We start from the raw sequence: 144,179 nt of genomic DNA on the forward strand, positions 1-144,179 counted from the left end.
ATGTGACATTTCTGAAGTCTCTGTTGGCATTACGCGAAAAATCCCCCACGTCTTCTGAATAGTTGGAATTGAATCCTACAAGCTCGTTCGAATCAGAATTCGATTTAAAAAAAAAATGAGGGCATAGCAAAAGGTCTCCACGAAGTGAGTCAAAGGACTGCAGAGGGCTGTGACAGTGCATTCCGCCTTCGGGATGGTATACAACTTAAACCATGTCGGCAGAAGAACGCAGAGCAACGCTTGGTAAAAATCATTCTTTCTATTATAGCATCCATAACCACGCTGGTTAGCCACTGACAGCGGCGGTTAGCCACCGCGCCTCCTCTCACCTCCTAACTAATCTCGTTTCCTCTATGGGTGTAGAAGTGAAATAACCCACTTGTTCCCAATATTCCTTTCTATATCTCTACCCCAGCTCGCCTGCTGCTCACAGAAACAAATATACTACATGTACGCTGTCCTAGGATGACACAACACCCTCTCTACTGCAGAAGACGGATCATTAAACAAACGTCAGAAGAGCAGCCCCAACTGTACATAAACTTCGGGCGGAAAAGCAAGACGCAGGCGCAGTAGCACATATTGTTACCCTATTTGCCCACTCCCTGCTCCTCCTCGCCTCAATTTCACTTCCGCTTCTTTGCGCATCTGCTTCCGGGGGATTGTAGGCTCTGCCCCTCCTCAGCTCTTACCCTCCTCTGCCGGAGGAGGGGGGGAGCCGAGGGGGTGGGGAAGAGTTCGTTGTTTGTTTACACGATGTGAGCGGAAAAAGAGACCAATAAAGTTTATTCTGGAAACAAAAGGAAAAAAAAACAGGGGCGACGGAGAAAGGAGTCGGGGGCGGGGGCGTGTGGCGGGGGCTAGCGAGGAGAGGGAGCGAGAAGGAGAAAGCGGCAGTTCCGGTGCCGCCGCTGCGGCCGCTGAGGTCTCGGGTTGCTGCTGCCGCAGCCGCTGGGACTGGGGCTGGGTCCGCCGGCGAGGCAGGGCTCGGGCCCGGCCGGGCAGCTCCGGAGCGGCGGGGGAGAGGGGCCGGGAGGCGGGTGCCGTGCCGCCCGCTCTCCTCTCCCTCGGCGCCGCCGCCGCCGCCCGCGGGGCTGGGACCCGATGCGGTTAGAGCCGCGGAGCCTGGAAGAGCCCCGAGCGTGAGTAGAGCGCGGACTGGCTGGGAGCGGGTGCGGTGGGAATGGGGACCGGGTGGGTGCCGGAGACTCCGGGCGCGCCCGCCGTGTTGGGCGGGGGCTACGGGCTGGTCGTCTCCCAGCGTCGGCCCGCGGCGGAGTTCGCCTGCGATCGCCGCTCCCTCTCCCTCGCCTGCCTCTGGCCTCTCCCAGCTGCAGAGGCAAGGGCTCGCCGCTCGCTCTCCTTTCTCTCTGGCTGCCGCCTCGCTCTTCCTTTCCTTCTACTCCCAGATTTGGGGACGGGGCGGCTGGAGGTTGAGGAAGTGCGCCCAGGGCCGCCGCCCCGGCCGCGGTGGCTCCATCTCCCGCGCCCTGCACGCCCACCCAGCCCGCGGGTGGAGGGGCTGCCGCGAGCACCGCGGCGCAAGGGACCCGGGCGCGGAACCGCGAGCTTTTCCTGAGGGGCTGTCACGCCCGAGGACTCCGGCCCCGCCAGCCTGGCGGCCCTGCGTTTGCCTCTCACTGGGTTTAAATCGCCCGGCAGGGGTATGGAAGGAACACCGCTCCCCTCACCCCCGCCAGCTCCCCTCCCACCCTTCCTTTCGAGGTTGTTTTTTCCTTTTAGCTGAGACAAACGCTTAGATCTTTCATTCATAGACCTGAGACACTGACTCATGTGACTTGTGTCTTTACTAAGTGTATTATGTGATGCCTGTACCATGGCTCCTAAGTGGCTCGGAAAGGTAGGGTAGGGCCCAGGATTGGGCTATGTAAACACCAGACGTTCAGCCGGCGTGTTTTTGACCTCGGCTTGAGGGGTTTATTTTAGGATGCTAAAGGAATAGTGATGGTGGCCAACCATGTTACCAGACTTGGGAATCGAAAGCTATTTTTTAATGTCAGTAATTGAGGCCGTTTACATAGTTAAATAAAGGGTAAAGGGAGCGCAACAAGAGGGGCTTTCTAGAAAACAGTCTGCATATTCTTTAATGAATTAGAGTTGTGATTTCATCTTGGTGAAGCTTCCTCATTCCAGCACTGCGCCTTTGTGCACATGCAGGACCTGGGTTTTCGGAACGATGTTTTGAATCATAGTTTATGTGGCCGGGGAGAACCCCTTAGAATACTTGGGTAGGTAAATTCCAGGTTATCTCAGGGGATCATTTCTACTGCGACTTTTGAACTGCTGAGGGCAATATTGGTCATATGTTATCCTGCTTAGAAATTGAATTTTTCTGAGTATTTGCTTACATTGCACCGTACAACATTTATGTGCTGGATTGCGTGTTTTAAGAAAACTTCTGGAAAATGCTCAAAAATACCGTGTTGCTAAGTTAGTTTGGATAAATCGAAACACTTTGCTCTCAAAGCAACTACAGTCTTAACAATTTAACGTGTCTATGTATTCAGGTTTTTTTTTTTTTTTTTTTTTTTGCTTTTAACTGAATCACTGAAGTCCGATTGACAGCATAGATCTCCATCTAAACATCACATGTTCTGGAAAATTTTAATTATCAGATTAACTGTTCTGCAGTGTCATCAGCCAAAATTATCTGAAGAGGACTGTGTGTGTTTGCGTGTGTGTGTGTGTGTGTGTGTGTGTGTGTGTGTGTGTTGGTATTTTGCTTAAGTTTTTTCATCTCACATTTTGGGACAAAATAAAAACTTAATAGCTTTTTTCAAAAGTTTCTTGTGCTTTTTCAAAATAGAGTACTTTCATATTAAAATCACAAAATGGGTGATTGAAAAAAATGATAGCATATCGTAATAATAGCATCATGGGGGAAATAACAGTAAAGGAATATTAATATTGTATGATTGTGCGTATAAAGTTTTAAAGACATTCCTGTCAGTTTTAAATAATTAAAAATGAAACACCTATAAATATAGAAGAGTGTTTTTATTTATCTAAGGTTAAAAAAATTTTTAACAATTTTTTTTTTTTTTTTTTGAGACGGAGTCTGGCTGTGTTGCCCAGGCTGGAGTGCAGTGGTACGATCTCGGCTCACTGCAAGCTCCGCCTCCCAGGTTCCCGCCATTCCCCTGCCTCAGCCTCCTGAGTAGCTGGGACTACAGGCGCCCGCCACCACGCCCGGCTAATTTTTTGTATTTTTAGTAGAGACGGGGTTTCACCGTGTTAGCCAGGATGGGCTCGATCTCCTGACCTGTGATCCGCCCGCCTCGGCCTCCCAAGGTGCTGGGATTACAGGCGTGAGCCACTGCGCCCGGCAAGAGATGTCACCAAATACAAATACTGTACTTAAACTGAAAAATGGCTTCGTGGAAGTGTGAATTGTCATGGGCCTTGATATATTTAAAAGGGAGACTGTAAAAGTGCAGTGGTTTTGCTTGCTTTGTGCGTGGAACAGCCTTTCTGGTGGCAGAGCTTCCTTCCTGTCAGGATAAGGTCCTCTCCATCCCAAATCAGTATCCCCTTAAAAAACAAAACAAAAAACCTAAACTTATAAATAATACGTAACATAAAGTAGATGGTAATAACTTTTTCTCTAGACCAGTTTACTTTGTGTGCCGCTTCCTGTAAGTGCCCTTTACTGAATAAAGATTTTTAAACAGTTACGATTACCATTTAAAGGGCACTTGCTCTGTTGATCTGTTTGTTTGAAGAGAGGTAACTTAATCCCATTTGATCTCTTGAGCAGCTACAGTAGCATTAAAAGGATCAGTTCTCTGTTTTATTATTTTGTATCTTGAATTCCAAGATAGGGGTGATTCTTTAAATGAAGTGTGTTTCTTAAGCATTATAAAATATTTCATCTCCAGTGAAAGTATTTACAATCTTAAAAATTATTCAGCTTTTAGAAGTATGTCTTAGAATATCATGGTTTACATTTTATTAGCATAGTACAGTTATCAAATAGTTTTTCTTAAGTATTACTTACGTTGAGCTATATTAACAGTGCCATAGACAGAGTGGTATTACTGTCCCTAAGAAATGGTATTCTAATCTGCAGTCAGTTGGCAGGTGACAGACTCGTTGAGAAAACCAACATTTTCCGACTCCTTTCACTGTATCATGCTGCGTCTAATCTCCAGCCTGTTTTTTAATAGAACTGAAGAAATTAGGGCCCAAGAAGGCTTAATTACCGAAGGTCTCCATTTCCCATATTTGTAGTAATATCTTTATTTAATTTCCTTTACATAAACAGTGGTTTTCACCCTGGCTACACATTAGAATAATCTAGGGAGCTTTTAAAAAAGTACTCTGGTCTCATCCCCAGAGATTCTGATTTAATTGGTCTGAGATGGATCCCAGTTATCTGTGTTTTGTTTGTTTGTTTTGAAGTTCACCAGGAAATGCTAATAGAAAAGAATGTAGAGCCCTGGCTGTCAAGGACCTGTGTGATTTGGTCCTTGCTTCTTTCTCTAGGTTTATTTCTCCTCCCTACTCCTGCAGCTCCCTTGGTCTTTCCATACTCTCCTGTGCAAATACAGTTTGTACTTCCTGAGACATTTGAACACTCCATTCTCCTCCTTTAACTAGTTGACTCCTACTCATCTTTCACGTCACCTCCTTTGAAAAGTCCAGCCTGAGTTAGGTATCCCTGCTTCCTGTTCCCATAGCATCTTGTACTCCCACTGTCATAGCATTAACCTCACTGCATTGTAATTGCCTGTTTCTTTGTCCATATCCTCTACCAGGCTGTAAATTCCATGAGTATAGGGACTCCTGTCTTATATACTGTACAGTTGTATTCTTACTGCCAAGCACAGTAGCCTGTACATTACAGCACTTGACTGAACAAATAAATATAGTAGAGACAGACTTCTTTAAAACATGTAGTGATTCATAAGCACCAGTTTTTATTCTTGCCAATTTCATTTAATATTTTTGGTCACTAAAAATGTACAACCCTGAAATTGCCACACATATGAATTTCATTTGGGGACAGTTGAGATGTTATAAATTGTATAGAATGGCATTCCACCTCAGACATATACACACGCAAAAAATGAAGATTATTATCATATATAGTACTGCACTGGAAATCAAGAGACTTGAATTCTTACCCCTGTTTCACCACAAACATTTGGGCATGTTTCAATCTCTTTGGGTGTCATGTATAACATAGAGGGATTGTACTAGGTGCTCTACGTGGTTCTCAGTGATCTAGCCTTAAAATTCTGTGAGTATCAACAGTATTGGCTTTGGAATCTGAGGCACCATGGTTCAAAACCTAGTTCTTAAACTTACTGGCAGGATTACTTGGGTCAGATTTTCTTATCTGTAATGGGGATGATTACTATTCAATAGAGTTGTTGAGTTAGATGAGATAATATAGATCCAAGACAGTTCTTGCCCTGGATCAGGTGCTTAATAAATGTTCATTTCCTTTCTCCTTAGGAAGTGTTAGATCTCATGAGTGGACTTATCTGAGATAACAGAAGGACACAGTTTATGTAATAAATCCTATTTTCCACTTTGCTGACTGTTAGCACTGCAGGTGTGATTAGGGACCAAAAAACACTGTGACATTTGGTTTCAGTCTCTCAGAACACCATTCCACTGTCAAACACCCAGGTGTTAGTCAACCTGCTTGGGAAATAATTATGCCTGGAAGTTTCAACCAAGAGAGGATAGCAAGTGCCAAGCTATTCATACATATATAATAATATGCGGGAGGGTAAAGTCTAAACTGATGAACTTACTGTCTCCAAAGATAAGTAAAATCAGACTTCATCATTCTAAAAAAAGGAAACAAATTAAAATTAAGGATGATTTATAAAAGAAAATCCAAAGATTTTGGTGAAATCTCTGTTCACCAAACCTTAAAATTCAGGAACCATTATTTAGTAATTTTTAGGTGATATAAGAAATATAGGCAAAATTGGTCTTCTGGTCAGGACTAATTCCAGAAGATAGGCACAAATAATGTTTTCAATGTCAGATTAGCAGTTACAGATATCAGCAGACTGAAGTTGTTGATATGTTTCTCTACTTGGGAATTATATTTTAAAATTTAATATTGTGTTATATATATCACCTTTATTTATTTGGTAATATTGAAAGTAAACTTACACAGAATGTAATACAGGTTGGACATCCCTAATCTGAAAATCTGAAATTTTATATGCTCCAAAATCTGAAACTTCTTGAGTGCCAACGTATGGCCGTAAGTGGAGAATTCTATACCTGACACCTTTGCTTTCTGGTGGTCCAAGGTACACAAACTTTGTTTCATGCATACAATTATTTAAAATATTGTATTAAATTACCTTCAGCCTGTGTGTATAAGGTGTATGTGAAACATAAATGAATTTCGTGTTTAGACTTGGGTCCCCAATATATCACATTATGTGTATGCAAATATTCCAAAATCTGAAATCTGAAATATTTCTGGTCTCCAGCGTTTCAGATAAGGGGTACTTGAAACATAGCTCTGCAGAAGTTTCTTGTTACCAGTCTTATTTTTGTGTAAGTCAAATTTGCTTGCCTGAGTTTTCCTTTAAGTTTATGTGAGAGTGAATTTTGTAAGTAACTTATTTGGAAGAAATACTTATTAAAAATTAAAAACTGTGGATAGGGGAAACTGAAGTGTTAGTATATAAAAGAGAAATATGAGGCAATATATAGTTAAAGTCTGAGGATTCAGCTCCAAGGCTAGAGATTTCCATCATTCAAAAAGATTATTCAGCTATTGGATATACTGCTAATATTTTATCACTGTATACCTTATTCACATTTAATTTTTAGTATATGAATCAATTGATCCTGGTTAAGGACTTTTTAGATGTTCTTTCTTTCCCTCTCTACCTATACAGTTTAGGGAGTTTTAAGTTAAACTATTCCAATAAAAAGTTTGTAATAAAAGTGGTGGCTTAGAGCTATCTTTTTCTTCAAATAGTTCTTAAAGTGAAGCTGTTTCTCGTATGTATTAGAGAGCTCTGGTTTAGATTCCTAAAACAGGGGTCCCCTGGCCAGCAGACCCAGTACCTGTCCCTGGCCTGTTAGGAACTGGGCTGCACAGCTGGAGGTGATAGGAACCGGGCTGCACAGCTGGAGGTGAGCATTGGGGCCAGCATTACCGCATGAGCTCTGCCTCTTTGTCCTCTGAGCAGCAGCGGCACTAGATTCTCATAGAAGTACCAACCCTATTGTGAACTGCACATGCAAGGGATCTAGGTTGCCTGCTCCTAATGAGAATCTAATGCCTGATGATCTGAGGTGGAACAGTTTCATCCCCAAACCATCACCCCCACACTTCCCTAATCCGTGGAAAAATTGTTTTCCACGAAACTGCTCCCTGGTGCCAAAAAAGTTGGGGACCACTGGCCTAAGAGACTAAATTCCCCTTTGGACTGCTACTTTGTATATGTATATGGTGGGGGGCAGATTGTAACACATTTTTGTGTCTTTTTCTATATTGATACAATAGGAATTGTAATGTGTTGCTTGCTAAGTAACATAATTAATGAGATAATTTAAATAATCACAAGTTGCATAAAACTAGGAAAAAATGTATATGTACTAATTATTATTTTAAATTTATATTTAACAGAAGCATAATGTTTCATATTTGGCCTGACAATGTACTCATTTCTTAAGTATCACTTTGGTAGTTAGCTTGATAATTTAAATTGTACTCATTTATAAGAGGTTGTGTTTTAGCAACTTTTGTATATTATTGCAATTGTTACAAAGGGGTCTGTATAATGGCCAGCATTGCCATTTGAAATAAATGAGAGATTTTTAAAAATCTGTAAGAATTCTTTTTTTTTTCTTTCTCTTTTGAGACGGAGTCGTGCTCTGTCACCCAGGCTGGAGTCCAGTGGCGTGATCTCGGCTCACTGCAGGCTCCACCTCCCGGGTTCACGCCATTCTCCTGCCTCAGCCTCCTGAGTAGCTGGGACTACAGGCGCCTGCCACCAGGCCCGGCTAATTTTTTTGTATTTTTAGTAGAGGCGGGGTTTCACCGTGTTAGCCAGGATGGTCTCGATCTCCTGACCTCGTGATCCACCTGCCTCGGCCTCCCAAAATGCTGGGATTACAGGCGTGAGCCACCGTGCCCGGCCAAAAATCTGTAAGATTCTTACAGACTATGCTTGTCAGGTACACTTTGGATTTTAAGTATTTGTGTAGTAGAAGCCAAGGAAATCAGTGTTGTGATGTGAAAAAAAAAAGCTGTATAGGGATAGAATCATTTTGCTCTAATCATAACTCTCCTAACTCACCAGGAGTTAGCAAGGTTCAGTGGACAAATATGTCTTGTAAGTACAACAAAAATATAAGGCACTATTATGAAGAGGATTTTAGGCATATGTTTTTGAACAGGAGGAGACCATGTTGTGTTCATTGTTGTATCCTCAGCACATAGTGTAGTGTCCAAATGTAGGTGATCAGTAAGCACTGATCTCTGTGACATAGAATCATATTTAGAAATAAAAATACTTTCATATATTTCTGCCAGGAGCCATACACTTTTTCTGAAAAGCAGGTAAATTGCTGTGTGCTGGTCTTAGTTGATCATTTATTGAGCACAGATTTGGCCCTTTGTAATCGTGGGTTTTGCCTCCATGGGTTCCACTTACCACTGATTGAAAATATTAGGAAAAGGATAGTTATTTCTGTACTAAACATATACAGATTTTTTTTGATCATTATTCCCTAAACAAAACAGTAGAACAACTATTTACATAACACTTACATTGTATTAGGTATTATAAGGAATCTAGAGATGATTTAAAATATACAGGAGTAGGTTATATGCATCTACTACCCCATTTTATATAAGGGACGTGAACATCTATGGATTTTGGTATCCACAGGGGTCCTAGACCCAATCTCCAATTTTCCATAGATACCAAGGGATAACGGTATATAAGAAACACTTTTGTATAAGTTATTAACTAGTTGCCTATTTCTATTGATATTTGGAGACATTTTGGCAAAGATTGTTAGGTTACAGAGAGGCTGTGTGCTGTGGTGAAAAAAACTTCGATCACAAATCAGAAAACACGGTTTCTCCATTCATCTATTAACTAGCTGTTTGGCCTAAGATCTTGGCCTTTCAGAGCTTGTTTCTTCACCTGCAAAATTTCTAAGGTTCTTTACAACTCCCAAATGCTGAGATTCCTAGTATGTTAAAGCCTGTTTTTCATTTCAGGGAAGAGTAAATCACTCCCTAGAGGGAAGATAGTCTTGCACAGTTTGTTGTATTTTCAGAAGCTAAGATCATTTTGTCTGCCTGTTTATAAATTTGCGCGTATTTTAAAGGCCCTTGTGTGAAATTCTGTGGCAGAGAAAAGCTGCCATTGGAAAAGAATGGAGTGGAAGGATTTTTCCCCCCTTTTTTGAAACTGTTAGTGACTTTGGAGAATAAATTGCTACAGGTGTGGTCAAAATTTTGGTTGCTGGCACTGGGAGCAATTAAATGACTGCCAGACATTGAGAGTAGGTCATCTACTGCATACCAGTTGCCAGGGTTATAAAGGCCAGCAGACTTGTCACAGCACCCTTAATAGGCACTGGCCATCATCCTTACTTGTTAAAGACTTCTAGGAAACTATGTTCCATATTTCCCTTGGTAACTCATCCCTCTAGGTGGTTTTCAGAAAATGTGTCCTAATCTTAGAAACATAAATCTGTAGGCATGGTAAGCCTCTTTTTTCTAGGTCTATCCTCAGTTGTGCAGATAAGTATGTGGAAAGATGACAGAAATCATTGTCTTTGATCAGAAAGCAGTGATGTTTATGCTATTGATTTATTTTTTCTGTTAATATTCAAATTACCTTCAACTTTTGAATATTTTTTAACCAGCACACTGCTCAGGTAATGAGATATTATTTAGAGTTATTTTGAAGATGTACTCATTTTTCAACAAGCCAAGCATATTTCTGCAGCTTGTTTTTCTTTGAGAGTTCTTGCTTTTCCAAGTTCTTTTTCATGATGGACTTATGGCGGGTCTAGACCTGAAAGTACTATTATATTTCAAAACAACTGACTGCCTTTAGCCCCACAGTGACTGAACTGTATTTTTTTCTTAGGAGGTTAACGTCTTTGGCAAGCTAAACATCCTTGGAATTTTTTGCTAAGTCAGCCACTATTTCGTGAATATAGATTTATGGAGTATGTCATCCAATTCAAAGCAGCATTAATGGGAAAATTTGTGGAAAAAATATTGAAATTAGACACTAATTATAAACTCCAATCTGAAATGAAACCATACATGACAGCAGGGAAAGGAAAGAATTACATTTTGGAACCTTAACTTTTATACGTATACATGTCAATGCATAGTAATGTCATTTTAAAGTTACATGCCTTATGAAGCTTTTCTTAAAATCTAATGGCTACTATTATTTGCAGTTGAGACCATGATAGGCAGCGTCTTATTGTATTTATGAAAGTGATATTTGTATTCTTTTTTCTAACTATATACCAGTTGTAAAAGTTGAACATGACTTTTTCAAAGCAGTTTCTATACTTGATAATAACAGTAGTAGTAAAACTCAGAACAGTTTAAAATATTAGTAATTGTACAGTGTAGAGACTTTTCTTCACTAGAAATGACCAGCTTTCAGATTTCTTAGTGATAGTATGAGCCTCCAGATTTCTTCAAAATCATTTTGAGTAAATCTACCAGTGTATAACTGCTAAAGCACAGCTAAATGTATCATGCTATGGTCTTTTTTGTTTGTTTGTTTGGTATAAATATCAGACATATATGTTTGTTTACTCTAAAACTAATTTTTTTACCAATCAAAATTGAGGCACGTAATCTGACAATGGGACGGGATATTTGCAGTCAGGATAGTCTTAGAAAGTCCACAAAATATGGTCAGTGTACTTAGACTTCTTTAATTTTCCTTGCCTTTTCCTAAATATATCTCATAATGGTTAAGAGCATGTTCTCTGGAAGCAGACTATCGAGATTACTAGTTTTGTAACTTTGGGCAAGTTATTTAACCTGTTGAATATTCTCCAGGTAATACGTATTTCTTCATTTGTAAATGAGGGGTAATAACTACCTACATCACAGTGTTGTAATGAGGATTAAATAAATAATACTTGAAAGCATTTAGTAAAGTGTGTTGTACATAGTAAGTACTCAGTAAGTATCTGTGAACTCCTTGAGAGTAAGAACCATGTTACATTCATCCATTTATTTGGGGGCTTTAACATTATGAAGTGAATTGAATTCTGTCCCTTCCAAGAATTTACTAGTGGATCTGATTTCTGGATAGTGGACAATAAGGTTGCCTTCAAACAAGTTTAGAGTAGTTCTTTACAATACTCCTTGCTTTTTAGTTGTTAAAACTTTTAAAATTGCATTCTAGCTCTAGGAATCTGAATGCTATTTCATACCTAATCCTAAGGGAAGTTAGCATATGGATATTTAGTTTAATAGGAATGAGGAATTAATGGACAGAAGATATTAAGTAAATGAATGTACATTTTTCACATCTAGTCTATGCTTCCTGTGGATTGATTTTCCCTGTCCATTCCTGGAATCTTCGAATTCCCAGCACTTATCTTAATAGCACTCTACCATTGAAGCAGTTTTGTTTTGTGCTGCTAGATACTTCCTTTCCCTGTCTTGTCTTTCTTTCCCCTGTCTTTTTTCATGCACTAAAGACAAGAGTTGTGTCGTATTGTCTCATAGTTCTTATATTACAGGGCTTTTAAAGAAATCTCACGTCCTGTTTTCAAGCTGTTTGTATCTTGTTTGTCCATTCTACTTGCTATGAAGTCTTTATTGAATATAATATTTGACTTTTGTATATCACTCTGTTACCTAGGACATTCAATGGACATGTCTTTACAAGTCATTTATGTAAAAATAAGGAAAGCAACCATGTGTTTTAATTATTTCCATCAGTTCAATCTCTAAGTCATTGCCTTTAATTACCAAATAGCTATGTGGTGCCACTGATACAAGTTTCTGTGGTATCGTCTACCTCGTTTTAGTACTGTTGTTACTACTTTATGTAAATGAGACTATTCACTCATATTTAAGTTTGTGGAAAATGTATATATGTTTATGTTTTCTTCTTGCATTTTAGCAGTTGGCTAGACTGCTCTTGATGGTCATGCAGGGTAACTTATTTTTCTAAAGTTGATGATTTCATGGTCTGTATTTCTCGTATACCAGGATAATAGTAAAATCTACACGCTTTAAAAAAGTACATATGTTGAGCCGGGCGCGGTGGCTCAAGCCTGTAATCCCAGCACTTTGGGAGGCCGAGGCGGGCGGATCACGAGGTCAGGAGATCGAGACCATCCTGGCTAACACGGTGCAACCCCGTCTCTACTAAAAACACAAAAAATTAGCCGGGTGTGTTGGCGGGCGCCTGTATTCCCAGCTACTCGGGAGGCTGAGGCAGGAGAATGGCGTGAACCCAGGAGGTGGAGGTTGCGGTGAGCCGAGATCGCACCACTGCACTCCAGCCTGGCGGACAGAGAAAGACTCCGTCTCAAAAAAAAAAAAAAAAGTACATATGTTGTTGTTAACATATATGGAGGTTTCTTCAGAAATTATCTGCGATTTTTGTTGTAATTGTTTTCATTGTTGTGTGCTTTTAAAGAATGATTTTTATTAAGCATGCTTCCAAGCTTTTTTGTACATGAAAAACTGCATATAATTTTGTCTCTTTTAGGGGGTGATATGTACAATGAAAAAATAACATGACATTGGATTGCCTTGGTGCTGACCAAGAGTTTGTTTCCATAGCATGGGATTATGATTAATTTAGGCATTGGAGTTAAGAATTTATTACTTATTTTTAAATGACATCACGAAGAGTTATAGTTGAAACCGGTAGAAGAAGTTTTCTTGGTTTTTCTGTATGTACACATAAATGTGTATATTTTGAATTCCCATAAACCCAAACTTTAATAAATCTGAGTAGGGGGAACATTATGGACTTTGTATATGTTGCCTCCGTTAATCCTCACAATAACACTTTGATACACTTGTAATCACTTCATTTCCATGATTAGGAAAATGAAGTCCCACATCTAATTAGTACAGTGGAATCTCACCTTATTTATTTTACATGAAATCAACTGTACCTACTCAGTCAAACATAAAAACGTGACAAAAATAATACAGTCGTGTGTAGCTTTACAGTGGCAATATGTTGTAAGAAATGCATCATTAGATGATTTCATCATTGTGCAAACACCACAGAGTGTACTGACACAAACATAGATGGTATAGCTTACTAAACACCTATGCTATCTGGAACAGCCTGTTACTCCTGGGCTACAAACCTGTATGGTATATTACTATACTGAATACCATAGGCAGATGTAACACAGCGGTATTTTTATATATAAATATATCTAAATGACATAGACGAGGTACAGTAAAATACAGTGTAAAAAATTTAAAAAACGGTATGCATGTATAAAGCACTTACCGTAAGTGAAGCTTGCAGGACTAGAAGTTACTCTGGGTGAGTTGGTGAGTGAGTGGTGAGTGAATGTGAAGGCCCAGGACATTACTACACACTACTGTAGACTTGATGAACACTGCACCTTTAGGCTACACTAGATTTTTTAAAAAGTAAAGTAATTGCGCTACAATGTTATGACAGCTATGATGTCACTAAATGATGAGAGTTTTTCAGCTCCATTAATCTTACGGGACCACTGTTGTATATGTAGTCCACAGTTGACCAGAACATTGTTATGTAGCACATAGCTAATGTAAATATTGCAAATCACATCTCACTACTGAGCTTTTGCTTCAAAGTAGACACTTAAAGATAAGAATTTGCCATCCCTTCAGTTGGTCTCAGTGCCTAGGTCTAGGTATGTACATTTTGCTGTGTTGAGTGTGATTCTGTTATTCAGACATGTAACGTTCATACAACACGGCCTCTAATACCCAGCCTGTAGTGCCCAACCAAAGAAACAGCAGTTTGATCCTGTGCTGGAAGAGAAACTGCTGTTTGGGCTTGCTGAGCAATTGTATTGGTCTCCAATGTGGCCTGCAGATATGGCAACAAGAAACTGTCATGTATTCTCTTTGATATACACACGTATGCACCCCACATGTAAACCTACACCCTTTTTAATTCTAAGTGTATTTTATATATTGCATATATTTATTGTTTTAGATTGCTGTAGGTGCATTGTATCTTTGTACAAAACACAATTTTGTACAGTGTGGTATGCAAAAACCACATACATTGTACTCTATGGATGACTTGAGATTTTCAAGAAAAATGTCAATTCTGTACAATCACAGACTATGTTTGTTTGCACGTGCTCCTTTCTAGAACATGGCACCCCAGAAATATCTCTTTCAGTTACTAGCTATTTAGTACCAACTTTTCAGGCTCACAAAACAGTAGTTTGTTCAATGTTACATAGTTAGTAGGCAAATTACTATTACGGTTCTGATCTAGAATTATAAGCAAATGTCCCATTTCATTGCATCAGACCTTCCCTTCTTCCTCGGTATAAGACAGATCAAGTCTTCTTGGCTCAGTAGCAATGTCTTCTGTCCAGGTAGCAAGAATGGCATAGGAGGCTCAGGGTACACTTCTCATTACAAGGCCTTAAGGGAAGTGCTGCTTCTCCACACAGAGCAGATAGGACAAAAATTGGGTGTTTGCACAAAGGGAGTGATTATTCCATAAGGAGGTGAAAGTAACGCATAGATTTGTCACCTTATTTACAGTTTCTGTCTTCTTGTCTCTAGGCAAAGAGGGTAACAGAAACCTGCTTAGTGTTTTTATAAAGTAAATTCTGCCTAGTATCATTGAATTTCCTTTAGCAAATCCATAGACATGCAACAGAACAGATAGGAGAAAGAAATATAAATAACAGGAAGTGCTGGGCGTGGTGGCTTACGCCTGTAATCCCAGCACTTTGGGAGGCCGAGGCGGGCAGATCACTTGAGGTCAGGAGTTCAAGACCACCCTGGCCAACATGGCAAAACCCTGGCTCTACCAGAAATAAAAAACATTAGCTGGGCGTGGTGGTGCGTGCCTGTAATCCCAACTATCAGGATGCTTAGGCAGGAGAATCGCTTAAACCCAGGAGTTGGAAGTTGCAGTGAGCTGAGATCACGCCACTCCACTCCAGCCTGGGTGACAGAATGAGACTCTGTCTCAAAAAGTAATAATAATAAAGAAATAACAGAAAGTCCAGTGGTCACAGGACCAGATGTTGTGAGATGGTTGTAATTCCAAATGTTCCATTTCCATATTGTTCTAATATGACTCAAGTAATTCATCTGGGGAATTAAACAGATTTTTCAAAAGTGCCTTCAGAATTTGGGCTGAGAAAACATCACTATATGTATATTTATATTTAAAAAAAAGTAGCTGAGTGATTAAACATTATTTCCTGTTTATTCAGTGTACCCTATAATTGACAGTGTGGTAGACCCTGGGTATATAATGGTAAACAACACAAACATACTCTGTGATTGTACGGTCAACGTTTTCCTTGAAAAATCTCTTTAATTACTCATAAAGTACAATGTATATAGTTTTTATATATCACCTTGTACAGAAATATACATTTTATCTCTGTATAAAACATATACAGAAATCTAAAACATGATGAAGTTATATATGCAATACATGTATTTAAAACTGAATTTATGTGTATACGTAGACACGTATCAAAGAGAATACACATGCACAGATGATAGTTTGTTGTGGCCATATTAAGCCATCTTTGCATTTTAAGGATAATTTCTACTTGTAGAAATTATCTACAAGTAGATAAACACATTATCTAAACACATGTTGTAGAGTCACACTCTGCCACACCCATCTAATTTGTCATATTTTTGGTAGAGACAGGGTTTTGCCATGTTGCCCAGGCTGGTCTTGAACTCCTGGGCTTAGGCAATCTGCATACCTCAGTCTCCCAAAGTGTTGGGATTACATGCCTAAGTTAGACATAATATCATACCCGGCCTGGTATGATAGGATTTCATTCCTAGGAAAACCAAGAGTCAACTGAGAAATTGTTAGAATGAATAAGAATTACAGAGTAAATAGATGTAAGGCAAATATTTAAAAATCAATAGTTCTTCTTTATGATAGCAGTAATTGTTTAGAAAACAGAAAAAAAATATTTAGAACAGTAACAGAAAATATAGAATTATATATGAGCCCATGTGAAGAAACCTAAAAATCTACTGGGATGTTGGAGGGTACAGGGAAAGGAATATCATGTTCCTGAATGGGAAGTCCAGCAATTACAGATACCCATTTTCCTCATTAAATTACAGGTTTAGCCTAATTCTCTACTTTAAAAAAAAAAAAAAAAGTGAGAAATTAGCAAGGTAATTTTTAATTTTGTCTGAGAAACTATAAACATAAAAGTAAGGTATCTTTTGAGTGGGAAATGAAGGACAGAGAGCTAACCCTGTAGCTTATTAGCTATCAAAATATACAATACAATTAGAGTAAATGAAAGAGTTGAATACTGGCATACGCATTGATAGTAAAGTTGGTAAAAGGGAATAGAGATCCCAGAAACATTCTAAATATGATAAAGAAGTAATCAGAAATTAGGAGAAAAAGGAAGACTTAGTAAATGTTTTTGAGAGTATTAAATACTTAGGAAAATAGACATTTGAATCTTTATTTCATCTTACATACCAAAATAAAGTCTAGGTAAGTTGAAGAGTTAATTGGAAAAGAGTAAATATTCTTATGCCTAGTGTCATTTTAAAAAGACATTTATGTGAATGGGGAAATACTTTCCAAAGCTTCAAGAATTGTAAGTACTCAGAAGGGGGAACAATCATTCGTTCGACTCTCAAATAAAAGATTGGGGCATGGCGATGTGCCCCTGTAGTCCAAGCTACTCAGGAGACTGAGGCAGGAAGACTGCTTGACCCGAGGAGTTCAAATGCAGCCTGCTAGCGAGACTCCCTATCTTTAAAAAAAAAAAAGAAAGAAAGAAAGAAAAAATCTCTTTCTCTCACCTCCTTTCCCCTCAACCTCCATACAAGTGAACAAATTAAAAGATGTGCAGACCAGGATTAGAGTTCTGCAAAAATTGAATAGATGTTTGTCTTTAAATTTTTACTACAAGTACTTTCAAAAGCACCATGACCCATATGGATGAATGAGCAAAGAGTTTGAGAAGTTAGGCTCATTTACTAAAGAGGAAATGCAGGTACAAGCATAGGGGACATGTTTTTCCCTCACAGGTAATTGAAGAAGTGAAATTTTAAGATGTAGTGATTTTTTTTTTTTTTTTTTTTTTTTTTTTTTACTTTTTGAGTTAGCAAAAGTATTTTTCTAATGATGTTTTTGTTGGTGAGGGTGCCATCAAATGTGCTTGTCCATTTATTTCCATTGACAGTCTGAATTGGTTTAACCCTTTCGGAAAGCACATGAGCAATTTGCATGCCTTTAAAATCAACATACCGTTTGACCCAATAATTCTTTTTGCAGCGTTAGATATAATAATTTACAACAGCTTATGTATTTAACGACTAAACTGTTTTACATCTCCCATGGAAATAGGTTGTCATAGAAAATGTTTATGAAGAGTTTACAATAATTTGCAGAAATGTTTTTGTGGTGAAAAAAGATACAAAATTATGTATGCTGTATGAGTACAAGTATACAAAACTATAATAGAAAACAAAGAAATAAACCAAAAATATCCAGACAAAAAAGGTGTAAGAGAATACATAAAAGATGCTAATATGGTGTCTTAGGTACGTTTTCTTTTGGTTTCATCATTCATCTGTGCACCGCTATGTTTCTGATACTTACAGAGCACAATCCCAGGCCCATAATAGACATTTCAGTCAGTGCTTAAGTGAATAAATTTCTATAATAAACATGGGATTCATTTACATTGAAAGAAATATGAATACAATTTCCATCCAAGTTAAGAAAAGGAAAAATGTGGGAAGCACTCTAGAAAGGAAACTGATTAATACCTTACAATTAGATTTTGTTTTCAGAATGTTTTCACATCTCTATTTTATGCGACCCTTTTCTTTTCTAATTTAATAACATCATTACTTACCTAAGTTAGAAATTTGTGCTAACCGGCTGGGCGCGGTGACTCATGCCTGTAATCCCAGCACTTTGGGAGGCCAAGGCGGGTGGATAACCTGAGGTCAGGAGTTCAAGACCAGCCTGACCAACATGGCAAAACCCCGTCTCTACTAAAAAATATAAAATTAGCCAGGCATGGTGGCGCAGACCTGTAATTCCAGCTACTCAGAAGGCTGAGGTAGAAGAATCACTTGAACCTGGGAGGCGGAGGTAGCAGTGAGCCAAGATCGCGCCATTGTACTCCAGCCTGGGCAACAAGAGCGAAACTCCGTCTCAAAAAAAAAAAAAGGGAAATTTCTGCTAACCTTGATTCTTTCCCTTCTGACCTGCCAAATCCAACTGATTACCAAATCTTGGGTATTCTTTCTTAGAAATGTCTCTGGATTTTAGCCCCATCTTTTCTCATAATCACTGCCTTAGTTTATTCCTTTCCCATTTCACTTTACTGTCCCTACCTGTCCTTCTACTTTTCTACTCTCGTCTTTTACTTTCCACACTGCTGCAAAAATTATCAGGTAAATAGCAGAATTTTGTTTGTGTGCTATTATAAATAGGCTGTATGGAAGAGATTGGGGGGAGATTAACACTGCTTTCACACTGCTATTAAGATAATCACCCTAAAATACAAAATTGATCTGCTTAATAAAGCTTAGTAATTCCTTATGACCTACATTGATGCTTCTCAAACTTGGGTTGTATAAGATCACCCAGGAGACTTGATAATGTGCAAATTATCCAGACCCTAGAAATTCTGTTCAGTGGATCCATAGTACTAGGAACCTGAATTTTATTTTAATTTTATTTTTTTGAAACAGTCTCACTGTGACACCCAGGCTGGAGTGCAGTGGCTGATCATAACTCACTGCAGCCTTGAACTCCTGGGCTCAAGTAGTCCTCCCACCTCCACCTCCCAAAGCCTTAAGATTGCAGGCATGAGCCACTGTGTCAAGCCTGGAACCTGAATTTTAATAAGGCTTCCCTCTCATGATCCTTACGCATATGATCCCAGGACAACATGTTGAAGAACAGACCTTGGGATAGCATGCAGTCTCATTAATTTACTGTAATTCTCACAATTTGTCATCAGCCTTCTTTTCTGTGCTCATTTTCTACATTTTTTTCTCACAGACACCTTACAGTCTAGTCACTCTGAACTGCTACACGCTCACCTAGGTCGTTGTGGACTCCTGTTCTTGTGCTTATGCTGTTCTGTGGTTCACAGCCTTTTTTGCTATGACTTCTCCTACCCAGTAACAAGTTGATCTTGGTACACTATCTTCAGTTTATATGTAATCTGAGTAAAGGATTCCCAGACTCACTCTCTTAGACAAAGTCTATCTGTCCCTGTTCTGTATTTCCATAGCCTCTATTACAACACACATATACTAAATTACTCTTCTTTTCATACCTTCCTCACTAGACCATGAACCTCTTGAGGTCAGGGATGCCATATTTTAGATCTTTTATTTATCTTACAGTAAAAGCCTGGCACAAAATAATTGCACGCTAAATATTTGTCAAATCATTAACAATCCAATAAAGAAGGCAAGGAGTAATTAGTCCCATTTTCAGTGAGGAAAATGATGTCTTGAGAAATTGAGTATTTGCTTACAATTACCCAGCTTATAAGTGTAGGCTCAAGACTTACACATAAGAAATCTGGCTGCTTTTCTGGTTTTGGTCTTTACAGAAAAGATAGAGAATAACTGTAAAATTACCACTTCCATTTTTACCCATATGGCTCACATGTTCATTTAAATTACCCCCTCCATTTTCTACCCATAAAGCTCACATATTAGTTTACGTTTTATCATGTTTTGGGTAAAGGTGTTTTAATAAACTTTTACATCATATTCACACTTTATAAAAATAAAATAATGCCTATTCCTCTAGGGTACAAACAGATTGCTGGATATTAAGCCATTTGTCTCTCACTTTCACATCTAACCTTCTTTACTCTGCTTTGTAATGCTTATTTATTTCTCTTGCAGAAAGCATGTTATAGTGCCTTATGGGATGTCTACAAATACTTGTTTAATCAAATTGAGCTGATATTTATGTAGGAAACATTTTATTCTGCAACAATTAAGGCAAACATATATGTGTAAGTATTCACATGGGTTTCCACTGTAGTTTTGAAAGCTCCGTTTCCAAAATTTAGATGTGTTTAGCCTTACTGTAGACTTCACTCTTAAGGTGTTGATGGAAATCAACGACCAGCTGCAAAATTCAGATCCAGTATGCCATAGGATACATGTAGCCACGGTTTACACCAAATGTTAGCAATGAAATATTTAGTAGCAACTGTTCTTTTAAAAGAAACATTTTAGATAATTAGAGTCGTCTTGTAATATCTTATACCCAGCTGTCAGTTTTTTACTTTTTCTGCCAATATTTCTGGAACTGAAACCAAGAAAATGGAAATTAGGGCACCACACTTTGAAATACATTAAACACTTGAAAAACTGTTATATCTTATAGGATTTCCAAAAAGAGTTCTTCAGTGCCTCAGATGATTTTTATAAAAAGCAATTATCTACAATAACTCTCCCCAGTATTAAGCTGAAATATATACATACTTTAGTAAATAATAGGAGCATTTGAGAAATGGAAGAATTGCCTCTTAATAGCTACTGGACTTGAAGATTATTAAATTTGAGCATTCTAATTCCATTTTTGAAAGTTTCTGATACTGTTGCTTAATTTTGTTACCATGTTTAATCAGCATCTCCCTAGCCTTTCATTCATTTCTTTAGCTTTTGTTACTAGCTTTCTACTTTTAAGATACTCATATCTTCATTTTCTACCACATCAACTTTCAATAATAATCCTGATTCCTCACTATGTTAGACAGTGATAATAGTGTCCCATTCTTCCTTTCAAGTCTTTCCCAGCCTTCCACAAAATGTTATGTATAATTACTTTTTATATTGTCAAGTACTGATAACATTTGCATTCTGTTCTATAACCATATTTAAATCCTCTTACGTTTTAGCTATAGATACATTTTAATAGTTGAACCTAGTAGTATTTACATTAATATTATGTAAAAATGTTTCACTTTACAACCAAGTAGAGTGCTATGGTTGGATTTCTTTCTCTGAATCTGTGTCCAACATCATGAACTACACAATGAATATTCTTTGCGTTCAGATCATATGGTTTATCTTTTCATATATTCCACATACTGCTCAAAATTGTGCTCTTTTGCTTCATTTTTAGCATGGTGTTATACATTTTTTGTTGTCTCCTAAAGTTTCCAATTCCTTTTCTTTTTTCTGTTGTGAAAACAATAGAAACAGCATTCCACGTGCCATTAGTGCTGCTGGACTCCTCAGTTCTTCAACTGTTGCTTCAAACCTGTTGTATTGTTTTTCCTGAACACTTTTTACTCTGGAATTCAGATTTCATCTTCAAGTTTGGGCATATTACTTTCTATAATTAAAATTTGTCTCAGGACTGCTTTTTCTTAATGATTTGCTTATGTTATTTGACCACTGGTTCAGTTCCACCATTTCTAGCATGTGGTCTTTTCCTCTTTCTTGACCTCCGTCTTTGGTTGGCTGAAGTAATTAATCGATTAAGTGCCTTAGAATTGGTTCAGGGGAAGTAAAACTTTGGAAAACTAATTGTCTGAAAATGCTTTTATTTTTTCTTTACACATAGTTTGCTGAGTATAGAATTCCTCATCAAATTATTTTCCAGCATTTTAATTACTGCATTGTTTTTTACTTGTTGTTGGTGAGAATAGCATTGCCAGTCAGATAATTTTTCTTTTGCAGATTACTTGTTTTTCCATCTCTGAAAGCTTTTAAGCTTTTATCTGTATCTTTTATTGTCTAGTATAGTTTTTTACATTTATTCTACTCACTGGTCCCTTTTAATCTAAACATGTAAGTCTCTCCAGCTCCCATATGTTTTTCTTTTGTATCTTTAATTCCCTTTCTTCCATTTTTCTCTTACTTCAGACTTGTGCAAGAAGGAAGTATTAAGTTGTTGAACCTCTTTGATTTATTGTATATCTTTTTCACCCTTGTTTCATTATGTCTATCTTTTTGCTCTATGTTCTAGCATTTTTTTAAATTTTGCAAATATAGGTGAAATGTTACATCCTTATGATTTTATTTTTATATTGTGTTTGTTATTCTATTAAGATTCATTTCAATACAAGGTATAAATTGGAAACCCACTCTTTTTTCCCAAATTTCTAGCCATTTCCAGGTGGTCTCTTCCCTATTGATTTGAAATGATACCTTTATCATGTAACACATTCTGTGTCTATTTTTTTAATTTCTGTGATTTTTTTTTTTTTTGTCTGGCTCTTCATGAGCCATATCTTACCATTGTGATTATTGTAGTTTCTTAACTTTTTTTTCCAGAGAAGAGAAAGTTTGGTTAAACTTTTGAGACATTTATTTACTTTCCCACATCAACAATCATGGACTATCATGTTATGTTTATGAGTGGCTGAGTCATATCTCCTGAGGAAAACATAGCACCATTGAGTGCTATGACATCCTATAGAGAACTTCAGTTTTTGGTCATACTCTTTTTTTTTTAAATTTTATTATTATTATACTTTAAGTTTTAGGGTACATGTGCACAACGTGCAGGTTTGTTACATATGTATACATGTGCCATGTTGGTGTGCTGCACCCATTAACTCGTCATTTAGCATTAGGTATATCTCCTAATGCTATCCTTCCCCCCTCACCCCACCCCACAACAGGCCCCAGTGTGTGATGTTCCCCTCCTGTGTCCATGTGTTTTTATTGTTCAATTCCCGCCTATTAGTGAGAACATGCGGTGTTTGATTTTTTGTCCTTGCTATAGTTTGCTGAGAATGATGGTTTCCAGTTTCATCCATGTCCCTACAAAGGACATGAACTCATCCTTTTTTATGGCTGCATAGTATTCCATGGTGTATAGGTGTCACATTTTCTTAATCCAGTCTATCGTTTTTGGACATTTGGGTTGGTTCCAAGTCTTTGCTATTGAGAATAGTGCCACAATAAACATACGTGTGCATGTGTCTTTATAGCAGCATGATTTATAATCCTTTGGGTATATACCCAGTAATGGGATGGCTGGGTCAAATGGTATTTCTAGTTCTAGATCCCTGAGGAATCACCACACTGACTTCCACAATGGTTGAACTAGTTTACAGTCCCACCAACAGTGTAAAAGTGTTCCTATTTCTCCACATCCTCTCCAGCACCTGTTGTTTCCTGACTTTTTAATGATGGCCATTCTAACTGATGTGAGATGATATCTCATTGTGGTTTTGATTCGCATTTCTCTGATGGCCAGTGATGATGAGCATTTCTTCATGTGTTTTTTGGCTGCATAAATGTCTTCTTTTGAGAAGTGTCTGTTCATATCCTTTGCCCACTTTTTGATGGGGTTGTTTGTTTTTTTCTTGTAAATTTGTTTGAGTTCATTGTAGATTCTGGATATTAGCCCTTTGTCAGATGAGTAGGTTGCAAAAATTTTCTCCCATTCTGTAGGTTGCCTGTTCACTCTGATCGTAGTTTCTTTTGCTGTGCAGAACCTCTTTAGTTTGATTAGATCCCATTCATCAATTTTGGCTTTTGTTGCCATTGCTTTTGGTGTTTTAGACATGAAGTCCTTGCCCATGCCTATGTCCTGAATGGTATTGCCTAGGTTTTCTTCTACGGTTTTTATGGTTTTAGGTCTAACATGTAAGTCTTTAATCCATCTTGAATGAATTTTTGTATAAGGTGTAAGGAAGGGATCCAGTTTCAGCTTTCTACATATGGCTAGCCAGTTTTCCCAGCACCATTTATTAAATAGCGAATCCTTTCCCCATTGCTTGTTTTTGTCAGGTTTGTCAAACATCAGATAGTTGTAGATATGCAGCATTATTTCTGAGAGCTCTGTTCTGTTCCATTGGTCTATATATCTGTTTTGGTACCAGTACCATGCTGTTTTGGTTATTGTAGCCTTGTAGTATAGTTTGAAATCAGGTAGCGTGATGCCTCCAGCTTTGTTCTTTTGGCTTAGGATTGACTTGGCGATGCGGGCTCTTTTTTGGTTCCATATGAACTTTAAAGTAGTATTTTCCAATTCTGTGAAGAAAGTCATTGGTAGCTTGATGGGGATGGCATTGAATCTATAAATTACCTTGGGCAGTATGGCCATTTTCACAATATTGATTCTTCCTACCCATGAGCATGGAATGTTCTTCCATTTGTTTGTATCCTCTTTTATTTCATTGAGCAGTGGTTTGTAGTTCTCCTTGAAGAGGTCCTTCACATCCCTTGTAAGTTGGATTCCTAGGTATTTTATTCTCTTTGAAGCAATTGTGAATGGGAGTTCACTCATGATTTGGCTCTCTGTTTGTCTGTTATTGGTGTATAAGAATGCTTGTGATTTTTGTACATATATCCTGAGACTTTGCTGAAGTTGCTTATCAGCTTGAGGAGATTTTGGGCTGAGACAGTGGGGTTTTCTAGATATACAATCATGTCATCTGCAAACAGGGACAATTTGACTTCCTCTTTTCCTAATTGAATACCCTTTATTTCCTTCTCCTGCCTGATTGCCCTGGCCAGAACTTCCAACACTATGTTGAATAGGAGTGGTGAGAGAGGGCATCCCTGTCTTGTGCCAGTTTTCAAAGGGAATGCTTCCAGTTTTTGCCCATTCAGTATGATATTGGCTGTGGGTTTGTCATAGATAGCTCTTATTATTTTGAGATATGTCCTATCAATACCTAATTTATTGAGCTTTTAGCATGACGGTTGTTGAATTTTGTCAAAGCCCTTCTCTGCATCTATTGAGATAATCATGTGGTTTTTGTCTTTGGTTCTGTTTATATGTTGGATTACATTTATTGATTTGCATATGTTGAAGCAGCCTTGCATCCCAGGGATGAAGCCCACTTGATCATGGTGGATAAGCTTTTTGATGTGCTGCTGGATTCAGTTTGCCAGTATTTTATTGAGGATTTTTGCATCGATGTTCATCAAGGATATTGGTCTAAAATTCTCTTTTTTGGCTGTGTCTCTGCCAGGCTTTGGTGTCAGGATGATGCTGGCCTCATAAAATGAGTTAGGGAGGATTCCCTCTTTTTCTATTGATTGGAATAGTTTCAGAAGGAATGGTACCAGCTCCTCTTTGTATCTCTGGTAGAATTCGGCTGTGAATCCATCTGGTCCTAGACTTTTTTTGGTTGGTAAGCTATTGATTATTGCCTCAATTTCAGAGCCTGTTATTGGTGTATTCAGAGATTCAACTTCTTCTTAGTTTAGTCTTGGGAGGATGTATGTGTCGAGGAATTTATCCATTTCTTCTAGATTTTCTAGTTTATTTGCGTAGAGGTGTTTATAGTATTCTGTGATGGTAGTTTGTATTTCTGTGGGATCGGTGGTGATGTCCCCTTTATCATTTTTTATTGCATCTATTTGATTCTTCTCTCTTTTCTTCTTTATTAGTCTTGCTAGCGGTCTATCAATTTTGTTGATCTTTTCAAAAAACCAGCTCCTGGATTCATTAATTCTTTGAAGGGTTTTTTGTGTCTCTATTTCCTTCAGTTCTGCTCTGATCTTAGTTATTTCTTGCCTTCTGCTAGCTATTGAGTGTGTTTGCTCTTGCTTTTCTAGTTCTTTTAATTGTGATGTTAGGGTGTCAATTTTAGATCTTCCTGCTTTCTCTTGTGGGCATACTCTTAAGACCTCTTGGTTTCACAGCCCCACAAGCCCTCTTTGAAGTGACCTATCCAGTAGGGCTAGACCTTTCTCTCCCTCTACCTTCTCCCCTCCCCTAATTTTTCTGGTCTCCTGCAATTTTTTTTTAAACATTAGAATCAGCATGCTTAATTCTACACACAAACACAAAAATCGTATTGGTATTTTATTGGGATTACATCAGATGTGTAGATTATCTAAGGAAGAATTGATATCTTTGTGAATTGGTTGTCTTCCTATCCGCGAACGTGGAATGTTTTTCCATGTCTTCAATCTTTTGTGTTACTTGGGAGCATTTTAAAGTTTTCTTTGTTTATTTAAAAGCAGTTAAAATTCATTTTTTTTCCGTTCACATGACTAATCAATTCTACCAGGACCATCTATTAAATAATCTGTCCTAATTAGAGGTTCTGGGGTTTTTCCCTATACAAAATTGCAGCAACTATTGTACTTAAGTTTGTTTCTGAACTCAGTTCTGTTCTCTGGATCTGCATGGGCCAATACTATTCTATTTTTATAACTAAGGATTTAATACCTACTTAGGCTAGCCCCTTCTCATTACTCTTCTTTCAAACATTCAGTATATTAAAAGCTATTATAACACTTCTTACTCTGTTTTAGAGGTGGACATAGACATTACACATATACAAAAAGAAAACTACAAGCCAATCTCACTTAAAATATTAGTTATCTTAAATAAAATATTAGCAGATTCAGTAGTTTGTTAAAACACACACACACATACCATAGCCAAATGGCATTTATTCTAGAAATACAAGGGTCATTTTAATCTTAGGAAATCTGTAACAGACATTAATTCTCTTTCTTTCTCTCCCTCCCTTCCTTCCTCCCTCTTCCTTTCTCCAGCACAGACATGCACATGCGCGCACACGCACACACACACACACACACACACACACACACGACCTTAGTAAAATAGGGATAGAAAGCTATTCTTTGACGTACTAAGTAATAGATATACCAAAGTAGAAGCTTCAGTCAGGCTTAATAATGAAAAGCTCGCCTTGTCATTCATATTACGAATAATTCAAGAAACAATCAATAGCTATTTTTTTGCCTTGCTTTTGTATGGGAAAGAAAAAATATGAAGGAGAAGACATATTCGCAAATTTTAATTTCCTATATCAGTTTCTCGTGACCACTCACTCACGTTCTCCCCAAAGTGAAGCCAATGTTGGTAACGGAGTGAATTCTAGTGGGGGACATTGGAGGGGATATAGAAATATGTCTGTTCATATATGCTTTTTAACACAGATTTTTAATTGTATTAGCATAAAATTGTGATAAACATGCTTTCATTTTAAATATCTTCTGAACCTATAATTATATTCCCCTTTTAAATTTTTGTTTAATTTTTATCATCAAAATAAATGTATCTTCCAGTAATGACAGTGTGAGGAGGTTGGATGATTTCCTTCTTCAGAAAACAGGCATCAAAATACTGGAGTAACTGTGTTAATGTCAGCCAAAATAGATTGTAAGAAAAGGAGTATTATTAGAGATAAAGAGGAACATTTCAAAATTATGAAATGACAAATATGGCAGGAAAATATAAAAATTCTTAATGTATTGCACTTAAGAGAGGCACAAAATACATGAAACAAAGATTGATAGAACTGAGAGATGAAATAGGCAATTCAATATTTAGAAGAGTTAGAGATTTTAATACTCTTCTCTCAACAGTTGATAGAATAAGTAAACAGAAAACAGGATACAGAAGAGAGGAATAAAGCAATCAGCCAACTCAATCTAATTGACATCTGCAGAATACCCAACAACAGTAGAAAACACATTATTCTAAAGTGCATTGGAAACATTAGCCAGGGGGAATAGTATACTGGCCCACAAAAATGAAATGTTTTAATAAATACGAAAGAATTGAAATTATATGGTATGTTTTGCAACTACAAAGGAATTAAAAATCAGAGAAATAAGGAAAATGGAAGGAAATAAGTAAAATCTCCAAATATGTGGAAATGAATACTATTTCTGAGTAACCCATGAGTGAAAAAAATCCACTGGACAAAGTAGAAAATATTTTTAACTGAGTGAAAATGAACACAAAATGTAAGAAAATATTTGGTATGTAACTCTCAAGCAGTGCTAAGAAAGAAATGTTTGGCTTTAAATGCTTATGCCAGAAAGGAAGAAAGGTAAAAAAATCAATTATCTAAGCTGCTACCTTAAGAAGCTAGAAAAGAAAGAGTAAAGTATACCAAAGTAAGTAGAAGAAAGGGAGTAATAAAGATCAGAACAGAAATCAAGGAAATCAAAAGCTGGTTCTTTAAAGAGTTCAGCAGATCTTTAGCTAAAATGATCAAGAAGGGATGTAAATTAGAAATACTGAGAATGAAAGAATGGGTATTATTACAGATACTATAAATACTAAAAAGATAAAGGAATATTATGAACAAGCTTACAACAACCAATTTGACAACTTAGATGAAATGAACAAATTCTTTGAAAGATACTGATTACCAAAACTGACTCCAAAAGAAGTGGAAAATCTAAACAGACCTATATAGAGTAAAGAAATTGAATTAGTAGTTAAAAACTTCCAATAAAGAAAATCTGGGTTCTGATGGCATAGCTAGTAATTCTGTCAAACCTTGAAGGAAGAAAAAAATACAAGTCCCACCCACATTTTCAGAAAAGGAGGAGGAAGGAGAGCATCATAATTCATTTTATGAGGACAGTATTACTAGATACCAAAGCCAACACAAAGGCATCCCAAGAGAAGAAAACTAGCAGCCAGTATTCCTCATAAACGTAGACACAAAAATCCTTAGCAAAATATTAGCATGTTTAATTAGCAATATTATATTTAAAAGGATAATACTATAATCATGGTCAAGTAGGATTTATCCCAGCAATGCAAGGCTCACTTAACTTAGAAATATCAATTCTGTGTAATACACCATATTAATAAGATAAATTTGAAAAAAAAAATGTGATCATCTCAATAGATGGAGAAAAATATTTGACAGAATTCAATACAAATTTATAATAAAAACTCTTAGCAAGCTAGGAATTGAAGGCAACTTCCTCAACCTGATAAAGAATGTCTGTGAAAAAAAAATCATACTTCATGGTGAATGATTTTATAGTTTTCCACTTAAGATGAAGAACAAGGCAAGGATGTTTGCTCTTACTGCTTTTATTCAGCATTATCCTGGAGGTCCTAGCTAATGTAGTACGGCAAGAAAAAGAAATTAAAGGATATTCGGAATGGAAAGGAAGAAGTAAAACCAAATAGATGGCATTTATAGAGAAAGTTCTAAAGAATCTACCAAAAAGAAAAAAAAAAAACTACTAGAACTAACAAGTGACTTAGGCAAGGCTGTAGAGTAAAAGATAACAAACAAGAATTAATTACATTTCTAAACACTAGCAATGAATCATCCAAAAATGAAATTAAAAAACAAAACCATTTACAATAGTATTGCATAGCTAAATACTTAGTAATAAACTTAAGAATAGATACACAAACCTGTACACTGAACACTACAAAATATTGTTGATAGAAGTTAAAGAAGAACTAAGTTAATTGAGAGGTATACTATATTCATGAATTGGTACACTATGTTCAGTGCAGTCCCAATCAAAATCTTGTCAGGTTTTCTCATAGAAATTGACAGGCTGGTTCTAAAATTTATATGGAAGTGCAAAAAACATAACCACACACAAAAACTATAAAATCTGAACACTTACAAGTACCTGATTTGTACTTGCTATAAAGCTACAATAATCAAAATAGTACAGTATTAGCATAAGGATAGACATATAGATGAATGAAAGAGATTTGAGAATCTAGAAAGAGTAATTCTTAATATAGTAAGATTTTTCAATTTCTTATTTTGGACAACTGGTATATCCTATAGATCTTTCTCCCATGATTTAATGAAATTAACATTTATAATAATTTTCTTTTTATTGAACATTTTTGCTTTGTATATTATATGTTACCTTATTTGTTAATAAAAACACATAAATAAACTAGGTTAGGTATTATTTATGTGGTAACTGATTTTCAACAAAGGTGCCAAGGTAATTGAATAGGAAAATAATAGTTTTTAAAAAAAATAAAAATAAAAATAAAGGCCAGGTGCGGTAGCTCACGCCTGTAATCCCAGGCGTATTTTAGAGGAGGCTGAGGCAGGCAGATCACAAGGTCAGGAGATCAAGACCATCCTGGCTAACACACAGTGAAACCCTGTCTCTACTAAAAATACAAAAAAAAAAAACTTAGCCAGGTATGGTGGCGGGTGCCTGTAGTCCCAGCTACCCGGGAGGCTGAGGCAGGGGAATGGCGGGAACCTGGGAATGGCGGGAACCCGGGAGGCAGAGCTTGCAGTGAGCCGAGATCGTGCCACCACTCCAGGCTGGGTGACAGAGCGAGACTCCATCTCAAAAAAAAAAAAAGTGCTAGAATAACAAAAAATTTATTAAAAATGGATTGATGGCTCGTAGACCTAAACTTAAGTACTTACCACAGTAATTACCTACATGGTGTATTGACTACAAAGGAAGAAAACTTGTAGAGGTGGATTTTGGAAGTGTTTTTTTGTTTTTGTTTTTGTTTAGAGGTGGAGTTTCACTCTTGTTGCCCAGGCTGGAGTGCAATGGCACAATCTCGGTGCACTGCAACCTCTGCCTTCCGGGTTCAAGTGATTCTCTTGCCTCAGCCTCCCAAGTAGCTGGGATTGCAGGCGCTTGCCACCACACCTGGCTAATTTTTTGTATTTTTAGTAGAGACAGGGTTTCGCTATATTGGCCAGGCTGGTCTTGAACTCCTGACCTCAGGTGATCCACCCGCCTCGGCCTCCGGAAGTGCTGGGATTACAGGCGTGACCCACTGCGCCTGGCCCGGAAGTGTTTTAAAACTTGATGGTAGTGTTCGTTTTTACAACTATACATTCACCAAGACTCATCAAACTGAATTTTAATTTATACCTCAGGTAAAGCTAAAATAAAATAATACATGCATATTATTTTCAAATTACAACTGAAAGGTTAATAAAAACATCAGGCCAGGCGTGGTGGCTCATGCCTGTAATCTCAGCACTTTGGGAGGCTGAGGTGGGTGGGTCACGAGGTCAGGAGTTCGAGACCAGCCTGGCCAACACAGTGAAACCCTGTCTCTACTAAAAATACAAAACAATTAGCTGGGCATGGTGGCAAGCACCTGTAATCCCAGCTCTCGGGAGGCTAAGGCAGGAGAATTGCTTGAACCTGAGAGGTGGAGGTTGCAGTGAGCCGAGATTGCACCACTGCACTCTGCAGCCTTGGCAACAGAGCTAGACTCCATCTCAGAAACAAACTTACCGTATCTCACTTCCCCCCACATTCCCCCTCACAACTTTGTCTTGTCTCATGTCATGCTTCAGGAAACCACTTTCAACTATTTAAGCTACTACTTCTGGTATTTGCCACCTTATAATAATGGGGTATATTGCTCTGTCTTGGTCCACCAATATTTGACATTATTCATTAGTTTTCTCTTATAATTTTAACATTCATATCTTCCTTTGCCTTATCTCATTATCCTATATTTAATCAATACTGGTTAAATCCACATTTAGTTATTTCATTATTCAGTGACCATATAGTAATAAAGCAAATGCTACATGGGGTTATATTTTTTCCATTACAACTTTGTTGTTGTTGTTTAATTAATTACTTCATCTTAGAAATTTGCTTAGTTACCATTGTGTCTGAATTTGCCTTTCCATGGGCTTCAATCCATCTTTGCAATAACTCTCACATGTGATAATTAGTTTGGTTATTTTCCTATAATATCTTTCATAGAGCCTTCAGTATTTCTGATTTAATCTTGATTGCTTGCTAGGTCTGTTTCACAGCTGTTATCTCAAGACTCCTTTTTGTCCTTAACCTGGAAATTCCCTACACCTGCTTCCTGTGTTGAAGCATTGATTCCTATGCCCCATACCTTCATGGCTGACTACCTCATTCTATAGGAGCTTATCCTCTCGTGGCATCTTGAGATAACTGGGAGGTAAATTTTTTGAGATTTTACATACTTGAATATGTGTTATTCTACTCCTACAATTACGTGATATTTTCAGTGAGTGTAGAATGCTAGATTGAAAATCATTTTTACACAGATATTGCTCTGGTGTCTTCCAGCTTTCAATTTTGCTAGAGTTCTGAGTGCCACTCTGTTTCCTGATTTTTTTGTTTATTTATTTTTCTCTCTGTCTGGAAGTGATTAATCTCTTCGTTTCTGGTGTTCTGAAATTTTATGGCATGGTACCTTGGTGTGCACTGTTTATCTGTTGTGCTGTATACTCCATAAGTCCCTGCTGCTTGCAGACTTACATTCTTCTATTCTTGGAAGTAATACTTTGCCCTTTTTGTTAGCTCCCTCCCCCTTTGTTTTCATTATTCTCTCTGGAACTCCTACTAGCCAGATATTACACTTCCTAGATTGCTTTTCTAAAATTTTACCATTCCCTCCTCTTACTCATCCCTTTCTTTTTATTCTACCTTCTGGAAAATTGCCTTAACTTTAACTTCAAACATTCATTGAATTTTTTTTTTTCTTCTGTTCTTATTCTCTGGCCTTGTTGGTTCCTCTGCATAAGGATGCAGTCTTTTATCTTTACAGTTTCTTTGACATTTTCCTCTGTCCCATCATTCTCTGTTTCTCACCACTTCTGTTTCATTTTGGTTTCAATCTTTAATATTGGAGACATTCCTCAAATGCATGAAGATCTTCGGTGGTCATTTATATTTAAAAGATGTGAAAAGCTGACCGAAAGCTCTGGGTGTGAAGTCAGAGCTCTTGTCTATTGGTAAACTATGCTGTAGGAAATCTTCATGTCACAGTTTTTCCCTAGGTTAGTTTTGTTTTCTCTACTTTTGAATCCTTTCCAGAGGAAATCTACAGTCTTCTCTGTGGGGGCTGCTTATGTTTTAGAGAAATACTGAAGAAAGGGACTTTGGGTCTCTTAGAGTTGCACATAATCTTCTGGTTTTAGTCATATCTACTTCTGTATCTATTGAAGTCCAAAGCGTCTTGAGTTTAGTTTTTCCAGAAATTATGCCTTCTGATTTCTGCATGATTGGGAAGTTCACTGAGTACACCAACTGGAGTTGGAGACCTGGAATTCCAGTAGTTCCAGGAACCTCCTAGTCCTGAACTTAATGGAGTTTCATGAGAATTGACTGGCTTCTTTAGGCACTTAAATTTAACATTCCTCACCTCTGGTGAAGTTTTTGTTTGTTTGTTTGTTTGTTTGGTTTTTCTCCCTGTCTTTGTATATTATGGTTTAGGATTACAGTTTTCCAGCTTCATCAAAGAAAGAGTTTTTCTCATTCTCCTTATTTAGAAATGATTGGTGACACAAAGGTCTTTACTCTGATATTTTAAGATCCAAAGTATATTCTACCCCTTTTTTAATAAACTATTCTGCAGCTGTTCCTTCACGACTTTGCTACATCTTGGAGATCTTTTCATGTCAGTACCTACAAGTCTATATCATCGATACTATCAGCTATATAGTAATCCATAAAATGCTTCATTATAATTTATGTAATCATCTTCCTATTGATGAAGATTTTGGTGGTTTCTAGTTTTTGCTTTCATGAATATTGTTACAATGAATATTGTTTGGCTTACTTTTGGGTGAATTTTTACAAAGACATCCATATAATAAGTTCCCAGTAGTGGGGTTGCCTAATCTAAAAATAAGTGCATTTAAAATTTGAATCATATTGTCAGACTGTCTCCCAGAAAGTTTACATTCCTACCAACAATCTGAGAGGGCTATCTTTGCAGTTACTAGGTTTCATCAAACTTGTTTTTTTCAGTATGATAGGTTTAAAAATGGGGATATATTTTTGTTTTTATTTGCATTTTTAAATCTTTTCTTAGGTTACTTGGCTACTTAAATTTCTTTTGCTGAAAACTTTGTATTTATAGCCTTTTAATTCTTATTGACTTGCCTGAACTATTTGTAAATTACAGAAATTAGCCGTTTGTCGTATGTGTTGCAGGTGCTTTCCCAGTTTGTCAGTGGTCTTTCATTTTGGTTTATGGTACTTTTGATAGACCAGGATCTTTGACTTTTATTTAGTGAGATTTATCTATCTTTTTCGTGTGGTGTCTTGGTACTACAGCATTAATATATAAACTATAGTTTCTCTTTTCTTTTTTTTTTTTTTTTTGAGATGAAGTCTCACTATGTCGCCCAGGCTGGAGTGCAGTGGGCCCAGTCTCCACTCACTGCAACCTCCTCCTCCTCGTTTCAAGTGATTCTCCTGCCTCAGCCTCCTGAGTAGCTGGGATTACAGGCACCTGCCACCACACCCAGCTAATTTTTGTATTTTTAGTAGAGATAGGGTTTCATCATGTTGGCCAGGCTGGTCTCAAACTCCTGACCTCAGGTGATCTGCCCGCCTCGGCCTCCCAAAGTGCTGGGATTACAGGCATGAGCCACCATGCCTGGGCTATAGTTTTTCTTTATCTGAACAATAACGAATTATAAAGTATGATGGAAGAGAAAAACCCATTCAGAAAATTAACAAAAAGATCACTTATCTAGAAATAAAATTAAACCATAGCAGAGCTTACATGAAGAAATCTTTTAAAACTGAGCAAGGATTTGTTGGACAGGACACAGCACTAATCTCAAAAGAAAATTTGATAGATAGGTTCTTATTCATAGTTTTTGCTCATCAAAAGACAGTATTAAGAAAATGAATAGACATGCCACAGAATGAGTAAAAAAAACAGAATTCCCAGCATTTACAAGGGATTAAGGATGTGTATCAGAATATATAAAGAACCTCTGAAGGCCAGGTGTGGTGGTTTACACCTTTAATCCCAGTGCTCTGGAAGGCCGAGGTGGGAGGATCACTTAAAGCTAGGAGTTCAAGACCAGCCTGGTAACATAGTGAAGACAAGATTCTGTCTTTACAAAAAAAAAAAAAAAAAAGGTTTTGTGTGTGTGTTTTTTTTGGTTTTTTTTTTTTTAAGTTAGGCAGGCGTGGAGGCATGTGCCTATAGTCCCAGCTATTTAGGAGGTTAAGGCTGTAGTAAGCTATGATCATGCCACTGCACTCCAGCCTGGGTGACCAAGTGAGACCTTGTCTCTAAAAATTAAAAAAAGAAAAAAAAAACTCAGAAATTAACATTTAAAAAATTATGAACTACTTAATATAAAAATGGGCAAAAGACTCGAGCAGACATTTCACAGAAGATAGACAAATGGCCAATAAGCACATGAAAAGATTTCCACCATCATTATTAGTCATCAGTAAATGCAAATTAAAACCATGGCAAGATACCACTACAAATTCAAACCATCATGAGATACCCACTAGAACAGCTGAAATAAAAGTGACTGATACTACTGAATAGTTATGGTATAGACCAACTGGAATTCTAACTTATTGCTGGTGGGAATATAAGAACTATTTCTTATAAAGTTAAACATAACATTTACCCTATGTGTCAGGAGGTTCCCAGAATCATCCCTAGGTTCCATGGTTTGCTAGGACAACTCACAGGACCCAGCATGATGTCATACTCATGGCTCTATCACTTATTACAGTGAAAAGACACAAAGCACAGTCAGCAAAGGGAAAAGGTGAATGGGGCAAAATCCAGGGGAGACCAGATACAAGCTTCCAACAATCCTCTTCCATAGAGTCTCACAAGACACACTTAATTCCCCCAGCAAAGAGCTGTGACAATACTTGTGAAATCTAACCAGCCAGGGAAGTTTGCTAGAGATTCAGTGCCCAGGGCTTTTACTGGGGTCTGATCATACCTTCTGCTCAGCGCACACCCAAATTCCAGACTCCCAAAGGAAAGCAGGTATTAAGCATAAACCATATTGTTATCATAAATGCTTTAGACACATGGAGCCAGTCTTCTCAGATGGGAATCAGGGTAGGAATCCTCCTAAAATCCAAGATCCGAGTTCCCAGACACCAGGCCAGCCTTGCAAACAGGCTTTTTTAAGGATAAGCATATTAACCCTTTTCTGCAAGTTTACAACCTAGCATTTTGCTAAGTATAACAAAAATTGATGTAGGAATTTTGATAGCCGATGCTGGAAACAGCCCACATATTCAACAACTGGAAATTGTATAAACAAGCTGTAGTATATTTTGGAATACTACTTAAAAAGAACTAACCACTAATACATTAAAACATTGATGAATCCCAACCTGTTGCACTCTTCTCAATCTGTACCTGACAGTATGTTAACCAAAAGAAGCCAAATACAAGAATATACACTGTGATTCATATGTAAAGTTAAGAATCAGCAAAATTATAATTACAGAAACCAAAATGTGATTGCCTGGGGCAGAGAGAGAAATTAATTGGAAAAGAGCATGACAGAATGTTGTAGGATAATAGAAACGTATATTATATATCTTGTTTTGTGCAGTGGTTACATGGGTGTAAGAACTTGTCAAAAGTCATCAGTGCTTAAGATGTGCAGAGTTCATTGTATGTTAACTATAGTTCAGTTTGAAAAATTGACTACTGAGAAACATTGAAAAATAGGTAAGTGAAAATACATACTTGGATAGGAAAAACATCTTGTAAAGATGTCAGTTCTCCCTGTTCTCCAAATACCAAGAAGTTTTGCCTTGATTTTTGTTTTTGAATTTAGCAAAATATTCAAAAGTTCATCTGGAATTATCAGCTAAGTTTAATAAGACTGTGAAGGGACTTTACAGAAGATACTTGGGCTGAATTTAAAGGATGAGTATGATTAAAATGGCAATAAATGTGAATATGAGGTAAACGATCGTGGAGCATATTTACAAAGGCAAAAAATTGTAAAGGGAAAAGATTGATCTAGTAAGATTAGAGCTTGGAGTGTGGGAAAAATAAGGGAAGAGCACAGTTGTAATGGTTGAGGCTTTGAGTCAAGGCTGTATTGTATAGTTACTAGAGATTCACAGTATTGTCTTAATTGAGTAATGGTGTAATTAGATATATGTTTTAGATAGCCAATTCTAGTGACACTGTGGATAATTAAGTGGGTAGGGGAGAAATTGGATACTTTGTGCTTTCAGGGCCACTTAGTTCATACTGTCCACTTAACCTGTTGCACTCTTCTCATTCTGTACCTGTCAGAAATCAGGCTCACTTTCTCCTAAAATTACCACATTCTGCCTTGTAGATTGTTAGATAATAAGATCTTTTCAACTTCATTTATATACTTCATTTATATACTTGTATGAGTGTTTTTCTCCTTTCCATCACCCATCCCTTTGCTTCAGCTGCTAGTGTCTTACAGAAAGTAATTGCTTAATGAATGCTTGTTGAATTAGAGACAGATCAGTCCTACATATGAGAACTCTTTTAGGGTCTAATAGTGACAGAGAAGATTGAAAAACAAGATGATGAATTTGAGGGTGATTTAAGGGGTGGAAGTGATGTCATGCAAGAGAGGAGTTTAAAGCACCAAAGGTTTTAACCCTTGGAGATTGGGAAAGTGGTGATGTCATGAAGAATGTATTCCACATTTGAATAATGAGCAGAGTAAGAGGTACCAACAAATGAAACAATTAAAGGAGGCCATAAAAACAACAGAGATCATTTCAACATTCTATTGAGGAAATTTGGGAGGACACACTTTAATTAAATAGTAACATCAGTAGTTCTTTACCTTTGTAACTTTTACCTTTTAATTAATGAAGATGTTTTAAGATGAAATATGACATGTGGACCTGAGAACTTTTTAACATTTAACATTATGGATATACATATCCATGTTTAGAATGTTCTCTGTGTATTATTGCATGATTTTGTCATAAATACCCCACTAGGAAGAGAAAGGTCGGAGAGTGTGTGTGTGTGTCTCTATATGTGTGTGTATTTGTGTGTTTTGTCCTAGCAAAAAGACAAACTGAGAGAACGGAAGAACAAAAGAGCAGTACTGAAAATAGCTAGATTAAAGGTTGTTTTTCTGTCACCACACACCAGATATGGAGAGTAGTAAAAGCAGACAGATGGACAGTTCTGTTAGTTTTGGAGTGTGTGAATAGAGAAAAGAAACATTCTGTTCCTTTTATTCAGAAAAGGAATTTCTAGACTAAATTACTGGTATCAGCAATAAGTTTCATATTCTGACCAAAGAAACATTTTTTTTTTTTTACCCTAGGGATAATGACTCATGCTGTTCTCAGAATTTTGCTTTTGTGGAAACTAAAGTGCAGTCATAAATACGGCACTGTTACTTGGATCTTAGTGCTAATGATACTATTGTGAGTAGACTAGTGATGGGTGAGAACACTAGTATTATAAACCCAGCTGTAACAAAGAAACCAAGCACATCTTAATTAGCTGATTCTAGATGGGAAAGTAGATTTTTTAAACAAATTAGCTAATTGTTATAAATAGGACCCATAATTTTATTTTTTTAATACTTCATTATTTTGAGGGGTTTATGTCAGAAGTTAAATTTCTAACTTCCAATATTGACAGTGGAGATAATTAAACATATTTTCTCGCCTTTTTTTCTTATGTCCCTCAAAATTAGTATAAGTCCACTAAATTATAGTCACATAGACCATAAAGCAACTATCTATTATTCGATAGTTGCTTTATAGAGTATCAGCTAGGTGAAGTTTGAAGGTTATATTCTAGTTTTATTTTAACCTTTAAAGTCTTGTAATTTAAGAAATAGAGGTTTGAATGTCTTCTTTATATACCATAGCACTAGATGTTCTCACTCTGAATTTTACCATGTCAGGATACTCCATCACATATTTATCTCTGTAATTATAATTATTGGACACATACACAAAAGAGTTGTCCTTTACAGTATCTGTGTCCAACCTAAAAACTTTCCCATTTCTCTTCACTTTAATCTCTTCAGTCATTCCCTTTCCTGAATTACCTCTTTACTCCCTAGTGACAGCTTAAAGATTTAGATCTTAAAGTTCCCATTTTCAAACTTTCTTACGTCTTCCTCTGTGCCTTTATTTTAATGTCAGCAAAAGTTAGCTCATGAGTCATAACATGTGAAGCAGTTGTTTGGAATAATTGACAGCTTTTAATGACTTAAAGAGCCAGTTTAAAAGTTTTTGTCAGTTGATAAATTTTATAAAGAAGCATTTTAATGTATTAAATCATTGTAATTTATTGTTCAACTGCATGCCTTGGGTGGTTAACTAATGTCATACAGAGCATCAGTGAATAAGAGTGGCAGTGTTGGCTGGGTGCTATGGCTCACACCTCTAATCCCAGCACTTTGAAAGTCAGAGGCAGAGGGATCACCAGAGCCCAGGAGTTCAAGATCAGCCTGGGCAACATGGCAAGACCCCATCTCTGCATTAAAAAAAAAAAATTAGCTGGGCATGGTAGCACACACAGGTAGTCCTAGCTTCTAGCTACTCGTGAAGCTGAGGCAGGAGAATTGCTTGAGCCTGGGGTTGGGGCTGTAGTGAGCCATGTTCGTAACACTGTACTCCAGCCTGGGTAACTGAGAGAGACCCTGTCTCAAAAAAAAAAAAGTAATATTCTACTCACTGATCATGTATGTTGCTGCTTTTACACAGTTATACCCATTTCAGTTTGTCATTCTCATTGCTTGCTTTTTAAGATATAGTAATTATAATTTCCAAGATACTTGGTACATTGAACTATACATAAGTATAAATAAATAGTAAATGCTTGAAAGGGAAAATAAAGACCACTTACTAATATTTCTCTCCCACCATTGAAGTATCTTGGCTGTATTATATTATCAAAAAGATGGATTTTTTAAAAATCTATGCTTACATGACTTCACATTGTTGTTGCTTTCATTCATAGAACTTCTCTTCACATCTTAGCTAGGTGACACTTGTGCTGAAATTAAGCTACCCTCTCTCTGATTGCACTTCTGGGAGATCTGAGTTTCTTTGCTTGCCAAAGTTATTACTTCAAGCTTTCCTGTTGTGAAATAGCCCTTTTGCCAGAGATCATATACTGAAGGATGATAAATCACTATTAAAGTTAGTCAATAATTGCTTGCAATGGACATTTTCATTATTACTAACATAATACTAGAATATTTTGTTATTGCCAGAAAATGGGGCAGATGGCAACCAATTACATCAGAATATAAAGTTATTGTTTGGTCTTTATCATTGAAAAAGCATTGTTATTTAAATCAAATTTCTACTGTATATTATGTCTTTCATCCAATGTCGTAAAATCCCAGATAGACTTGGGGTGTATTCACTTAAAAAAATACAATATCTTATTTTCATTAGAGTATAGTTGGAAGAAAATGTATTATTTTTGCAAGAAGCTGTTTATGGGTTTATCTGATTAATTTATGTAGAGCCAGGAAAAAGTTGTTTTGACCAATAAATTTGGCATTTGAAATGAGCAGGTTAAGAATAGACATGAAGTGATCACCTTAAGTGCAATAAAATTTCAGTGCACTATACATTCTGTGCTTTATTTGTAAGAATACCAATAATATATCAATATGGTATAAGAGGAAAGAATAAGAGATTACAATGATAGCTCGTAAGAAAGGAAATCAGTCCAAGGACATAGGCTGAGGTTGTGATGTGGACAAAAAGATAATAGCAAGGATAGATAAATAACTAGACAAAAATGTCAGGGACCTAAGTATTTATATGGCAAACAAGGATACTTGGTACATCTAGAGCCAGACTTTTTCCAGTGTCTAATCCTTGTTGTATATTAAATACTTTGGGAACTAAAATATGTTTTATGACACTGTGTTAACTGTTGCATAATTATGTAATGGAAGCCATTAGGGCCTGTGTCTTGGCAGGAGTTAAACTAAAAGCAAGGTCCTTCTAGCATTTTTGGTAGAAGATTATTGGCTAGTGCCTATTTTCACAGCACATACCACTAAAATTAGGAGGACGACAGAAGACGAGCATTGCCCCTCCCTGTGCAAAATTGATAGACACATTCAAGAAGTACTCCATATTTTTAAGCTAATCTTTTTATTTGATTCACTTACCAGCAGGCTGTTTTCCTGCTGCAAAGCAAATTGGTAGAGTCCATTTACACCTCCTCCTTAGCCTGTAAGTATTGGCAGAATCACCACCACGATCACAGCAGCACAGTCCAGACAGTGTCATTTGATTTTGAAAATATTGTCCTTGCAACAGCCAGTTAGGACAATGACACATTAATATCTGCTTTGCTTATTATTTGTGCCTGGGAGTATGTAATCATAGTCACAGACACCATAACTACAGTTTTATGACACTTGGTCTCAGGAAATAGAGAACTCTACAGAAGACAGTAGACCATGATGAAGCTTTATCATTAGTCCCTGGTTCTCTCCCCTCCAGATCACTTTGGCCTTCTGACAGAGTACAGATAAATCTGTTAAGTTTGGAATGTTGAATTGGTCAAAAATGAAAATAATAGTCCAAAGCAAAAAGACCTTCTGTGAAACATATGTGGATGCAATTAGGTGAATATATTGTATCTGCTGGTGTCCCCACAGTTGATAGCTTTATTTATTGGACCAGCCTAAACTGGAAATCTTCTGTTTAGGCATTTCGGTGGGGATTTTTTCCCATCTGTGGATACCAACTGTTAATGTTTAAGGAAGATAGAACAATTGGTTCTACCAAGAAACCTGTAGCTAACCCATGTTTCACTTTATGATGGCAGCACTTTAAAAGTTGGGTATGAAAGACTCATCTCTTCTTCATTCTCAAGACAATAGGGCTAATCAGTAAGATGCAGGCAAGTTTTAATTTATCTAAATACCAAAGAGTATCATTAGAAGGGATAGTACTTGAATGCAAGTCCCTATGGTGACTAAATTATGTCCTCACCCCATGATATAAGGAAATAAGCTAGCCATTGATTTTTGATGAAGACTAGGGGAATAGTGTGTAGCAACCGTTTTCCAAGAAGTTATCCACTCTCACCCATAGTAGTGGAAAGACTTGAAAGAAAGCTGTTGAGGTATTCAGAGCCACAGAAAGGCTTATTAAGTCATTGAGCTATAATAAAAAGAAACATAAAAACAAAAGAGCAGAAGCCATTTGATAAATTTCAGGGGGGAGAAGTTCTGATCCCTGATGACTTACAGAAACATCTTGCCTTTGGCTTCTTACAGATCTTTAAAAGAATCAGGTCAAGTGATTTGAAAGACATATTGCTAATGTTACCTTTTTCTAGATTCTATAGAAATAAACCATTTTTCCTCTGCTCTCACACTACAATAATCAACACAGAAGACTTCTGTGACCGCTGGTCACCAAGAAGTATACGGGGATTTCTCCCCACCAACAACCAGTTGATTCTGCAGCAGATTCTTCAATAGAGAGCATTTGAGTATCCTGTAATTCAATTCAGTTCTGACACTATCTGCCTGGAGATAGCATCAGATCCCATAGGTTGAGGGCTCAGTCACAAGACTGCCATCCATTTCCAATGACAGTCATCAGCCTCAGGTTGTTTTACTTGTGCTTCTGACTGACTGGCTATAAATCAGGGTTCCCATGACCCCCTCCTTGCGTTTGATTAATTTGCTAGAGCAGCTCATAGAACTTGGAAATACATTTATCGGTTTATTATAAAGAATATTACAAAGGATACAGATGAAGAAGATGCATAGGGCAAGGCTTGTGGGAAGGGGTGTGGAGCTTCCGTGCCCTCTGTGGACATGCCACCTTCCAGGAACCTCCACTTGTTCAGCTATCCAGAAGGTCCTCGAACTCAGTCCTTTTTGGATTTTTATGGAAACTTCATTAAGTAGCATGATTGATTAAATAATTGGCCATTGGTGATCAGCTTAACCTCCAGCCCCTCTCTCCTCTGAGGAGGTGGTTGGGAGGTGGAGGTAGGGGTGGGACTTAAAGCCCCAGTTCTTTAATCTTGCCTTGGTTTTTCTGGTGACCAACCCTCATCCTTAAGCAACCTAGGGGCTGCCAGCCACCAGTCAACTCATTAGCGTGCAGAAAGACACTTACTACTTTGGAGATTCCAAGGAATTTAGGAGTTGTGTGCCAGGAGAGAGGACAGAGACCAAATATGTATCTCACAATATCACATAGATGTTCTTAATTTAATTAAGATGTTAATCTAGATATTCTTAAACTCTTAATGAACTCAACAAGCTGAGTCCTGGATAATATGCCCTTTTGTTTCTTTAGCTCACAAGCAGCCAGAAAACAACTATTTTATAAGTCAGCCAAGTCCAGAATGGTGTTAGCTTCATTATGGCAAGAAAGAGTGAAGTTACTTTTCGTGAAGCCCTGGGCTTTTCGAAGAAAAAGGGAGGGGTGGTTTTAACGTTGATTTTAAGTTGAAAAGTGGAGCCCTTTTTTTTTTTTTTTTTTTTTTGAGACAGAGTCTCGCTCTGTGGCCCAGGCTGGAGTGCAGTGGCGCAATCTCGGCTCACTGCGAGCTCCGCCTCCCGGGTTCAAGCAGTTCTCCTGCCTGAGCCTCTCCGAGTAGCTGGGACTACAGGCGCCCGCCACCATGCCCGGCTAATTTTTTTGTATTTTTAGTAGAGACGGGGTTTCACCTTGGTCTCGATCTCCTGACCTCGTGATCCGCCCGCCTCGGCCTCCCAAAGTGCTGGGATTACAAGCGTGAGCCACTGCACCCGGCCTGAAAAGTGGAGCCCTTTTATACTTTTCTCTTAAATGAATCCATCAATCAAGAATGGAACAATGTGTGGTTAGCATCATCTTTGAAGTTCCAAGTCATAGAGGGATTTTCTTCCTGAAGTATGTGGGATGTGAGTCATTTGTAAATGTGAATTACTAAGGACAATGAGCCCTATTTTTTTGGTTATCATCAACATAGGTTTGGTTATAAACTTGTTATAAAAGGTTAAACCATCAGGACCGTTTCTCTTTGAGTTCCACAGGAGCTGAAATGTTTGCTTAGTAGGAGATTGCAGTAACATTTCAAGAACCCTTCCGTATTTTGCATTTCCTTTATATTAGACCATGATTCTTTGCTAGGTTGGTCTTTTCATTGATCTCATTGGTTAAATTTTCATTGAGGCAATCAGGTGCATAGACTTCTATTTTCACTGTCTTCAGTATATACAGCTGGTCCTGAAATGGATATACAGCTGGCAAACTTAAATGCCTTAGGATTGTTTCTCTCTTTATGTAAAAGATGCTACTTTATAGTCATTTTATAAGGGAAGTGTTTTGTTTTCTTAAGAAATTACCTTCTATATGATAACCAAATTTCCTTTAAGTGTTGCTTCAGTGAACCAAATAGTTTTACTAAGTGTAGGAGTTCTAGCTAGATAATATCTACCATCTCTTTACAACAAGCCTAAAACAGTAAAGTTCTGTTTCCCTTTCTGGACACATGCATTTAGATAACATTGATCCAGTAGATAAGAGAGAGGGATCCTTTATTGAATTTCTATGTTCCAAGCACTATACTGAGGACTTTACATATACTATCTCCTTTAATTCTTTTGTTTGTTTTTCTTTGGGATGGAGTCTTGCTCTGTCGCCCAGGGTGGAGTGCAGTGGTGCGATCTCGGCTCACTGCAACCTCCACCTCCCTGGTTCAAGCTATTCTCCTGCCTCAGCCTCCCAAGTAGCTGGGACTACAGGCGCCCGCCACCACGCCCGGCTAATTTTTTGTATTTTTAGTAGAGATGGGGTTTCACCATGTTGGCCAGGCTGGTCTCGATCTCCTGACCTTGTGATCCGCCTGCCTCGGCCTCCCAAAGTGCTGGGATTATAGGCATGAGCCACCAAGCCCGACCCTCATTTAATTCTTATAACAGTACTATGAGATAGTAAGTATTTTTATTCACCTTTTGCAAATAAGGAAACTGCCTTCAAATGAGCCTACGAGGAAGACTTAAGAATTGGAGAGTTCTCCTAGGGTCAGTGGAATTGAGGATGATGGTGCACTGATCTTAGCTAAAACGAAACTACTGGTTGGACCATTTCTGCTTAGGACTAGATTGTGTTAATATACATTGTTCTCTTTGCTACTATATATTAAATAGTACCACAGCTGAAAAAAATCTGGAGATTTCCGTGGTTACTCATTTGCTACAGGTGTTGCTAAAGATGTGTAAAAGCTCAAGTCACTAGTTAGGCTCTCTTTGTGGTTTGATTAGCTTTTGTCCTTTTCTTTGGCCAGGAGACACTCCTAATTCTGTCCACCTGTCTTACCAGTGCATGCCATTGGTCACGAGGTGGGCTGGTTAATAAAAAGGAATAAACGAATTGGAGACCAAGTATTGTACTACTAGAAAAACAAAGGCAAATGTTAATATATTTTTTTCCATTTGGAATAGTAGTCATTCTTTTAGTTCTGTATTTTGAAATCATCATTTACCAATACAGTCTTCTTGATGTGAAAATGCAAAGTTTTCAGTGTTACCTGATTTAGGGTCATTGGAACTGAGGATGACAGTTTACTTCTGACTGCCTGCTGCTGCTTTTGTGTGAAGCTATGATAATCTGCCTTGACTCCCTTCCTCACAGGAAAGAAAGAAAGAATTAAATAAGAAAAATATTTAGTAGAAAACTATCACTGTGGAATCATTTGTTTCCTATTAAATGGTATAATATGAAATATATATCGTTTTGCACATTAAGTACATTTGCCTTTTCTCATAATCCTATCTCACCTTCACCTTTATTAATGTTTAGTCACATTTTGAGCTTATATTTGAAGAAACTTTAATTTGTCCTTTTGCACACTAAAATTTGAATTTTTAAAATTCAAGTATGCTGGGCACAGTGGCTCACACCTGTAATCCCAGCACTTTGGGAGAATGAGATGGGCAGATCACTTGAGGTCAGGAGTTCGAGACCAGCCTGGCCAACATGGCAAAACCCTGTCTCTACTAAAAATACAAAAAAATTAGCTGGGCATGGTAGCACATGCTTGTAGTCCCAGCTACTTGGGAGGCTGAGGTAGGAGAATTGCTCGAACCCGGTAAACAGAGGTTGCAGTGAGCCGAGATCATGCCACTGCACTCCAGCCTGTGTGACACAGCAAGACTCCATCTCAAAAAAAATAAAAATAAAAATAAAAAAATAAAATTCAAATTGAGAAAATTCATTTTCACTATTAAATTCATATTTATAGTGCTGCCAAACTTAAATACCTTAGGATTGTTTCTCTCTTCATGTAAAAGATACATAAAGTGACTACACATTTCAGTATCTGGTGTGGTTTCTCTTTATAAAATACAAAATTTAAAGTTCATGCTTTATCTAATAATCTAAGATCCAAGTGTTAATCTATACTTCATTAGTGGTTCTTTACCACATTTGACTCTGCTGTTCAAACTTGGATTCTTTTAACTCACCTTGGTCACATTTACTGATAATCAGAAGTCTACATTGCTATAAATACTACTCATCTAAGCCTTAATTATTTGTCATTAAAAAAAAATTTGTTAGCACAGATCCTCTCTAAACCCATTCATGGGCCTCATATTAGGAAACCCTTGTCTTATATAATGCATTAAATCTCTGAAATGTATTTTTATAACATGTTTCTTAGCACTGTAAATATGAATTTAATAGTGAAAATGAATTGCAGTTCCTCACTAAAGGAATTTAAATTTTTTGCATACTAGTGATGAGAACTTGATTTTCCACGCTGAAGTCGTAAAGGTCTTTCAGTATCTCTAAAAGTGTGAGTTAAATCTATTTTCTCATGGCCAGCTTTTAAAGGTCAGTGAAGGACAGCACTTTGAAAGAAATGGTTAATATGCATCCTTCCAGAGCTAGTATATATTACAGCTGTCCCTTTGGACTCACTCCAGAAACAGCCCAGTGACTCTTAGAGGAAGAGAATTTTAGAGGCCCTAACTGGGGCCCAGAAAATTGTACTGAAGGATACTTGCTTCCCGTGCATCTCCTCTGTAGTGAAATTTGTTTAAAATTATGTTTCTTAGCCCTCAAATCCAAATGGTCTCTTGAGTGCTTTTGATTTTTCTTTAACCATCCATTTCTTGGTATTTCTATTGCTACCTCTCTTTGTTCAGGTCCTTGTTACATTTTCACTGGAGTAATTTCAACAATTTAGTTTTTCTACCTGCCTTTCTGTGCTCTAGGATTATAGTGACACCCCACCACCACCCCCAGCATAAAAGACCCTATCGGCCGGGCGCGGTGGCTCACGCTTGTAATCCCAGCACTTTGGGAGGCCGAGGCGGGCGGATCACAAGGTGAGGAGATCAAGACCACGGTGAAACCCCGTCTCTACTAAAAATACAAAAAAATTAGCCGGGCGTGGTGGCGGGCGCCTGTAGTCCCAGCTACTCAGAGAGGCTGAGGCAGGAGAATGGGGTGAACCCGGGAGGTGGAGCTTGCAGTGAGCCGAGATTGCGTCACTGCACTCCAGCCTGGGCCACAGAGCGAGACTCTGTCTCAAAAAAAAAAAAAAAAAAAAAAACCCTATCCTGAAAAAGTTCGTAGCCTAATAGGAGGTCAAACATGACTACAGATAATTTTAACGAGTATGTTGAGGTACAGTTATAGAAATACATATAAAAGGCTGTGGTAACATTTAAAAAGGGAGTAACTGACTCTAGAAATATTTAAAGTAACCCAGATTTGAATCATGTTGTTTCTGTAGCAAATGTAGAGGGAAGTTTTGTTCTCCTGTTCCAAATCAGACTAAAGATTCATTTGGTAATTTAAAAATCAGAAAAGCTTTTTTTTTTTTCTCCTAGTTAATGGGTTGTAGGGGGGTGAAAGAACCATCTCTCTTTCCTCTGGAGGCTCAGTATTTCAGTCTGAGAAATAAACTTGACAGTAGACAGATTAACAGGAGAAAAGGCATGTAAATGTATCGTATGCATATGCATAGGGGTCCTACAAAGTATGAGACTCAGATAAGGGCCAGACGGCTGAAGCTTAAATAGTACTTTTAGCTACAGAAACAAATATGGGCTTAAGGCTCCTGGAGGGTGAGGGGAAGAACTGTGCTGCAAACGAAAATTGTCTTGCTATCTGAATAAAGTCTCTCAGATAGTAGCCCTCAGAAGAATAGGTTAAAAGTCTGTATGGGCCTGGTGTCTTGGGTGTGCAGACCTCTAGTCTCTCCTGTGATACGAGTTAATGTACATTCCAGAGATGGGGTTCACAATTACATTTCTTCTGGAGGAACTTCCCTCTTGATAAGGGAAACTTCAGAGAAAGCCCTTTCTTCACTTTAGGAGAGAAGAGGATGAAGAGACAGAGGTACAGGAGAATGTCAGACCTTGGTTCTGTTGCTGCTCATCATGTCAGAGTGTCATACTTTGGGGTATAGTTTCCTGACCCCTAACATGAGCAAATAAAGAGATGTAACTGAGTTAGCCACAAAACTATTTTTTTTCCTGTTGGCTCTCTAAAAATGAGAGTGGAAAATGTTTTGTGAACATACATCTAAAAGTATGGGTAAAACTTGTTTTACAAACTGTTGGTCATTCAGCAAACATTTAAACAGCTTCTATACTTGTGGAACATAAATAACTAGAAAACACAAGCTGCTTATTTTAGCAAATTGTGGCTGTTTGCATTGATCAGGCTGCCAATTGTGCCAATTGTGCTGAGGTGTGCTTCAAAATAACTTTCTAACTTTTTTATTTTTAATGACTTTTTAATGCAGGTACAATATTGATGTTTTAAAAACATAAGTATTTGGTGTTTTGTTTTGTTTTGTTTTGTTTTTTGAGGCGGAGTTTCGCTCTTGTTGCCCAGGCTAGAGTGCAATGGCGCAGTCTCAGCTCACTGCAACCTCTGCCTCCCAGGTTCAAACAATTCTCCTGCCTCAGCCTCCCAAGTAGCTGGGATTACAGGCTCCCGCCACCAGGGCCCAGCTAATTTTTGAATTTTTAGTAGAGACAGGGTTTCACCATGTTGGCCGGGCTGGTCTCAAACTCTTGACCTCAGGTGATCTGCACCCCTCAGCCTCCCAAAGTGCTGGGATTACAAGCATGAGCCACAGCGCCTGGCCTAAAAACATAAGTATCTTAAACATAATACACTTTTGAAATTGAAACCTGAACTGAAATATATAAAATATACTTTTTGCATATTTTAAAGTAGTTAAGCCAGAAAACATCTTAGGCTCTATTTACAGAGACTGGTAATCCATAGTCAAGTAATAGTTTTCTGTACTCTGCCTTGGAAATACTGATTCCAGAATATTGTACTAGATTTTCATTGTCACATTTTGAGATGAATATTAGCAAAAGGGCATATCCAGTGATGGCAAAAATGAGATGGTAAACTGTCTTGCCTGAATTATGGTTGAAGGAATTGGCGGAAAAAGACCCAGGGGAAATTCTAATAGCTTTCAAGTATGTGATGAGATAGAGAAAGCGGAACTGAGGGAATGAACAAGATAATTTAGGAGTAACAATGTTTAGGGATAACTTCAGAATTACTCCACAAAAAGTTCCCTACCAGGTAGTAAGCTCCCAGCAATGAAAGTACCCACTTAAATCACTTCTGAGATACTTTCCTATTTCAAGATTTTAACTTAATGGCTTAAAGAACTTAGGTTGACACTGTAGTACTGTGGTTTGCAGAGGCAGGGTTTAGGATAACTTCTTAGCCACTGGGCACTTATCCAGTTGATACCAGATAATTCTAAGACATTACAGGGATCAGCAAACTTTTTTTCTGCAAAATGCTAGATAGTAATATTTTAGGCTTTCCAGGCCATATGGTCTCTATAGCATCTGCTCAACTCCGTTGTTGCAGTGCGAAAGTATTGTTGACATTATGTAAACACAGTTTGTTACCTGTGTTCCAATAAAACTTTATTTACAAAAGCAAGTGGTGAGTTGGATTTGGCCTGTGGGTCATACTTTGACAACCCTTGCCTTAACTAATGAAATCTAGAAATAGAGTGCTAATGTAAATAGAGAAAGGCTTTCAATTTAGGGATTAAAAATCAAACTGTCAAGATGTCATTGTCTTCGTGGTCTGAAAGAGTACACATCAAGTGTTCAAAATAGTGAACTGCCCAATGAATTAAGAAACTTTCCAGTGTAAAAGTCAAATGACAATGGAGAATCCAATACTGTTTTTTACTCTTTATTTCTGCTACTTACATTGTTCTTAAAGGTGTTGTTACTTCTGGGTAGTACTGTCTGCTCAATTGGGCTGCTGATGCAGACCCAGTCCATACCAACAAGTTAACGCAGGTTGAGGCCTTCTGAGAACCGAAAGATTTTTAAGTACTTCCTTCCTAAACACAGTAACTTTTAGCAGTAATTTTAACACCAGAAGCAAGAAGTAAACAAAAATCTGTGATGATCGAGGCATCTGTTGTCACATATTTTGTGCTCCTAAGGTCATACAGCAGAGCCTCTTGTATTATCTTTTGGCCTGTTGGCCTTTAGTTTATAGTTTGTAAAATGGTGGTCACATGTCAATGCTGACCAGAAGGAGATGCTACCGTAATCAGGTAGGTTGGCCTTCGCTGAGAAGTGACCATTGACTGCCAGAAAACAAAGAAATGGGAGGCGTTTGGCAACCTGGGGTTGTTGGTTTTGGACCAGAAATGTACCCCCAAGTCTCCCCCAAATTTCTCAATAATCCTGAAGAGCTTTGCTGTTTGTATTTTAATATAACCCAGTAATTGGTGCTTATAATGAGGACTGTAATTCATCAAAAAGGTAAATTGTGAATTGTGTACATGCACACTCTTCTAAGAAAATAGGACTGCTCTATTTTGAACAGTCTTCAAATTGAAATAAGTTATTTCGATATATAGAAAATTAGGATAAGCAAAACCAATTTATTTACTCTTAAGAGTTCCAGATAGTAGTGATTTGTCAGTATGCATATGAATCTTTAGTCCTGGCATTCTGAACTCAGAACCTCAATAGAGTGGTTTCTTGACCCCTAAAGTGTTTTATTTTTAGTAAATACATTTTTAATTCTGTGACCTCAAACCTCCAAACTACATTATGATTTCATAATTTTATAGTGATTTATCCCCCTCTATTGCTTTAAATTTAATAATTCCATCTTCTTTATCACTGTTTAATTTTTTCTGTAGTCTAAAGACCCCTTTATTTAAAATGTTATATATTCTGATTTCTTAATTTTAGGGATTTTTCTCTAGACAATTGAGAATGTGTAATTTTTACACTTTAATGTTCATTTGATTATAACCTACACTTGAAAAGCAATTTTTAAAGAAATCTGAGAGAATTTAAAAATCATTTTAAAAGCATCATGTCATTTTTAGCTCAAAATACTTCAGAGACTTTTTTTTTTTTTTTTTGGAGACAGCGTCTCGCTCTGTTGCCCAGGATGGAATGCAGTGGCGCCATCATGGCTTGCTGCAGCCTTGACCTCCCAGGCTAAAATGATCCTCCCACCTCAGCCTCCTGAGAACCTGGGACCATAGGCATGTGCCACCACACCTAGCTAATTTGTTTGTTTTTTTGTAGAGATGGGGTCTTGAGCTCAGGCTGGTCTCGAACTCCTTAGCTCAAGTGATCCTGCTGCCTCAGCCTCCCAAAGTGCTGGGATTACAGGTGTAAGGCACAGCCCCCAGCCCAGAGTCTCCTTTTTACTAACAGTGTACAACATAAAATTCAAACTCTAACATGGTTTTACATCTGGCCACTACCTACCTTTCGCCTCTCCTCCTTTGTCACATATTCCACCTGTTCCCATGCACTTTAGACTCATGTAATAAAAAACAGCTTGTATTGCTAGGAACAGGCCACATTCTTTCATGGTCTGACTTTATACACACTTTCTTGTGGCAACCTAGAACACTCTTCTACAGGCTCTCTTACGTTCAGGCCATACCCTTTCTGTGAAAATTTTTAATCTATAATATTCTACTGAAACTTTACCTCTCTGAAGCCTTCCCTAATCTCCTCAGGCTTTTCCAGTGTTCATATTCTATCTTGTAACAATTATCACATTGTTAAACTATGAGGCCCTTAACTGCAGAAGGGAAGGCATCTTTTTAACCTTTGTTTTTGTACCATACTTAGCCTAGACCCTGACATTAAGCAGGTACTTCTCAAAAAAAAAAAAAAAAAAAAAAAAAAGAGAAAACAGGGTAGAGACGGATAACAAGGGATTCCTGACACCAAAGCTGTAGATAGCTATAACATTTCAATAGGAATCTTGGGAATCTGGGGAACTGGAAGCAGCTGGGAAAGCACCGGCATCTGAGCCACTGAGTACTCTTCCAGGCTTGTGTGCAAGCCTTGCCACCTTCAGGTATTAGCACTTGAAATATAACTTCTTAATGAAGCTGCTTATTGCCGTCTCAGTGAAAAAAAAAAAAAAAATCCAAAAACCTTTTCCTACCCCATCTGGTGCCAGCACTCTATAATTCCTAATAAGCTTGAAAAGATAATGTTGGTAATACTTCACAAGTTTATTGCTAATGTTTAACATTTATTAAGTGCTTACTGTGTGCTGATCTCTGTGCCTACGTATTTTTCATATATCACTTCATCTATCTTCACAACAATCCAATGGAGTAGATGCCATTATTATCCCAATTTAACAAATGGGAAAAATGAGATTCAGTGAGATGAACTAAAGTACCCAAGGCCATACAACTATTAACTAAGGGGGCCAAAATTTGAATCTAGTGTAGATTCAAATTAGAGCTCATTCTCTTATTCACTACCGGGGAATATTGCCTGGCCATAACTGAAGCCCAAATAACAGCATGGTTATAGTATGGGCTTTAAAATAATCTAGACCTGGATTCAAAATCCATTTATTGGAGGCAAGTGACTTCACTTCTGATCTTCAGTTTTCTCATATGTAAAATGATAATATCTACCTCAAAAGAGTTACTGCCCACCCAAGTACATAGTACATACTAAAAAAGCAAATGTTAGTTCCATTTGCCGCTTCTACACTTTATGTGAACCCTGGGGTAATGGTTTGTACAGAATAAGGCCTGGCATGAGAAGACAAATAACCTTCTGACAAATAAAAAAGCTGTCATTCTGTCTACCAGAATGTCAACCAGTGCCTGCCTTCCAGGATCAACAAGTGTCTTACTACCATAATCACATTTATTCTCTTAATGAAAAGGGTTTGTCTTGAGTATTTAATAGTTAATTACCCATAAATATACTACAGTAGAATAAGGAATAAATCCAGTGATCTGTCTACTATACTAACTAGGCTTCTTTCTTGGTAATACTTAGGGAACATATGAGGATTCCTTGTGGGTTGTTATTTATTATATAAAATAGTTGCTCCAGTAGTTCCATAATAGAGACCTGTCAGTGCCATTCAGCAGAGAAAAATCATAAACACAGCTGCTGTTTTTGTGTGGCTTGTGGTTTTGGTTTTGTTTTCATTTGAACTTTTTTATGCAGGCATGTCATCATTTAAAAGTAGTCATTTGGCGTTTTCCCTTGCATTCTTCAGATTTTTTGTAGGTTTAAAAAAATTTAAGTCACTTCTATAATTGTTCATACAGATTGATCCATCTGGTCTTTTTACTAGCCAATGAATTTTTTACATGTAGGAAAAAGGACAATTATTTTAAATTCTATAATTTCAGTGGATCTCTTTTATAAGTTTGAAGAAAAATAGTTTCAACTATAAAAAATATTTTTCTTATATTCTTCATTGTTTCCAGTTAATTTCTGTATTTCCGTGGGTGGGAAAAAGGCTCATAATTTCTGCTATTCCTACTCTTCACATCCTTCATATGTTACAACTCTGAAGCATACCATAATTATTTGTTTGCAACCAAGAATTGGTACAGCATAAATGTCTAACCGAATTAGGCCCTCTTGCTCTCTTTAAGTCACACTGGCTATGAGGTGGAGGTGGATTAAAGGGGGCAGGCATAGATTCAGGGAGACCATTTAGGCCTTTGCAGTGGTCCAGACAAGAAATATTGATGGCTGGCCCAAGGTACTAAGAGTGGTATTTGAAGGAATGTAGACAGAATACAGAGAGAATTAACGAAGCTTGTTGATGGGTTAGATGTTGATTGGTGTGAGATGGAGAGAGGAGTCAGGGATGGCAGGTTTCCTCTCCTCTTTCTTGTGTTTGTTCAACTCTTACTTATCTTTTTTTTTTTTTTTTTTTTGAGATGGAGTCTCGTTGTGTCGCCCAGACTGGAGTGTAGTGGAGCGATCTTGGCTCACTGTAACCTCTGCCTCCCAGGTTCAAGCGATTCTCCTGCCTAAGCCTCCTGAGTAGCTGGGATTACACGTGCACGCCACCACGCCTGGCTAATTTTTGTATTTTTAGTAGAGACAGGGTTTCGCCATGTTGATCGGGCTGGTCTCGAACTCCTGACCTCGTGATCTGCCCACCTCGGCCTCCCAAAGTGCTGGGATTACAGGTGTGAGCCACCGTGCCTGGCCGCTTATCTTTAAAGGATTAAGTTTATGTTACCTACTATCGGAAACCTTCCCACCCCAAACTTGATAACCACATTATGTGCTTTTGTAGAACCTGGCACTTCTCCAGGATAGCATTTATTCTGTTTTGTAAGTGTGAATTTAATTACCCTACACACAGCATGCACATAATCTTCATATTCTTTGCCTTGTCTTGTGAAGGCAAGGGCCATATCTATCTTATTCATCATTAGATTCCCACACCCAGCATAGTCCTGGGGACAGCACCAATGCACTTTTGGTGCATAAGCAAACAGTGTCATTTATAGCTGTTATCTACAATACCTGATAGACTAATCAAATATAGTAGGTTATCTGGGCCTTTTTGATTCATGTCTCTAGCTTAACTTTCATTTTTTTCTTATTTGGTATCTCTCACTTTGCCTTTTGATATACTCTTACAGTTTCACTTACTGAGTAAAAGAAAATATAAACAGCAAGAAGTAATCTTGTGTTTTATGGATTTTGATAATATCTTCCAAAAGACCCCCCCCAAGATTGTTGATGTCTAAAAAAATTAAGGGCCTTCAACTCATAATAATACTTAATAGTTTTAAAAATATTACAAACTGATTGGAACATTGCACTAACAAAGAGAGTCATGGATCTTATTTATGTGTAGATTCATTTCAGTCAGAAGTATTAGGACTGGGTTATTTGAGAAAGTAGATGGATCATTACAAATTCATTGTCATACTTCAAGGAAAAGTCATTGATGACACTTTCTAATATTGTGAATATATACCTAAATCATACTTTAAGAACAGAATGTCTAAGATATCACCTAGATAAGAATCAATACAAAAAGAAAAAGGAAAATTACAAAGATTGATTTAAGAAAGAAAAAAGACTAAGTCATAAAATTTCTCATTATTACAGGTTGAGGGCAGGGAGTGAAAAAGGAAAAGGGTTTGACTTCTCTAGGCATGGTTTTACTTATTTTAAAATAAGAGCAGTGGACCCATGATCTAAAAGATTGTTTCTGGCCTAAATTCTGTTCTTCCGTAAGATAGAAGAGAATGATAAAGGTGATATGCAATGGGAATTTGGGGTTGAATTGCAACTTTTCATTCTTCCCATAGCCTTATCTCTGTCTTGATGAAACCTTAGAAAATCCACTCAACTATAATGTTTTCTTAAATGACTTTATTAAATTTAATTAAATACAAATGGTTTTTCTAATCTCTGCTGAAATAAATTCTTTATAGCCTAATTTAGAGCAACAGTCTCAATTAGAATATTTAAGGTGAATTATTACTGATTAGCCTAATCAAGTCAAACTATGGAAAATGAGTTTTTACATTTTAGCAGTGTTATAAATGTATTCTTCTGTAGTTGTGTCTCTTTTAACATATGTTTTCCTTCTTTGATTTAGGTTTCTGCTTTGGGACAACCATACATCTAATTCCTTAAAGTAGTTTTATATGTAAAACTTGCAAAGAATCAGAACAATGCCTCCACGACCATCATCAGGTGAACTGTGGGGCATCCACTTGATGCCCCCAAGAATCCTAGTAGAATGTTTACTACCAAATGGAATGATAGTGACTTTAGAATGCCTCCGTGAGGCTACATTAATAACCATAAAGCATGAACTATTTAAAGAAGCAAGAAAATACCCCCTCCATCAACTTCTTCAAGATGAATCTTCTTACATTTTCGTAAGTGTTACTCAAGAAGCAGAAAGGGAAGAATTTTTTGATGAAACAAGACGACTTTGTGACCTTCGGCTTTTTCAACCCTTTTTAAAAGTAATTGAACCAGTAGGCAACCGTGAAGAAAAGATCCTCAATCGAGAAATTGGTATGATACAATATCCTATTCTAAAATGCAAATAACTATGAAGCTTAACTGTTGTCCCTTACTAAAATATTTCTGTCTAAACCAATACCTTCGTAATCATAAATAGCTTTCTAAATAAAAATCATTATAAATCTAAAGTATGTTTTACTGTCGAACTATGGAACTATTTTTAACACCTTGATATTATTCCATAAGGTTTTATTTAAGAAATGTCATTTGTGGGATGACTTAGATTTGTTATATCTTAGTTTTGTTATTCTTTTAAAAATGATTGATAGGAATATTTGCTGCCTTTGCTCTAAATTGCTGAATATATTATTTTTTATATATTAAAAATATTTGGGACTTTGTCAACTCCTAATATATATGCATTCATCAAAAATTTTTTTAACCTAGAGGTACTTTTTTTACTCTATTGTGATCTTCCAAATCTACAGAGTTCCCTGTTTGTAAAAAACATGTTCATACTGTGTATGTAATAGAATGTTATATTCTTTATGTAATTTTATTAAAGGTTTTGCTATCGGCATGCCAGTGTGTGAATTTGATATGGTTAAAGATCCAGAAGTACAGGACTTCCGAAGAAATATTCTGAATGTTTGTAAAGAAGCTGTGGATCTTAGGGACCTCAATTCACCTCATAGTAGAGCAATGTATGTCTATCCTCCAAATGTAGAATCTTCACCAGAATTGCCAAAGCACATATATAATAAATTAGATAAAGGTAAGAATATGACTGATCTACCCTAATCATTACTATAGTGCAGTCTTCTACATGTGCCTATATCTTTGTATAGTCGTCTTTTTTTTTTCCAGCTAGATAGTAAGCTTCTTGAAGGCAGGGACTGCTTATACTGACAAGATATAGTTGAGTGCTAAATAGAAATTATGTACAATCAATATTTATTGGTTGAATTTTTGTATGAATATGATACTGATTTCTTGGTAAATTGTCTATAAAACGGAAGAAGTATAAGTTTGAAATTTACTGTATTTTGGGATTCAGAATTAGAGCTGATTATCTTTTCATAAAAACAAGTATCAATAGAAACATTTTATGAAATTTTTGGAAAACTTTATACATTCTTGTTATTATATATCATAAATACACCAGAAAAAAATAAGTAATTTTCTTAAGTATTAAATGCAGTAATTCTGATCATGGGTGATAATATATAGGGAGATTTTTGACATTTAATATATCAATTTCGAGAATTAAGTGAACAAGAAATTAAACTATATTGTTTTCGAAATGCATGTCATTGTATCCGATAAATGTCTATATTTTTCAGGGTAACAAAGTAAAATTATCAATTTGAGTTAACTCACACACACTATTAAATATCAAATTCTGTTAGTAGAATAAGTTAAGACATCTTACTACTATTTTATCCATATTTTTCAAAGTAGTTTAATGCAACATAAGATCTTTCAAAATTCTATTCTAGCATATATTTTAATGCTCTTTTCATTTTCCCCAACATTTTTTGTGAAAAATTTTCAACATATAGACAACTTGAAAGAAATGTACTGTGAACACCCAAGCCTCTCTAAATAGTTTGTCTTCCCATTTTCTTCATCTTTCTCTTTTCTTCTTTTTTGGCCTCCTGGCTTAATCTTAAAAGGAGAAAATTAGACAATCCATTTCCTCTCCCCTCTTAATTTTCTTACCTTTCCTCCCTCACATTTTCTGTCATTCTAATTGAACATCTTTAAACCTCCATTGGTTCTTTCTTTACTTCCCATAGTTACCAAAAACTCTTCCACCTTAGGCACTGTCAAACCTTTGATACCATCATGAATCACTATTCATAGGGGCGGTACCCATCAAGTATGTCATACAGTTTAGAATGGAAATTAGCTTGGTCTCAGGTACTTGTGACCCACGTATCACAGTTTTTTGTGCTTGTCATAAAACATGAGATTTGGGAATGGTCTGGCAGCCCCCTCAGATATAAACATTTTCTATTTCTACCTGATATTTACCTAGTTTTAATTGGGCTAATTAAAAAGCATTTCTGATATGGATAAAGTAATGATAGTGAACACTTGTTGAAATTTCTCCCTTGAAAAATGAAAGACAGATGGTGATTGCATCTAATGATGTTTCCCTATTATAGGGCAAATAATAGTGGTGATCTGGGTAATAGTTTCTCCAAATAATGACAAGCAGAAGTATACTCTGAAAATCAACCATGACTGTGTACCAGAACAAGTCATTGCTGAAGCAATCAGGAAAAAAACTCGAAGTATGTTGCTATCCTCTGAACAACTAAAACTCTGTGTTTTAGAGTATCAGGGCAAGTATATTTTAAAAGTGTGTGGATGTGATGAATACTTCCTAGAAAAATATCCCCTGAGTCAGTATAAGGTGAGTAACAAGTTTCAAAATATTAATTTTTAATTTAAAAGTAATCACATTGAGGATGAGTATCTGTATTTTTTTTTTTTTTTTTTTTTGAGACGGAATCTCACTCTGTCGCCCAGGCTGGAGTGCAGTGGCGCGATCTCAGCTCACTGCCAGCTCCGCCTCCTGGGTTCGTGCCATTCTCCTGCCTCAGCCTCTTGAGCAGCTGGGACTACAGGCACCCGCCACCATGCCTGGCTAATTTTTTTGTATTTTTAGTAGAGACGGGGTTTGCGCCATGTTATCTAGGATAGTCTTGATCTTCTGACCTCCTTGGCCTCCCAAAGTGCTGGGATTACAGGCGTGAGCCACCGCACCCGGCCAAGTATCTGTATTTTTAGGATATACTTCTTGATAAGTAATATTAGTAAATAGCATTTGTAAGCTTATTCTTTTAATTCTGTGATTAATTCATTTTGAGGGAATGAAAATGTTGACAGTTACTCTAGCTCCCAAATATAGATATTCCATGGGTTTGTTGTTGTTGTTGTTTGTTTGTTTTTCGAGATAGGATTTCGCTTTGTCTCTCAGGCTGGAATGCAGTGGTATGATCATGGCTCACTGCAGCATCAGCCTCCCAGGCTTAAGCAGTCCTCTCACCTCAGCCTCCTAAGTGGCTGGGACCACATGCATGTGCCACCATGCCCAGCTAATTTTTTTTTTTTTTTTTTTTTTTTTTTTTTAGAGACAGAGTCTCATTATATTGTCCAGGTTGGTCTCGAATTCTGGGCACAAACAATCCTCCCGCCTCGGCCTCCCTCAGTGCTGGGATTACCGGCGTGAGCCATTGCGCCCAGCCTGTTTGGTGATTTTTATCCCCTCCAGCCAGTGGCCATGGAATGGAATTGAAATAGACATTTCAAAAAATCCATGATCTACTGTTAAGATATACTATTGGTACTTTCCTACTCTCTTTTTCTGTTTATTAAATAAATACCTATAAGAAGCAACTACGTTTGTGCCAAGCATATGTCGAGTACTAATTTACAATACCAAATAAAACCTGGTCCTGGCCTTCAGGTTGCTTATTGTCTAGTGGGGCTTATGGGTTAAGAAAATGTGTATATAGTAACATTTATATTAAAAATCTCTGTCCTAACTACCATTTCAAAATTCAGACCAGTATATTTTAACATTTTTTGTAAATATTTATCCATAATGTTACTGGTCTCCACTATTTGTAGTTTTTTGTTTTAATTTTAGCAAAACTAATGTTTCTCAGGAAATGTTTGGACAAAAAAGCAAGTGAACAGCAGCCTTTGGATGGGACATCAATATGACTTAGTAGATTGAATGACAGAGGCATCCTAAGTGATACTGCTTTTCTGTTATCAAATACAATGTTTTCATAATGAGTATCCTGTGATCCTTGTTTTTAATTCCTTTTTTCGCCTCCAGTTAAGGGTAGAACTGTAGTTTCAAAAGTTGACCTTAATTTTTTTCTTTCATGCAATTTATATTCAGAAGCGTTTGATTGATCTTGTGCTTCAACCTAAATCCTAAATGTTAGTATTTTAAATGTTATAGCAACTACTAATAAATGTGGTCTATAATGTTAATTTTTTTATCACCTTTGCAGATTAATATGTAAATTCTCATAATACTCTTACATGTTACTTTTAAAATGAAAAACCTTACAGGAAATGGCTTGCCCCCTTAATCTCTTACAGTATATAAGAAGCTGTATAATGCTTGGGAGGATGCCCAATTTGATGTTGATGGCCAAAGAAAGCCTTTATTCTCAACTGCCAATGGACTGTTTTACAATGCCATCTTATTCCAGACGCATTTCCACAGCTACACCATATATGAATGGAGAAACATCTACAAAATCCCTTTGGGTTATAAATAGTGCACTCAGAATAAAAATTCTTTGTGCAACCTACGTGAATGTAAATATTCGAGACATTGATAAGGTAAAGTCAAATGCTGATGCTTATTATTTTATAGAAATTATTTTATATAACCTTTTTCTTGAACTATACAGTAATCTGTTGACCTGTAGTATGTTTTCAGATGGTTAGGAGAACACCCAAATCTCCGAAAGTAAAAATATATCATGAATTTTACTTGAGCTTCCATCTACCTTAGCTATTACACAGCTCACAGTCCTTTGTTAATAATTCTAATATTCACAATTCTAGCTCTTAAAATCAAAAGTTTTACAGGATTCATTTGGCAGAAAGACCTGAGCCAAGCTTAAGTGAGGGTTTTTATAATCTTTATTAACCCCACTTAGTATAAAATTCAGGTATCTTATTAAAGAAATACTAATGTCTTTATGAGGTACTGCTTCACCAGCTAAGGAAGTAGTATTTAGTAAGTACGTGTACCAATTTAGCTTTCTAAAATATGGAAAAACTCTGAATTACATACCTCCCTTAAAGGGATTCTGGGCCTATATTTATGTTTTAGTAGTCTGATGTCTCCATTGTTATTAGCGGATGAAGGCAGCAACTAATTTTGGTGAAGACTCTATATCAGTATTAACTTGTTATATATGTGAAGAAAAGGAAAACCAAGCTATATCTGAACAAAAATTCCGTAGTTTTATATTTGATTCTATCTAGTGTGTGCATATGTGTATGTTGAGTGTATACATTAGTGTATACATACTTTTTTCTTTTAGATCTATGTTCGAACAGGTATCTACCATGGAGGAGAACCCTTATGTGACAATGTGAACACTCAAAGAGTACCTTGTTCCAATCCCAGGTAAGGAAGTATATAGATTTATATGTCCAAAGGTTATATTAGTGTTTAGCAGTGTGATCAGTAAAAGTAGTATATTTTTTTAGACCAGCCCGGGCAACAAAGCAAGACCCCATCTCTACAAAAAGTTTTTCTTAAAAATTAGCTAGGCACGTTGGCTCACGCCTGTAATCCCAGCACTTTGGGAGGCCGAGGCGGGTGGATCACAAGGTCAGGAGTTTGAGACCAGCCTGGCCAAGATGGTGAAACCCCATCTCTACTAAAAATAAAAAAAATTAGCTGGGCGTGGTGGCGGGTGCCTCTAATCCCAACTACTTGGGGAGACTGAGGCAGGAGAATCACTTGAACCTGGGAGGCTGAGGTTGCAGTGAGCTGAGATTGCGCCACTGCACTCCAGCCTGGGCAACAGAGTGAGACTCCGTCTCAAAAAAAAAAAAAAATTAGCTAGGCACAATGGCATGTGCCTGTAGTCCCAGCCATTAGGGAGGCTGAGACAGGAGAATTGCTTGAGCCTGGGAGTTCCAGAATGCAGTCAGCTATGATCATGCCACTGCATTCCAGCCTTAGTGAGACCTGATCTCAAAAAAAAAGTACATTTTACATCATTAGCTTTATACAAGCTAGGTATTAATAAATTACCGGAAATGTACATATAGACCAGCAAGACTTTCTGTCAAATAAGTATCAGTCACAGGATTATTTTATTGATTCTGTCTGAAGTTTTATCAGAATAGTTTCTGATTATCTCTTTTCATTGTATCAAAGAGAGAACAGAGTATGGTTACAATTTTATGCTAATGATTCCCCACATTAGATTAAAAACCTAGCATTTTATTCTTTTCCCGTCTCCATCATCATTCACATGAAGGAGAAGTAAGAGTTGGCAAGCAACTCCATAACCAAACTACCCTGAGGCAGTTTCCTTCAAATCACTCCCAAGAATAGATATTTATGGCATTCAAATAAAGGGTCTTTGGTAGCAAATTAATTTATTAGTGGGAGAGGGAGTTACGGGGAACATTTTAAATTATTACTGCCTGGATGTGATGAAGAAATAAAAAGTAGTATAATCCAATAGCTCACTATCCTGCATTTCTTTGCTTCTCTCTATACAATCATTTGGGAATAAGAGTACCCCTGAATGTAATAGCAGTAATATTTCAAGAGAACTCAAATTGTTATTGGACTTTATAATAAAATAACAATAGAGCTAACTAGTGACTCCTCCAGAAGTAAATCTCATAATGAATTTAGACTGAGTTCTAAGACATTCAAGAAAAAGTTCTGGTCTTGTTGCTAAAGATGGCCACCTTTTTAGAGCCTAGGTAGAGTTTAAAGAGATGGTAGCCTTGTCTGCCACAGGGAAGGAAGGTAGTTCCTCAGCCTACCTAAACCACTGTAGGTCAGAAAGCGTATCATTCAGGTCAGAAATGAGATTGTGACAACAAACAACTTCAGGATCTTTTTTTTTTTTTTTTTTTTTTTTTTTTTTTGAGTTGAAGTCTCACTCTGTGGCCCAGGCTGAAGTACAGTCAAGTTTAAGCAATTCTCCTGCTTCAGCCTCCCGAGTAGCTGGGACTACAGGTGCATGCCACTGCGCCCAGCTTATTTTTTGTATTTTCAGTAGAGAGGGGTTTCACCATGTTGGCCAGGCTGGTCTTGAACTTCTGACCTTAGGTGATCCCCCCACCTCGGCCTCCCGAAGTGCTGGGATTACAGGCCTGAGCCACCATACCCGGCCAGGATCTTTTTAAATTCTTGCTAAAACGAGTTTATATCCCACTCATACTGGTATGCCTCACACTGATTAGTGGGGTGCTTGTAGGAGGAAAAGAAAAACAACATTTGAGGAAATAATAGCCAGAATTTTTCCAAATTTGGTAAAAACTATAAACCCATCAATCCAAGGAGTTCAACAAGCCCCAAGCAAAGACCCCAAAATAATACTGGATAGAATTATCCTAGCTTGCTGTTTCAAGTACCAAAAGTTAAACTAGCTTTATAAAAGTAAAAGGCTGGGTGTGGTGGCTCATGCCTGTAATCCCAACACTTTGTGAGGCCAAGGCAGATGGATCATTTGAGTCCAGGAGTTTGAGACCACCCTGGGCCATATGGAAAAACACAGTCTCTACCAAAAATACAAAAATTAGCCTGGGATGGTGGTGTACGTACCTATAGTCCCAGCTACTCAGGAGGGTGAGGTGGGAGGATCACCTGAGCCCAGGGAGGTTGAGACTGCAGTGAGCCATGATCGTACTACTGCAGTCCAGTCTAGGGGGCAGAGTGAGACCCTGACTCAAAAAAAAAAAAAAAAAAGTAAAAGATAAATTTATTTAATAATATATGATTAAAATGTTGAAATTTTAGTAAAATAGCTATTTAGAAAGGACTGTATTTGCCTTTTCTTTAAGCATTGTGTAGTCTAAAAGGTGAAGTATTTATGGTAGTGTGAAAATTTAAGTAAATTTTTTAAACTTTTCTGTGCTTACAAAAACAAATCAGATAAATGAATATGAAGTTATTAAAAAGATAGAAAAGTAGATTTTAAAAAGTCTTACTATTTGTTTCAAATCTGCTTCCTTTATGCTAGATAAATTAGATGCTTTATGATATCTTCGTAAATGTTACAAGTATCTCCCCAAATCAGAGTCAATTTGGACTATATATACACACACAACCATTTTCTAGAAATAAAGAACTTAATTGAGCGTGTGTATATGTGTGTGTGTCTGTGTGTTGTGGGATGGATGGACTTCAGAAGAAAAGAGAAACATGCTTTATTTTGTTAGCATAGGGCTGAACAAGTAGATTCGTAGGACATAGCTCTCTTAGAGTATCGAACACTTCTTATTAATTTATGAGCACTTCTAAAGATTTAGGAATAATAAAAAGTCTGGTACATTAAAGTAATGTATCTTTAATTTTTTTTTTTTTTTTTTTTTTTGGAGATAGAGTCTTGCTCTATCGCCCAGGCTGGAGTGCATGGCACAAACTCGACTCACTGCAACCTCTGCCTCAGCCTCCTGAGTAGCTGGAATTACAGGCGCCCACCACCACACCCAGCTAATCTTGGCATTTTTAGTAGAGATGGGGTTTTGCCATGTTGGCCAGATTGGGTTCGAACTCCTGACCTCGGGTGATCCGTCCGCCTCGGCCTCCCAAAGTGCTGGGATTACAGGTGTGAGCCACCACGCCCAGCCTAATTTTTTTTAAATCATTGTAGACTTAAGTCCCATAACATTTTTCTCTATGTATTTCTACAATTATATTTGTTACTGGGCATGGTAGTATGTGCCTGAAATCCCAGCTACTCAAGAGGCTAAGGGAGGCTGAGGCAAGAGGATCACTTGAGCCCAGGAGTTCAAAGCTATAATGCACTTTGGTCATGCCCGTGAATAGCCACTGCACTTCAGCCTGGGCACATGGCAACACCCTATCTCTAAATAATAATAATAATAGTAATATTTGTTATTTCTTTTACCTTTATAATTCTTGCCAAATTACCCCATTTTAAATGTGTCTTCTTTCTATAAATAGACCATATTTTTAAAAATCTTTTTCCATACTTGAGCGAAAATACTAGAATAAATGGAACTTATTTTACTGATGAAGTTTATTACTTAGTTTGGCTAATTAAAAATAGAATTTTTATACTATTTTATTGTTGATTAAGAATTATTTTATTTATAATCAAGATTAGACCAGAATGATAAAGAAGACATTTGAAAAGTTTTTAAAGTTACTATCTAACATATGAGCTTCTATCATGGGCCAATTGCCATTCTAATTCCTTTGCTTGTGTTATCTCATTTAATTTTATGAGATAGTTATCAACCTTATGAGGGTAGGTACTATTATTAGTCCCATTTCATAGAGGAGGCAAAAGACAAAGCAAGGGTCACACACTTAGTGAAAAAGGGGAAATAAGATTCTACTCCAGTCTGATTTCTGAGCCCATACTCTATCCATTGTTATACTGTTTTTTAAAAATACAAAACTGTTTATTGTATGTGGTTCTTTACAAATATGCTCACCAAAGACAGACATAATTTCACATGTAGCACCCAGTAAATTGAGGGAATTTATCATTAAAATTCAAATAATTTTTTATCTTGTTCACTTTTTGTAGCAGTGTTTTATTCTTCCCTTATGAATGTGAAGTTTTATTACCTTTTATAAAATAAATATTCTTCAATTCAAATACTTTATGTATCCACCATTTTATTTACCTACTGATTTATTTAGTGGATTCCTTTGGATAAAACTATATTATGTATAAAAGTAACCAAATATAATCATAATAGGAAATCTCATTTTACCTTGTTTAGTTTTCCTTTTCTGTTGACTTTTATGAGCAAAATTATATATATAAATATAGAGAAATAATATATATTTATCATTTATAATATATATTATAAATATATATTTACAATATATAATATAAATATATATTATAAATATATATTTACAATATATAATATAAATATATATTATAAATATAAACAAGTTTTTTAGTGACGTATGTAGCACACATGCATAAAAGTATACAAATCATAATTGTATAGTTCAGTCACAAAGTAAATACCCATGTCTTCTGCTTTTAACAAATGCACACATTTCTGTGGTTTTATTCCTACAATTGGAGCTGGGTCACAGGGAATACATATGCCCACTTTTATTAGATTATGCTTTCCAAATTGGTTGTAACAAATTATACCCCAATACTCTTAGTGTATGAGATTTCCTATTACTTCATAACCTTACCACCCCTTGGCATCATCAGTCTTTATAGTTTAGCCATTCTTATGTATAGTGATATCTCCATGAGATTTTAATTTTCATTTTCTGTATGACTAATAATGACTCCCTTTTCATGTTTATTAACTATTTGAATATGATCTTATAAAGTACCTTTTCCAATCAATCTCTTGCCTGTTTTTCGTTTGGTTGATCTTTTTCTTGGTGATTTGTAGGAGTCATTTATATACTTTGATGAAGACTTTTTTCGATATATTATTTTTTCTTTAAAATTTTACATAGGTGGAATGAATGGCTGAATTATGATATATACATTCCTGATCTTCCTCGTGCTGCTCGACTTTGCCTTTCCATTTGTTCTGTTAAAGGCCGAAAGGGTGCTAAAGAGGTAAAGTATTTCAGAAGGAACAATTATGTTTACCTTTAAAAACTCCTGATTGTACCGCTGATTGAATTTTTTCACAAAATGGATGTTATTTTATATTTAAGAAAATAATAAATCAAACCTATTTTTAAATTTTTAATAAATGTATCATAGAAGAATACCTTGGGAGAGCTTCAGGAATTTATGATGAATATATTTTGAGTTCTTATTGATACCATTTTTAAAAATGCAAAGTGACTATATAACAGGCATTGCATGCAAATACTTCATGCTTGCTTTGGTTCGTATTTTCTATTTATAATTAAAATACATGTAATTTCAAATGGGGAAAAAGGAAAGAATGGCTTAAACTTTGAAAAATCAATTTTTTTTTTTTTAGATATTATATTCCCATTATTATAGAGATGATTGTTGAATTTTCCTTTCTGCGGAAGAAGAGTGTTTTGAAATGTGTTTTATAATTTAGACTAGTGAATATTTTTCTTTGTTTTTTAAGGAACACTGTCCATTGGCATGGGGAAATATAAACTTGTTTGATTACACAGACACTCTAGTATCTGGAAAAATGGCTTTGAATCTTTGGCCAGTACCTCATGGATTAGAAGATTTGCTGAACCCTATTGGTGTTACTGGATCAAATCCAAATAAAGTAAGGTTTTTATTGTCATAAATTAGATATTTTTTATGGCAGTCAAACCTTCTCTCTTTTGTGTATATAATAGCTTTTCTTCCATCTCTTAGGAAACTCCATGCTTAGAGTTGGAGTTTGACTGGTTCAGCAGTGTGGTAAAGTTCCCAGATATGTCAGTGATTGAAGAGCATGCCAATTGGTCTGTATCCCGAGAAGCAGGATTTAGCTATTCCCACGCAGGACTGGTAAGGCAAATCACTGAGTTTATTAAGTATCAGTCATAATCTGTGGATTTAGGTAGATAATTTCTCTATGGGAAAGGATCCATATATTTTACTGGCATAGATACTATGAGCTCTAGGCAATATTGCAATAGAATTAAGTTCTCTATATGCTAATATTTTTACTGCACCTCTGCTTTTTTAAAGCCCTAGCTTGCCTTCATTCATTTAACAAATATTTATTGAATGCCGACTATGTGTAAAGCACTGGGAAAGGCACTAGGTAATAAAGTCATGAACTAAACAGACCTTCATTGAGTATGCACTCTAATTGTGACAATAGACATTAAGCAGATAAAAGCAGAAATATAAGATTACAGTTGACCCTTGAACAACATGGATACTACACTGGTCTACTTATATGTGGATTTTTTTCAATAAATATATTGGAAAAATTTTTGGAGATTTGTGACAATTTGAAAAAAACTTGGAGACAAACTACATAGCCTAGAAGTATCAAAAAAATTGAAGTTAGGTATGTCATGAATCCATAAAATATATATAGATACAGGTCTATTTTATCATTTACGACCATAAAATATACACAAATCTATTATAAAAAGTTAAAATTTATCAAAACATACACACACAAATACAGACCATCATGGTACCACTCATAGTCAAAAGAAATGCAAGCATATATAAAGATTCAGTATTAAATTGTATCTGCATAAAATTAACTGTAGTACATACTGTACTACTGTAATGATTTCATAGCCACCTCCTGTTGCTATTGTAGTAAGCTCAAGCATTGCATATATCCACTTAAAATGCTATGTAGGCTGGGCACAGTGGCTCACGCCTGTAATCCCAGCACTTTGGGAGGCTGAAGTGGGTGAACCACCTGAGGTCAGAGTTCAAAACCAGCCTGGCCAACATGGTGAAATCCTGTCTCTACTAAAAATACAAAAAGTTGTGTGTGGTGGCATGTGCCTGTAATCCCAGCTACTCAGGAGGCTAAGTTAGGAGAATTGCTTGAACCCGGGAGGCAGAGGTTGCAGTGAGCCGAGATCACGCCATTGCACTCCAGCCTGGGTGACAGAGCAAGACACCATCTCAAAAAACAAAACAAAACACTATGTAATGCTGATCATCTCTACATGAGCACTTCATCACTTCAGTAAATTGTTTATTGCAGTAAAAAGTGAACTCTCACAGTTCTTGCATATTTTTCATCATGTTTAGTGCAATACCGTGAACCCTGAATAACACTATGAGGCCTGTAAGGAGTGCCTCTAGTGATGCTGGAGGTATTCTCAAGAAGCAGAGAAAAGTCATGGCATTACAAGCAAAAGTTGAATTGCTTGATGTGTACCATATATTGAGGTCTGCAGCTGCAGTTGCCCTTATTTCAGACAGACAACTAATCTTATAAACAGACAACATAAACTTTTGTTTGTTTGTTTTTGTTTTTTTGAGACAAGAGTTTTGCTCTTGTTGCTCAGGCTAGAGTGCAATGGCGCGATCTTGGCTCACTGCAACTTCCGCCTCCTGGGTTCAAGCGATTCTCCTGCCTCAGCCTTCCGAGTAGCTGGGATTACAGGCATGCACCACCATGCCCGGCTAATTTTTGTATTTTTAGTAGAGATGGGGTGTCTCCGTGTTGGTCAGGCTGGTCTTGAACTCCTGACCTCACGTGATCCGCCCACCTTGGCCTCCCAAAGTGCTGGGATTACAGCCGTGAGCCACCACACCTGGCCAGACTTTTTTTTAATAAGAGATGGGGTAGGTGGCTCACGCCTGTAATCCTAGCATTTTGGGAGGCCGAGGCGGGTGGATCATGAAGTCAGGAGTTCAAGACCAGCCTGGCCAGTATGGTGAAACCCCGTCTCTACTAAAAATATGAAAATTAGCCAGGCGTTGTGGCACATGCCTGTTAGCTACTCGGGAGGCTGAGGCAGGAGAATTGCTTGAACCTGGGAGACGGAGGTTGCAGTGAGCTGAGATTGCGCCACTGCACTCCAGCCTGGGCAACAGAGTGAGACTCCGTCTCAAAAAACAAAAAACCAGAGAGAGAGAGATGGGGGTCTCACTGTGTTGCCTGGGCTGGTCTCGAACTCTTAAGCTCAAGTGATCCTCCCTCCCCTACCTCCCAAAGTGCTAGGATTACAGGTGTGAGCCATCATGCCCGCCCAAAAGACAAAATAAATGTACAGTATCAATAAATGCAGTACAGTACTATAAATGAATTTTCTCTTCCTTGTGATTTTCTTAATAACATTTTATTTTCACTGTCTCACTCTATTCTAAGAATATAGTGTATAGTACATATACCAAATAAGTGTTAATCAACTTTATATTTCTGTTAAGACTTCCAGTCTACAGTAGGCATTTGTAGTTAAGTTTTTGGGGAGTCAAAATTTATACATGGATTTTCAATTGTACAGGAGATTAGTGCCCTATCCCCATATTGTCCAAGGGTCAGCTGTATAAATCACATTAAGTGCCAGGAAGGAAAAAACAATAGTGAGCTAAGAATAACTAACTGAGGATTTGTGGGGAAAAGGCAAATATATATATATATATATATTGGGTTCAGGAAAGACCTCTCTGAGATAGTAACCTTGAAGTTGAGACTGAAGTACAGCTAATACCTCTGAGGTATTGTGAGTTTGATTCTGGACCACTGCACTAAAGCAAAAATCACAATACAGTCACAAATGTTTTGGTTTCCCAGTGCATATAAAAGCTCTGTTCACATTATACTGTCATCTGTAAAGTGTGTAATAGTCTGTCATCTGTAAAGTGTGTGATAGCCTTATGTCTAACACAACCATGTACATACTTTGAAAATATTGCTAAAAAATGCTGATGATCATCCAAGCCTTCAGCAAGTTGTGATCTTTTTGCTGGTGGAGGGTCTTGCCTCAGTGTTGATGGCTGCTGACTTATCAAGCTGGTGGTTGCTGAAGTAATGTTAGCATGGCTACAGCAGTTTAAGATGACAATGAAGTTTGCCACATTGATTGACCCTTCCTTTTGTGAAAGATTTATCTGCAGCATGTGATGCTATTTGATAGCATTTTGCCCACAATAGAACTTCTTTCAGATTTGGAGTCAGTCCTCTCAAAACCTGACGTTACAGTTAACCAGCTGCATTAGCCCCTAACAAGAGGGTCAGCCCGAAGCTTTGAAGCCAGGCATTAACTTCTCTTCTCTAGCTGTGAAAGTCCTGGATGGCATCTTCTTCCATTATAAGACTGTTTTGTTTACATTGAAAATCTGTTGCTTAGTGTAGCCACCTTCATCAGTTATCTTGGCTAGATCTTCTGGATAACTTGCAGCAGCTTCTCCATCAACACTTGCTGCTTCACAGTTTCTTTGTTAAACCTCTTAAACCAACCTCGGCTAGCCTCAGACTTTTCCTCTGAAGCGTCTTCGTCTCTCTCAATATTCATAGAATTGAAAAGAGTTATGGCCTTGCTCTGGATTAGGCTTTGACTTAAGGGAAAGTTATGGCTGGTTTTATCTTCTATCTAGACCACTAAAACTTTCTCCATTTCATCATTGACGCTGTTTTGTTTTCTTATACTTCATTCACTGAAGTAGCACTTTTAGTTTTCTTCAGGAACTTTTCCTTTGCATTCACAACTTGGCTGTTTGGCACCAGAGGCCTAGCCTTTGGCCTGTATGGCTTTTGACATGCATTTCTCACTAAACTTAATCATTTCTAGCTTTTGATGTGAAGCAAGAGACATGGCACTCTTCCTGTCACTTGAACACTTAGAGGCCATTGTAGGGTTATTAATTGGCCTAATTTCAATATTGTTGTGTCTCAGGGAATAGGGAGTCCTGAGAGGAGGGAGAAAGATGAACAAAGGTTGGTTGGTGAAGAAGTTGGAACATACAACACTTATCAAATAAGTTCACCATCTTAATTGGCTCATGGCACCCCCAACTGCATCAGAGTAACATCAAAGATCACTGATCTTTGATCACAGATCATCATAATGTATAATAATAATGAAAAGTTTGAAATATTATAAGAATTACCAAAATGTGACACAGAGACAAAAAATGAGCACATGAATTTGGAAAAATAGTGCCAGGAGACTTCCTTTACGTAGGGATACCACCACAAACCTTCAGTTTGTTGGAAATGCAGTATCTGTGAGGTATGATAAAGCAAAGCACAATAATACAGGGTACGCCTGCATAAATATATTGTTAGTTGAGCTTAGAAGCAGGGAAAATAGCAGATCTTCACCACATTAACCCAGGTTCCCCAGGAAATAGTGTATATAAGATGGAATTTAAATATTGATCTAGTTCTCTAATCTTGGCCATAGCTTTCGAACCACAGTATGACTAGGTTCAAGAACCATTAACTCTCCCTGATTTCTCAAGGGCAAAGGTGTCAATGCCAAGAGAAGATGTTTGTGTTCATTGGTGTTTCCAAAGGTATTACTTTTTCTTTGGCCTTGTTGGCTATAGATAAACCAGCCAATGAATTTTGGGCCAAGAAGTCCAAAACATGCCTATCCCATTAACAGTAACAGCAGCACCAAGAGGCAGCCTGGTATATTGCACTTAGGAAATTTATTGATTCATAGCTGTGTTCTCAGTAAGGTGTTCACCACTACTTTTTGGAAAACGAATTATCTTTTCTGCATATATATTTTTCTGCATTTAAAAGATACAAGTCTCTTTTTTGAGCAGTTCTCTTTGTAAGGATTGATATTTGATGACTGTATTCTTTCTTAAAAGAACTTTTATTCCAAAGAAAAATTTGCTTATTTCATAGTAGAATAAAACTTCTATTTTTCAGTTATAATTTGTATCTATTGGAAACTTTTGTAAATCTAAGATAAGACATGGGATCTTAGTTTTTCTGTATCTTAAATATTTTACTATTTCATCATCCTGGAAATTATTTTATCCATATTGATTATTTCCAACTATACTAAAAAAGACTAAAATAATATGAAAATATAAAAGAAGGATAGAATAGCCTAGAAGGATAATAAAATAGTGAAGTAAATCATCACGTTACATCATCCTTCAGTTTTCTTATTGCATTGCCCAGTGTCTTGCATCATCTTTCCAGAAGTATAGAAGAAGTCTGCAGACACTGTCTTTATAATTTTTTTGTTTGGTTGGTTGGTTTCTTTCAGGCTTTCATTGGACACTTAAGAATTCAGAATTTTTCACTTTTCACCCAGAATGATGACAGATGAAAACTGACCAAGGAAGATATTTCACAAGCATTAGACAAATCATAATATGAATGCAGATAGATAGTAGCAGCCTAGAGCAGAGTTTCCCAACCTCAGCACTGTTGACATTTTGCGCCAAATAATTCTTTGTTGTAGGAGCCATCCTGTGTGTGCAATCCAGGATGTTTAGCATCCCTGTCCTCCACCCTACTGCAGGCCCGTAGTGCCATCCTGCTAAGTTATGGCCATCAAAAATGTCTCCAGACATTAGCCAAGGTTCCTGGGAGGTCAGGGGGATGCAAAATCACCCTAGTTGAGAACCACTACTCTAAACTCTAATCATAGTGAAGTTGATTATATAAATGAAATGTCAGATGACAATACCTAAACTGTCTCTCAGTTATCTTAAGTCTTCTCAAACTCAAGATAATGATGAGTAAAGAATATATTTCTAACAACAAAAAGGAAATTTGATAGTATTTCTAAAGACAAAAAGGAAATTTGTATTCACGTTCAGTTAGTCATTCCACCAGAATGACTTCATCACACAGTATTTTGTGACAAGAACCTGAACAGCCTGATGTTTTACAATATTCTTTTCATCTTTTATTATATGCACCAAAATTTTCTTTTTTAAATTTTCTTGAATCTCTAAATCTGCTTTAAAAATTTACCTGATACACTTTTTAAATGGACAAATGCCGAAGGTAGCTGTGTATACAAATGTGAGTAGAAGGAAAAAGATGATGTAGAAATAAAATAACTCCTTGGGTTGATCATTCTGATTGGCATTTATAGAGTAGAAATGTTTTACAATTACAGAGGAAAAAAGATGGCCTTTCCTTCAACAGTTATGAGCCGTCAGAGTTTTCAAAAATACTGCATTTTGACAATGTAGTTTCTAGTTTGACAATGATATATTTATCTTGAAAACCAGGAAAATGTAGATAAGAATTCGGTTTTATAATATTTAAATTCTTATTAAAATGTCTAATAAAATTGTTTTCCCCATCACTTTATTCTTCTGTAAGTTATTTTACATTTAAAATGTAAACAAATAAAAATAAGTAAATAAACAGTAGCAACTTCTTTTCCTGGTAAATTGAGGATTGAGTATGTATTATCTCTTTCCTGGACTATTGTAATAACCTCTCCCTCCTTCCACAGAGAAGCCATAATAACCTTTATGGAATACAAATCAAATCATGGTATTCATTCTTTAAATAGCTATCAATAAAATAAAATCCCAACTTTATACCCTGGCCTGCAAATTTTACGTGGTCTGAATTCAGCTTACGTTTCTTCTTTCCCTTGTCTATTGCCCATCAGGCTCAGTGGCTTTCTTCCCTCACACCAAACTAGTTATTTCCGGAGTGGGAGGAAGGCTTGCAGTGTTTTCTCCATCTGCAATAGTCTTTCCCTAATCTTAGTGTGGATAAAGATTCCTTCTTGTTACTTGAATCACAAATACTATGTTCTCAGTCATTCTCTGTTACATCATCCAGAGTACATATCAATTTTCCAATATTTTTATTTATTTGATTTCCCACTATAACCGAGGCTCTGTTAGTGCAGGGTCTTTTACTATTTTGTAATCCCAACAGCAAGAACAAAACAAGGTACATAGTACATATTTAATAAATACTTGTTGAACAAATATGTGCCAGTCATATTTCTTCATGCTGCTGAATAAGTTAACAGCATATAAACACATACAAACCAAGTGGCATGGATGTCTGCTTTCATTTTTAGCCATTTAGAAATATACGTAACCCATCCTAAAGGGTTTATATTTCTTTTGCATAATACATTATAGGTACTCATTATTCATTACACAGTAAATATATCTATATTTGCAGGGAATATACATTGCTTGGAATTATATGAAAAAAATTATTTTTAGTTTTCTAATATTCAGGATACAGTGTTTAAATGGGGGTGTTTCTTCATTCTTTTTTTCTTACTGATTTTTACTTTTTAAATTTGAAAGCCCTGCAGTGATCATAAGGATCTGTTCAGGCAAAGAACATGAAAGAGTTTACATTTTTATTATTTTAGTGTTTCTTATTCTCTTATATCAAAAACATTCACAGATAAGTTAACAAGATCCTCATCAGGAGGAAAAGTAAATTGTTCACTACCATCCTCTAGTATCCTAATCTGGTCTTGTTGTTGGCTAACTTCAGCAGTTACTCTTCTGTGATTGGTGTAACATTAACCAAATAAATTACTGGATTTGTTCCACAAATATTATGTCTTAGATTGGTTCTTTCCTGTCTCTGAAAGTAAAGTCTTGCAATGAGAATAAATTATTTTACAATAGTCACTTAGCAGTGTAAAGTTTATGAAAATTTATTTGCTTTTTTTGTAAATCATCTGTGAATCCAAAGGGGAAAAATATGACAAAGAAAGCTATATAAGATATTATTTTATTTTACAGAGTAACAGACTAGCTAGAGACAATGAATTAAGGGAAAATGACAAAGAACAGCTCAAAGCAATTTCTACACGAGATCCTCTCTCTGAAATCACTGAGCAGGAGAAAGATTTTCTATGGAGCCACAGGTAAGTGCTAAAATGGAGATTCTCTGTTTCTTTTTCTTTATTGCAGAAAAAATAACTGAGTTTGGCTGATCTTGGCATATTTTTACCATACCTATTAGAATAAATAAAGCAGAATTTACATGATTTTTAAACTATAAACATTGGCTTTTTAAAAACAATGGCTGTAAATTGGTATTTGTAGAAAATCATACTACATTGGTAGTTGGCACATTAAATGCTTTTTCTTACTCTGAATTCCTGATACGACTTCCTTTAGGATTGTTTAAAATATTCTAGTAGTTTTAGGTCAATTTAGATGTGATTTAGTTGGTCTTGATATGATAATTTTTAGGAGTTCCCTTTCATTTTTCTTTTTTCTTACGTTTCTTCAAATAGTATAATGCCTTATTTTCATTTATGAAGAAATTACCCTGCTGTTGATGATACTGGTATATTTAAATAAACCAGTTGCAGTGCATTTCTGCAGAAAGTCCATTAAGACATAAATTTTGTCCAGTAACCACAGTAGAAGTGGTGACTCTATGATTCATTCATGTTGCGTAAGTAGGTGAAAAATATGAGCTATATGAAGAGTGGTATAACGTATATTCATAATTTTTCTTAACTGTTAACTAAATTTAAGTACTTATAATCCATTTGCATTTTCCTTTTGTGTTCTTTGCCATTATAACTGTGCCTAAGTATATATGTAAATATATTTCCAACTATAGTGTTAAACACTGATGTCTTTTGAATTTTAAAAAGGCTAGTAATGTAAGAAGTTTGGGACTGCTTAAAGATTGCATATGGAGAAGTTAGACATGTAAACCTTTTGAACAGCATGCAAGAATGTTTATTTTTATTTTGTTTCTCCCACACAGACACTATTGTGTAACTATCCCCGAAATTCTACCCAAATTGCTTCTGTCTGTTAAATGGAATTCTAGAGATGAAGTAGCCCAGGTAAATGTATGTTTGAGATTACTAGATAACTGTTGCACAAATTGGTAGGTCACTTAAATTGTTTTCTCTCAGAAAGTCTGCGTAAATAAATGAAATAGGCTAATAATAGTAATATAATGTAGAAAAAATACCCTTAACATTATTTCCACAGATAAAACTAATTAGAACTGTAAATTCTTTTTTTTTTTTTTTTTTTTTTTGAGACAGAGTCTCGCCCTGTCACATCACCCAGGCTGGGGTGCAGTGGCGCAATCTCGGCTCACTGCAAGCTCCGCCTCCCGGGTTCACGCCATTCTCCTGCCTCAGCCTCCCTGAGTAGCTGGGACTACAGGCGCCCGCCACTACGCCCGGCTAATTTTTTTGTATTTTTAGTAGAGACAGGGTTTCACCGTGGTCTCGATCTCCTGACCTCGTGATCCGCCCGCCTCGGCCTCCCAAAGTGCTGGGATTACAAGTGTGAGCCACCGCGCCCGGCCGAACTGTAAATTCTAAGGAGATTATTTATCTAAACTAATTTTAAAATCAGAAGTCAAGGCAGTGTTTTAGATGGCTCATTCACAACTATCTTTCCCCTTTAAATATGATTTATTGTCTTTCTCATACACAGATGTATTGCTTGGTAAAAGATTGGCCTCCAATCAAACCTGAACAGGCTATGGAACTTCTGGACTGTAATTACCCAGATCCTATGGTTCGAGGTTTTGCTGTTCGGTGCTTGGAAAAATACTTAACAGATGACAAACTTTCTCAGTATTTAATTCAGCTAGTACAGGTAAAATCATGTAAAATAATAAATAATGTTTAATTACAATAATAATTTATTCTAGATCCATACAACTTCCTTTTAAAAAACCTACTGCGCTAACTAGTTTTATGCTTTAAAAAAAAAAAAAAAATTTATTACCAGTAATATCCACTTTCTTTCTGAAAAAATTTTCTTTAGATCGGCCATGCAGAAACTGACCCTGATTTGTTGTTTTTGAATCACCTAGGTCCTAAAATATGAACAATATTTGGATAACTTGCTTGTGAGATTTTTACTGAAGAAAGCATTGACTAATCAAAGGATTGGGCACTTTTTCTTTTGGCATTTAAAGTAAGTCTAATTATTTTCCCATTAAATTCTTAAGGTACATATTACTTGCTTTCTTAATAGATTTATAAATATATATTACTTATATACTTTTGTTTATGTTTGGCTGGAAGAGTTTTCCATACTAAAAGTATTTTGTACCAGTGATGAGCTTCTCAACTTTTTCTCTTTGAAATTTAAAAAGTAATAAATTCAAAACTAAATTTTAGTTATGAATGAGAGCTGAAATATTTTTAAAGATTTTTGTTCTACTTAAGTAAAATTTTCTGGGTCCAGATGAGTATTGCTGTAGGTTTCACTGTGTATATGGATTAAAATACCCCCCAAAAAAGAAAAAAAATGTTTTACCTTGAAATTCAGAACAATAATGTCAAACTCCCATGGTTCTTACTGAAAAACAAGCTAATTAAGAATAAAAAATGTTTTGTAGAATGTGATATATCTAGTACTCAAAAGTTACAGGTCATAAACCATATAATTTTTCATAAATTTAGAAACAGATTTATATCTATTATGATATTTTAAGTGTTAAAATTTAAAAATGGAACCCAGAAGTTAAGTTGAAAACAAGAAGTGGAGGCGTGTGTCAGAAGAGTTAAATAGCATTCACTGAGCGCTTTGTTCCCTCCCTCTTCATTTGATTATTTTTGCGCTAAATTTCCTTTTTTCATGTTTTTATATCTTGTACTGAGATTAGTCAATGAAAACTAGTTGAAATAAACCTAAAAACTAGATGTTTATTTAATCACATTCAGGAACTACCTGAAACTCATGATGGTTTTGCTTCTAAATTATAGGTTTTGAATAATTTTATTATTAGTATGATTGTAACATTTATTGGATTTCAAAAATGAGTGTTTAAATTGTTTAGCAAAGATTATTTGTATACTCATTTAAGACTATATATATATTTTTTTAATTTTGCATGATTCTTTTAGATCTGAGATGCACAATAAAACAGTTAGCCAGAGGTTTGGCCTGCTTTTGGAGTCCTATTGTCGTGCATGTGGGATGTATTTGAAGCACCTGAATAGGCAAGTCGAGGCAATGGAGAAGCTCATTAACTTAACTGACATTCTCAAACAGGAGAAGAAGGATGAAACACAAAAGGTGTGTGACTCTAGTTTGTGTTTGAGACTCTATTCACTGCAGTGGGGCAGAGTTGTTTAGAAGCCCAGTGTATATACAGATCATGGTCCTTGGAATCAAGCAGATTAGGATTTGGAACCAAGTTCCACTGCCTCTTAGCTGTGTAGTGTTAGACATGTTATGCAGACTCTCAAGACTCATTTTCTTTGTCTGTAAAATGGGAATAATACCTGCTTCATAAGGCCATTGTGAGAATTAAATTACATGAGATATGCAAAGAACCTATCACAATCCTTGGAACATAGAAGGTGCCCAGTAAATGTTAGATCCCTTTACTTTCCCTTCCTTTCTCTTATTCAGTTCCCTAAGTATTTACAGTGGTTATTTCCTTATTCTGTTATTTATTGTCTCTCAGTAATGACCCTGAAAATGAGTGGAAAGAAGTTAGTTTTTACATTTCCAAGTTTAAAATGGATTTCGAGTCACTCAGTAAATATATCACACACTCTAGTCATCTGCTCTCTAGCTTAGTATAACTAAGAGTAGGAAATACAATGCAAACTTTTTTTTTTTTTTTTTTTTTTTTTGAGACAGGGTCTGGCTCTTTTGCCCAGCCTGGAATGCAGTGGTGCAATTTCGGCTCACTGCAGCCTTGACCTCCTGGGTTCAAGCCATCCTCCCACCTCAGCCTCCTGAGTAGCTGGGACTATAGGAGCATGCCACCACTCCCAGCTAATTTTTGTATTTTTAGTAGAGACAGTGTTTCGCCTTGTTGCCTAGGCTGGTCTCCAATTCTTGGGCTCAAGCAGTTTGCCCACCTCAGCCTCCCAAAGTGCTGGAATTACAGGCATGAGCCACTGTGCCTAGCCCAAAGTAAACTTTTTTATGACCTTTTCCTACACCCTATTCTTTATTCAGTCCAATCCACCACATCCTAAATTCACCACCTCTTACACTTAAAAGGAAGCTCATTCCTCACCTCTAGTAAAATGAAAAAAAAAAAAAAAATCGTATATTAGTGAGTCCCCAAAGGACAGAGAATGTAAGTTAGCAGTACTGAATGAATTTTTCCAACATCTTCATTACAAGTACTTGAAGGAAAGAAAAATTTAAAAGAAAGTTATTGTATTAATGTAAATGTCATACAGTGTGAGTTGATTTTATTGAAGTGTGATATATAAATTCAAATATAGGATGTTAGGAAATAATTGTACTCTTTCTGATACTGGAATTTATGGGCAAGAAGGGACTAGATTGCCCTGGAAGAACAAAATTTATTGTATTTATATATTGTAACCGAGCTGAGAAAAAAGAAACTAAATTTTAGATACATTTGTAAATACAGATGTTCCTCAACTTATAATAGGGTTATATCCTGATAAACACATCATAAGTTGAAAATATCTTACAGGCAAAAGTGGGCATTTTGTAGATGTGATGGGATGCGAAAACACAAAACACAGTATCCAAAAAATGCTGGCCACACAGTACACTGTAGAGTATTGGTCATTTACCCTCGTGACTGCATGGCTGACTGGGAGCTGCGGCTCACTGCTGCTACCCAGCATTTCAAGAAAATACTGTGTTGCATATCACTAGCCCAGGAAGAGATAAAAGTTTAAAATTTGACGTATAGGTTCTACTGAATGCATGTAGGAAGAGATAAAAGTTCAAAATTTGACGTATAATTTCTGAACGCATGTTGCTTTCACACCATCACAAAGTTGAAAAATCGTAAGTCAAAACCATTGTAAGTTGGAGACCATCTGTATAGGCATTTCTTCTAAGCTGGAGTTTTTATATCACAAATTGGTTATGATACAGTGGATTAATTAGGAACATGAAATTCATTACTCAGATCATTATTGGCTTAAATGAGATTTTGATAGGGAACTAAGATTGCAGTCACAGAAACAAGCAGTTACTTTGAGTGGCTTTGTGTTTTGTCATAACAATGAGTGATAAAATACATGAAGCACTGTGCTAACATTAGAGTTGTCAGTGATAGAAATGCCTTTACATGAACAAGAGCTATCTAGTCAGTGATGACCAGATTTTCTAACTATTCATTTATATATAACAAGAAGAAAAAAACACTTTATTTAAATTCCAGCATAAAAATTAATTTATTATTAATTCCTGGATCCTAACCACTTTTTCCCCCTACTCACATTTTATATTTTCAATAGTTGAAGGTTTCCTAAAATAAAATCCCAGCTATTTGCATGATAACTCAGCAGTCTGGGCTCTGATTCGAATTGATTAAAAAGGGATATTGTTTTGTAGCCACATACTAAAACCTGAATATAGTATGAGACTCCATGTAACAAATGTTTTTACAAGTCCTTTTCCCAACAATTTCTTTTAGCCTCACTAGACCACTTTTACCCAACAAAGAGAGTATAAATGCTGTGTTTTCTTAAAAGCCTAAAAGTAAGGTTATTAAGCTAATATAACATGGTATCCTTAGTTTTTCCTCTAGAACACAGATCAGCAAATTTTCTTAAAGGGCCAGATAGTAACTGTTTTAGACTTTGCAGGCCCATGTGGTCTCTGTCTTAACTATTCAACTCTGCTATTCTCATAAAAGCAGCCAATATGTAATGAATGGGTGTAGCTATATTCTAATACAACTTGATTTACAAAAACTGGCAGCTGACCTGCCGGTTGACTAGCCGTGCTCTACAGCCAAGAGCATTGCCACTATCACCAAGCAGATTTCATCTTCTTACAGGAAGGGGTACACAGTGCTGCCAGTCTTGCTTCTGTCTGAATGTTGCTGCTCTGTGTTGTAGAAACCCCCTTAATTAGAAGGCAGCCAGTCTAGGATGTAGATTCAGAGACTGTACAGTACTGAGGTTCTCATGTGTAAAAGAGATTAGCAGTTAGTTTTATCTTTTATTAAGTCAGTTTCTTACTGTGACTATCCTTTTTTTTAATCAGGTACAGATGAAGTTTTTAGTTGAGCAAATGAGACGACCAGATTTCATGGATGCTCTACAGGGCTTTCTGTCTCCTCTAAACCCTGCTCATCAACTAGGAAATCTCAGGTACTTTCTTGGGGGTTTCATTGATATATTTAAATAAATACTTTTTCTGGATAAAATCTTGAGAAAAGTCAAAATGTCTGTTACAATTAGAATGTTCAATAGTCTATGCTTCTCTCTCTCATTCTCCTACCCTCAAAATAAGAGTAGTAAATTGTCCTAAGTTTAGTACTGCCTTTATTCAGAATGAGTTTTACTACTTAAATAATAGAGTTTAAAACCTTCTGTGGCTAGAATTTCTGTTATCATAGGATAAGAAATAGAAATGTAATGTCTGTAAAACTAATGATATATATCTATATATTTGTTGGAAATTCATATACAATTATATAACTTTTAAAACTTTTAGTATTTTTTTATACTGTTTAGAAATGGATTCCTAAATAAAAATTGAGGAGAAAGTTTTAAATCTTTGTAACACTTCAGAAAGCTATATTGTATTTATATTTTAAAATAAATTTGAAGGTAAAAGAATAATAAAGCAAAGGTACCTAGTAAAGTTTTTAACTATTTTAAAGGCTTGAAGAGTGTCGAATTATGTCCTCTGCAAAAAGGCCACTGTGGTTGAATTGGGAGAACCCAGACATCATGTCAGAGTTACTGTTTCAGAACAATGAGATCATCTTTAAAAATGGGGATGGTAAGGAAGAGTATTAATGAGCTTATGATGCATGAATTTAGCTATCTTTTTATACACAGGATATTTATGAACCATGAAAACTATTGAAAGCCGTTTAAGGAATATACACATGTGATAAAATAACATAATATTAATCAGATGTCTTGACCTTTGAAATATGCATGTATAATCAATGAAAAGAAAAGAAGTACTAGGTTTAGATCAGAAGTCCTGAAATCAGTTTTTTGTTTTTTCTTTTTCCTGTTCCCTGCCTCCAACCCCCCTCCCATGGACCTGTGTAGACAAGTATTTTTTGTTGTTGTTTTGGTTTTTTTTTTTTAATCAGTTTCTAATTATCATTTGCTTAGCTGTGTGAGTATCCATTCATTTCATAAATATTCTATGTGGTAGGCCCTGGGGTTTTAGCAGTGAAGAAAACAGAATCCCTGCCCTCTTGGAGCTTACAGCCTAACAGAGAAAAGAGGGACATTAAATGAATAATTACAAAAATAAAATTACAAGCATGATGCAAAGGAAAAGTGTAGTCTGCTTAGGAACCATATAAAAGAAGATACTTATTTGGAGAAAAAGGCTATGGGGGGAGTGAAGGAGGATCATGGATGGGTTTTCAATAGGAAATGACATTTCAGCAGTGAATTCTGTTGATCCCAATATTTTAATATAAACATATGTTCAAATTTAAGGATTCAGAAAAATAATTACTATAAATACTTTAATTAAAAGTTTTTGTGAGATGTATGCTCACTTATCCTACATTGTTATTCAAATATGTTTATGCAAAGACTTTAAAAGTGGATTTAAGAATCAGAATATTAAGAGCCATTTGTAGTGGTGTGTGCTTGTGATCCCAGCTGCTCTGGAGGATTACTTGAGCCCAGGAGTTTGAGACAAGCCTGGGCAACTTAGCAAGACCCTGTCTCAAAAATTATAAGTAAATTAATAAAGCTATGTAAAGGCTTTGAGTGGACATATACACTCATTTATAAATTTTTTGAAAAGAAATCAGAATATTGCTTTCCTGTAGTTTCTTTTGAAGAGTAAATATAGCTGTATTTGTTTTTCATTTGAAAACCATGTGATGGCGTGATCCCCAAATTTGCATCTGTGGCATTAAATGGTGATACATATTATTTGAATTTCAGATTTACGGCAAGATATGCTAACACTTCAAATTATTCGTATTATGGAAAATATCTGGCAAAATCAAGGTCTTGATCTTCGGTAGGTAACCAGTAAGGCAACCTGTATGTTGAAAGTTATCCTGAAAAAGTGAACTATTAATAATTATAGAAGCATATAGAGGCATATATCTAAAAAGAAATGTATGCAGTAGTAATTATCAATAGTTGATTACACTATAGTACTTTGACATATCCTCCTCTTACTTAGAATAGCTAAATTATATTCAGCTAAGTAAAAAGAGCTAATAAGCTAATAAACACTCTGCTACTGCCTCTGGAGTTGACGTCACCATTAGGAGCAAAACAAAGGAGACACAAAAGACCCCTGTTTTCATTCAGAAGAGTTTAAAAGAAAGTTTCATAATGGGAATTTTCTAATTCTGAAGCTGTATAAATCCTCATATTGGAATCAGTTTTGCAGCAAAATTATGCAACCAGCTAATCTTAGAGTTTTTACCAGTCTGTTGGTTTCTACCCAACTTTCCACACTATTAGTATTATCACCAAGTTTTCTGTCATGCTTCATCTTCTCCTAGTCATTGTTGCTTCTAAAATGTTCTTCCTTATCTGACTTGTCTTTTTGCAAATCCATAGTCATTTAGGCAAAGCCCACTCTGTCCATAAGTGGACATAGAGAGTCAAGTCTAGATGTAACAACAGGGTACATTTAGTAGGAATTGCAGGTAACACCAGACAAGGGCTTATTGGTATGCCTCTTATAAATTTTAAGAGTAGCTAGTATACAAAAATGTATCAGTGACAAATAGTTGTACCCTTTTGTTGCAAAGAAGAAAGTGGACATTTCACGTGACCTGCTAAGGCACAAAATTGTCATCAACTTCAAATTTGTAACTCCTGATACATTGCTTAACCCCTCCTGCTTTCCAAAGATGGTTAATGTTATATGAATCAAATTTCGTTTTTTGGTATAATTTCCTGTGTCTTGAGAGATCCACATGTCACTACTACCATGTCCCCCAAAGGAATAGAGTGTAAAAAAGATTGTAGAGCTAAGAAAGAGTAAAGAAGGTAACTATGTAACCCTGGTTAATTACATTGTTTAATTATAAATTAATGACTGCAAAAAAGCATCTGAAGTTAAGATGATTAGAAATATTAACGGTTTTTTAGTCTTTTCTGAATATTTTTAAGTAAACGTAAGTAAAAATTTTATTTCAAGTTTAACTTTAGATTAAAATTATTTAAGTAAAATCATAACAGCATTTTTATTTATACCTGGCAAAACTATAATTCAGAATCAGGTTTATTTTAACCCTGCTTCTTTTTTTTAATAACAAGACTTAGAAGACAATTGAGTTCTGTAAACTGTGAGCATGTTCAACAGTGATAAAAACATAAAATAAGAAAGAATGAGCAGGAGTACAACGTTAAGACATTCCCCTATTTACAAGGGCAGGTAGAAGAAAAGATTGTGTAAGAGAAGTCATCAAAAGAAGTAGGAGTACTAGAGGAAGTGATGGACAAACAATTTGTAGGGCCAAGGGCTTCCAAGGGGGTTAAAAGAATAAGGTCTGTGAAAAAGCACTTGGATTTGATGACTCATCATTAGCTTTAAGAGTTTACTCACTAGAGTGGTAGGTGTAGAAGCCAGGCTACAAGGAATTAAGTAAGAAAATGAAAATAAGTATAGACTGTATTAAGAATTTAAGAAGTAAAGGAAAGGTGGAAAGAATGGAGAGTAGCTTATGAGAAGAACAGAGCAAGGAAAAACTTTGGGTACTTACCTGTCAGTCTGAATGTTAGGTGCTTTTTTTCATTGTCTCTTTAAATCCTCACATCTGCACCCTTGACTACGTGTCCTATTTAATTTTCTATGTGAATAAATGAGAGGTACCCTAAAAAGCACTTGTGCCACATCCCAAGTATTACGGTTGTATCAAAGGGAAACATTTGTGGGATTATTTGAGTTGTGAGCTGAACTAGCTGCTGTTTTTATGGAACACGATTTTTACTTAAATAACTAGTAGGCAAGCTATGGTTATTCAGACATGGATATTTGGCAGGCATTTTCTTGAAAATGAACAATATGTGCCTGTCCCTTTGAAGAAAACAACTGTGGCAGTATTTGTTGCCAATGATAAAATACAAGCTTGTAACAAAAATTTCATTAGAAGTTCAAAATTAGAATTTTGAAAATTCTAATTTTCAGTGTCTGCCACTGAACCTAATAGAGTCCCTAAACTTAACATCTTTCTGATGAGATTCTTGGTAATATTAACAATTGTGGTTTTTAGTATGGTATAATGAAAGGTATCAACATTTGGAACATCTACAAATGACCAGGCAGGATACTATAAAATCATGTATGGGTAAAAGATCCATTAAAAGGCAAGAAAGACAAATTGATTTTAATGTAACTGAGTATGAAAAGTTTATTGATATGGTTTTAGATTATATTTTGCAACTTAAGAAACTTATCTTGTCAGGTTTTAGAATAGTACCAAAGAAAAATATCACAATTATCTGAAAAGTCTATTATAATACTCCTTCTTTTTCTACCTACCTATCTTTGTGAGGCCAGATTTTCTTTTTATACTTTATTAAAACATAACATTAGATTGCATACAAAAGCATATATGAGAATCCAGCTAGGTACTATGAAGCCAGACATTTAAAAATTTTTTCAAATGTAAAAGAATGTCATAATTCTCACTAAATTTTTTAAATGCATTTTTTGTTTCATCAAATATGTTATTTATATTAACATGTCATGGTTTGTTGCTTTTAAATGAATTAGTAAATATTTAAAATTTTTATTTTCCCTATTTCAATTTCTAATATCAGTAGATGTAATTCACATAACTAAAAGCTCTTTGGGGTCCTCAGTAATTTCTACAAGTGTAAAGGAGTCCTGAGACCAAAATTGAGAACTTCTGCCCTACAGTTTTATTTCGATGTCAATTAAACATCTTTAGATTCATGCATATTTTTAAAATCATAAATGTTTGTAAAATTTAATTGCCACAATAATTTTCTTAATTCTTTTCTGATAAAAATGCAGTGCTTTCTCAGTTGAAGGTTATAATAAATGATGACAGGTAATTTTGAGAATTATTCCAGGAGTATGTTTATCACACCATAAAAAAGAAAATTAAAATTGGAGAAAGGCAGTAAAGATCATGCATGACAAATTTACTAATAAAATACTCATGTTTTAGCCTATTAAAATATTTGCTATTTTAAAATTCCTTCATTTAATTGTAAATGTGTTACTCCTCTTTCAGAATGTTACCTTATGGTTGTCTTTCAATCGGTGACTGTGTGGGACTTATTGAGGTGGTGCGAAATTCTCACACTATTATGCAAATTCAGTGCAAAGGCGGCTTGAAAGGTGCACTGCAGTTCAACAGCCACACACTACATCAGTGGCTTAAAGACAAGAACAAAGGAGAAATGTGAGTTGTATTATTATTTCTTCCTATGTTAATCTAAGTTTTTGTTAGATGAGTCTGTTGGTGTTTGTGTATTCCTTTGAGTTAGACCAGAGAAAACAATTGTACTTTCTATGGAAAAAAATATGCTCAACCTTTGAAATATTTGATGCTAATGGATTTAAATGATTATAATTACTTTTAATTTGGTAAAATCTTAAACATTCATTTTATGTATTATCTAAAATGTATTGTTATTGCTTATTCTTTTTAAAACAAATGAATATTGCACATTCAAAATTTTATTTCTAATTCATTGTTAAAATGATTAGAAAAAAATAATTTTAATGACATGCTAAGTATTTTTTCACTATGATAAGAATTATGCTTTGGTCAGGGAACATCTGGAAATTTCCTTAGAAACCCATGAAAACTTCACAATCTCACAATCTTTGGACATAATTTCCTTATTCCTTGTCAGTGATTATTTTCATTGTTTAAATAGAAACTTGCACCCTGTTGTCTTTTCTCAGGTTGGCCTGAATCACTCTATATTTCCATACTACTCATGAGGTGTTTATTCTTTGTAGATATGATGCAGCCATTGACCTGTTTACACGTTCATGTGCTGGATATTGTGTAGCTACCTTCATTTTGGGAATTGGAGATCGTCACAATAGTAACATCATGGTGAAAGACGATGGACAAGTAATGGTTTTCTCTGTTTAAAATGTTTTGGTGTTCTTAATTTATTCAAGACATTTTGTATCTGCATATATCAAACTATAACATAATTTCTTATTTTTGAAAGCTGTTTCATATAGATTTTGGACACTTTTTGGATCACAAGAAGAAAAAATTTGGTTATAAACGAGAACGTGTGCCATTTGTTTTGACACAGGATTTCTTAATAGTGATTAGTAAAGGAGCCCAAGAATGCACAAAGACAAGAGAATTTGAGAGGTGAGCTCGAGAAATTAAAAACACAAAATAAAGAGTTCTGGCTGCTCTGTTAGAAACAATCAATATTTTTCAAGCAATTTCAAAATAATAAATGTTGGCTGGGTGTGGTGGTTCATGCCTGCAATCCCAACTCTTTGGGAGGCCGAGGCTGGAGGATCACTTGAGCTCAGGAATTGAAGCCAGCCTGGGTAACATAGTGAGAACTCATGTCTACAAAAAAATTTTAAAAGTAGCCAGGCGTGGTGGCATGCACTGTAGTCCCAGCTACTCAGGAGGCTGAGATGGGAGGATCACTTGAGCCCAGGAGGTTGAGGTTGCAGTGAGCCATGATCATGCCCCTGTACTCCAACCTGGGCAAGAGAGTGAGACCCTGTATCAAAATAAATAAACTAAAATAATAGAAGTTCTTTTACCACTTTAGCAAAAACTATTTTTTGTTTGTTTTTTATTTTATTATATTTCAATAGCTTTTGCGGTACACGTGGTTTTTGGTTACATGGATGAATTAAATAGTGGTAAAGTCTGAGATTTTAGTGCACCTGTAACCCAAGTAGTGTGCTTTGCCCCCAGTATATACTTTTTTTTTTATCCCTCACTGTTCTTCCCACCCTCTCCCTTCTGAGTCTCCGTAGTCCATTATATCATTCTGTATGCCTTTGTGTACCTATAGCTTAGCTCCCACTTACAAGTGAGAACATACTGTATTTTCAGGTTTTCCATTCCTGGCCTCCAGCTCCATCCCAGTTGCTGCAAAAGACATTATTTCATTCTTTTCTGTGGTGGAGTAGTATTCTGTGGTGTATATGTACACTTTCTTTATCCACTCATTGGTCAGTGGGTACTTACGTTGGTTTCTTATCTTTGCAATTGTGAATTGTGCTGCAATAAACATACGATATGCATGCAGATGTCTTTTTGATATAATGACTTCTTTTCCTCTGGGTAGAGGGATTCCTGGACCAAATGGTAGATCTACTTTTAGTTCTTTAAGAAATCTCCATACTGTTTTCCATAGAGGCTGTACTAATTTACATTCCCACCAGGAGTGTATAAGTGTTCTCGTTTCACCACATCCACGTCAACATCTGTTGTTTTTTGACTTTTTAATTACGGCCATTCTTGCAGGAGTAAGGTGGTATCTCATTGTGGTTTTAATTTGCATTTCCCTGATGATTAATGATGTTGAGCATTTTTTTCATGTTTGTTGACCATTTATATATCTTCTTTTGAGAATTGTCTCTTCATGTCCTTAGCCCACATTTTTTTTTTTTTTTTTTTTTGAGACGGAGTCTCACTCTTGTTGCCCAGGCTGGAGTACAATGGCATGATCTCAGCTCACCGCAACCTCCACCTCCTGGGTTCAGGCGATTCTCCTGCCTTAGCCTCCCAAGTAGCTGGGACTACAGTCGCATGCCACCACGCACGGCTAATTTTTGTATTTTTAGTAGAGACAGGGTTTCACCATGTTGGTCAGACTGGTCTTGAATTCCTGACCTCAGGTGATCCACCCGCCTCAGCCTCCCTAAGTGCTTGGGCCACTACACCCCACCTTAACCCACTTTTTGATGGGATTGTTTGTTTCTTGCTGATTTGAGTTTCTTATAGATTCTGGATATTAGTCTTTTGTCGGATGCATAGTTTGGGAATATTTTCTCCCATTCTATGGGTTGTCTGTTTACTTTGATGATTATTTGTTATGCAGAGGCTTTTTAGTTTAATTAGGTCCCGTTTATTTTGTTTGTTGTTGTCGCATTTGCTTTTGGGGTCTTAGTCATTTATTATTTGCCTAGGCCAGTGTCTAAAAGAGTTTTTCCTAAGTTATCTTCTAGAATTTTTATGGTTTCAGGTCTTAGATTTAAGTCTTCGATCCATCTTGAGTTGATTTTTGTATAAGGTGAGAGACAGGGACCTAGTTTCATTCTTTTACCATGTGGCTAGCTAGTTTCCCCAGCACCATTTATTAAACAGGATGTCCTTTCTCCAATTTATGTTTTTATATGTCTAAGATCAGTTCATTGTAAGTTTTTGGCTTTATTTCTGGGTTCTCCATTCTGTTCCATTGGTCTATTTGTCTACTTTTGTGTGTATCTGCTGTTTTGGTAATTATAGTTTTCTGGTATAATTTGAAGTCCAGTAATGTGATGCCTCCGATTTGTTCTTTTTGCTTAGTCTTGCTTTTGCTATTCAGACCCTTTTTGGTGTGTTTTATGTGAATTTTAGGATTTTTTTTCTAATTCTGTGAAAAATGATGGTGGCAGTGTTTTGTAGTTTTCCTTGAATAGATCTTTCACCCCCTTGGTTAAGTATATTCCTAGGTATTTTTTTGAAGTTAAAAGGGCTTGCATTCTTAATTTGATTCTCAGCTTGGTTGTTGTTGGTGTATAGCAATGCTGCTGATTTGTGTACACTGATTTTGTAACCTGAGACTTTACTGAATTCATTTATCAAATCTAGGAGTCTTTTTTTTTTTTTTTTCTTTTTAAGAGAGACAGTCTTGCTCTGTCGCCCAGACTAGAGTGCAGTGGTGCGATCTCAGCTCACTGCAACCTCCACCTCCTGGGTTTAAGCAATTCTCCTGTCTCAGCTTTCCAAGTAGCTGGGATTACAGGCGTGCACAACCATGCTCAGCTAATTTTTGTATTTTTTAGTAGAGATGGGGTTTCACTTCGTTGGCCAGGCTGGTCTTGAACTCCTGATCTCAGGTGATCCTCCCGTCTTGGCCTCCCAAAATGCTGGGATTATAGAAATGAGCCACCACACCCGGCTGAAATCGAGGAGTCTTTTGGAGAACTCTCGGGTTTTCTAGGTATATGATTATGTCATTGGTAAACAGCGATAGTTTGCGTTCCTCTTTTCCAATTTGGATGCCAATGTGGGCTTCCTTGTCTTGTTCTAGTTCCCAGGGGGAGTGCTTTCAGCTTTTCCCCATTCAGTATGATATTGGCCGTGGGTTTGTCACATGACTTTTATTATTTTGAGGTAAGTCCCTTCTATGCCTAGTTTGTTGAGTGAAAAACTATTTTAATATGTTTTTTTTTTTTGTATTTATTTGTGTGATGCTGTGAAGGAAAATGGAAAGGGAATACAATTTAATTTGTTGAGCTAATTAAGGCCTAAACAGAAAGTAATCCTTAAACTTCATAACACATTAAATGTTTTTATTTACTGAGCTTTAAATAGTTGGACTCCACCTCTGTATTGACAAAGAATGTATAGTGCTTAATACGACTTTTTTTGTCATACAATTAGAGGAAAGTCAGTCAACCATAATCACCTTGTTTATTCATAACTTTTTTACCACCTTATGGTATCTCATTAGACTATATCAGACTTTAAAGTACTTTTTACAACCTTCTATAAAATTCTGCTTTGTCTATAACACAGTCCTGACTCTAGCTTAAGCACAAAAAGATTTACTATGGACCAATTCATACATTTAATACTTACTACTCCTGACATGCCAGGCATTGTTGTAGGTGCTGGTAATAAAGCAGTTTTTGAAAAGTCCTTATTCTCATGAAGTTTACATTCTAGTGGGGTAAAGGGAATCAAAAGATGTTGGTAAGAGAAGTGAGAGAGGAATGCTATTTTTTATAGCTTTGTCTACGAAAGCCTCTCTAATTGTGTGACATTTGAGCAAAGATCTGAAGGTATTAACATCATTTGCTCCATACTGACCAAACTGTTCTTATTACTTACAGGTTTCAGGAGATGTGTTACAAGGCTTATCTAGCTATTCGACAGCATGCCAATCTCTTCATAAATCTTTTCTCAATGATGCTTGGCTCTGGAATGCCAGAACTACAATCTTTTGATGACATTGCATACATTCGAAAGACCCTAGCCTTAGATAAAACTGAGCAAGAGGCTTTGGAGTATTTCATGAAACAAATGAATGATGCACATCATGGTGGCTGGACAACAAAAATGGATTGGATCTTCCACACAATTAAACAGCATGCATTGAACTGAAAAGATAACTGAGAAAATGAAAACTCACTCTCTGGATTCCACACTGCACTGTTAATAACTGTCAGCAGGCAAAGACCGATTGCATAGGAATTGCACAATCCATGAACAGCATTAGAATTTACAGCAAGAACAGAAATAAAATACTATATAATTTAAATAATGTAAACGCAAACAGGGTTTGATAGCACTTAAACTAGTTCATTTCAAAATTAAGCTTTAGAATAATGCGCAGTTTCATGTTATGCCTTAATTCCAAAAAGGTAAACTTTGAAGATTATTTGTATCTTTTTTTAAAAAACAAAACAAAACAAAAATCCCCAAAATATATAGAAATGATGGAGAAGGAAAAAGAATGATGTTTTTTTTTTTTGTCTTGCAAATGTTCTATGTTTTGAAATGTGGACACAACGGAGGCTGTTATTGCATTAGGTGTAAGTAAACGAGTTTATGTTAAATTACATTAAGATTGGAAAAGAATGAAAATTTCTTATTTTTCCATTGCTGTTCAATTTATAGTTTGAAGTGGGTTTTTGACTCCTTGTTTAATGAAGAAAAATGCGTGGGGTGGAAGGGACTCTTGAGATTTCACCAGAGACTTTTTCTTTTTAATAAATCAAAGCTTTTGATGATTTGAGGTCTTATCTGCAGTTTTGGAAGCAGTCACAAATGAGACCTGTTATAAGGTGTTTTTTTTTTTTTTTTTTCTGGACAGTATTTAAAGGATCTTACTCTTATTTCCCAGGGAAATTCTGGGCTCCCACAAAGTAAAAAAAAAAATCATCATAGAAAAAGAATGAGCAGGAATAGTTCTTATTCCAGAATTGTACAGTATTCACCTTAAGTTGATTTTTTTCTCCTTCTGCAATTGAACTGAATACATTTTTCATGCATGTTTTCCAGAAAATAGAAGTATTAATGTTATTAAAAAGATTATTTTTTTTATTAAAGGCTATTTATATTATAGAAACTATCATTAATATATATTCTTTATTTACATGATCTGTCCCATAGTCATGCATTGTTTTGCACCTCAGATTTTTTATTGTTCGTAGCAGCATGGTCAGCTTTCTTCCTGGTCTATAGATGAGGCTCAGGCACTATCCCATTTATACCAATAACCAGTGTACAACTACTTACGGAAAACATAAAAACTTCATCTTCTTTCCTTTTATTACTTACGTGAATCCCCCATCTTCCATTCTCTTTTATAATTGAGAATCTCAATCATAAGAAATTAGTTACCAGAATTAACACAATTTAGACTATCTTCCTGATTCCTTAAACCCCTTTACTGAAGTATACTCATGAATCATACTTTAAAATATGGGGGAATAGAAACCATGAACTTTTTACCTTTTTAAACTATTTATCCATATCTCCAAAGTAGGACATTAAACCATTTTAAGAACATGTCTCATTCCCAAGTAGTCAGAGCTCACTCTCCAACTTTATTAAATACTATTTGAGCACAGGACATTTTTGAAAAACATTAACCCAAGATGTAGAGGCTACTGCTAGTCATCCTTCTAGAATCTGATATTTTACTCTGTATTTGAAATGAATGATTAATGTCCTAGGAAATTAGCTTTAGCAGATGTCCAGGTGCCACATCAAAAAAGTGCAATAATTATTGACAGTTTTTTAGATTAGGCATATTATTGGAAAACAACTTTATAAAGAGTGAACATTGTATACTCTAGTAAAACAGCATCACTTTAAAATACTCATTTATGAAATCTGTTACCTATAGTTGAAGTCTTGAGTAGTGAACAAGGGACTCTAATACCAATACTCTTAATATCTGGCTATTTTAGATCCCTTAAAGGGCATAATTATTGGAAATTTAGGTATTTCACTAAAGCATGTATATAATATTGCCAACAAGAAAAATAAATTTGAAGATTAAGGGAACTTATTTCTGCAAACTGTCTTGCAATAGTTAAGCAGAATTTAAACTCTGTTTTAAGCAGGAAACCAGAAAGATTATTTTGCAGTTATAGAAAATTTCATAACTTATTAAAACTTATTAACATTTTGTGTTGTTTAGATATAGGCAGTTGATACATACTAACATCCCAGCCTTTTCAATATCAGGGTTAAATTATAGGAAAACTCAGTAAAATGGTACAAATCTGAAACTTTGATGGTAGAAACTGAAGATTTAACAGAGAACTGTGTTTTACCCGAGTGCCAAAAATGCTGTGAGCCTCCTTGCACAAAATTTATACCACTTTTGCATTTTTATCTATCAGTCCGGATAGTTGTCTCCCCTCCTCCCAGGACCTCTCCACCATTAAAATGCACAAACCACATGGCCGATTTCATCATTTACATTTATTTTCAAAAGTTACTACAACCAAATTAATTCTATTAGAAGAAATGTAGACAAATTATATAAAGACTATAGATTGCGACCTAAGAAAGAAATAAGGCAAAGAACCAAGCATTGAATTAAATGCTACATGGGTGACTAAGATCTGTTTCAAGTCAGGGATAATATAGCCACTTTGGGTACTTCAGTATCAGCGATCAGTTCTCATGGTTTAGACAGTTCCTATCTATAGCTGACTATCCTTGTCCTTGAATATGGTGTAACTGACTATTGGCTCTACAGTTTTATTGGGCCACTTAAGAAATATTTCCTTGAGTAATTATTTTGAGAAAAAGTCTAAAGAAAATAATAAAAATAATTTTAAACACACTGTAGTAAGAAATGACTGTTCGAAAATTATGCTTTCACTTTCTACCATATTCTCAGCTATACAAAACCATTTATTTTGAAGATTTTTAGACTACTGTTAATTTGAAATCTGTTACTCTTATTGTGGAATTTGTTTTTTAAAAAAGATGTTTCTAATTGGATTTTTAAAAGAAGAATGGAATTTGGTTGCTATTTTACAATAGAACCTAAGCTTTTTGTGGTTCTTAGTGTCCTATGTAAAACTTAGTGTCAAAGTAATCAACTTTGAGATTTTCCCTTCTATTCTGCTTTATATTAAAAGCCCATTCGAAAATGGGAACCTGGTGAATATATAATGCATTGTAAAATATTTTAATGTGTAACTTTTTCAACTGTGAAACTATTGATTTTTTGATGAAAACAGCTGCTGATAAAGTATTTTGTGTAAAGTGTAGTTCTTATTAATCAGGAAAATGATGACTTGATTAGACTGTATATGCCCTCTTGGATTTTATTTTAAATGGATTGGTGACTTTCACATAGGTAAAACACAGTCCATCTGTATTCTTTTTTCCATAAAAATCGAGTGATTTGGAATTATAAAAAAAAATTGTGAGCAGCCTATTTGAAAGGCATCATGGAAATTTCACAGCACATAACATGGATTTTTTTTTCTTAATGATGTAAATCCGTTTAATTCATATTTTGATCAATAGCCCATGCTTGCCAACTCTGAAGAAATTTAATTTCCAGCAGTATTTTAAAGCTAGCCTGTTAACCTTTTCTGAATATTTAAACTTCCTCTTTTTTCTATGTCTGCACAAACTGCAGACCTGGGCTGGACCCACATACTCAGAGTCCACCTTAAGAAATTATTTTGATGTCCAAGACATCACTAAAATATTTAAGTTTAAAGATAATATGTGATTGTGGTGCTTTCACTATTTAAAGACAACTTTCATACTTCAGATGTTTTTGAGAAGAGGGGAATGTGAGGGGAGGGGGCAGAACAGGGAGGAGTCGTTTGAATGAATTACATTCTTTATATCCATCCTGCTCATTTAGGGCATGTCTTTAAGAGAAGGCTGAAAGTTGTGAGAGTATATTGTATACCGTAAGAGAATTAACTCTTCATCATGGATGGGATTGTGAAGGCTGAACTGTAAAATTCAGCATTGACAGCATCCTCAATTAATAATTCTTGGTGACAGAATAATACAGCTGGGCTGTTTTTTAAAATATAAACTCAATACCATTTTTAATTATTACATTAAAAATTGTAAATATATCTATGTGCCATGGCCTGGGAAGCCTGTTTTCTTTTTTCATAAAAATTATTTTTACTGTATGAAAAGATTATGGGGTTTAGCTCGAAATATCTGTGGTCCTGATAAAATTGGATTGGTAACTCTACCTCAGAAGGAAAATGGGAAGAAAAATAGATGAGTCACAATTCAATACGTCAAGCTCAGAAATTGTGCAGATCACTGAATTTTAGATTTATAAAGTCAAGTTGGCATGCCTTGTTTTTAATGATATGGAAGACCTTAAAAAAACTTGGCTGAAGTTTAATCGTTGGTCCAGCCATTTGAAAAAGGCAGTAGTTGAGGAGGTTCCCGAATTTGGCATTTGAGATTCATTTTGTTCTCTCTTCTTCATTATTAGTGCATTTGGTGTGTATACTTGCACACACTTCTGTTTGGGTACACACTGCTTGCTTAGCCCTAGTCAAGAGGCATCTTTTATAAAAGGTGTAAAGAAATATCAAGGTTCTAAAATTCAGAAGAGTTTAGAATTTATTAGGAGTTTCCCAAGTTGGGATGTTAGTCTTTAAATAAACTTCATTAACGTATTCCACTTAAGGTTTTGCACCTCCTTTTTATTAGTGCAGCGCCATTTCTTCTGCTTGATTTTAGGTATGTTAATATTCCAGCCTTGCTAGTTAGCATAAAGTGACAGGTGTGAGCCATGAGGAAATTTTCTGACTTAGTTTTTACACAACTACATATAAGAGTTTTAGTGGAGAAAAAAAATTAGTCCCTTGTGCATATATAGTAGGTAAATGATTTTTCTACCAACAGTATACTCCATTCCTCATGTAGGTAAGTACAGAAAAGGTTTTTAAATGTATTTTGTTAGCCAATTAAAGTCTATGAATCTATCTGCAACCTTATTAAATCTGTCACTACAATAATTTTGTGGTTATGCTAAGAACCATGTATACTTTTAGGTATTCTTATTTTTGTCAATTTTTCTAGGTTAGGAAGGAGGCAGAAAACCTTCATTGTTTCATATTAAAATATAATCAGACTAAATTCTAGGATGAATTTCCAAAATCGTTATCTATTTATTTCATTTTTATTTAATTTTGTTTTTATTTCATTTTTTAAAAAGTCCCTTGTTCAATTTATGTTCCTAAGAGTGGTTGGAGAACTTGGCCTTCATCTGATTTCAAAAATGTTTTAAGTTTCAAATGAAGTTAATGGTTTCAGTATGATTCAGTCCTCAGACCTAATTGGGTTGAATAAAATCTAAAAGAATATACCCTTTTGGAGCATAACATTTTAATACCTTGGGGAATGTGACACTACCAAAAGAAGACTACTAACACGTCAAATGTTCACCTGGAAGCTTTAACAAGAAATTCGAACCACCCTTTTGGCCCCATTGTAGCAAGTTTATTTCTCTATATGTCATTCAATGAATTGAAGTCCTGTGGTATACTGCATTCATTACAAGAAAAACGTTTTTAATGTCCTTTTAATGATGGCCCAAAAAGCATTTGACACAGCAAGATGCATGTGTTATTATATTGAGAATATAGAATAACAGTATCACTAAATTTAAGACCTCTCCCAGTCTTGCTGTTCCTAGCAAGAAGTTTGGCCTGTGACTGCACTTACTGTTTGTGCTCATCAGAAACTGTCAATGTCTGCTTTTCTTTAACTCTGCAGTCTGTAACATCACGCCGTTTATTAAAAAAAAAGAAAAATTACTTTGACTTGTGTCCAAACAATCCTTAGTGTACTACATAAGCAAAAAACTGTGATAATTCTCTTTTGCCATTCCTTTTGAAAAGCAAGCCAGTGTTGTTAATAATCAAAATTTAGCTGAATTTGAGTTTTCAGTAATGACTAAGAATACTTGATTGAAAATCTGAAACTATTATACCTTAAAAGCCAGTTTTTCTGCTCCAGTAAAGTGATGAATATTAAAGAAATGTATGTTTAAATATTTACTTCCTTTAAGCATAAAGAATGATATGCTTGTATTTTAAGAAATATATGTATATACATCTGTGTATGAATGTATGTATGTATATGTAATAGGTAAGTGGACTTTTTTCCAAGTCATTTGAAGATCAGAACCTAGAAATGAAGTTAGGCTAGAAGCAAACTGGTTTTGCTTTCAGTTCTCATAAACATTGCAAAAGGTAAGTGTGGGCTTTTCTTTGACCAGTAATGCACATAGGCATTAACAACTTAGTATTTCTGAGCAATTAAGCAAATAATTACTTAAATTTCATTTATTTGCCAAATGGTTTAAATAATTTTGAATTGACTTTGTTCTCCAGGGATAATAACTCTCTTTGCTGGAATGAATCAGGTAGCTCCTATCTAAATGGAAAACTGTGGTAATTGAAACACACACTTTACATTTTAAATTAGCAGTTTTGAATTTGTTAGGGAAAAAAAAAAATCCCAACAATTGCAGATTGTTAGGTAGAAGTCAAATTTACAAAGAAATGGAATAGAGATGTGCCCTTAAGAAAAGTATAGAATTTCAATTTGCAGAATGATTTAAAATGTACATGCATATAAAATGTTCATGTGTACATATATATTTTATTACAGAGAAGTCTTTGGTATACAAAATAGTTTACCACAACCTTTTAAACAGCAGGTTCTGGGCCTTAAATGCGTATCACATTTAGCCAAGAGAACTGGGGTGGGGGCAGGGAAAATGAACTGCAGCTCCCTATCCCTAGCCTCTATACCAGCTGTCCAGTGAAAAGTACCAAGGCTCACTGAATGTTATAACCTAGCAGATTTTAAAATAAATAATCTAACATTTTTGAGCACCCCTACTAGATGCTAGAAGCTAAGCTAAAGTGTTTCACATGCCCTACTTTGCTTATTCCGTAAAATAACTGCGTGAAAGAACAGGTTATCCTCATTTTATAGATGAGAAAAGAGAGGTTTACACAGGTTAGCTTATTTGCCCAAAGTTGTAATTATGGCCTACAAAGTCAAATAAATCCTACTCTGAGACACGTTCTTTCCACCATTACACACTAGAAAGGAAAACACCAAGATGATTCATTACTGATCAAGTCAATATTGCTGTATTCAGCTAATTTAGTTATGTGTGTCCTGAAATTAATTGCTAAAAGGCATTAAACTTAGAATCAGTTTTTTGTTTGATTAAAAGTAGCTTCAAATGTCTCATTCTGCTGTCCATAATTTAAGATTTTTGAATATAATAAAATTTTAAAGATACTTAGAGGCACTTTGGAAAATCAGACCAAACTCTCTTTTCCACTCATAGATTCAGCTTAATCAATCTGGAAAGCATTTGTTGAGAGCCTATGACATCATTTAATAACCATGGTTGATTCATTAATTAAAGTACAGACAATTGTTGACTACCCATGTGGGACTTTTCTATTAGGTTGATGCAAAAGTAATTGCAGTTTTTCGCCATTAAAAGTAACAGCGAAAACTGGAATTACTTTTGCACCAGCCTAATATGATGTGGATCATCTGAGATGAATGTTGAAATCCAGTATAGCTTCTTCATATTTCTGGCCCATTTTTTCCACCAGAAAGTGCACAAAGGAAATGAGCTTATGAAAAGCATAATTAACTAGAAAAATGTTACTGAAAGAAAAATTACATGGTACATGACAAGGCTAAATACTAGTAACTCTAAACTTGGTGAATTTTCTAGGCAGCAGCTTTCCTCTGCTGTCTAGACTGGTAAAGAACAAACTAAGGCCGGGCGCAGTGGCTCACGCCTGTAATCCCAGCACTTTGGGAGTCCAAGGCAGGCAAATCACCTGAGGTCAGGAGCTCAAGACCAGCCTGACCAACATGGTGAAACCCTGTCTACACTAAAAATACAAAAATTAGCTGGGCGTGGTGGTACACACCTGTAATCCCAGCTACTTAGGAAGCTGAAGCAGGAGAATTGCTTGAACCCAGGAGGCAGAGGTCGCAGTGAGCCAAGATCGTGCCACTGTGCTCCAGCCTGGGCAACAAGAGCAAAACTCCATCTCAAAAAGGAAAAAAAAGAAAAAACTATAATAAATATGTTAGGTCCATGTTTTCTTAAGTTTTCTACCAGATTTTTATCTTCGTATAGTGAAAGAACTGTTAAGAACTTTTTTATGAGAAATATTTTAGTATGACTATATTGCATAGAGTTAGGCTGATGGTTCAGTGTTCAGTAGGTTAGATACCCTCATTGTTTATTTCCATATTGACTAGTTCTAGCTAGAGCTGAAATTAGGCAAAGAATATCTTGAACTCATTTTGCTATGCAGGAAAAAGAAAGTGCTTCCTTAGCTCATTTGGAAAGAGATTGGGATTAGAAAAGATGGTGAATTTGTATGTATTTATAGAAATAAATAGAATACAAAATGAGGCTTTTAAATTTTTTCCCACGTGAAAATATGATACTTAGCTTTAATTATTACCTTTTACATTGTTAGTTTGCAGACAGGCATAATTAGGTCCTCGGGTGCAGAAATCACAGACATCTGAAGGCCGGCACTTTAATTTGGCTACCGTCTTAAGATTTCTCTGCCTCCTTCCTTTGCTCCTCCTCATACTCCACAGTTTGAACTGATGCTGTTCTATATAAGGTACTTTTCCACTTACCTCATCTCTGACTACGGTGCTATATTTTTCACACAGTAAGGACAGGTGTTGTGTTAATCTCACCATGCCAACAATCAGGGCACCACCTACCAGAGTCAGTGAAGGCCAAAATAAACAGTGGAAGATAGCCATGTGGTCATACTTTTTTATAAGAATGACATCTTCAAATTGGCTGGCTGGACTGTAGAAGCATGAAAAGGGGGTTCCATTTTTGTGATCGAAGAATTCCTTTATGTCCAGAGCACTGTTGAGCAAATCATTTCTATCTTGGTGGCACTTAGGTGTGTAAAAGCACTAGGAATATGGAGGAGGGAAAAAGATAAAGGCACTGTCACCAATACCAAATACTTAACAGTTTTTATTATGAAATAGCTTCAGGCTGAAGTTATTAGTGGGCACTTTCAATCTTAGAAGGTGGTAAAATATTACATAGCTCATGGGAAAGGGTTGATTGGAGGGCCACAGTGAAATGGCCATTTCCAGTCATTAAGCAAGGATGTGGAAGGGAATTCTTACTTTATACGACATTGCAGGAGAGTCAGTGATCAACTTCATAAGGAATATGACTCCTCCCCACATGCAGGTTCTTGGTCTCTTGGACAGTATGAATCCATTTGTCCATTGAACAAAAATGTATTGAGCCTTACTATGAGCTTTCAACACGTAGTAATGCCTCTGTTGTCTCTGTCTTGATCTCCTGTAGCAAAATATTACCCTGAAGAAAAGCACATTGAGGCTTTTGCTCTAGACTCACAGAGAGGGAGCCCCACCTGAACTTTGGTTCCAGGGAGACAGAACCAGTGGAGAAGGCAGCTCTGTCAGCTGGTGACTTTTTTCAAAAAAGCTTGAGGTATATTACCATATCCATTAGGTACTTGAGGAACTGTGCTAAAGGCCTACGAAATGTTTGAAATCTTAAAAATCATTGCATTCAAAATAGAAAACAAAAGTCATCAGATTGAAATTGATGCTTAAAGACAATAAAGTGTAAATGTCAACTAATCTAACACAACTCAACTTTTATAGTTACGTATAAATATAAATTTTAAATCATATGAAAGACTATACTTTCAGGGATCATTTCTATAATTCGTTAAATCATATGAACCCATTGTGTAACTTATTAAAATAAAAATAATCTTTACATTTATTTGATAAGAAAAATTACTCGCTTGATTCAAGGGAGACTGTGAGTACGTTGTAGCATATTTTATATGGTGGGGAGTGGAATCTCCAAAGGAAAGACTCCCCACAAATGACTACTCATGGCTCAGCCTATAAATTCCAGACACGAAGTTGTGAAATTGGAATAATTTCTCTCCTTTATACCCCATTTCTCCACCAAGAAGAAAGCTTCATTTATCCTGATTTGATCACTATAAAAATGTTCACTCCAAAAAAATAGATTTATCCCTAAAGACAGCCCTGGGTTATTTATGTACCCTGCTAGGGACAGTCTGGCAGGGTAGGGTTGCTGTCATAAGAACTCTTTAAACTTTACAATACCTTGGGATTTATCTGGACAGCCTCTTCATTATAACGTAGGAGAGCTTTCTGACCTGAATGCGTGAGGTTCACAAACACCCGAAGACACGGGTACTTCCCCTGACCGCGGCAGTGCACACCACAGGTGAAGGCACAGTCCAGCCAGTCGCCCATGATATCTGTGTGGATGGCAGTGCAGGTCGATTCTTCTCTCTGAATGCTTCAATTCGAAAAAAAAAAATGTTCTTCACTTAACTAGAAAATTTCATTCTACATTTTGGTGTGGTTACGAGCTTATGTACACAATGCCCAAGGCATTTGTGTACAAGGCATTTGTGTATTTTGAGGTGGCACAGGATCCTTACAGCAGGCACATAATAATCAGGGGGCGTGGAAGACACAGAGTTGGAGAAAAGAGCCGCAAAGTGCCAAGTTCCACCTCACTTCTGATGACCCTACTGGCATATTTCTCACTACACCAATGGTTTTCAAACTTCAGAATCACCTGTGAGTTTGTTAGAATGAAGAATTTGTTAAACTGTGGATTCCAGGGCTTCATTCCAGAGATTCTGGTTTGGTAGGTCTGACTTGAGGCCCAGGAAACTTTAGTAGTATTTAAGATGCAGGTATTTGGAGAACCACAGTGTAAACAGTGTTAGCATTACCATAATACTGTAACCACCAAGATTCACACTCAGGAATCTCATCATCTCTCATGCTTCATCACCTCAAGATGCACTGGCTTGTCCTGATGAAAATGTGCCTTTGGAAGGAGTCTAACTACAGGGCCGTTGGTCAGCATAGCCTACACAATTTCTGGCAACAAGGTACATTTCCACACACCCGCTACTTCCAAACAGGCAAGTGTAAATCATACGTGGAATCTCTCAGTAGAATACTTACCATATTTTTGCTATCAGTTAAGTTCCTAGAGGTCAAGAGCTATATCCAATTCATCTGTAGGTTCCTCAAAGCATGAAACAGAATGCTTCTCACTGAGTAGATGTTTAATAAGTGCTATACTGAATTAATTTTTTTTTGGGTGGGGGGACGGAGTTTCACTCTCGTTGCCCAGGCTGGAGTGGCGCAATCTCGGTTCACTGCAACCTCCACCTTCTGGTTTCAAGTGATTCTCCTGCCTCAGCCTCCTGAGTAGCTGGGATTACAGGTGCGCACCATCACGCCCAGCTAATTTTTTGTATTTTTAGTAGAGATGGGGTTTCACTGCATTGGCCAGGCAGGTCTTGAACTCCTGACCTCATGATCCTCCCACCTTGGCCTCCCAAAGTGCTGGGATTACAGGCGTGAGCCACCGCTCCTGGCCTGAATTAAATTTTACTTGGAAAATTTCTTGAGAATTTTCACATGTAATACATATGCAAAACATCCCAGGTGCTATGAGAAGGGACAGACAAAATTCCTGCCATGAAGACCTTGTGGTGATGTTGAAGAGAAACGACATGTGTATATGTATGAAATAATTTGAAAACAAGTCCAAGACAAAGTAAACGAGGGGAAGAGGAAATGCTTTGATTGAATATATGAGACCAGCTCTTCATATACCCTTACACTCACATATAGGTGGACCCCTGTGTTTACTTACTGGTTCCTTAAACATAATAAGTTAGATTAGCAAGCTCTAAAGTCAGAATGTTTGAAAAGCAGGGCCAGGTGCAGTGGCTCATGCCTATAATCCCAGCACTTTGGGAGGCCGAGGCAGGCAGATCACTTGAGGCCAGGAGTTTGAGACCAGCCTGGCCAACATGGCAAAACCACGTCTTCACTGAAAATACAAAAATTAGCTGGGCGTGGTGGCGGGCACCTGTAATCCCAGCTACACGGGAGGCTGAGGCAGGAGAATTGCTTAAACCCAGGAGGCAGAGGTTTCAGTGAGCCAAGATTGTGCCACTGCACTCCAGCCTGGGCAACAGAGCCAGATTCTGTCACACACACACACAAAGAAAAGTAAGAATGTTCGAAAAGCAATATTTAGCTAGGTTCATAATGCACTCTCATTAATCTCTTTGACCAAAATAATCATTTTCCCTTATTAATATAACAAACTTGAGACACACTGTGCAGTTTAACATGGCCTCAAAGTCTGGGGTATAAAAATCACTAGATGTGGCCAAAGAAAAAATATTGGGCAACTGAAAATACAAAAGGGGAAAATAAGATTATTTCACAGATTCAGCACTGGCCTGCTTTTTCACTAAATTAATTTATATACTTATTTTAACTAGGCATCTTGAAATAATAATTTAGGGTTACTTTTTTATCTGTTAGAATTAAGCTCTCTAAATCTTGACCAAGTACTGAACTGAGTATGATTTGAATTTTCCTTGAAGATTTTAGAAAGCTTCAAAATAGAGTGGGACATTCTGTCCTATGCACAAGGCCCCGGTCAGAGCCTTTCAGGTGGAACCAGGGATGTATTTAAGGCTAAAAAATAAGTATGTTCCTTCAATAGTATCGGGTGTGTATTTGGCTACAGCTGTGACAAAATCCATCATCTGATTGAGAGATGAGAGGTTGAGGGGGTGGGGATAGGTATGAACTACCCAGGCCTTCTTAACTACCACCCTTCATGGAGCAAAACTACTCTATGAGATGGCACAAGATGTAAGGCAAGAGCGAGATGAGAACTCACCACTCTTAGACATTCACTTAATTAATTTAACCAAATAATTTCCAGGAATGCCTAGAAAAGTAAAACTTAATTATGAGCAACAGTTTGGTACCAGCTTGCAGAAGGTACCCTCAAGCCATCTCCCAAATATGTCACATTTTTAAAAATAATCTAATCTGCCTGTGCACACACATGCACATTTACTCAACATTCCCATACATTCAAACATTCAATCACATGACATAGACATGTAATGCATATATATATATATATGATGAGGGGAAAAGGAGTAAATGAAAAAGAAGAAAAAAAGACAGAATGAAGTCAGAAGTGAGGTATAGCCAAGACAGGAGAATTGCTTGAGCCTAGGAGTTTCAGACTAGCCTGGACAACATAGTGAGATCCCATCTCTAAAAAAAAACAAAAAAGTTAAAAAAAAAGTGAGGTACAAACATGTAATCTGCAGACCATAAGATCCCTTGTAGTTATGAGAACTGAGCTATAAATTTGCCTCTGGGCTTCCTAGCAGCCAAAGCAATGAAGGAAATACAACCAGATACAAGACTCCTGGTGTCCATTAAATGAAAGTAAGCTGGTTATCAGGAGCAGCACAGCTTCTCCTGGTGCTAATACCAGAGAGAAGCTTCTTCTGGAATTCTTCCAACAGTGGCACCGTATGCTGTAGTAAATGGTGACCTCTACATCTTTCCCCTAACAATGGTAACCTAGGAATGGCAGGAGATGAATCATAAATAACAGAAGTAGGCCACTCTCTTCCTTTTTTATGACCCCTTTCCCTCACTGAACTCCTAGGCCTTCCTCTTCTACTCCCCGTGGGCCTTCTGTTGCTCTTTGGCTGTCCAAAAAAAAAGGGCTGTCCAAAAATAAAGCGCTGTCCAAAAATAAAGCACTACCCAAAAAGCACCCCTTGCCTTCCTTTTACCCTGAACTGACCTGGCCCCAGAGTACCACATGTTGTGTGGGCCATCCTACAAAATTAAATAGCTCCTCCCCTTCCCTAATCAGAACCCCCATTCCCCTCATTTCAGGAAACATCATTTAGGTATTAAGAAGCAAGTCATGTTAGAATGACAGGCATATTATTCACCGGCTATGTGAACTTGGGCAAGTTACTTGGCCTTTCTGAGCCTCAGCTTTCTCATTTATAAAATGAAAACAAAAATAATAACACTTCCGTCATGGGCTGCTGTAGGTTTAAGTAGGATAAAATATAGTATGTATTGAGCATACAGCATATACTTAATAAGTAGCAACTAAAGTTGACCATTGAACAATTCAGGGGTTAGGGATGCCAACATCACACCCCCAAACCTGCAGTTAAAAATCTGCATATAACTTTTGACTCCTCAAAAACTTAACTACTGGTCAGGCATGGTGGCTCATGCCTATAATTCTATAATTCCAGCACTTTGGGAGGCCAAAGTAGAAGAATGACTTGAGCCTAGGAGTTCACAACCATCCTGGGCAACATAGGGGGATCCCATCTCTACCAATAATTTAAAAATTAGCCAAGTGTGGTGGCACACACCTGTGGTCCCAGCTACTTGGGAGGCTGAGGCAGGAGGATCACCTGAGCCCAGGAGGTCGAGGCTGCAGTGAGCCATGATTGCACCACTGCACTGCAGCCTGGGTGACAGAGTGAGACCCTGCTTCAAAAAAAAAAAAAAACTTAATGACTAATAGCCTACTGTTGACTGGAAGCCTTACCAATAAACAGTTGATTAAGACATATTTTGTATTTTTATATGTATTATATACTGAATTCTTACAATAAAATAAGCTAGAATAGCCAGGCACAGTAGCTCATGCCTGTAATCCCACTGACTCAGGAAGCTGACGTGGGAGGATTGCTTGAGCCCAGGAGTTCAAGACTGCAATGAGCTATGATCACACCACTGCAGTCCGGCGTGACAGAGCAAGCCCCTTCTCTTTTTTTTTTTTTTTTTTGAGATGGAGTCTTGCTCAGTCGCCCAGGCTGGAGTGCAGTGGCGCAATCTCAGCTCACTGCAAGCTCCACCTCCTGGGTTCACGCCATTCTCCTGCCTTAACCTCCTGAGTAGCTGGGACTACAGGTGCCCGCCACCGCGCCCGGCTAATTTTTTTGTATTTTTAGTAGAGACGGGGTTTCACTGTGTTAGCCAGGATGGTCTCGATCTCCTGACCTCGTGATCCGCCCATCTCGGCCTCCCAAAGTGCTGGGATTACAGGCGTGAGCCACCACACCAGGCCCATCCCCTTCTCTTAAAAAAATAAATAAATAAGTTAGAGAAAAGAAAATATTAAGAAAATCATGCCCAGGCATGGTGGCTCACGCCTGTAATCCCAGCACTTTGGGAGACCGAGGTGGGCAGATCACAAGGTCAGGAGTTCAAGACCAGCCTGGCCAACATGGTGAAACCCCATCTCTACTAAAAATACAAAAATTAGTGGGCATGGTGGCGGGCGCCTGTAATCCCAGCTACTCAGGAGGCTGAGGCAAGAGAATTGCTTTAATTCGGGAGGCAGAGCTTGCAGTGACCCAAGATCGCACCACTGCACTCCAGCCTGGCAACAGAGCAAGACTCTGTCTCAGAAAAAAAGAAAAGAAAATCCTAAGGAAGAACAAGATCATGTCATTTGCGGGGACATGGATGAAATGAAGCTGGAAGCTGTTATCCTCAGCAAACTAATGTAGAAACTGAGAACCGAACACTGAATGTTCTCACTTATAAGTGGGAGCTGAATGATGAGAACACATGGACACATAGGGGGGAGCAACACACACTGCGGCCTCTCAGTGGGGTGGGGAAGGAGAGCATCAGGAAGAATAGCTAATCCATGCTGGGCTTAATACCCAGGTGACGGGTTGATCTGTGCTGCAAACCACCATGGCACACGTTTACCTTTCTAACAAAACTGCACATTCTGTACATGTACCCCAGAGCTTAAAAATTGAAGAAAAAAATCATAAGGAAGAGAAAACATGTTTACTATTCACTAAATGGAAGTGGATCATCATAAAGGTCCTCTCCTTGTCCTCTTCATGTTGAGCAGGCTGAGGAGGAGGAGAAAAAGGAGGGATTGGTCTTACTGTCTCAGGGGTGGCAGGCACAGAAGAAAATCTATTTATAAGTGGATTCTCAAAATTCAAACCCATGTTGTTCAAGGGTCAACTGTATCACTACATATATTGAATAAAGAACCTAATTAAAAGGAAGGAAACTAATATGTATTGAGCAACTACTATGTGCCAGGTAGACACTGTCAAACTCAAAAAATTCAGACTCAAAAAACTTCTATTGTGTTTGCATACAAGGTTTAACTCTCTCTTGGAATATCAACATTTTAAGGGGAGGATTTATGACCTAAATGAATAAACTATAATTTGTGGATTACGTATTTGGAGGTATATATAGATTATGAGATGGAAGGAGGCAGTGCAGGGGAATATCTTTGACTTTCTCGCCACCTCTTCCTCCACACCCAGCTGCCCCCAGCACTGACAGCAGAAGAGGAATTGTATTTTTCTTTTTCTGGACCATGTCAGAGAGTCACAGATTGAGAAACCAAAGCCAGCCTCTCCTCCTTTACCATTGTGCCTGGATCTTATCTGAATTGAAAACTCTAGATTTCCTTCCTCTGTTTCTTACCTGAGCATAAAAGGCTTTAGAATGGTTGTTCCAAGCAAGAAGAACATTAGGACTGAGAAGCCCATCATGGCAAACCCCAGCACCATGGCTCGGTCCTCTCCAGCACTGGATGGCAGCCTCTTGTGCACATCTAATGGGTCTCCATCACTGTAGTCTGTCTCTCTCTTCTTCCCTGAGGCAGGAAAGGCTGTCCTTTGGGGAAAGGGAGACGGAGATACTGCAATGAGTTCATAAAAAAGTGGGAACATTTCCAATCCATGGGGACTGGAGGGATAGTCTCGTTTGCTGCCCACCTGTGTCTCATAAGCACGATGAATGCAACACAATGAAATCTGACTTGGATGTTCTGACATCCCACACCTCTCTGTACTTTCTTCTTCACAGGCATCACTAATGTCCTGTGAGGGACTTTCATTTTTGGGCAGGGTGCAGCCATCTGCATCTTCACTCTCTGGTTCTTCAAGACTGCTTTGAGTGGCACCATCTATTTTAGCATTATCTTTTGCAACATCTTCACGTAATTCTTCACCACCAACCCTTGGGCCTGATGATTGAACTGTGACATCCTCAAAATCTAATGTGTGTCTATCAGCTAGTACCTCCTCAGCTGCTGTTTTTATATCATTGCCTTCTTGGTCAAGTTTTCCATCCAACTTAATTTTAGGATTCTCTGGACAATCAACATTTTCACCGCTTTCTGCAGCAATTTTCTGTTTTGCATTTTCAGTCACCTCGTTTTGGGCTTCCACTGCTGACTTTCTGTCAGTAGACTTTACCTGCTTTTCCTTCATTTCACTTAAATCCGTGTTCTGATAAGTTAACTCTTTTTTTTAACATTTTTAAGGGTTTCTATGGGTACTGGGGATTTTTTCTTCTTCTCTTTTTCTTGTTCTTTTTCTTCTTCTGTGATGAGTCCAATGCCTCTCTCCCTGTTGGTCATTCTTTTCTTCATCTGGCTCTTTCATATCTAAGGGTTCACTCTGAGTGTCAACTGTACTTGGACTTCTCGCCTCCTGACCCTTGCTCTCAGTTCCTGCTGGAGAACCAGGAACTTCTGTCTTGATTGGTTTCTCATCCCTTAATCCTGTTTCTTCACCCTCTTCTTCGTTGTGATCCCTACCTGCTTCTGTACTCTGCACTGGAAACTCCTTGGGCTCAGCTGCTTCCTGGTTGGTGAATTCTTTCTCTAAACTATGCCCTATGCTTGTCTCTAAATCTTGGGGGACCTCTACCATACATCTGTCATCATGATAAACTGTGTCATCACTATGCCCTAAAGGACACAAGTCCACTGTGCCTGCCTGCTCTCCAACCTGAGTCACCGTGGCCTCTCCCACATTCTCTGTGTGGCTCCCACCATCTAAGTCACTCCAACAGTTGGATGGCTCAAGGGGAGTTCTGGTCCTGTTATCTGGTGCACCCATGACCTCATTTGACTCAACCCGTGCTGTGTTTTCAGGGAGAGAAGCGCTCTCAAGAATTTGGCTTTGAACCTGTTCCTCATAGGTAGCACCTGCTAAGTTTCCTAGGAATGGGGCAGTGTCTTCAGAGGATTTCTGGTCCTCGGTATTCTCACCAGCAGGGAATACCTCTATGTCCACACAATCCTTCACTGTGTCCTCTGTATGTTGTTCTTTCTAAGTATTGTGCAAGATTTCTCTTTTCCCCACATTTGCCACGATTTCATTCTTCACCTCCACTTCACTGGCTTTCCTAGGGTCCCATCCCCTGTCGACTTGAGGGCATTTAACTCTTCTTTCGTCATCTTGGTAGGATCTTGGTATCCAACACTATTGAGAGTGTCGGAAGTCTCTCCATTGGTGGCTATTTCTGAATTTAGGATTATTCCATGTTTCTCGAGCATGTCCTCTCTTTGCTTCAGGGCTTCCTTGACTTCAGCAAACTGAAACTGCAGTATACTGTGGGCGTGTTTTTCCCTTTCAAATTCTTCGTTTTTCTCTTCGTACTGCCGCCTAGATTCAGCCAGCTGTTCGTCAGGCTCCAGCAACATATCTTCCAGGGTATCAACTTGGTACATGAAGTTTGTCTTTTCATTGTCTAGCTGAGCATTGGAAAACATAGCCTTCTTATATTTCTCTTCAACTTCTGCTAGAGAGTCTTTGATTTCCCTGATGGACGCCTCGGTGTCGATAGAGATGGAGGTGTCTCCGCTGCCTCTCCGAGAGGAAGTCCCACCCAGAAAGGGCAGCGTGGCTGCAGACAGACCTGGCATGTTACGAGACCCCTTCGCAGTAAAATACTTTTCTGGTCTCTCTTCTACCTCCTTCTGCTGCCGCTCCAGCTCCTTCATGGGGATCTCACGAGCCTTCGCGCGGGCCGCCCGTTTTGCGGCGAGCCGAGCCTCCGCCAGCCTCTGCGCTTCCGGGCTCAAACAGTAGATCTCCCGGCTCTGCGCGGCCGCGGGGCTGGTCATCCTGCTGGGCTTGGCCCGCTCCACCCGGCCGGAAACGCTCGGGGACCGCGCCGGAGGCCCCCGCGGGCGGGACCAGGGGGCGCCCGCTCTGTCCGCGGAGACGGAGCCACTCGCCGCGAAGTGAACGCTCGCGCTTCCGGGGCCAGGAGCCAGCCCGCCGGGGAGTGGCTTGCGGGACTGGGCTCAGGCGCAGCCGGCAGGGGCGGGGTGCAGGTGGCAGCGGGCTCAGCCAGGCCGGGGTGAAAGGGCGCGGGGGAAGCGAGGCTCGGGCGCCTCCGCCCGCCCCATGGCCTGCCACGCCCCACACTTGCCATTTTTTTTACTTTACTGTGGTGTGAAAGCAATATGCATTCCGTAGAAACTTTACCTCAAATTTTGAATTTGCATTATTTCCTGGGCTAACGATATGCAGTACCCTACTCTCTTGAGATGCCGGACAGTGGCAGCCAGCCATAGTTCCCAGTCTGCCACACAATCATGAGGGTAAATAGCTAATACTCTTTAAGTTTTCAACTTACAGTATTTTCAACTTATGATGGATTTGTCAGGATGTAATCCCGCTGTAAATGGAGGATTATCTATATGTATGTTTTTACAAAAGATACATCTAAAACACAGATACAAAAAGGGTGAAATTTATAGGCAAAATGTAACAAAAAGCAAACATGAATGTTAAGAACTAAAAAGCTTTATTAGAAATTAAAAAAATAAGTGTTTTAACACTGATTAAAGGTTCAATTCACACGGAAAATGTAACAATGCTAATTTGTATGTACCTAATAGCATTGTTTCACTGGTCAAACTACAAGAAGAAACAGACAAAATCCACTATCAGATTATGAAGTATTTTTATACACTCTCTCAGTAATTTAGATAGCGCGACCTGAACAAATCAGTAGGGTAATAGATTTAAGTAAAGCAATGAACAAGTTTTGTCTAAATGATAAATATAGAATACTGGCTCCTACAGAATATATATTATTCTCAAACATGTATGGAACATTTATGAGACCTGACTACAAACTTAGCCACAAAGAATTCCTCAACAAATATCAAATGATTCATGAAAGTAATATATTTTTATATGCTCATTGTATGAAACTTGAGAAATACAAAAAAAAAAAATGTAGAGAAGAGAACAAAAACTCACCCACACTTAAAGGTAACTATTGTGCACTTGGTTGCCGGGTTAATCCCCTCCTGCTCTATATTAGGTTTTTGTTTTTTTGTTTTTCGTTTTGTTTTGTTTTTCTTTTTCCTTTTTTTTTTTTTTTTTTTTTGAGATGGAGTCTCACTCTGTCATCCAGGCTGCAGTGCAGTGGCATTGTGCCCAGAATTGGTGGGTGCTTGGTCTCACTGACTTCAAGAATGAAGCTGCGGACCCTTGCAGGGAGTGTTACAGCTCTTAAGGTGGCACGTCTGGAGTTTGTTTCTTCTAATGTTCGGATGTGTTTGGAGTTTTTTCCTTCTGGTGGGCTCGTGGTCTCGCTGGCTCCAGGAGTGAAGTTGAAGACCTTTGCGGTGAGTGTTACAGCTCTTAAGGCGGCGCGTCTGGAGTTGTTCGTTCCTCTCGGTGGGCGCGTGGTCTCGCTGGCTTCAGGAGTGAAGCTGCAGACCTTCGCAGTGAGTGTTACAGCTCTTAAGGTGGTGCGTCTGGAGTTGCTGGTTCCTCCCGGTGGGCTCGTGATCTCGCTGGCTTCAGGAGTGAAGCTGCAGAGCTTCGCAGTGAGTGTTACAGCTCTTAAGGCAGCGTGGACCCAAAGAGTGAGCAGTAGCAAGATTTATTGCAAAGAGCGAAAGAACAAAGCTTCCACAGTGTGAAGGGGACCCGAGCGGGTTGCCACTGCTAGCTAGGGCAGCCTGCTTTTATTCTTATCTGGCCCCACCCACGTCCTGCTGATTGGTAGAGCCCAGTGGTCTGTTTTGACAGGGCTCTGATTGGTGTGTTTACAATCCCTGCAATCTCTGAGCTAGACATAAAGGTTCTCCACTTCCCCATCAGATCAGTTAGATACAGAGTATCCACACAAAGGTTCTCCAAGGCCCCACCAGGGCAGCTAGATAGAGTGTGGATTGGTGCACTCACAAACCCTGAGCTAGACACAGGGTGCTGATTGGTGTGTTTACAAACCTTGAGCTAGATACAGAGTGCTGATTGGTGTATTTACAATCCCTGAGCTAGACATAAAGGTTCTCCAAGGCCCCACCAGACTCAGGAGCCCAGCTGGCTTCACCCAGTGGATCCCGCACCGGGGCTGCAGGTGCAGCTGCCTGCCAGTCCCGCCCCATGCGCTCGCACTCCTCAGCCCTTGGGTGATTGATGGGACTGGGCGCCATGGAGCAGGGGGCGGCGCTCGTCAGGGAGGCTGGGGCTGCACAGGAGCCCACGGAGGCGGGGGAAGGCTCAGGCATGGTGGGCTGCAGTCCCGAGGCCTGCCCTGCGGGAAGGCAGCTAAGGCCCGGCGAGAAATCGAGCGCAGCGCCGGTGGGCTGGCACTGCTGGGGGACCCAGTACACCCTCCACAGCTGCTGGCCCGGGTGCTAAGTCCCTCATTGCCCGGGGCCGGTAGGGCTGGCCGGCTGCTCCGAGTGCGGGGCCAGCCAAGCCCATGCCCACCCGGAACTCCAGCTGGCCCGCAAGCGCCACGCGCAGCCCCGGTTCCCGCTCGTGCTTCTCCCTCCACACCTCCCTGCAAGCTGAGGGAGCCGGCTCTGGCCTTGGCCAGCCCAGAAAGGGGCTCCCACAGTGCAGCGGTGGGCTGAAGGGTTCCTCAAGTGCCGCCAAAGTGGGAGCCCAGGCAGAGAAGGCGCCGAGAGCGAGTGAGGGCTGTGAGGACTGCCTGCAGCTGTCATCTCTCAGCATGATCTCAGCTCACTACAACCTCTGCTTCCCGGGTTCAAGCAATTCTGTCTCAGCCTCCCGAGTAGCTGGGATTACGGGAGCCCACTGCCACACCCAGCTAATTATTTTATTTTTAGTAGAAACGGGGTTTCACCATGTTGGCCAGGCTAGTCTCGAAATCTTGACCTCAAGTGATCCACCTGCCTCGGCCTCCCAAAGTGCTGAGATTATAGGCATAATCCACTGCACCTGACCTATATTGTTTTAAACTGAATGAGATCACATTAGATATGATTTGAGATTTTTTTGTTAATCTTATCTTTTTCACTTAACATAATAAGCACTTGTCCATGTCATTAACAATTCTTTGTAATCCTATTGGCTACATAATGGTCCATCAATTAGATATGCCACATTTCCTTAACCATTTCCTTATTATTGAATATTATTAGGTTGTTTCCAGTTTTCTCAGACCATAAACAGCCTTGTAATTAACTTTGTTGTATTTACAAGCATCTTTCATCCAAGGACCTCAAAGCACTTAAGTATGATCTAGTTTGCTTTCTAGTCAGGAAGATGGATAAAAAGCATATTGATTCCTTTTTCTGCCAGTAATACATGTCCTTGAGCTGTTTGATTCATAATCAAGGCAATATCCACCACCTTCTGTTCTCTCCACTGCAGATAGGACTGACTTTCCCACCCATCCCAAGTAGGACACATAGCTACAGGCAGCTTCTGGCTTAGCCTGAGGCAAACTCAATTACAAACAGCCTGAACACACTCACCTGGGTGTGATCCCCACAGAAGCCAGCAGCCTCTCCCTCCAGCACTGAAACTTTTGCAAGAAGTATTCCTTAGAAAGATACTGTGGCTCATCAAAACTTCATAATTCATCTGACATTCATTTCACTGGTGTATGTGAAATGAATTTCTAAACATGAAGTACATTATATTAATATTTCCCTGTAATTTGTTTTGGTTACAGGGGAGACCCTTGGTAATTATTTTTACTCTTCTATTTTTTAATTACAACATTATTTAACAACTTATTTTGAAACAGCAAATAAGGTTAAGTCAACATAGTTCATCAAGTTCAGCAAGAGGAAATAGCAATAATTCAGTTGTGCACTTCAGAAATGAAAATGGGATATAGTAGGTTGCTTTGATGACAACACAACTGCCCTTATATCTAGTTAATTGTGTGACGTATGGGACACTAAAACTTGTTTGCTTGCATGTTTGTCATTTGATCTTTTGCCAAAAAGTGATTCATTTTAATTGTCTGTTCACAAAAAAATTGGTTCATGTCTAGCAGAGAACACCTTTCTGTCCTCTGTAGTCTGTCTGGTCCTTCCTCCCTGAACCCCCATCCTGTCCAAACTCCTGTATCTCAATCTCCTCATGCTGTCTCTCAAATACCCCTGAGTGCAGTTAAATGATAATGGAAGTGAGTAACATGATGACCATTACCATCTTTAATGTTTTCCAATTCTCAGCTCCCAACCCCACTAGAGCCAATAATAAATCATGCATATTTCCAGATAGTGAGTGAACCTGGTTCTGAAATGTGCCCCTCCCAAAAGGTTTTTCTTTCTTTCTTTGAGAGAGAATTTGGCTCTTGTTGCTCAGGCTGGAGTGCAGTGGCACAATCTCTGCTCACTGCAACCTCCTCCTCCCCAGTTCAAGCAATTCTCCAGCCTCAGCCTCCTGAGTAGCTGGGATTACAGGCGTGCCACCACCATGCCCGGCTAATTTTTGTATTTTTAGTAGAGACAGGGTTTCACCACGTTGGCCATGCTGGTCTTGAACTCCTGACCTCAGGTGATCCACTCACCTCAGCCTCCCAAAGTGCTGGGATTACAGGCGTGAGCCACCGCGCCTGGCACAAAAGATTTTAGTATACCATTTGTCCAACACCCTCAGGCATCACTCTTCTCTCCATTTTGGTTCCCACATTGACTGCCCCATGCCCCAACCCTGGGGCAGGCAAAAGGGGTGCAGCTCACTAGAGGCTTTCAGCTTCTTTGCTTTTCATCTCCCTGGGGAGAAAACGGGTCCTGAAGATAATCTCTCACTTCCCCCTTTAAGGAGAAGAGTAGGGTGGGTAATAACAATAGCTAAAAGGCTAGAGTTTAGAGAGGTGTAGAGCGTATACCTGGTATAACGGTATAGTTTAGAAAGGATGTGATATACTGTGCTGAGACACGCAGGGGCTCTTACTATCTGCATTTCACAGATAAGGAGATGAGGCAAACAGAAGTTAAGTGACTTGCCCAGTCATATGGCTGATTAAGTGGTGAGCTAGGTTTGAATCCAAGGGCTGTGACTCCAAGGCTTCACCAATGGGACCAAATGCTGGTGTAATTTCTTCATTCCTCATTCAACCAAGAGATAATTATCGAGCACCAACTATGGGCTGGGCTATGATCAGTGCTGGGGAGCCACAGGTGAGTTTAAAAGGTCTCCAGTCTCCAAGAACTGGCAACCTAAAGGATAGAGCCAACAGGAAAGGCTGCAGCCCCGTGATGTGAGTGCTGCTGGGGAAGCCTGCTGGGTACCCTGGGAGGCATGGCAAGTGAGCATCCTTAGAGAACAAGGAAACACTCGTTCCTCAAGCTCGAGATGTCCCCTTTTCTTGCAACTGCTTGTTCAGCCAGATTCCCACTACTGGCAGAGCTTCTGAAAGTGACTTACCTCCCCTGGCGCCTCCGGCTGCCCTGGAGTGTGATTTGCACGGGGATGCTGAAGGTTCTGCATGAAGCCAGGGGCCTGAGAAAATGGCCTCTTTTCACCTGAGTCATGCCCCTGCGGGCACAAGAAAGGTGAAGCTTAGGCATCCACGGAAGTGGAGTCCCAGCGGGAGACCCCAGGCCCCAGCGCGGGTGCGGTTATTAGAAGTCCCGCGCCTTCCTGGAGAGGTGGGAACTCTGGGCAGGCCAGCCTCGTGGTTCTGCAGACTCCTGGCAAGGCGGAGCGGTCAGTTCTAGACGATCAAGAAGGACCTGCGTGGTTTGCTGCAGCCGAAGCTGCTTCTCTCTCTTTGCACTGTGCCTGTCGCCACCTCATCACCTGTGTTTCCGCTTCGGCAGCCGGGAGCATCGCCATAGAGACCTCAACGCTTGTGGAAAGTTCTGAGGCCCAAGGGACCCTCTATAATTGGTGAGGGACATACTCAGTTCAAGGTTTATAAGAAGAGGAAATGTTTTGCCCTGGCCGCGTTTCCTTTTCCACGTATTGTCTGTTAGAGTGCAAGCTGAAATAATGGGTTTTCTAGTTAATGGCATGTTCCAATTAAGAGAATTCGCTTTTAAACCATATGTGATTTCTCAATTTTTCAAGTTACAAAGAGCCATAAAATAACTCGCCATTAAAACTATCTCAAATTTTAAAAAAAAAAAGCTGTATCAAATATTCTTTTATCTTTCTCTGGTGACTTAAAAGACATTTGGGGATCTTTCCACACTCCCAAATTAGGAACATCAATTACCATTATATTATAGTACCACATATTGCTACAGGCACCTGTAGATGTGGATGATAGAATGCCAAAGAGACCATGTTTGCTGTATGTTTTTCAGTCAAGGCGATATTATCTTAACATTTTCCAAGATGGTATGGGCAAGAATGTAAGCGTAATCTCATCTATAAATATCCATGTACATATAGCTATATAAACTCTTACTTGCAGTCATTTTAATATTGCTTAATAAAAATATATACTTAATAGACTTTTCATTTGTATTATTTTTCAAGTTCTATTTTATAAAATATTTGTTTGGGTTTTTTTGAGATGGAGTCTCCCTCTGTCACCCAGGCTGGAGTGCAGTGGCTCAATTTCGGCTTACTGCAACCTCCACCTCCCAGGTTCAAGCGATTCTCCTGCCTCAGCCTCCTGAGTAGCTGGGATTACAGGCATGTGCCACCATGACTGGCTAATTTTTGTATTTTTAGTAAAGACAGGGTTTCTTCATGTTGACCAGGCTGGTCTCGAATGCCTGACCTCAAGTGATCTGCCCGCCTAGCCTCCCAAAGTGCTGGGATTATAGGTGTAAGCCACTGCACCCAGTCCAAAGTATTTTAGTGAACAGATGCAATTTGGAATAAAAAATAATAACAACTGGAATTTCTTCTTTCTGCCTCCTTCTTCCAACTTAACCTTGTATATATGAGATAGCTTTTCCTTTTCAGACTTAGATGTGCTAATAAATTTCCCCTGCAACTTGGTAACTCTCTTTGAAGAAGTGTGTGATTTGCTGCTGCTTTTATGTATTTGATTCAACCTCAGAAATATGATCATTTTTTAGCCCATGAGACTCTTGTCACACAAAACTTGCACCTGCCTTTAACAGAGCCTCCTGGTCATTCTTATCTTATGATTCCGGTTCCATTTAAAAGAAAATACTCGTGGACAATAAGTGAGAAGGAGCAACATAGCTTTTTGCCCTTTGAACTTTTTCCCTAATGCCCCTTCACTTGATAACCAACTGGCCTCTCTGTCCACCAAATACCACACTCACTCCACTCTTGGCCTGAAAGCCAAGCCCCTACACACACGTACTCCATTCAGGACTCACAGCCTATCTCTCAAGAAGAACCTAAAGTGGTCGGTGTGAGTTGCAATCCCAATGTGTGCATTCAGAAACACAGCAAGGCTAAGCCACTTAGAATGCAGTGATAAGAGATGCCAGGCACTGCACCTCTGGTCTCTTGGACCCTCCCTCAGCTTACTCCTTCCTCTGAGTCACTAAGGATCACTTCCTGCTCCATAAAACAGCAACCATGAATTAACTGTCAAGCTCACAACATGGGCCCCCTCCCAATCTGACCCAGAGGCTTTGACACTGGGTTCAAATTCTAGCTTTGTAACTGCAAGGAACCCTTTAAAAATTTCCTGCCCTGCTTTTCCAGAGTAAAAAGGGAGTAAATAAAAACTCAGCGTGAGTTGCAGGAGCATGGAAAAACTTAGTGTCTACAAACGGTTGTGAGATCTATATATAAAAGAGGCTATTACTGCAAAATGCTGGCATCATGGATTCCAGGTTCCAGAGTCCACAATCATTTCTTTTGCATTTAGTAGATGCTTTACCTAGGGGAAAAAAAGAACCCTCTTTGCCTTTCACCATACTGGAGAAACGACTTCCTCATTGTTTTTCACATTCTCTCAATTAAATATACAATACCTATTATGGCTAAGAATTCTTTTGTAGCTGAAATTCTCCATGTTCATGAAAACCATGTCTGTGTTTTCCAATTTAGAGATGCACAAATCATTGACAACAGCCTAAAATTTATACAACAGCCTATGTTCTTTGCGTGACTATCTATATTTGTGCGTGGGAGAATAAATAAACCCCTAACTGGACGGTCATTCCAATATGGGGAATTTTTGCTGACGTGAGCAAGAATGCAAACTGTCAAACGTAAAGTCACATCTGATCTTACATTCTCTTTGCAGGAAAACAAACAACAAGGAAGTATGATCTGTGCCACAAACTTCTGGAGCCTTCAATGGGATCTTTCCTTTCTTTTACCCTGATTATTATCTCCAGCCATCTTGCTAATCAAATGGGCACCTGACTGCCTGAACTAGGCTCACATCAGAGAAACCAGCATCATTCAAAAGTCCATGCTTCTACTGACAATATTCGGCCTCCTCGCTCAGGAGGAGCTTGGGCTTATTCTTATAAGTGTCTTATTCTCAAGGCTTGAAGGAGCCTTAGCCCTTTGTCCCAGGAATGTTGCCGGCCAAGTTGTTATACAGACAGGATGTTCATAGCTTTTTATAAGTCTGCATGTCTTGATCACTTTTAGATAAATTCGGTTCCGGATTTGATGAAGCCCCCATTCTTGGCAAGTGATATCTGGTCATGAATTTCGATGCATTCCTAAACATTATAGAATAACCCCTATTAATAAGAACGCAAATAACCTGAATTCTTAATCAATTAGAAGTGATTTTATTTTGTTTGTTTTTTTTCTGTTTCTCTTTCTAAGGAGAAAAAGACAAAGAATAGAAAAATAAATCTATATCCAGTGCTTAATTTTTTTTTGTATATGTGACAGAGTCTCACTCTGTCGCCCAGGCTGGAGTGCAGTGGCACAATCTCAGCTCACTGCAAGCTCCGCCTCCCGGGTTCATGCCATTCTCCTGCCTCAGTCTCCCAAGTAGCTGGGGCTACAGGCGCCCACCACCACGCCCGGCTAGTTTTTTGTGTTTTGTTTAGTAGAGACAGGATTTCACCGTGTTAACCAGGATGGTCTTGATCTCCTGACTTTGTGATCCACCCACCTCGGCCTCCCAAAGTGCTGGGATTACAGGCGTGAGCCACCGGGCCCGGTCCCCGTGCTTAATTTTTAAAAATAAAATCCCATGCCAGGTACAGGGGCTCACTCCTGTAATCTCAACATTTTGGGAGGCTGAGGCAGGTGGATCACTTGAGGCCAAGAGTCTGAAACCAGCCTGGCCAACATGGCAAAACCCCGTCTCTACTAAAAATACAAAAATTAGCTAGGTGTGGTGGTACACACCTGCAGTCCCAGCTACTTGGGAGGCTGAGGCACGAGAATCACTTGAACCCAGGAGGTGGAGTTTGCAGTGAAGCAAAATAGTGCCACTGCACTCCAGCCTGGGTGACAGAGTGAAGCCCTGTCTCAAAAATAAAAAATAAAAATAAAACAAAATCCCAGGAAAGTCCTTGAGGATTAGTAGCAATTCAGATAACTCTCTTGTTTCAGGTAAGACAAATTCGTGGCTAGTATGTTCTCGACCCCATGGCGCATACCTTTGTTAGCTCCTGCTGAGCTTGAAATCTTAGCTCCATGAGGGCTTGAATCTGTGTCTTTTATTTATAACTGTATCGCCAGCTCCTGGAATAGTGCTTGGCATGGATGCTCAGTAAATAGCTCCTGGATGATTGAATAAGCTGGACATTACTGTAAAAACTATTCTGTATTCACCATTAAAGGCAGCAACTTCCAACAAATTGGGGTAGGCTTGAAAGATTAAACCATTAGGCTATCCCTATAGCTCTTCTATTTATATCTATTGTCTCTCCACGTTTTCAATTAAAATTCAAGATGATGGCTGTGAGGATCTGCAAGATTCCTACTCACTCTATTCCACAAGCATTTAATGAGCTTCTCATTGTGTAGAGTTCAATTTGACTCAAATATTCCACTTTAGTGGAATATTTAGTGGCACCTCAAAAGGAACGGTGCCACCTCCTGCTAGGCATTTGGGAATCTGTGGGTGAGGGTGTTTCTTGGTTGTCACCATGATTGGAAGGGCACTGCCAGGCACTTAGGGAGTGGAGAGCTACATGTGGTAGATGTCCTACAGTTTGCAGGGAAGTCCCGTGCAACAAAGAATTGCCCGAAGTGTAATGGAAATTAATTTCATGTCCATTGGAAATTAATGTAGATGACAGGGCTACTTATTATGATCTGAGTTAAAACCTAATGCCATTTTACATTAAGTACAAAATACCTTGTGTTGAAGTATTTTTTGTGCTTTTTCAATATCCACTGAATTTCCCCAAAGTGCATCTACTATGTAAATCGAGAGAAATTTGTATTTTGTTTTATTCAGACATTTCCAAAGTTCTTCACCATTTTAGGAAACTTTCGTTAAAAGTTAAAAATAGAACTTCTATATGATCTAGCAATCCCACTTCTGGGTATTTTTCCAAAAAAATTGAAATCAGAATCTCAAAGAGGATGACCAGGCACAGTGGGTCACACCTGTAATTCCAGCACTTTGGGAGGCCAAAGCAGGTGGATCGCCTGAGGTCAGGAGTTCAAGACCAGCCTGGCCAATATGGTGAAACCCCCATCTCTACTAAAAATACCAAAAAAAACAAAAAACAAAAAAAAACCCAAAAAACTAGCCAGGCATGGTGGTGTATGTCTGTAATCCCAGCTACTCGGGAGGATGAGGCAGGTGAATCGCTTAAACCCAGGAGGCGGATGTTGCAGTGAGCTGAGATTGTACCTCTGCACTCCAGCCTGGGGGAGAGAGTGAGACTCGGTCTCAAAAATAAAAAGAGAGAGAGAGAGAATTTCAAGGAGGTATTCCCATGCTGATTGCAGCACTATTCACAGTAGCCAAGGTGTGAAAACAACCTAAATGTCCATCAGTGAATGAATGGATAAAGAAAACAGGGCACATATATGCTAGGAAATATTATTCAGCCTTTAAAAAGAAGAAAATTCTGCAATATGCAACAACATGGATGAACCTGGTAGATATTATGCTTAGTGAGATGAGCCAGTCACAGAAGAACAAACACTGCATGATTCCACTTATATGAGGTATTGAAAATAGTCACACTTCCAGAAACAAAGAATAGAACAGTGGTTGCCAGGGGCTGGTGAGGGGGAAATGGAGGTTGCAGTTCAATGGGCATAAAGACTCAGTTGTGTAAGATGAATCAATCCTAGAGATCTGCTGTGTAATGTGCCTATACTTGACACTGTATTTTGCACTTACACATTTATATAGACAGTAGATCTCAAGTTAAGTGCTCTTACCACACACATATACTCTATACGTGTGTGTGTGTGTGTGTGTGTGTGTGTGTGTGTATGTTGGAAAAGGCTGGTCTATAGGTTAAAATTCAAGTTCCTTACGTGGCACAGATACCTCTCTGATTTGGTCTCACATCACTCCCTGCTGTCCCGTGCTCATCCCTGCCTTCCTGTCTTTTGTTCTTGCTGTTCTCTTTCTGATCCCTCTCACCTTTGTCTGACCAGGTTGTATTTATCTTTCAAGACTTCACTCCAAAATTAAGTGGGCCTGGTGGTGTGTGCCTGTGGTCCTAGCTACTCAGGAGGCTGAGGTGGAAGGATTGCTTAAGCCCAGGAGTTCAAGGCTGCAGTGAGCTGTGATTGTGCCACTGCACTTCAGCCTAGGTGACAGAGTAAGATCTTATCTCAGGAAAAATAAAACAAGACTTCACTGTACCATGGACCTCATCAAATTGGACTGAAATCATCCCCTTTGTCTTGCATTGCCCTTTAGATTATCAGCTTCTCAAAGACAAGGACATTCTCTTACTCATCCTTATCCTCAGCTTCTAGCACAATGCCTGGAATATAATACACAGTTTATAAGTGGCTGTTGAATACATAACTAATTTTTTTCACAATTAAAATTTTCTCTCAGATATGGTATTACATAAAATTATCAAATACATTATGTCCTTGAATTTCAAATCTGTGATAACACAGTGGGGCTAGGGATGTGCAGAATAAAACCATGGATGAATTGCAAGTGAACAGAATGAGCTGAGGTAACCCTCATGCTGTGCCTCATTAAATCTACACATGAGCAAGATGAGGCAGACACCCTCACCAGCACAGACACTTTTATGATTAATGAGTCTGGACTCACAAGAGCTCATGACTAGAACTCAATTGGATGAAAATACAGTTGCTTCAGAGCTGAGAATATCAGAACCATGAATCTGAAATGCTGAGAGGCTCAGGACACAAAACCCTTGGGTTTCTCTCCTAATAAACACGGGCCTGTGACTAGGAGGATGGCCCAGATGAACTTAAGAATATGACACAAAAACAATGACGTGAGCTCTTTTGCAGATGACCAGCCGAAGTTTCAAAGGCTTCATTCTTTAATGACATGGTTTTTTGATAAATGGCTGTTAAATCAATTGGGTTTTTTTTGTTTGTTTTCTTTTCTTTTCTTTTCTTTTTTTTTTTTTGAGATGGAGTCTCGCTTGGTCACCCAGGCTGGAGTGCTCAAAGGTGGGAAAAGGTTTGGTCAGCAAGGGGAACGAGAGTAGACCTGGTAACCACGGCAAAGCCATCAAGCCAGGGAAGCAGGGTCTAGGAGCCTTGGAGAAGGCAAGCCCTGTGGCTTGTCCCCATGCAGGCAGTCAAGGAAAGCAATGCTCTGGCACATCCAAGCCGGGACCAATAATCGGGAGTCCGGATGATAGCTCATCTGCTGAGAAATATTTATCCATTTGAGGAACAGCCCTGACCAACATGTCAGAAAGCCAGGAAGAAGGGGATTGCAGGATTTGAGTTAGGACACCAAAGCCCAACCATTGGACCAGTCCTCAAGGCAGCACTGGGATGCTGGGACCAAGGAGCGGAAACTGAGACAGCTGAGTATGTGCTGAAACTCAGGCCACCCAAGCACCAAGACCAAGCCCTGGGTCCCAATTCCCAGCAGCAAGGAACCAGGATCCTTGAGGAACTCGGCTTTTTCTATCTTAATTAACGACAGCAGCATCCACCTCATCAGTCTCCCAAGCTGGAAGCTGACTCACATAGGTCGCCTTCACCACCACCAGCTCCACCCACATTCCTAGTCACTGCAGTCTGTTGATGACTCCTCCTAACTCTCTCTCGAATCTTTGCTCACCTCCTATCCACACTGAAACTGCCTCATTTGAGCCTTCCTTCTCTCTCCCAGGACAGAGTGAAAAATGCAAGGACTGACAGCCTGGGTTTGAGGGCAGCATCCTCCAGTTACTGCCTGTGCCATAAGGGGTTAGCTATTTACCCTCTCTGTACCTTAGCTCCCTCACCTGTAAATGAGAAAAGTCACTAAGTTCATTGGATTATTATAAGGATTTGTGGAAGAACTTTGGAAAATCAAGAACACACAACAAATATAGGTATTGGTAACCAGGATAAATTTATGTTTTTTTAGCTCTCAATATAGTGTCACATAAAAAAGTAAACAAATCCAACTTCAAAAGGCTGAAACAGGCTGAGTGCAGTGTCTCACACCTGTAATCCCAGCACTTTGGGAGGCTGAGGCAGACGGAGTTGAGGCCAGGAGTTCCAGACCAGCCTGGCCAACATGGTGAAACCTCCATCTCTACTAAAAATACAAAAATTAGCTAGGTGTGGTATTGTGCACCTGTAATCCCAGCTACTCGGGAGGCTGAGGCAGGAGAATCACTTGAACCTGGGAGGTGGAGGTTGCAGTGAGCCGAGACCATGCCACTGCACTCCAGCCTGGGCGACAGAACGAGACTCTGTCTTTAAAAAAAAACGGGCTGAAACAATAAACTCAAACTTTTATTAGAGGCTCTCAGTGTGTTCTGTTTTAACTGGCCGTCTTATACTTTCCCTCCTACCCTTGCCAACTTTCTTCTGACACCAGCCTTCCTTCCTTCCCTCTCCATTCTTGTCCTAATCTCTATCTCCAGGATGAAGCATATGACTCAGGCGTAGCCTATCAGAGCAGCACATCCCCTTACCCTCATTTGTGATTCAGGGCTGGGCATGTGAATGAATATAGAGCCAATGAGCCATTAAGGAACATTTTTTGGGGTTGTTGGAAGAGAGACAAACTTTCTTTTTCCACGGGACTTGAAACTGAGATTAAAGCTCTGAACACCTGGGACCTTCTCATGGTAGCAAAGAATGAAACCAACATGATAGAAGGTAGAGTCAAAAGCTGAACAGAAATGAAATTCTGACCATATTGCTTGAGATCCTAGATGAAACTGTACCTGTACCTGAATCAAGCTAATCAAACTATGTGATACTATTTTATTTACAGGAGCTAGAAATTCTTTTTTTTTTTTTTTTTTTGCTATAAAGACGTCTTTTCGGTGACTTTTAACAAATGGGTTCTAATTAATTCAGCTGAAATACCAGCAGAGCTGGAGTGAGGTGAGGGAGGACATTACAGTCTATAATCTGAAGCATGTGCCCTAAAAATTCTTCTTATATCTCTGTTTCCCTGCAATCTCACATAGTACCCTTGGTACTCCCAATTTCTCTTCTCTACTGACCTCAACAAAATAGTTCAGCCCTCCATCTCTGAATGGCTCCTCTCCAGTTGACCAATGCCTTTTCTTATGTAATTCTGTTTAAATCCCCTGCTTCTTCCAAACCTTATGTTTATCTGTTACACCAGTCAGCACGACAAGGTGTCCTAGGCTTAGCACTGCAAAGATGGGATCTTCCTTAGATAGCACTGGTTGGTAAAAGGCTAGAAACATGGAGATTTTCTTATTTGTATCCCTGCCACATGCACTTCCAGTAAATTCTAACTGGAACTACATTGTATGAGCATTAGAAAAGTTTTTGCCAGACCAGAGAGTACACAGGGAGCAGGCCTCTCAATTATCCTCGACACATTCAGCACATAAGCCTCGTAGACTGGCCACCGCTCCAGGCCCGCTAGGGCATTCAGAGAGTACAAGATCCATGCCCCACAGTTGCTGACTATCTTTCATAAACATTAAATCAAATCATAAATATTATTAAATACCCACGCCATGCAGGGTAGTGGGCAATGCCTCCTTTTATACAATATGTTTTATTTTTATTAACTATGTCATTTTGGTAGTAAGCTGCATCATCAAATCATTCATAAAATTTAAAATATTTTTATTCGGCCGAGCGAAGTGGCTCATGGCTATAATCCCAGCAGTTTGGGAGGCCGAGGCAGGTGGATCAGTTGAGGTCAGGAGTTCGAGACCAGCCTGGCCAACACGGTGAAACCTCGTCTCTACTAAAAATACCAAATTAGCCGGATGTGATAGCGCATGCCTGTAATCCCAGCTACTAGGGAGGCTGAGGCAGGAGAATTGCTTGAACCCACGAGGTGGAGGTTGCAGTGAGCCGAGATCATGCCATTGCCTGGGCAACAAGAGCAAAACCCCGTCTCAAAATAAAATAAAATAAAATTTTTGTATTAATTCAAAAGAATACAGAGCAGCATGTATTATTTTAATTGGTGGCATGGCCCATGAGTGCCAGAAGACAGTGAAGGAGGGACAGGACAGAAATAAGCTTCCTGAAGCTGCAGAGACCCAGACAGTTCCAGAAGAAAAGGCAGTATCTGGTAGAATGAGAAGAAGGGAGATATTTTGAGAGACCATTTGCAAGACTGTGGTAACTACAACTTTGGTCTGCCCATCCCGCTTCCCACCCCTTTTCTTCTGATTCCTTTGGAGAAACTACTCCTTGACCACATGTGTCCTTAGGGACCTCTCAATTATGGTATCCAGCCACCCTCCCACAGGGATGAGTATTTCACCCAGATCATCCAGTTCACATATACCATGTCCCTAGTGGGGGACTACTTCCAGAATGAACACATGACCCAGGTGGAGCAAATGAGTTTTCTCTGAGAGTAGTGTAAGGATGCTGGAAGACAAACCTTCTATTTTCACCAGGGCTGTTCAGCTACAGAATTTTATTCAGACCTATTGTCACCCATCTTACCTACCACATAGAGGGAACTTGTCTGTAGGACAGACAAGGAGAGGGAAAAAGATAGAGAGAGAAAAGTTGCCCAAATGACAATGTTTGAACTTCTAGATCCAGCTGTGCCTGAAGCCAATCCACTCCTGGATACACTTCCCTGTTACATGAGTCAGTAAATTCACTTTCTGCTGAAGCCAGACTGAGTTGGGTTTCTTTCGTTTGTCTCTGAAAGAGTCAATTTCTGCCATCTAGGTAAAAGAAAGAAGTTTCACCAAAATATGAAAGTAATTATTCTTATTTTCTGCCTTCTTTTGCAGAAAAACTGACCCATTTGCATACTCATAAAGGTGGTCATGAGTGAAGTACCCATCAACTTACCCACTTTAAATGATCTAGGAAAGGGCAAATAGGCTAGAAAATCAAATTTGCTCTATGTAGCTATTAATCACGAATTAAAGCCTATCTTCTAACTGAATATGAACTGTTAATCATAATGAATTATAATTATGAATCAATCATAAATTGAAGCAAACTATCAATATTGGCAAAGTTAAGTGGTCACACTGCCATTAACATTCTGGCAGCAAGCAATAAGTTCTTTCTGTAAGAACATGCTACACCATGACTACTTCCAGAGCACATGATTACTTGCCTCACTTTGCAGCCAGGTGGGCAAAAACAACAACTTCATGGGTTACGCCATCTGGTTCATCCAAGCTGAAATATTTAGGCCTTGTTTCCCTGACAAGTAAAAGAAGGGAAGCAGCAAAAGAAATCCTACAAATCTTAAGCCTGGACTAGATTGCAAAGTGCCAAATGCAAAGAAATATTCACCCTGAAATATGTTAATGGTTTCCTCTTTTGCATCTGTGTGTGGTCTTCTCTCTAGTCAGGCCGAGACACAGAGCTCTCTGGGGCAGCTAAGCCAGAAGTGGGGATAGGATTTTTACAATAAGGATGTCAATATTCAGTCTCTGACATCCAAATGTATAATTTTGGTGACTGCAGCAACACAATAGAATTTGAAAGCCAGGCTTTGTCAAGAGAAAAGGATTTTCTACATGACTTTATGTTCCTCTTTAACACTTGAGAAGCAGATCAGGCGAACCCAAGTCTGGGAAGCTCAATTTTTTCAGAACGAGGGTGATATAGCTTCTAATTTTCTCCCAGAACACAAGTCCCACAGCCTTAGGTGAAAAGATCAGAAGGAAGTGGAAATCGCAAAGGTCACCCTGAGCCTGACACATAGTGAGTGCTCAAAAACTTGTCCACCTGAACTGGAACAATTCAGAGGTGAGGGCCTAGTTAGGGGACTTTCCCATTCTGGCACATTAACATTCTTTTTTTTTTTTAGTTTCTGTAACACTTTTTATTTTTAATTTTTTTTTATTATACTTTAGGTTTTAGGGTACATGTGCACAATGTGCAGGTTTGTTACATATGTATCCATGTGCCATGTTGATTTCCTGCACCCATTAACTCGTCATTTAGCATTAGGTATATCTCCTAATGCTGTCCCTCCCCCACCAACCCCACAACAGTCCCCGGAGTGTGATGTTCCCCTCCCTGTGTCCATGAGTTCTCATTGTTCAATTCCCACCTATGAGTGAGAACATGCGGTGTTTGGTTTTTTGTCCTTGTGATAGTTTACTGAGAATGATGTTTTCCAGTTTCATCCATGTCCCTACAAAGGACATGAACTCATCATTTTTTATGGCTGCATAGTATTCCATGGTGTATATGTGCCACATTTTCTTAATCCAGTCTATCGTTGTTGGACATTTGGGTTGGTTCCAACTCTTTGCTATTGTGAATAGTGCTGCAATAAACATACGTGTGCATGTGTCTTCATAGCAGCATGATTTATAGTCCTTTGGGTATATACCCAGTAATGGGATGGCTGGGTCAAATGGTAATTCTAGTTCTAGATCCCTGAGGAATCGCCACACTGACTTCCACAATGGTTGAACTAGTTTACAGTTCCACCAACAGTGTAAAAGTGTTCCTATTTCTCCACATCCTCTCCAGCACCTGTTGTTTCCTGATTTTTTAATGATGGCCATTCTAACTGGTGTGAGATGGTATCTCACTGTGGTTTTGATTTGCATTTCTCGGATGGCCAGTGATGATGAGCATTTCTTCATGTGTTTTTTGGCTGCATAAATGTCTTCTTTTGAGAAGTGTCTGTTCATGTCCTTTGCCCACTTTTTGATGGGGTTGTTTGTTTTTTTCTTGTAAATTTGTTTGAGTTCATTGTAGATTCTGGATATTAGCCCTTTGTCAGATGAGTAAGTTGCAAAAATTTTCTCCCATTCTGTAGGTGGCCTGTTCACTCTGATCGTAGTTTCTTTTGCTGTGCAGAAGCTCTTTAGTTTAATTAGATCCCATTTGTCAATTTTGGCTTTTGTTGCCATTGCTTTTGGTGTTTTAGACATGAAGTCCTTGCCCACGCCTATGTCCTGAATGGTATTGCCTAGGTTTTCTTGCAGGATTTTAATGGTTTTAGGTCTAACATTTAAGTCTTTAATCCATCTTGAATTAATTTTTGTATAAGATGTAAGGAAGGGATCCAGTTTCAGCTTTCTATGTATGGATAGCCAGTTTTCCCAGCACCATTTATTAAATAGGGAATCCTTTCCCCATTTCTTGTTTTTGTCAGGTTTGTCAAAGATCAGATAGTTGTAGATATGTGGCATCATTTCTGAGGGCTCTGTTCTGTTCCATTGATCTATGTCTCTGTTGTGGTACCAGTACCATGCTGTTTTGGTTACTGTAGCCTTGTAGTATAGTTTGAAGTCAGGTAGCGTGATGCCTCCAGCTTTGTTCTTTTGGCTTAGGATTGACTTGGCGATGCGGGCTCTTTTTTTGGTTCCATATGAACTTTAAAGTAGTTTTTTCCAATTCTGTGAAGAAAGTCATTGGTAGCTTGATGGGGATGGCATTGAATCTATAAATTACCTTGGGCAGTATGGCCATTTTCATGATATTGATTCTTCCAACCCATGAGCATGGAATGTTCTTCCATTTGTTTGTATCCTCTTTTATTTCATTGAGCAGTGGTTTGTAGTTCTCCTTGAAGAGGTCCTTCACATCCCTTGTAAGTTGGAATCCTAGGTATTTTATTCTCTTTGAAGCAATTGTGAATGGGAGTTCACTCATGATTTGGCTCTCTGTTTGTCTGTGATTGGTGTACAAGAATGCTTGTGATTTTTGTACATTGATTTTGTATCCTGAGACTTTGCTGAAGTTGCTAATCAGCTTAAGGAGATTTTGGGCTGAGACGATGGGGTTTTCTAGATATACAATCATGTCATCTGTAAACAGGGACAGTTTGACTTCCTCTTTTCCTAATTGAATACCCTTTATTTCCTTCTCCTGCCTGATTGCTCTGGCCAGAACTTCCAGCACTATGTTGAATAGGAGCGGTGAGAGAGGGCATCCCTGTCTTGCTGGCACATTAACATTCTTAGCAAAATTTCCCTTCACTGAAGTATAAATTCAGGAAATAGGAAGAACCCAGGACAGATAAGCCACCCACAACTTCACCTCTTAGGCTTTATATTCCAAATTAGGAAAATGGGTTGAATTTATTCCCACTTTGTTGCGTACTGTGTATCTGTTTCTGGTTGACTTGGCTGCAGCTATGACCCAAACTCATTGATGCTATGTTCTGAAGATATACACTTAATCTCTTCTCCAGAGCCACATCTGCGAGATAAAAAAATGATGCCACATCACTGAGTTATTTCCCAGCATCATCATAGGTCAAGAATGGACCAAAACACCACTCTAGGACCAGCCACCTCTGCTGGAAAGACCGCAGCAGCACCAAGCAGCCTGAATACTCACAGCTCCCTCCGCATGAGGGGCTGATATGGACTCTTGTCTCCAGAGGTGTTGCTGAATGTGCAAAAAACACCAATAACAAAAATCTATTAAAACTGAAACACCTTCCTGGGTGGAAAGGTAGGACAATTGATTAGTTGAAAAGATCCACTGATTAAGATGGGTTGAATCAACTCAAAATAAATGGGAAGACCAGTGTCATTCATTTAAAAATATTTCTTGAGGGCCTACCACGTACCCGATGCCAGAATAAAAGTTGTACAAGACCAATTCTGCTAACCACTCATTTTGCCCCATCCACAGCTGGACTTACTGCAGAGGGCTGCTCAGGCTGTGCGTTGCCACCTCCAAGAAGTACCATTCACACAAGCTACTAAGTGCATTATGGACCCTGGGAGTTTGCAACATGGTGGCCCTGCCATGACATTTATATTCCTGCTGGTGAAAGAGCTATAAAGGGATAATTACACGGGACAGGTGCAGGAATGAAGGTATGCACAAAAAGTCATGGAAACCTGGTCAAGTAACGAAATAGCTCTATTCTGCTCGACATCCATAGCTTCCCTGAAATTAAGGTAGCAGCAGGCCCAGGGTTCAGATGTCTACAGGCATTCCTGCATGCAGCATTCTTGTGCAACAGGAAGCACCTTTAGAAAGTAGTTAATACCAGGCTGGGCACGGTGGCTCACGCCTGTAATCCCAGCACTTCAGGAAGCCAAGTTTGGAGGATCACTGAGGTCAGAAGTTCGAGGCCAGCCTTCCCAACATGATGAAACTCCGTCTGTACTAAAAATAAAAAAAAAATTATCTGGGCATGGTGGCAGGAGCCTCTAATCCCAGCTACTCGGGAGGCTGAGGCAGGAGAATCGCTTGCACCTGGAGGCAGAGCTTGCAGTGAGCCGAGATTGTGCCACTGCACTCCACCCTGGGTGACAAGAGCGAAACTCCATCTCAAAAAAAAGAAAGAAAGAAAGAAAGTAGTTAATACCAGATGAAAGTGAGAGTTCTTAGCTTCCAGGCTAGCTCCCAAAGCACAAACCCTGGGCAGTAGGGAGGTAGTAGGTGTGGTGCTGACCACAGACGCTGCACAGTCCACAAAGCGGGTGACTCAGGAATCCACAAGGGATCATTATTCCTTTTGCTTTTTGTCCCAAGAACCTGCAGTTGACTGGCTGGTATTAAAGAGTAAAAGCATGAGCTTCAAGTCAGTGACTAATAAAAAAGAAAAAGAAAAAAAAGTGAAACCAAAAGGTGGCTAAATATTTAGTTTGCTTTTAAAAAAAAAAATCCATTTGGTGATTTCTCCCTGTCTTCTGTAAGAAAAATCTTAGTGCCAAGTTCATCAGTCCTTTGAGCACCTCTGGGCTTGCCAAGGGGGCTGAGGACATCAAATGACTTCAGTTGCCTTAGTGCACTCTTATGGGACACACAGAAGAGTCTCACTTCAATGACCCATGGGGCAGCATAATTGAAACTAATACCCTCTTAGATAAGGTCATATTTAGAGTTGCAAGTTGCATGTGAGTTATCTCCTTCACTGAGTTGTAATTCTTTGCTTTAAACATCAAAGTAAATAAATTACACAGATAACAAATAAACAAATAACTCTAACAGAAATAATGCAAGGCCAGGCACAGTGTGGCTCATGCCTGTAACCACAGCACTTTGGAAAGCTGTGGTGGAAGGATTGCTTAAGCCCAGGAGTTTGAGGACAGCCTGGGTGACATAGGGAGACCTGGTCTCTGTTTTTTAATATTATAATATGTTTTTAAATTTGTTTTAAAAAAGAAATCGGCCGGGCGCGGTGGCTCACGCTTGTAATCCCAGCACTTTGGGAGGCCGAGGCGGGTGGATCACGAGGTCAGGAGATCGAGACCAGGTGAAACCCCGTCTCTACTAAAAATACAAAAAAATTAGCCGGGCGTGGTGGCGGGCGCCTGTAGTCCCAGCTACTCAGAGAGGCTGAGGCAGGAGAATGGCGTGAACCCAGGAGGCGGAGCTTGCAGTGAGCCGAGATTGCGCCACTGCACTCCAGCCTGGGCGACAGAGCGAGACTCTGTCTCAAAAAAAAAAAAAAAGAAATCAGAGAGGAGATAAAAAGATGCTACAAAAAAGGATTTTACCTGATTATTACATAAAAATAACTGAATAATAATTCTAATAAATAAATACATATAACAACAATAATAACTGCCATTTTTTAGTTATTTTGAAATAAGTTCTCACTTTGTTGCCCAAGCTGGAGCACAGTGGCACAATCATGGCTCACTGCAGCCTCAACCTCCCAGGCTCAAGCGATCCTCCCATCTCAGCCTCCTGAGTAGGTGGGACTACAGTCATGTGACCACAATATTGGGCTAATTTTTTTCTTTCTTTTTTTCTTTCTTTTTCTGGAGAGACAGGGTGTCACTATATTGCCCAGGCTGGTGTTAAACTCCTGGGCTCAAGCCATCCTCCCACCATAGCCTCCCAAAGTCTTGGAATTATAGGCATGAGCCACCGTGCCTGGCCTGAGTAATTATTTCCTAATTACCATATCTCATCATGCCCCAGGCACTGTGCCTTGTCTCATTTAATCCTTAAAACAGTCCTGTAAGATAGACCCTAATAGATGCAACTATCAGATGAGGAAATTGAGGCTCAGAAAGCAACTTATCCAAGAATACACAGTAAACTGAAAATATGGGATGGAAAAAAATATTCCATGCAAATGGAAACCAAAAAAAGAGCAGGAGTGAGACAGATAAATTGGATAAATCAGACAAATAGATTTCAAGACAAAAACTATAAGAAGAGAACAAGAAGGTCCCTATATAATGATAAAGGGGTCAATTCAGCAAGAGGATATAACAATTTGATAAATATATATGCACCAAACACTGGAGCACCCAGATATATAAAGCAAATATTATTAGAGAATCACTTGAGCCTGGGAGGCGAGGCAGAGGCTGTGGTAAGCCAAGATCACACCACTGTACTCCAGCCTGGGTGACAGAGTGACACCCTGTCTCAAACAAACACAAAAAAAAAAAAAAAAAAAAAACCTATAGCAATCCTACTCAAACTATTCAAAAACACAAAGAAAGGAGGGAATACTTCCAAACTCATTTTATGAGGCCAGTATTATCCTGATACCAAAACTAGACAAAGACACGTCAAAAAAAAGAAAACTATACACCAATATTTCTGGTGAATATTGATGCAAAAATTCTCACATACTAGCAAATCAAACTCAATATTCGATAACTCATCATTCAATAACTCATCAATATTCACTAACTCAATCACTCATCATTCATCATGACCAAGTGAGATTTAGCCTAGGGATGCAAAGATAGTTCAACATATGCAAATCAATTAATGTAATACATCATATCAACAGAATGAAAGACAAAACTATATGATCATTTCAATTGATGCTGAAAAAGCACTTGATAAAATTCAACAGCTCTTTATAACAAAAACCTCACAAAACTGGTTACAGAAGGAACATACCTCAACATAATAAAAATCATATATAACAGACCCACAGTTAGTGTCATACTGAATGGGGAAAAACTGAAAGCCTTTTCTCTAAGATCTGGAAAACAACAAGGATGCCCACTTATACCACTGTTATTCAACATAATACTGAAAGTCCTGGATTGAGCAATCAGAAAAGAGAAAGAAATAAAGGGCAAGAAGGATAGGAAGAAGTCAAATTGGAAAGGAAGAAGTCAAATTATCCTGGTTTTCAGATATGATCTTATATTTGGGAAATACTAAAGATGCCATCAAGAAAACTATAAGAACTGATAAACTCAGTAAAGTTGCAGTATACAAATTCAACATAGAAACATCAGTAGCATTTCTATATACTAACAGTGAACAATCTGAAAAAGAAATTTAAAAAATCCCATTTACAATAGCTACAAGTAAAATTAAATACCTAGGAATTAACTAATGAAGTGAATGATATCTAAAATGAAAACTATAAAACATTAATGCAAGAAATTGAAGAAGACACAAAAAAGGAAAGACATTACATGTTCATGGATTGGAAGCATAAATAATGTTAAAATGTCCATACTACTCAAAGTGATCTACAGATTTAATGCGATGCCTATCAAAATACCAATGACATTCTTCACAGAAATAGAAAAAAATTTCTAAAATTCATATGGAAGCACAAAAGACCCAGAAGAGCCAAAGCTACCCTGAGCAAAAAGAACAAAATGGGAAAAATCACTTTATCTGACTTTAAATTATACTATAAAACTATAGTAACCAAAACAGCATGGTACTGGCATAAAAACAGACACATAGATCAGTGGAACAGAATAGAGAACCCAGAGGTAAATGCATACATCTACAGTGAATTCATTTTTGACAAAGCTGCCAAGAGCATACATTGGGGAAACGACAGTCTCTTCAATAAATGGTGCTGGGAAAACCGGATATCCATATGCATAAGAGTGAAACTAGACCTGTTATCTCTAGCCTTATACAAAAATCAAATCAAAATGGATTAAAGACTTAAATTTAAGACCTCAAACTATGAAACTAGTAAAAGAAAACATTAAGTCTCTGGGACATTGGAGTAGGCAAAGATTCCTTGAGTAATACGTCATAAGCACAGGCAACCAAAGCAAATATGGACACATACGATCACATCAAATTAAAAACCTTCTGCATTGCAAAGGAAAGAATCCACAAAGTGAAGAGACAAACCACAGAGTGGTATAAAATAATTGCAAACTACCCATCTGACAAGGGGTTAATAATCAGAATATAAAAGGAGCTCAAACAACTCTATAGGAAAAAATATAATAATCCAATTTTTTAAATGGGCAAAAGATCTGCATAGACATTTCTCAAAGGAAGACATACAAATGGCAAACAAGCATATGAAAAGGCGTCGTCATTGATCATCAGAGAAATGCAAATCAAAACTACAATCACATATCATCTCACCACAGTTAAAATGGCTTTTATCCAAAAGTCAAGCAATAACAAATGCTGGCAGGAATAGGGAGAAAAGGGAACCCTTGTACACTGTTAGTGGGAATGTAAATTAGTACAATCACTATGGAGAACAGTTTGGAAGTGCCTCAAAAAGCTGAAAATAGAGGTAGGTATCTACTCAAAAGAAAAAAAATCAGGCTGGGTGAGGTGGCTCACGCCTGTAATCCCAGCACTTTGGGAGGCCGAGAAGGGTGGATCACCTGAGGTCAGGAGTTGGAGACCAGCCTGGCCAACATGGTGAAACCCCAACTCTACTAAAAATACAAAAATTATCTAGGCATGGTGGTGCGGGCCTGTAATCCAAGCTACTCAGGAGGCTGAGGCAGGAGAATTGCTAGAACCCGGGAGGCAGAGGTTGCAGTGAGCCAAGATCGCGCCACTACACTCCAGCCTGGGAAACAGAGCAAGACTCTGTCTCAAAAAGAAAAGAAAAGATTAAAAGACATCCCAAAGATATCTACACTCCCATGTTTATTGCAGCACTATTCGCAATAGCCAAGATTTGAAAGCAATCCATCAACTAACAAACTGATTTTTTTAAATGTGGTACATATACACAATGGAGTACTATTCAGCCATAAAAAATGAGGTGCAGTCATTTGCAATAACATGGATGGAACTGGAGATCATTATGTTAAGTGAAATTTAAGCCAGGTACAGAAAGACAAACTTCACATATTCTCACTTATTTGTGGAAGTTAAAAATTAAAACAATTCAACTCATGGAGATAGAGAGTAGAAAGATGGTTACCAGAGGCTGGGAAGAGTAGTGGGGCAGGTTGTGGGGGGGGGGGGGGGGAGGGGAGTGGGATGGTTAGTGGGTACAAAAAAACAAAAAGAATGAATAAGACTAGTATTTGATAGCACAACAGAGTGACTATAGACAAAAATAATTTTTTGTACTTTTTATTTCTTTTCAATATTTATAATTTATTTTGCAAATGTAGGTTTCATTAGTGATTCCTTTATTTGATTTTATATTATTTTATTTTACTTTACATTCTGGGATACATGTGCAAAGTGTGCAGGTTTGTTACATAGTTATACATGTGCCATGGTGGTTTGCTGCACCTATCAACCCATCATATAGGTTTTAAGCCCCGCAAGCTTTAGGTATTTGTCCTAATGCTCTCCCTCGACTTGCCCTCCACTCCCCGCATTTTTAAACAACTAAAAGAGTATAATTGGATTGTTTGAGACACAAGGATAAATACTTGAGATGATGGACACCCCATTTACCCTGATGTGATTATTGCATGCCTGTATCAAAATATCTCACGTAACCCATAAATACATAAAACTACTATGTACCCACAAAAATTAAAATAAAAAATAAAAATAATAAAAAATAAAAATTGCCATGAATAAACATTGATTAAATGAAACAGCATGAAATAAATCTGTTATCCTTAATACTTGGAGTTGTCCCAATGCCTAAAACAAATGTTCTATCTCTTGCCCTTTTGATTTTTCATCCTTCTGCCGGGGATCTCAGTTGAGGGTTGAAGTGGCAGAGAGGAATTAGGGAGCCTGTATAAAGTAAAACAAGCTTGGTGCCTGCTACAAAAGCTGGCTTTTTCATACTATCTTTGAAATACGGTCTGTATTTTGCACTTCTAACATGTCTCAGTAAGGACAGTAAATTTTCAGCGGTTGGAACCACGTATGGTAGAAACCTCCATGGTTCACAGTGAAACCCAGGAAGGAGGGAGGAACTTGTCTTCTTTCCCAAACAGTCTGAATTACATCTTTCAGCAATTCTACATCCTGAGACCAGCAAGCTATAAAGGCGGGCGGATCACGAGGTCAGGAGATCGAGACCATGGTGAAACCCCGTCTCTACTAAAAATACAAAAAAAATTAGCTGGACGCAGTGGCGGGCGCCTGTAGTCCCAGCTACTCGGGAGGCTGAGGCGGGAGGATGGCGTGAACCTGGGAGGCGGAGCTTGTAGTGAGCCGAGATTGTGCCACTGCACTCCAGCCTGGGCGACAGAGCGAGACTCCGTCTTAAAAACAAAAAAGAAAGAAAGTGGGCATCTGGATCAAGTCAAGGATCAAACCTGAACATGACTGATCCATGTCAACAAAGCCACGCATTTCCTTCGACCTCCTAAATCTGTTCACACCCTGGCTCTTTTTTTTTTTTTTTTTCTTTTTAGACGGAGTTTCGCTTTTATCGCCCAGGCTGGAGTGCAATGGTGCGATCTCGGCTCACTGCAACCTCTGCCTCCCAGGTTCAAGCAATTCTCCTGCCTCAGCCTCCCAAGTAGCTGGGATTACAGGCTCCCGCCACCACGCAGGAACTCGTGCTTCCTAAAACCCTCCTACCCTTGTTTCCTCTTTTGGTCTTCATGGGTATTTCTCAATCAGAGAAATGAGAAAGTTGGGGAGAACTTATTTCAACATGGTCACTGGCACTGCGCTTGGTGCCTTACACATGGTATTTCATTTAATCCTTACGACAGCCTAATGAAGAAGATGTGTTTCTAGTCCTCGGATGAGAAAACTGAGGCCCAGTGAGGTCAAGAAGTTTGCCCAAAATCACATAGCTGGCAAGGGGGGATATAATTTAAACTCTCTACTTTGAAAGTCCATGCTCAAAGCCACTCGCAGCTGAAGCTTCCCATTAGCTACCTAGAACAATAGGCTTTGTTGTTGGAAGATGCAATTGAGATTGCCTAGTCTATTGCTATCCAATATGGATACAATGTGGCCCACATAAACAATTTAAATTTTTCTAGTAGCCACATTTTTAAAACATTAAAAAGAAACAGGTGAAATTAATTTTAATATTATTATTTTATTTAATCCAACATATCTAAAATATTATCACATAAACATACAGTCAATACAAAAATTTATTAATGAGATAGTTTATAGTGTCTTTCACAGTCCTTTAAATACGGTTTTACACTTCTAACCCATCTCAGTAAGGATACTAAATTTTCAACGGCTAAAGTAAAATGTAGTCCTGTCAAAGCTACTACGTTTTGTTTAAAAGAAAAATGTTTTATGCTGTCCCCGTTGTTAAATTTAAATTTGACAGTGCGGCGGCTTACACCTGTAATCCCAGCATTTTGGGAGGCCAAGGCAGGTGGATCGCTTGGGCCCAGAAGTTTGAGACCAGCTTGGGCAACATGACAAAACCTCATCTCTACAAAACAGTACGAAAAAGCAGCCAGCTGTGGTGGTGCACACCTACAGTCCTGGGTACTCAGGAGGCTTAGTAGAGAGAATCACCTGAGCCTAGGAAGTCAAGGCTGCAGTGAGCCGAGATCATGCCACTGCACTCCAGCCTGGGTGACAAGGGATACCCTGCCTCTAAGTAAGTAAGTAAATGCATAAATAAGTAAATAAATAAATAAGAATTTGAATTCATTAAAATTAAATACAATTTAAAATTCAGTTTCTCCCCAGACGCACTAGCCACACACATTTCAAGTGGTCAATAGCCATATGTGGCTGGCGGCCACTGTATTGGAAAGTGTCAAACTAGCTGAAATACCTCAACTTACAGATGAAGAAACTGTAGCACAGAGAGGTTAGATGACTTGCTCAGAGTTATTGTCAGTTTGTATCTGAGTTGGAACTAACCCAAGCTTCCTAACACGGACCTTTCTATCACACCACGTGTAGTGAGGCACTGTTAAACCGATGGGTTGCTGAGGCTGATTTTCAGGCGTTTTGGGGGCCATCGCTCAAACTGACCACATTCCCCTTCTGGCCCTCTCGCTCTTTGGACAAGCTCTCCTTGGGGACTCCTACATTGTCACCATAATTCCACCTGTAAAGATCACCCGGGGCATGCCCCCAAGCCAGGTCCCATATGGCCCTGTTCATAAGAAAGAAGTATGAATGAATATATATATTTTTAAAATATTTTGACAAAATGACTTAAATCTAGTCATTTTTACACTATTTCCAGGGACAATTTAATAATATATGCCAACAATTTTTAAGTATACCTTCATCTTCCAGCAGAAAGAATGTGGTAAATTTCTCTTGTTAACATTATTTTATGGGTAGAACCATGAGATGCTAAGAAATTGGACAATTTACCTAAAAGTGCATAAAGCTTCAGAAGCTGACAAGTTGAGAACGCTTTCTATTCCTGTTCTTGGTCTCTTTCTAAGTCACAAGCACTTCTCTTCGATTACCTGCATTTTCTAAATAGAAGATGAGGTCTGAATTTAAAGTAGAAAAGATTAGTATGTAAAAGCCCAATAGTTGAGATTTTTGTCATCCAAACAAAAGTCAAGGTAAAACTAATATTTTTAATCCAAGATAAACTCATATTAATAGCAAGGTAATGTCCAAATTAATACCAAGGGCAACAGATACATCACTGTTTGTAGAGACTAATTTTTCACATTGATTTGTGGGGAGTCCTTAGCAACACTCATTAGGAGCAATGCTGTGGAGGTTTAGGTGGCCCTGAAATTGAGTTATGTCTTACCATGTCTTAGGTCTCATTTTTATGGACAAAGGTAGAGCTATATATTACTCTTAACTGATGGTAGCCATGGAATTCTAAGCCTTGAAATGTAGTGTATGTAATGACCCAGAGAGGATCATCATTCCTCAGGAAGCAGATCTGCTGATAGAGAGCTGGAGCTTTTCTGCTGAGTCAGGGAACTCATAAGGTAAACCTTGGAAGAAAACAAGGGAATGAATAAGAGGGGGAAGCAAGGTGCCACATAAAAATGCCTTGCAAAAAATAACCCAGAAAAGGAATGCAACTTTTTTCTCTTCTGGGTTTTGGTTTGAAGATCAACCTGTTCCTCGGCTGATATGTAATGAATAAAAATCTGACAACTGGAAGTGTCCCCATAGTCTCCTCACTCTGCCCTTCGTCTGCCACAGGTTAGGCCCTCAAATCTCTAAAGACGGCAATCTCCTCTTCTCTCCAAAGACTTATTTTTCTGCAGGTTAATCATACTCAGCTTCTTCAACGCTTCTTCATAGGACAGATTAATTCATTCAATCAACAAGATCGCACCCTATTACGTACCAGGTCATGTGCAGTGCACTCAGAACACAGAGATCAATGGGATGCAGTCCCACCCACACATTTCCCATGTCAGGGCTGATTTCCAACAGGCAAAAAATGCTACACGAGATGTGTTGATTTGCAATGAATTAAATTATAACTCCAGGTAAATGATGTTCATCCTCTGGATAAATGATGTTCATCCTCTGGATATTTTTTGAGAACCTTTTATGTACAGAGCGTATTTTAAGCATTTCTAACCAGGAGAATCCTTAAGAAATAGAAGTGGGGGTGAAGCAGTTTTTGCCCTCAAGAACTAAGACTTTAAGCTTATTGCCTGTGTCTGTGGCTATAAAACTGTTTGCATTCTCATTAGTTATTTACGCACTATCTAAGAGCAGAATTGTGCATCTTTTCCACTGGAAAGTCACCAACATGGTTAAATTTAAGTAGACTCTGTGTGCTTGCATGTGTTCACATAATAACAAGTATAATCCTTTGAAAAACACTTTACTGAAGTACAATGACAGGAAAAAGATTGTTCATATTTAATGTGCACAACTTGATGAGTTTGGGGAGAAGTATACACCCATGTAACCATCACCACCATTAAGGCCACAGACATATACATCACCTTCCAAAGTTTCCTTCCACCCCATTTTATTATTATTATTATTTTCATGTTAAAAAACCTTTAAGATCTATCCTTTTAGCAAATTTTAAATATATAGAACGGTATTGTTAGCTATAGGCACTATGCTGTATAATAAATCTCCAGAACTTATTTACCTTGCATAACTAAAAATTGTACTCTTTGACCATTATCTTTGCTTCCTTCTGTTATTAAGCTATTAGTATTCATTATCCATCAATGTCAAAAAAAATCATTTATTCATTCATTTATTCATGAGTATTTGAATCTCTATCGTGTACCAGGTACTGCTCAAGGCTCAGGAAAAACAATGGTGCATGTAAAAGACCCAAATGTCAGCCTTTGTGGAGCTTATTAAGAGTTATAATTCCTGGCCGTGCACAGTGAATCATGCCTGTAATCCCAGCACTTTGGGAGGCCGAGGCGAGTGGATCACTTGAGGTCAGGAGCTCAAGACCAGCCTGGCCAGCTTGGAGAAACCCTGTCTCTACTAAAAGAATACAAAAACTAGCCAGGTGTTGTGGCAGGTGCCTGTAATACCAGCTACTCGGGAGGCTGTGGGTAGGAGAATCACTTCAACCTGGGAGGCAGAGGTTGCAGTGAGTCGAGATCGTGCCATTGCACTCCAGCCTGGGCGACAGAGCAAGACTCTGTCTCAAAAAAAAAATACAGTTATAATTCCTGTCTTGTTTGAGAAATAATGCTTTGCAAAATTCCAACCACCTCAAGCATTATTTAAAAAAAAAAAAAAAAACTCTTCAGATTAATCCTCTGTGCAGAAAAACTGTTTAAAAGATCAATTATAGTCATTAGATTGCTGTTAGCCCATCGGCTCTTCCTAAATAGCGCTTGCTTAAAGACGCACAAAGCTGCTCCAGCAGCGTGTTTATCAGAAACTACAATTAACTTTCTTCTACTTTCCTCTCTGTCCTCCACTTTCTCCTTACTTTATTTAAGGGATAAGAAGATGTGTTCCTCCAGGGGATTGGTTCAGAAAAATCCCTTTCTCATTTGGCTCACTTCCGTGTAAACAGTGGTTTCCAGTTGAGGTAATGGGTCTAATGGGAATTTGAATTATCTTCAAAGCATTAGTTAAAGGAGAGTCACCAGTGTAGGGGGCTGATCAGCCAGTGAATGCTCTGCTCTCTGTTTCTAGTTAATAATTAACTGAAGGTCTTCCCCAAGCAATAAATATCCTTTGATGTCCCCCATTAAATGGTGTCCTGATATCAGCCTTCTGTATTCTCCCTTGGTGGCACTTACTCAAATCTTACAGAGTCATTTACCCAGGCTCAAGAGTAGAAAACTCATGAACTGCCTGGAGGTAACATCTGAAAAGGAGAAGCCATTACACACAATTCTTTTTCTCAACCCACTCCCAAAAACTTACACTGGGCCAGGCATGGGGCTCACACCTGTAATCCCAGCAATTTGGGAGGCCGAGGAGGGAGGATCACCTGATGTCAGGAGTTCAAGGCCAGCCTGGCCAACATGGCAAAACCCCGTCTCTACTCAAAATACAAAAATTAGCTAGGTGTGGTGGCGAGTGCCTGTAACCCCAGCTACTCAGGAGGCTGAGGCAGGAGAATCTCTTGAACCTGGGAGGCAGAGGATGCAGTGAGCTGAGATCACGCCACTGCAGTCCAGCCTGGGCGACAGAGCAAGACTCCATCTCAACAGCAAAAACAAAAATTTACACTGCATCTAACAGTTTTATAGAAAGGTAGGCTATTACCACAGAACTTCACTATCAATGCCCACCTTTATAACTCAAAGACAGACCAAATTTACTGAGAAAAAAGTCATACAATCAAACATAAAAATGAGTAAAACTGGAACAGATACTTCACAAAACAAGAAATCCAAATTGTCAATGAAAAGGTGTAAACCTCATTAGTTATCACACAAATTGCAACCACAGTGATACACACTATCCCGGCACTGTAATAGCCACAAATAAGGCGGGGGGGAAAAAGAATGCCAAGTGTGGGTAAAGATTCAAAGTAACTGAAACTCTAATGTTGGTGAGGTTGTAAAGTGGTATAACCATTTTGGAAAACAATTTGGTAGTATCCAGTAAAGTTAAAGATACACATACACATTTAAAAAATTATAGCATATTCAAGCAGGAATATCATTTAACAACAAAACTGATCAACTTCAGCTACATGCGGCGATATGAGTAACTCTTACAACATGATGTTGAGGGCAAAAAGACACCAAAGAATTTATACAGGCTGGGCACAGTGGCTCATGCCTTTTTTTTTTTTTTTTTTTTTGTTTGTTTGTTTTTTTTTTTTGAGACAGAGTCTCGCTCTGTCGCCCGGGCTGGAGTGCAGTGGCGCAATCTCGGCTCACTGCAAGCTCCGCCTCCCGGGTTCACGCCATTCTCCTGCCTCAGCCTCCGAGTAGCTGGGACTACAGGCGCCCGCCACCGCGCCCGGCTAATGGCTCATGCCTTTAATCCCAGCACTTTTGGAGGCTGAGACAGGCAGATCACTTGAGCTCAGGAACTCGAGACCAGCCTAGCCAACATGGCAAAACGCCTGTTTCTACAAAAAATACAAAAATTAGCTGGGCGTAGTGGTGCACGCCTGTAGTTCCAGCTACTTAGGAGGCTGAGGCATAAGAATCGCTTAAACCTGGGAGGCAGAGGTTGCAGTGAGCCAATATTGCACACTGCACTCCAGCCTGAGTGACAGAGTGACACTGTCTCAAAAGAAATGCAAAAGAATATATACACTATGATTTATACAAAGCTTGAAAACACACAAAAACTATGCAATATTGTTGATGGATGTACACAGATGTGGTTAAACTATAAAGAAAAGAAAGAAAGTGATTAACATAAAGAAAACCGTTACCCCTGGAAAGCGGGCAGGGATTATAATCAGAAATTGATAGGTGGATTACTCTGAAGTGCTCACGATGTTTAATTTTTTAATCTGAATGCCAGTTACATGGATGTTTCCCTTATAAATATTTGTTAAACTGTGTGAATTAATTGATGCATATTTCTAAGCAAATGTGCAATATTTTACGATAAAAATGTTTTAAAAGATAGAGCTGGGACAAGCTAGGTAACAACATTGCTCATCTCCCTTGGCCTCTCACCTTATCATTTATTTTGATGTTTCTTATTTTGAACATCATGTCTTATCTGGGAAATGTTTCCTTGAGAAAGGAATAAGAAATGTAGGGGTTATTTTTATCTTATAGATTCCCCACACATAAATAGAAAAGCAGAAGAGAAGAGGAATCAGCAGAATAAAGAATTGCTTCTGTCACTGTGAAGGCTAAACATTCGAATGCTAATTTTACTGCAGAGTCTGTGACATATAAATCCCTGTATTTTCTGAGTCTCATTCCCTCAGCAGAAAGAGAAAATAGTAATGGCCTTCCTCACTAAGGTGGGGAGGGAATACTTGCCTGTGAAGCAGCGTTATCTCGTCAGCTCTTTGAAGCTTCCTTCAAATCTTGCAATATGAAAACAAACAAGCAGCCTGACGTCAGAAAAAAAGAAACCACATAAGAAAAGAAAAAGATACAAAGCAAAAATTTATATATTACTCATTTATTAATAAATCAGAAACTACAAGAAGCTATCACCTATTCATTCACTTATTCATTCAACAAGCATTGACTGATCCTTTACTACTCT

The 144,179-nt window shown here is 38.1% G+C and overlaps 2 protein-coding genes across 4 annotated transcripts; one reads left to right on the plus strand and one right to left on the minus strand.

Annotated features, from left to right (window-relative positions):
• Nucleotides 1-1,005: 1,005 nt before the first annotated feature.
• PIK3CA (phosphatidylinositol-4,5-bisphosphate 3-kinase catalytic subunit alpha) lies at nucleotides 1,006-96,899 on the plus strand. 3 transcript variants are annotated; one of them, XM_063621745.1, is made up of 22 exons: nucleotides 1,006-1,142; nucleotides 55,583-56,010; nucleotides 56,525-56,734; nucleotides 58,131-58,381; nucleotides 60,088-60,333; nucleotides 61,047-61,132; nucleotides 66,170-66,275; nucleotides 66,769-66,921; nucleotides 67,014-67,148; nucleotides 74,781-74,905; nucleotides 75,766-75,847; nucleotides 76,455-76,619; nucleotides 76,840-76,943; nucleotides 77,879-78,050; nucleotides 80,973-81,079; nucleotides 81,595-81,716; nucleotides 82,859-82,937; nucleotides 86,143-86,313; nucleotides 86,880-86,997; nucleotides 87,101-87,252; nucleotides 90,149-90,231; nucleotides 90,954-91,066. In XM_063621745.1, exons 2-21 carry the CDS (start codon nucleotides 55,659-55,661, stop codon nucleotides 90,213-90,215), a joined length of 3,003 nt encoding a protein of 1,000 aa, XP_063477815.1. In that variant the 5' UTR covers nucleotides 1,006-1,142; nucleotides 55,583-55,658; the 3' UTR covers nucleotides 90,216-90,231; nucleotides 90,954-91,066. The 3 variants fall into 3 exon arrangements, with proteins under 3 accessions (XP_063477815.1, XP_063477813.1, XP_063477814.1); XM_063621744.1 differs by lacking the exon at nucleotides 90,149-90,231 and adding an exon at nucleotides 20,123-20,235 and having other exon boundaries at nucleotides 1,011-1,142; nucleotides 90,954-96,899; XM_063621743.1 differs by lacking the exon at nucleotides 90,149-90,231 and having other exon boundaries at nucleotides 90,954-96,899.
• Nucleotides 96,900-99,171: 2,272 nt separating this feature from the next.
• Nucleotides 99,172-110,063, minus strand: LOC134733103 (leucine-rich repeat flightless-interacting protein 1-like). Its single transcript, XM_063621746.1, is given in 7 exon segments — nucleotides 99,172-100,080; nucleotides 101,293-101,491; nucleotides 107,551-108,380; nucleotides 108,383-108,429; nucleotides 108,432-108,474; nucleotides 108,477-109,261; nucleotides 109,264-110,063. Coding segments are annotated over 7 exon segments (3,114 nt in total). The 5' UTR covers nucleotides 109,985-110,063; the 3' UTR covers nucleotides 99,172-99,591.
• Nucleotides 110,064-144,179: the final 34,116 nt, after the last annotated feature.

This window comes from Symphalangus syndactylus, chromosome 17 (genome assembly GCF_028878055.3).
Source record: "Symphalangus syndactylus isolate Jambi chromosome 17, NHGRI_mSymSyn1-v2.1_pri, whole genome shotgun sequence".
Taxonomy (NCBI): domain Eukaryota; kingdom Metazoa; phylum Chordata; class Mammalia; order Primates; family Hylobatidae; genus Symphalangus; species Symphalangus syndactylus.

Excerpts from the sequence above, each read along its gene's own strand:
- PIK3CA (XM_063621743.1), top strand. The coding sequence starts at position 55,659 with ATGCCTCCACGACCATCATCAGGTGAACTGTGGGGCATCCACTTGATG. Across the intron at positions 61,133-66,169 it reads GTACCTTGTTCCAATCCCAG|GTGGAATGAATGGCTGAATT; the intron begins GTAAGGAAGTAT and ends AATTTTACATAG. Across the intron at positions 66,922-67,013 it reads CTGGATCAAATCCAAATAAA|GAAACTCCATGCTTAGAGTT; the intron begins GTAAGGTTTTTA and ends TCCATCTCTTAG.